Source organism: Motacilla alba, chromosome 13 (genome assembly GCF_015832195.1).
Source record: "Motacilla alba alba isolate MOTALB_02 chromosome 13, Motacilla_alba_V1.0_pri, whole genome shotgun sequence".
In the NCBI taxonomy this organism is placed as follows: Eukaryota; Metazoa; Chordata; class Aves; order Passeriformes; family Motacillidae; genus Motacilla; species Motacilla alba.
The window spans coordinates 12978362-13119493 of record NC_052028.1 but is presented as its reverse complement, the minus strand read 5'-3'; the positions used below and the strand labels follow the sequence as shown (position 1 = coordinate 13119493).

At 47.7% G+C, this 141132-nt stretch overlaps 5 protein-coding genes across 17 annotated transcripts; 2 read left to right on the top strand and 3 right to left on the bottom strand.

Moving 5' to 3' along the window:
• Positions 1–39592: 39592 nt before the first annotated feature.
• Positions 39593–45809, bottom strand: MRPL22 (mitochondrial ribosomal protein L22; the record flags this gene model as incomplete). The annotated part of the gene is made up of 7 exons (XM_038150603.1): positions 39593–40206; positions 41317–41386; positions 42221–42298; positions 42614–42679; positions 43811–43946; positions 45109–45154; positions 45683–45809. Coding segments are annotated over 7 exons (735 nt in total), but the record flags the coding sequence as incomplete, so codon positions are not given.
• A 39-nt stretch (positions 45810–45848) lies between these two features.
• Positions 45849–63337, top strand: GEMIN5 (gem nuclear organelle associated protein 5). Of its 2 annotated transcripts, none has more exons than XM_038149776.1 (28): positions 45849–46029; positions 46318–46472; positions 46954–47135; positions 47464–47615; positions 47832–47960; positions 48826–48958; positions 49335–49494; positions 50105–50317; positions 50994–51079; positions 51574–51668; positions 52288–52424; positions 53459–53532; positions 53919–54100; positions 54204–54343; positions 54743–54914; positions 55140–55364; positions 55833–55946; positions 56130–56258; positions 56556–56651; positions 56946–57083; positions 57435–57582; positions 57723–57842; positions 58759–58969; positions 59510–59767; positions 60393–60555; positions 61160–61721; positions 62135–62231; positions 62737–63337. In XM_038149776.1, the coding sequence occupies exons 1-28, from the start codon at positions 45849–45851 to the stop codon at positions 62890–62892; spliced, it is 4608 nt and encodes a 1535-aa protein (XP_038005704.1). In that variant the 3' UTR covers positions 62893–63337. The 2 variants fall into 2 exon arrangements, with proteins under 2 accessions (XP_038005704.1, XP_038005703.1); XM_038149775.1 differs by having other exon boundaries at positions 47829–47960.
• Positions 63338–64247: 910 nt separating this feature from the next.
• Positions 64248–72208, bottom strand: CNOT8 (CCR4-NOT transcription complex subunit 8). Of its 2 annotated transcripts, XM_038149790.1 has the most exons (7): positions 72057–72208; positions 70613–70812; positions 69105–69298; positions 67532–67693; positions 66639–66783; positions 65889–65999; positions 64248–65585 (listed from the first exon to the last, which is right to left on the bottom strand). In XM_038149790.1, the coding sequence occupies exons 2-7, from the start codon at positions 70727–70729 to the stop codon at positions 65436–65438; spliced, it is 879 nt and encodes a 292-aa protein (XP_038005718.1). In that variant the 5' UTR covers positions 70730–70812; positions 72057–72208; the 3' UTR covers positions 64248–65435. The 2 variants fall into 2 exon arrangements, with proteins under 2 accessions (XP_038005718.1, XP_038005719.1); XM_038149791.1 differs by lacking the exon at positions 72057–72208 and having other exon boundaries at positions 69105–69415; positions 70613–70733.
• Positions 72209–72299: 91 nt separating this feature from the next.
• Positions 72300–93428, top strand: FAXDC2 (fatty acid hydroxylase domain containing 2). 7 transcript variants are annotated; one of them, XM_038149788.1, is made up of 11 exons: positions 72301–72608; positions 76133–76237; positions 78847–78911; positions 80035–80082; positions 82360–82451; positions 82552–82649; positions 83365–83486; positions 83788–83993; positions 84926–85031; positions 86078–86244; positions 87133–87289. In XM_038149788.1, the coding sequence occupies exons 4-11, from the start codon at positions 80035–80037 to the stop codon at positions 87287–87289; spliced, it is 996 nt and encodes a 331-aa protein (XP_038005716.1). In that variant the 5' UTR covers positions 72301–72608; positions 76133–76237; positions 78847–78911. The 7 variants fall into 7 exon arrangements, with proteins under 7 accessions (XP_038005717.1, XP_038005716.1, XP_038005713.1 ...); XM_038149785.1 differs by having other exon boundaries at positions 76127–76237; XM_038149786.1 differs by having other exon boundaries at positions 76118–76237.
• LARP1 (La ribonucleoprotein 1, translational regulator) lies at positions 88405–133878 on the bottom strand. Of its 5 annotated transcripts, none has more exons than XM_038149777.1 (20): positions 133418–133878; positions 117958–117984; positions 105247–105308; positions 103657–103722; positions 102753–102924; positions 102061–102192; positions 101778–101921; positions 100969–101131; positions 100599–100743; positions 100209–100383; positions 99205–99374; positions 98579–98938; positions 97346–97469; positions 96548–96753; positions 96348–96454; positions 95827–95978; positions 95409–95553; positions 95120–95229; positions 94517–94644; positions 88405–93953 (listed from the first exon to the last, which is right to left on the bottom strand). In XM_038149777.1, exons 1-20 carry the CDS (start codon positions 133758–133760, stop codon positions 93732–93734), a joined length of 3153 nt encoding a protein of 1050 aa, XP_038005705.1. In that variant the 5' UTR covers positions 133761–133878; the 3' UTR covers positions 88405–93731. The 5 variants fall into 5 exon arrangements, with proteins under 5 accessions (XP_038005705.1, XP_038005706.1, XP_038005708.1 ...); XM_038149778.1 differs by having other exon boundaries at positions 102753–102921; XM_038149780.1 differs by lacking the exon at positions 133418–133878 and adding an exon at positions 123408–133036.
• Positions 133879–141132: the final 7254 nt, after the last annotated feature.

The following is a 141132-nucleotide window of genomic DNA, read 5'->3' as shown; positions in this document are numbered from 1 at the left end:
TCCAAGTGAAACCAGTTCATTAGTCATCTACTCTGTGGCTTATGGGGGAAAGCTCTGGAATTACTAAAAGTAAATACACACAAGGAATAGCATTATTTCTCAGAGGCAGAGAAATTTCTGTTACCACACAGCTTATCTGAGAAGATAAAGAATACAGGGAAATAATAAAGGAAATTCTTGATTATTAGAGTAATTTCATGAGGGTATCTAAAAATCAAAGCACAAGACTGAATTTCAGCCTTGCAAGGTTAGTCATAGAAAACTCATCTACATAAAACACACTGCCTGGTTTACTGCTGCCTTTTTTTTTTTTTTCCATAAAATAGTTTAAAGCTAGTTATTCATTTCATTGAACTTTTCATGGGGCTGTTCATCACATTTTTACCATAGTGGCAAGTGACTAATGACCTTGAAAAAAATAAAAAGTAGCCATATGAGCATTAGCAGAATAATATATACTCCAGATAAAGGAGGGAATGTTCAGCTTTTGCTCAGTGAGGTATGCAGCTTGTTCGACAAAGAATGATTTATAGGGAAAGCAACAGGAAATCTCATGATGGTTTTGAGATACAGAGCAGGCATAAGCAAAGCTGTGACTCAATGCAAGCAGAATCCCAGCCAGCCACCATGGAAATAGAGGTAATTAATATGTGCTTGTGCTTGAGCTCACCTAACCTGTATCCTTCTTATTTAATTCCTTGAACTCAGGGCCCTCATGAATAACAGACTCTGCTGAGTCTTCTTCCCGCAGACTGGGAAGAAATGGGAACAGAATCACAGCTACACAGGGTAAACCTAGAGTCTGCTATTTTCCTTCCAGATGAAGGAGGAATTATTCCACAGGGTGTAGCTGAAGGTGCAGGATTCAGTGCTACAGGCTCCCGTGGCCTGTGCACGTACACTGGCACAGAACTCTCCCTATTTAGCAATTTTTCCCCCTGAAATAAAAAATCCCAATGTGTGAGGGAGTAATCTCCCAATCCCTTTAAAAGATTCAATGCTTCTAATGCTAGCTATTCCATTCCAGGTATTCTTATTCACAAAAAAGAACGAAGTTCCCTTCCTGAAGTCTTTGTGGTGTGCAAAGGGGGTTCTAGCAATGGGTTCCTACAAATACATGGGAGCTGTGTGCTGAAAAGGGGGGAAAGGTGGGGGGAAAGCCACAAAAAAAACCACTAAAAGCAATGGCAGAATGCCCTGTTTTCATTCTGTCAAGTCTCATCTCAACCACGCTTTAAAGCAATTTAAGAGTTGCCCAATTTGATTCCCTGTGCAGCCCCAGCAGATGACAGCATGAAAACCTGAGACACCACACACAGCTGAAAGTGCCAGAGCACTTTCCAGACAGACAGACCCTGGTCAGGAGAACCCACTGGCTGGATTCAGGGAGAGGGAAACAAACAGAAACAGAAAGAAATAGAATTTTTAAGGATGTCTCTTTTAATCTTGTTTCTCTTCACTTCAATATAGGAGCAAGAGCAACTTTCTCTTTTAATTTTACAAGATTTCATAGGCAGATTAAAGTTTCTCTGTAGTTATTTCCTCTGCATTTGATCTGGCTTATTTCTTTTAATATCAATGGAGTTAAAAGAGGATGCATGTCATCTATTTTATTGGGTTTAGTTTTTCCCAGTGCAACTTTTTACAAGAGTAATCAGCTCAAAGATAAAAGGCAACACTACAGTTCTGACCTAGGAAAATTTCACATTTACTTAGCAATCCTAGAGGTTATTTCAGTTGCAGACTTCAGCTCCAGCAAAACTCTTGGTTTTTGGTTGCAATCACAAAAATGTCACATGTAAAAGGAGTTTTTCCAGGTAAAAGTGTTTTGATGGGCACACATGTAACCACTGCACCCTGAAACGCCTTTGGAAATACAGGACACCATGCTGAGAGGTTGGGCACATATAGATTACTGAGCTGGAAAATTATTTTGGACCCAAAGTCTCTGTACTTCAATTTTATGGGTAATTAAACCTAATGTGTTGTCATTCAGAAAGCAATTAAGTCAAATATCTAGAATGCAGTGTCCCCTTCCAGTGAGTGATGGGGAGGAAGTGACAGCATTCACTGTGCTGATGGATCATTTCTGGGAACCCCCTGGTGACCTTCAGTCCCCTCCTGAAAGGGAAACTGAGCCAACCAGAGAGGATATCCCTGGGGCTACACCTTGCACTCACTGCCAGCTGCACCTCCTGGGAAGTGCACTGGCTGACTGGGGAGAGCCTGGAAAGGAGATTTCCCAAGCAATCAGACAGCTTTTTCTGGATATTGCTCTACTAAAGAGACAGAAATGGCCAGAGATAAGAGAGAGCAGGGATGCAGCAACCATTTCTGTTCTTTGGGAATTTCACATCAACCCCACTGGGCACTAGATGTCTTCTCACTTTTTCTGTTGGCAGAAGACACCAATTCAATCAGGCTAAAGGCACCAAAACCATCAAGAGAAGAGGGGGAACTCAGTCATGGCAAAATCACCTTGGCTGAGAGCCATGCTCAGCTCGAGGCTCTGAATTCTTACACACCACCAACAGCACAGCCCTCCTGGTGTGACTGGGAGCAGATCCCAGGCCATGCCCACAGCCCCAGACGGATGTGAACCAAAGCAGCCCTCAACAGGGTGTCCCTGGACCCCCCAGATACCCTGCACAGCCCAAGGGCACCAGGGCTGCAGGAGCTGTGGTGTCCTCTCCAAGCAGAGGCACTGCCTTGGGTTCCCTGAGCCCCATGAACTGCACAGGACCTGCAGTCCTTGGCCATGCAAAGGTCAGCTGTCCCCAAGCTCAGTGAAAGCCCTGAGCTGAGATTTTCAGAAAAAAAAGCAGGCTTATGTCAGAGTACCCATTAATATCACAACACTTGTTTTAAATTCTGTGTTTAAATATCATTAGGTTTAATAACAATGGTGTGCCGAGACATAATTGTGATCAAAAGGTTCACTCAAGGTTAGAAAGAAAGTTGGTTGCAAAGTCACAAAACCAATCTAATCTCCTGCTGTGCAGACCTGTACTTTGGGAGGAAGATAATTGTTACTAAAGCTCACCAGTGGGTAGTCGCCATAAAGAAAAACTTAATAATTTAGAGTGTGTATAATGCCAATTTTTTCAGTGTAACTATGGAATGGGGAATGAGATTGGGAGGGAAAAACAAGAATAAATTTAGCAAACAATACCTTCACAAATATTGCATCAAACCACATCTCAGAAATTCTGTTACAGTCATGCTGACCCAGCCAAAACATTGGTCTTTTTGACAGGAAAAGCTAACACCACAGTGGGATTTCTTAAACCATTTTTCTCTTCCTCTGTTTTTTGTTGTTTTTTTTTTTTTTTTTTAATTTATATTATTATTTGAATGCACCAGCTTTCTGCTTCTTTCATGACTGGGCAGCTTAGTGATAAGCCAGAGTATTACAAATGTTTTCTCCATCTTTGAGAGCAGTGTGTAATATCATTAGATTTCCACGGTTTGCTTTGGCAGTGACACGCTCACCGGACAGGCTGGTCCCCCATCCCGGAGACAGGGTCAGCTCTGAGTAAGCAAGATAGAAGAGCAGCATTAGCAGAAACCTATTATCTCTGTTCAATTTTCCTAAAGAGTTACCAAGGCCTCTTCTGCAACAGAGAATAAATGAAAATATTTGTCGTCTGATAAAAATTAGTAAGTTGCTCTAACACATGCCTGTTCTGACATGTTTTCTACCAATTACAGCCCAAGGTAGCTTCAGGTGATGAGCAGAGAAGGGCTGGTGCCAGCCTCAGCAGCACACTCCCTACACCCAAGGACCTGGCTTGAAGAGCAAGAGGGCAAAGCCACAAACCCTGGCATCACTACTGGAGGATTCAATATTTAGTGTGCAACTCACATTTCCACAAACAAAACAGGAGAAAGCCAGTCCTGTTCCTCTGCCTGCCTACAAGCTCACCTCCCCTGTTTGAGCTGGCAATGCCACATTGTCCCTGCCCCAGCTGGTTTGGGCCAGTTGTTTCTGAAATAAAAAGGCAGCACATTCAAAGCAGCATCACCCCATCCCGGGCACTTCTGGAAGGTGAACTTTCCTGAAACGCCAGGCTTGCAGTCTCTGTTGTACTGCCTGGCTAATTTTATACCCTGGCCCATCCATGAGGATACGGACAACATATGAGGTCTGTTAATGGCTCATATTTCTGCATCAGATCCTCCTGAGCTGCTCCACAGGCTGGCAGTGATGTGTGACACATCAGGAATTTCCCAATTTGTTGACTGTCACAGGTTTGCTTTCACCTCCCTGGAAAATCAGTCCCAGGAGTTGAAAGCCAGATTTTCCCTCTCTACTTCAATGCCTCTGTTCAGCATGTGCAGGTTAATGATGGTGTGTAATAATCAATAAACAGCTCCTGGCTTTCAGCTGATGGTGCATTACTGCCAGGTCGGAGCAGGAAGGTGAGCCATGCAATTGCTGCTCGCTGGGGAAGGCTCTCTCGGGGCAAACACAACCCCTCCCAGCTCCCTTGCTTGTCCTGCTGGTGTCATTACCACTCTCCTCAGCCTTTGCTGTCAGCACGTTGCTGTGCTCTGGAATTAGGAGGCTGACAGTGATGGTTTTAATGACATGCAAACAGGCAGCGTTTCGGTGATTTCCAATAACTGCGTGCCAGCAGAAAACCTGCAACTTCTAAGTGAGGGAGGCAGATCCCAGCAAGCTTTATTCTTACAAAACCAGTGTCCACATGAATTTGAGTCAGGACCAAGCTGGAGCCTGTGGCAGGGGAGCACTTCTTCACCCAGCACAGGTCTGGGGTGCTGCAGGGTTCAGAGGCTGCTTTCTGCTCGTGCCCTGCCAACCTCATTTGACCTGCTAATACCAAAGGTTAAGAATGAAGGAGAAATGCCTTTTGGTAAAAGAAGGAACCACGCATCAAAATAAAACATCCTCCCAGCTTCAGGAGACAGCAAAGGAAATTACTTAAGATTTCATTATGCTTTTCTTGGCCATTTCATATCTGCACCTGATAGCAAGTGACATCTATCCACGCTGTCAGACTTCTTTCCATCATGCAGAAGGACAGAAGAAATCACTCACTGACACCTTGAGATTGTCAGGACAGAAAGCAAAGGGACATCAAGGGGTTTAGCATTGAATGAGCTGAGTACCTAAATCCATTTAACTCTTAACTTCCAAACAACTTCCACTTGACTCAAGCAAGAAAGCAGGACCACACTGGGTACCAAAACAAAAAAAACCAAAAAACCAAAACAACTTTCAGGCTTTAGCTCCTCAAGACAGATCATCACTCAGTACCTACATAATCCATCTCATCTAGTTTATTTTCACCAGCTGTGCTCTAGAGGTGGCATGAGCACCCAGCAGAGAAACCATCTGAAATGAGCTCCCTGCAAGGACAGACAGGCAGAGCCTGAGCCTCCTTTGCAAAGCTCAGAGATGCACCCAGGAACAATGCAGAATGCAGGCTCCATGCTCCAAGGGATAGGTTTAAGCTCTGAAATCCCTGCAACCCCTCTTCAGGAAGGCAGCCAGCAATATTGCCCTTCAGGGGTAAAGCAGCTCCCCTCTCCCTGCAGCATTGGCCAGGGGAGCACAGATCCCCAGTCCCAGCAGGTTGTGCAGTGCCTAAGCCCTGGTGGTCAATTGTCCATGAGCTCATTTGAGCTGAGGGGCTCTCAGGGGCTCCTCTGCCTCTGGCAGGGCCTCTGCTGTGGCTGTCACTGCCTGTGGTGGCACCAGCTGGGTAACAAACCCAAATGCAGCTGTCAAATCTGCTTCGAGGACCTGCCAGGAGCCTGGTCTGAGACAGGCTGAGGCATTTGCTTCTGGACATTGCAGGACTTTGGGGAAAGAGCCCAAGGAGAAGGAGATAAGCAGCTGGGGCAGTAGAGGTTGGTTTTATTTTACACCCTCACCCACTGAGAACGGGTCCAGGCAGCACAAAGTGTGACCAACCATGTCAGTAAGAGCCAGGTGCAGCAGCAGGGTCTGCAAAGCACTCTGGATGAAACAACAGCACGAGCTCAGTGCCTGAGGATGCAGCTCTGAGACAGGCAGAGGAAACACCTGAAAAATCTGCTACTTATTTGCTTTGGACTCCAGATTTTACTCTTACTGGGAACACTTGGTCTTACTTGATGAGCAGCACTATGCTTGAACTCACCCCTCTGTTACAAGTTAAATTGTCAATATTCAGTATATCACTGGACTGAGTGTTTTTCCTTCCCCCTCCCTTTTTTAATGAAAACAAATAAAACCAAAACAACAACAAAACCAAACCCAAACAAACCAACCTCACACCACTCTGAAATCCCTGTACAAGTTGACAGCTTCTGCTGGGCTTTGTAGAGCAGATGATGTGATGCAACTAGAGAAGGTGAGGGAACACAGAGGATTCCCACACCATGTACTCTCACACAATAAGGAACAATCACAGCAAGTCAGTAGCTTGGATAAAATGAATTTCACACCTCAGGTCAGCATGGCTGCTCCCAGGTCTCTCATGCCAGTGCAATGAACCTGAGATGAAGAGGCATCACTGAGATACACTGAGACAAGGAGAATTTTTGTTGCAGCTTCTGCTAAAAAAATTAGCAGAAATAGCCTGTGAATGCTACAGAATAAGGCAAACGCTTCCTGCATTTATTTTACCCTCAGAAAACAATAAAAATACAAAAAGCAAACAAAACAACAACTGAAATGCATCTCAACATTCCCTCTCTCCCTAAGGCTTCTTGTCCAGACTAGATTCAGCAAGTAGCATTAAGCCCGTTCCAGAGCAGATAACTGCACTGCAAACCATTACCCTGGAGGTGAGAAAAGCCACAATCCATTGCAGAGGGCTCTTAGGTGCCCTGTGCTGAACAGCCCCACAGCCATTAAAGTGTCATGTTATGGAACACACAATATTCTCCTACAAGAGTTATGCCATGTCATGTTTCTCTAAAATACCACAGAAAGACACGCCAAAGGAAAAGGCAGGCTCCATCCTTGGAGGGGAATAGAGTCAGACTGACTCCAGGGGAGAAGCAGAGCAAACAGCAAGCCACCTTCCTGATCACTAATTCTGGATTAAACTCCTGTCTACCATTTGTGGATGAGGCTCTCCAGTCCATCCAACCACCACCACCAGTTGCTTCTTTACTTTAAGATAAAGAATTCAGAAAAAAATGCTAATTTTTTTAAATAAAAAAAAAAAAATATGCATAGCAAGAGCTGAAGTGCCCCCAGTTCCCTCAGCAGACAGAGACCAGCCCTTGCCCTGTACCTGCCAGGTGAGAGGGGGGCCTGGTGCCTTCATTGACCCAGCAGCCAGGATCCTTTCACCCTGTGGAACACCCCAAGCCTTTGCTGCAGCCAGAATGGTCTTATTTGGAGTCCCAGGTCATGGGATTACTCAATTTTAGGGTTCATGATTCCAGGCTCAGCTCAGGAGAGGCACCACAAGGTCTGTGTGCAGAGGGATCAGGTACTGATGTCTGGTTAGAGTGGGTTTGTGATCAAAACCAGGCTCTGCAACCCACACTCCATGCACAGACAACTCTCCAAAGGGCTTGTTGCAACCTGTGTTTCCTCCATCAGCAGAAATCCCTCCTAGCAAAGCTTCCCTATGAGGAAAACTTCTGAAAGATGGAAATGGGTCATCTTCCCTCCCAAACACCTCTTTCCTGCCCTGGGGAGCCACTTAAAAGCATTAGGTGACAAATGTTTTGTTGCCAAGCACAGCAGAGGCCCCATGGAACTTGTCCTCTGACACCTCTGCTGGTGAACGAGCCAGTGGCACAACAACATGACAAGGGATTTAAAAAATTAAGTCTCCCCAGACACTCCCTGGGGGTGCTGTTGCTACAACATGCAGGCTGGCAGCACTGCTGCTCGTGAGATGCCACGTTCCTGCATTTCCTTGTTTTACAAGAAATGGATTTCTCCTCTCAGTGAAACTTTAATGTGACAAAAGGAAGGGGCACTGCAGTAGTGCTGGGATGCTTTTTGTTGGACACCACCATGCCCAAGGCTGCCTGTGGTAGGGCATTCCCCTCACCCTTGGACTTGCCTTTGCATGACCAGTCATTCAGATCAGGATTAAAATCCCTTTGAGAGGGAACAGACAGAGTGTGAAGGTTTTGGCTGTGAACTTTTCGTGCTGGAAAGTGCTAGGAGGGAAAACAAAGTTAGAGGGGGTGGACAAGACAGGCCATTGGAGCAGGATGGGACAGGCCAGGTTTCAAACAGCTGGTCTCTTCCCTCCCAGAGGTTTGAGGCATGGCAGGACTGCTCAAGACATGTAGGAGCCCTTCAGGGACAGCCCACAGCTCGTCTCAGCCTCCAGCAGCCAAAGTTGTGTTACCAGTGGCTGTCTCCTCCCCTCCAGTACCTGCTGCTGTAAATCATAGCCCAGAGCAATGCTTAAGAGAAAGCATCTAAATCACAAAATAAAACAGGTCAGAGCTGCAATTATGATCAGTGAAGCAGGCATCAGTATGTTGTGCATAATTAAAATGACTGTAGGACTTCTCTATAAATATCAGCCAGAAAAGTGTCTCTTTGTGTGTGGGCATAAAAATGAGATGCAGGAAACAGCCTGCTCTGATGTGACAACACGACCTTGGAACAACTTTGTTGCCTCCACACCAGACTAATTACACTGTTGAAATGTCTGATTGTGTCCCTCTTGCCACCAGCAGCAACCAAACCTTTGCAGCAATAAATGGGGAGCGAGTACCAGTTCTAAAGATCTGCAGGCAGACTCGTTCTGCAGGGGCTGCTGCTCCTTGAAGTTCTCTGAAGCTGCAGCTCCAAGAGCAGAGGCTCTCGTTTTCTCCTTTAAAAGTCTGAACTCAGCTTGGAGATGAAATCTGCTCAAGATGATAAATGGATACCATGCAAAGCTTGTCTTACACACGTCTTTAAATATTTTACTTACTGCTCATCAATCTTCCCCATCTCTGCAGCATTCTTAACTACTTTGCAATAAGAAATCCGAGCCCTCCAGGGAGTTTGGGAAGCAAAATACATTCCCAATCGTCTCAATGCTCTGATGACAGGAAATATGGAAATATTAAATGGAGAGTGGTGCTAAAGCAGAGACTAGCTCCAGACAACTTTGTTATTGCCAGACTGAGCCATGGGGCAAGGCTGGACCCACGGGTCAGGGACAAATCTACACGGTGCCTTTTGGACCTTGTGGGTCCCAATATTCCCAGTTTCACTGGCAACAACTCAGAACCACAAATCAAGTCTGAAACTCTGTACAGGGCAGGCTCCACACCTGAGCAGGTGAATAACATCACTGGTAATGAGCAACACGAAAGGACTCTTCCCATTAGCACGGAGAAAAACCAGAAGTTTGGCAAGTGACAACACGTGAGGTATGTTTTTATTCAGAGCTATTTCAAAACACAAATACTTCAATCAATAATCACTCACCTCCCATTCAATACCCCAGTAATCCCCTTTTGTCCAGCATAATGCCTAGACACAATTTTATTGACCCAGCAGTATTCTCCCAGGACACACCATTCCTTGACTGCTAATGACCAGGTGGGTACATTTCTCCCTGCAGCCAAGTATTTATCAGGCAGAAGGAAAATATAGGATTCATTGATGCATAAAACATTGCAGATAAATAATAATGAAAGACCTATGCATCATTCTTGTCAATGTGCTGAGGAGATTTGCTGAATGCACAGAGGCTGGGGGGGGGGGGGGAAGAAAACAAAAATCAAAAGTCTTCATCTGTGAAAATAAATATTGAGGCAAAAGCTCACTCAGGGGCTAAAGGGACTCTTCCACCAAGACCAGACTATTAGCACTGGAAAATACATAGCCTGATCTTGTATCCAAAAATGCAACATCACCACATGCATCAAAAGAAATGCTCTAAACCATCTCACAGTGGTTATAAAACGCATATTGAGTTGGGGAAAAATGATGTGATTTAATAAATTAAATATTTTTTATTATTTCACAAGCTGAATGAGTAAAAGAGTACTAGATTAATTAATATAAATTATTTTCCATATGAAATATTAATATGCTGGACAGCAATCAAAAGTCATGAACTAAACAAAATAAAAGCCTGCAATGAAATGAACTGGAATACTGTGAAAAACAGGAAAACTAAGCAAGGAGGAAACAGTTGTCATGCTCAAATCACTCAAATATAGATCTTCTTTATAAAGAATAATGGTGCATCCAAAATGGTTATTTCCTTAAAATAACCTATATAAAGTACTAAAGGAGAGGCACATAATACATGGCACTGCTGCAGCTCTGTCAGGTCACCATTTCCTTTTAAAGGTGTTATACTGCTTGAGCTTCTGCTGGGAATTCTCCCTAATAAATTTCCTTTATGTCTCACTTTTCAGGACTGACATTTGAGGGATGCTCTGGAAAGATTTGGAGAACTTCTGGAACAGCTCCATGGAGCTGGTAACCCTCAGCAGGCAGGAGACAGCAGCTCCCTGGGAGATCCCCACTGACAGAGCAGGGGTTTTGGTACAGGGCAGGAGTCAGGGAGCCTCAGGAGCCATTGGGACATGGTTCAGATGCTCTTGAACTCTGGGAAATCATTCATGGAGCAGTTCTAGCACAAGCTGCATGCAGCATCTCAACCCCACTCGTGTGGGGACAGAGGGGAAAAACCACTTTGCAAAACACCAGGCCAAGCCCCTGTAACCCAGTGCTGTGCTGAATGAAGTGGAAGAAGTGCTCTGAAATGCCAGCCTTGCACAGCTCACAGAGCAGCCTGGTCCAGCCTGGCAGCACTTTCTGCATTTTAGCAGGTAACCCATGTCCTGCTGCTCAAACTCAGAGAAAACTGACATCTGTGAATTCATTCCTCTGTCAGAGCCTGTTAAGTGCCCAGCTGCCCTTCTCCATTCTCCTCACCCTTGCAGGAGACAAACTCCATTCAAGGCAAGTAACACAAAGAAAGCTCATTTCCTTTGAACTTATTTACAAGTTTTACCATTAAACTTGCCCACATTATGCAAGCAGCTTGCAATCTTCCCTAATTCTCTGACTTTAATTATATAATTGAACAACCTAAAAACTCATTTTTTCCAGGAAACATTAAACATTACCATCTTAATGAAATTCTTAATGAAACCGTCCTCCCTGCATGCAAATGACTGGCACTGGATTTGCTTATCACACTGATAGACAAAAGGACAAATGCCCTTCCTTTTGTCAATCATCAGGAGTGACAGCCCTTCCCAAGGACACTCCTCCTGGATGGATGGATAAGGCTGACACAATCACAGGCAGGAGGAAGGCATCATCACAGGGAAGGGTGAGGAAGCAGCCAGGAAAGGTCAGTAGGAGGGAATAAACCAACAGCAGATACAACAAAGTCAAGGCAAACTTATTTCCTTAAGCTCAGCTGAATTCAGGGGGGCTCTGCATCAGCTGAGCTGTGACACCCAGGGTGGGAAAAGCTGCAGAGCTGAGTCAGGGGTCTCAGCAGGGTCCTGTGGCAGCCATGTACTGTCCATAAGGAAAAAACTGTGGGGCATTTTAGACACTTGATTGTCATAACCGGTTTCAAGAGACTTGGCTCAGCCTTGCCCACCTCCAACACCCTCCTTGTGTTGCCTTTGTCTCAGGGAGACTTGGCTCCAGCTCCACAGACATGGTGCACTCGCCAAAAACCAAGAAACCACCTGGGAAGGAGCCCTGCCAGAGGCAAGGCTGTGCTGGGGACTCTTGTTCTTCCCCAGGCAGTGGGACATGCCCGTCATGTCACAGAGGGATGCTGCTGTATCAAGCAGCAGCTGTACTGCAGGGACCCAAGACATCTGCAGGGGTGAAACCTCCAGGAAAAGCTGCAGGAGAGCAGTGGAAAATAGAAACCAGCACTGAACTCCCATTGCCTCTCTCACCTCACCCATCAACTTGCCAGTCCTTTGCACCAAACCAGCTGCAGAGAGGAGCATCTGTCCCCACCAAAGGTGTGGAGGTACCTTTTTGGAACCAGGTCCTGTTTTGGTCCCTGGCTGCAGCTGCTCTCCACAGCAGACTTTTGAGGCACTGGCCCAACCACCACAAATTTGATTTACAGTTTACAGCACTGTTTTCCCAAAGCAGGCCCATTCTGCTCCCTTCCAGCCTTTTCTTGCAGGGTATTTTTACACAGCCAAGTTCTTGTGCAGCACCAAGCTCTACCCAGCTGAAGAAATTTTTGTCATGAATATTTCGGGTGCATCCTCTCCTTCACTGTCACTTTGTGACCTCCAGCTCTTGTTTTTGATACCGGTTCAAAGACACCACAAATGTCTTTCATTTTTATTCCCATCAAAAACATGTGTAGTTCAAAGACATGACCTTGGTGTCTGCTTCTGCAAACAACACTGGCCTCAGTGCTACACCAAAACCCATGTCACTGAATCAGCTTGCTCGAGCCTCTTCTAAATCTAATTCTTTCTAAATCTAATTCCCACAGATAAAGAGCAGAATAGTTTTATTCAATAAGCATTAATTAGTTCTTTTTTCTCCTCTCCCCTGCCTGACTGCACTTACAGCGTCCTACCCCTTTAGCCTACAGGTACATCTCACCCTGCTGCATCTCCCAGATTGTCCTGATGATTTATTGACAATAAAACTCAAGCCCCAGGTGCCTTTCCCACTTTACACTCAGATCTGCAATTATGTGGTAGGTGGTCATAGAAAACATCAAAATAAACAGAGATAGATGTGATGAGTAATTGAGAGGGAAAGAAGGAAAAAGCAAAGAGGTGTCAGTGTCCTGAACTACCCTAACCAGAAGGTCTGGGAGGGAAAATTGCAAGAGTTAAAGATCCAGCAGAGCTTTGGAGATGGGGATCTGAGCCTGACCCCTGTGTGGCCTCCACTAAGGGCATTCTGCCCTCAGATTCCTGCTACTGTCAGCTGAATGTCTGGCAGTTTTAAAGACATTAGGGCAAAATGGTCTTTTCCATTTCAAGTCTAAAAATTATAAATATTTTTGAGTCAGCTACAAATATCTGACAAGTTAATTGCTTGGTATCATTAGGAGATTAAAGAATTAATTTTACTTGGGTCATGCATCTAATCCAGGTGAATTTCTTATGCTGGTTGGAAGAGAATGGTTAGGGAGCCTTGATTTGACAAGATCCCGCCACCAGTCTTGATTTCTCAGCTAAAAAATTCTGCCAAGTTCTCCCTACAGTTGCAAATAAATTCTATTTTCTAGTTCTCTATCTTTCCTGAAAGTACTACAGCCCTGCCAGCACCAGAACATTATCTGTGTCCAGAGCAAAAATGTTTTTCAAAGTTCTGATAGGCAAAGAGGTTCTTGATCCCATGACAGCTCATGATCCTAAACAACAACAGGAACGACCTAACTCACAATTAACAGTCTTGGTGCTCGAACAGGCCAGCAGAAACCAACGGATATATTTGTCCAGTAGAGTAAGAAAACATCCACAAAGCACAGGGGATCAAAACATAGCCACTGAGGCCCCAATCAACTCATTAAAAAAAATAAATGGGAGCAATTCCATTGGCCTCAGTGGGAATTCAACCCAGTGTACAGCTTATAAAGCACTTTCACCAAGTGCCTTTCTTTCCAGGCTCTTTACAGCAGAGGTGCATCATTATTTGCTGTAACCCCAGAACCTTCCCCTGGTCTGGTTTGTTTTTCACTCTGTGATTCATTCCAGTCTCTCAGAGTATTCCCTAGCTGTGCATTTTTGTCCCTGGCATTGTTTTCTGTCCCTAGCATCCCAAGTGCTGTATTCCTCAGCAATTATTTATAGAAGGGACTCATCCAGCCCCAGATCCGTGCCCCCAGCCTTATGTCAGTGCAGCTCCAGCTGTTTGTCTCCCAGGAATTCAATCACCTTTCTGCTTGTTTTTTTTTTACCTATATCATGGTAGCATTTGTGATGACAAAAAGCAACTCAATGTGCTCAAATCACACACGTTTGGACATATGAGCCCAAAACCAAAACTCTATCCCATTTGCTACACAGACTTCAATCTGACTTGGTTTTCTCTGTCACCTTTTCTCTTTCCTCTATATTCTTCTCTCTCGTCATATATGCATATATTTAACAAGAATTTTATGCTCTCATCTCTTTCTTAGCAAAGTTTCATACCTCTTTGGTGTTTTCTGGTGAGCAGCTCCTCTGCGCACATCCTTCCTCTCTCACCAGGTAACCGACTGACTCCAGTTCCCTTCCTCCTTTAAGGCGTGGCCTCTTGACCAGCCAACCCACTCTTTTATAGCTCCTATTGTTCTCATTAGTTACAGCTGTGGAGCTCATTGTTCTTACTAGTTACAGCTGTGGAGCTCATTGTTCTTACTAGTTACAGCTGTGGAGCTCCTATTGCTCTTACTAGTTACAGCTGTGGCTTGTTGAAGTTAGGCCTTCTCCTCATTTTGATAATCTGCCCAGCTGCAACTCCTTAGGGGTAAGATTACTTTATATACTATTTCCATTCTATCCCCCCACACTTCTCTATTTGTAAAAGAAGAAACAATTTTTGCCTTTCTAAGCAGGAAATCTGCAGTGGCAGGGTGGGGAAGGGACCCTTCAGCAGTGGGAAGGGGGCAAACAGCCAAGTGCCTTGGAGACGCACCAGAAGTGCTGACTCTACTCCTGAAAAACAGAAGCAGCCTCCTGGTCATGCTCCATGGCTCGGACCAGCAAGGATGCCCTTTCCAAAGGAGGGATATTGATTGCAAGGAACCATCCCAGCACCACCCCCTGGCAAGAGGTCACCACAAAACTTCCCCTCCTCTCACTCACATCCATCTTGTTGACTCTGTGGAGATTCTGCAGATTACAGCAGAGCCACTGAATTATTCCAGCTAATGAGAACGTAATGTTTCATCACCAACTTCCACAGACACTTAAATCTATCCTTATCTAATTAATTTTGCAAAACAAAAAGTGACTAGGCAAATCAACTCCACAATGTGACAGCTGTAGTATTATGAGTTACACTCTCTTGGTCTGTTTGCTGACCGAACAGTAAGGGGGCCAAAGAGGAAAGGATGAAGAAATTACTCTATGAATTATTTACTTAAAACCAGTGCAAAATTTGAGGGCAAAAAACCCCACAATTGAATCACTTTGGCTCTGTGAAAGTGCCACCACAGCCATCCTGCTATTGAAAGGCACAGAGGCTTGTGAGTGGCAAATGAAACAGAGCTGAGCTGCGCAGAGCTAAGGCAGCCAGAGCCCATCTCAGAAAAGCAAAATTAAACAACATTAGCAATGACCCATTTCCTCACTCAGCAGGGGCCAGCTGAGCTAATCTGGCACTGGAGGAAACATGCTGAGGGTTTTCCCACACAGAGATTGCTCTCTGCCAACGCCTCCACTAATCCACCTTGCCCCAAAATGGTTGACCATTTCTGTTTAAAGAAATAAGTGGGGATTAAGAGGAGGAAGCTGAAATCCAACTGTATTGAAATTAAACTGGCAGGGAAGGCAAACTGCTGAGAAAGAAGGGTTTGCTCTGGAAAGAGATACAGAGCTGCTGTGGGATGGGGGGCCACACAGAGGGTGTAGCTGTCACATCCTACTGGTGTCCTCACTAGCACAGGGGGAATGTTCATTTCTGGGGGTTTACACTTGTTTTTTTCTTTTTAAATACAAAAATGAATTCTCTGCCTGTTGACCTCCAAGGAAACAAGCTCAAACAACTTCAGCCACACAGACAGACCTTTCACTTGTGCTGCAGGTAAATGTTTTCACTTAAACCGAAGTGACAGCAATGTTGGACTCGATGGTCTTAAAGGTCTTTTCCAACCTAAATGATTTTATGATTCTGTGACAGCTGCTTCTAGTGTTTGCTCCCATCTTCTCCCCCTCACTCCCCCCACCACCCTTTTACTTACTTTACCTAAATCTACAGACATTTGTATCCTCTGCTACCAGTTCCATTTGCCACTTTTTCCCCTTAAAAAATAAAAAAAATAAGGCAGCCCCATCGGCTGATGCCTCCTGGCAGAGATCTTTGACTGCAATCAGAGCAATCCTCATTTATTCCAGCTGAGGATCTGACCCCAGGACTCCCAATGCTTGAGCTGTAATAGAAGTAGAATCAGACCAGGCCATTACATGTTTGGGAGAAGTCCAAGGCACTTTCAGGTGCTGCAGACAGCAGTGCCAGCAATTCTGCAATTTGTAAGGATTTTTTTTTCCCCATCTGAATCAAACAGGGATGATCAGTGTGATGGGTAGGGCACACAGAGATCTCATCCAGGCACTCTTTTGATTATCAAGCATGCCAAGATCTGCCACAAGGTTTAGTTGCAGGCTGAGGAGTCCAGGGACATGCACCAGCCCATTTAACATTTCAAGGCTTACTTACATTCCTGGGTTTATTTTCAGTCCAAAAAGCAAGAGAGACCCTGTAAGTCAGACAGTCTGGTACGATATTGCTGAAAGGGCCATGACCCTCAATATGTGCCACTTCTGGCAAACAGAGCCATCTTCAGATCCAAATTGGTTAAATTTGAAAGGAAGTTCAAGCTACACAACAATCCAATCAAAGCAAACAACTGACACAAGAGATTGGTCACATTTTACACCCAAGCATCCTGAGAGAAGTGGATTTTTATTCTCCCTTTCTTCCTTCAGATTGAACAATTTTACAATTTTATTGTGTTTTTTCCTACATCTCCACAAGAAAGACAGCCCAAGATGAGACAAAGGACAGACACCAGACACTACCAGGTCATATCTTGAGCCACCACATTTTCAACAAGAATGTGCAGCAGTTACATTCAAATAGTTACTAAAGGGCTGCCTTCCTCACTACACATGGTCCACTCCACAGATTGTACAAATCTTTGGGGATAATAATAATTATCTTCCCCAAATCTTCCCAAGTTATGCCTGGATAACAGACAGGGCACATTCTGCTTAACCTGGAATACTAAAACACAACTACCAGCTCCTCTCTACCTGACCACTCTCACTAGAACAAGCCACTACTATTTGCTTAATGAAGTGTTTTGCAAGACGAACCAAGAGCCCCGCAGGGTGACAGCCACACAAAAGCCACCCTCAGCCCAAGAGCAGTATCAATATGTCACTGCACACACGGAGCAGCCAAGAGCCTGACCCTGCACACACCAACAGCAGTTCCTCCTTGCAGGAGGAGAGCTCAGCCAAAGCCTGACAAATACAATTAACAGGTGAGGAAAGACACGTCCAAGAACAAACATGTTTATTTGTACAGCTATTTTTACTCTAGGATGAGGCACTCTGGCATAACTTGCCATGCCTTCCATTTCTGTCCCTCTAGCACTCTGCCAGTCTCCCAGGAAGGCCAAGAATAAGAATATGACTCTCTTTCTAAGCAATCTCATTTATTTCTTGGTTTGTCTTTCTCTACTAATGTCTTGGGTTAACTAATTGAATTCAAGTTGCTTAATTGAAACATCTTGGGTTAACTAATTGAATTCAAGTTGAGACATGTTCAGCCTGTTTCTGGTGCAGCAGGAAGGGAGAAAACCCCAAACAGTGAGTGTCAGAGCCCTCTGCATTTGTTGGCAGCATTTTTAATTTTTTTTTCACTTTGACATGGATTAGGATGATCAGAACAATATTATGGAGACTATTCCAATTTCTAGCCAAGAACGAGAGAGAAGATATTCCTTTTGTACAACAACATTTCTGTAAATTTTGTTTAGCTTGCGTGGGATACAGTTAATTACAGTAATCTATCAAACTGGCACAAGGTAGTATTCACATACAAAGTTTTTCCTGCAGTCAGAATCCTTAGTTTTATATGAGACTGGTTTGTGCTAATTGAATTTTCACTTGGGTAGATAAAATCTTTAACAACTCTGGAATAACTAAGTGCTCTTTGTTCAATGATGTGGATCAGAATGATTTACAGCACCTTTCACATAATCATGCTAATTTTGCTTTCATATGATTAATTAAAACAATATGTTCTTTCTTTGTAAAATAGAATTAGTGCACCCAAGGAGACAGGTTTTATTGCAAACTTCTTTTTCTGGTAATAAAAGCAATTTTCACACATCACCTTTTTGGCAAAGCTAAATAAACACGCTTAAGTGGGCAAGGAAACTGCAGCTGGGGTCAGATCCCTCCGTGGAGGGCCACCAGCAGGATTTGCAGATTGCACCAGGGATGGTCCAGCCCCAGTGCTGTGAAGCAGAGCATGGCCAGCAGGAAGATTTTGGGACCTGCAGGCCAAAGCCGCTTCCCACTGCCAGTTTCCTGTAGACCATCTCTGTCTCATCACATCTGAAGGACACTCCTGTAGCAGCACAGAAACTCAAGGGCTAAAATGGATGATTTTTGTGGTGCAAACTCTGGATTCAGCACATCCCTCTGGACCAGGATGGTCCAGGCTGAGTCTGCCCCATGGGAAGGGTGGGAGGGAATTGCACAGGGCATTGCACTGTGTGTTGGGTGCCAGCTTTATACTGTCCCTTCCAGTTTTGTGATTGTGCCTTGGCAGGATTGTTTAGCTCTCCTTGAGGTAGATACTGATGAAATACCCCAGATAATGAGAACTGTTAGAGGAGAATGGTGAAGTGGATCCCGTGGGGGACTCTGGAGGGGAGGCAGGTGCTCTGGCTGGTGGCAAGAAGTGAAGAGGGAACCTGAAGAGGTGCTCTAATGGCACCAAAGAGGTAATTGTGCAAGCTGATCCATGAGAATGTAGATTCACAACATCATTACAACTAATAGCAACCATGTGGATGGCTGAACTCCCCACACAGAGCACTCAGTATTTCCCTCCAAGGGCTCCCTCCTGCTTTATTTCACTTCCAGTCTGGATCAAAGCTGGACCAGAAAGGTTACTCAACCCACAGTTTCAAACACACCAAGGTATCACAACTCTGAATACATGCCTGGGTCTAAGTGTTCTTTACTGCATGAAACACTAAAGGAAAACATATGGTGCTGGGCTTCATAAACCAATTATAAAAATTCACAATAAGAAGGTTTTTTTTCATCTGTCAATCCAAGATCTCGAGTCACTTTGCCTGAAGCATCCATGTGTACCAGCAAAAAGAAACACCTCAGCTGTCAAATGTCACATTTCAGCTAGTTAACCCACCAACCAAACCATACAGAGAAACCTGCACAAAGGCATAAATACAAGGAGAGTGAAGACCAGTCAAGGTAATCATTTGTGTGTGGCCAAAAAAAAACCAAAACAATACCGGACAGATCAAAATAGAATATAACCAGCACTTGAATCTAATCCCAATGCTAAAACATGCTGGGCAGAAAACAGAATACCTTTAGGAAAGCAACTGTGAAAAATTTAGGCACCAAATAGAGACAGCCCATCAGCAGGTAAAGGAAGTCTAGAAAGCAATCAAGTTTAGGACAAGCTGAGTGTAGATGGAAGAAGCACATCCACTGGTGCAAGGGAAAATGAGCACTCCCAAAGAGTCCAGAAAAGGCATCCTATCAGGAAAGCAGTGCAGCTGATATGGACACTGAAATGGAGATTCTTAATCCCTGTCCTGACTCCTAGAAAAGACTGATGCAGAACAAGCCAAGAAAAAGAAATAAAAGGAAAAGTTTTTGCATCCATGTTTTTCTGTCCCTATCAAAGAGTTTCCAAGGGGTGTCTGATTAAAGGGCCTTCACTACCCCCTGTGCTGTAGCTACCTCCACATCTCAGCTTGCTTTCCCCAGCAGGCAGGAAGGTGTATGGTTACTGGGAAAATTCCTGCTGCTGCAAACAACTCCTCGTGCACACGCTCGCCTGCAGGGCAGGGGATGAGCAAAGCAGCAAACTGCATGTGACAGGCCACTTACTGCCCTTCATGGCAATGCTCAGGATGCAGTTTGACTACAGCCCTACCAGGCTCTAATTTAGATGTCATGACGACTTCTCTTCAGTGCTTGACGCACAAAGAGAAGCCCTGGCTTGTTCCTGGTCTTAACCTCTCTGTGCTCCCTGCAGCTTCTGGGGCACAGCAGCTGGGGCAGCCAAGGGAGCTGCCCTTTGGTCAGGTACCTCCAGTGCCATGGTAAAAAATAAAAATTCCATCTAGAAAAGCAGGGAGAGAACAGACTGATGGGCTGCTCCTGGCTCTGGGTGGTCTGGACACCACCAGTGGTCAGACCGCATGGTCAGTCTGTCCAGCCTCTCTCTGCACATCCATCAGTCCTGTTGGAGCCTGAGCAGGTGGGAGCTGCACTCTGCTGCCACCTCCTCTGGTGATTGGCATTTCCTGCTTCTGGAAAATTAATTTGATGGCTGAATTAAAGTAATAATTGTTTCAGTTACAAATATGGTCTCTGAGTGCTTTTGACTTTGAGCATGTTTCTCTTGGGAGGTGCCAGGGAGATCCAGTTGCATTACTTATGGAATCTGGGCTAATTTAATTACTTTTTGATGGAAAGTGCATGATTTTGCAGACGGTGGCTGTCTGCAGGGCCACACACAGTTGCTGATATCTTTTCACTTTCCTCTGTGATGCAAGAGATGATAAAGGGCTCAATTAATAAAGTCACCTTGAGAAGGAGACCTTCTGTTAATGGGAGAGCCAGCAGTGATTCACCATTTGGGAAAATTCTGGTTTCCTTATTTCCATCCTATCAAACACTCACCCACTCACAATATGCCTCCTGAAAACAACTGAAAGCTCCGGGAGTCCATATGTCCACACTTTTCCAAAGTCTTTCAAAGCAAGGTAACAATTAGAAGCATATTTATAAGTGACATCCTGAATTTGTGTCCTTTCCCTCTGTCACCTCCAGTTCCACGTGCTCCTGCCGGACATTGCCAACCCCACACAAGGGTTCTCATCCCACGTCAAAAGTCTGGGGACTTGAGTGCCAACAATACAGAAACAGCACCAGAGAAAATGACAATTAACAGTTGTTTCAAAAGTATCCTGTGCTGTTCAGACGATTAAATCCCATTTTCCACTCGTCCCCAGGCAAGGAAGAGTCACAGACTTCCACCCAAGAGCACCACATGTGCTTCTTTTGCTGCCACCAACATCCAGAGCAGCCTCAAAGTCATTGCTAGGGCTTCTAGCAAGCTCCTAGGGAAGGCTGCTCCTCTCCACTCTCTGCCCTAAATTCCCCATGGAGAAAGGGAAATGTTTTTGTTTCTTGGCCTCTGTCTCAGCTGCCCAGATCAATCCTTCCTACAGGTCCAACCAGTGCTCGCTGTCAGTACACACAGAATCCAGTCCTGCAAAAGGAGCAGGCTCTCTGATTTCACAGGGACTGAGATGCCAACAGGACACGAGCAAAATGAGATTGAGCCACTCAGCATTTCGTAGTTAAGTGCCCTGTCAGCAGGCAGAAGAGAGGGGAGGAATATCAGCTCATCCCCACAGCTCCCAGGGAATCCTGACAGGCACCTCAGCCTGCAGAGCATGAAACACAATGCTAGAGATTCATCTTGGAATTTGAGATTCACTCTCAAGGGCAAAGTGTTTGAGTTCTGCTGAAACATGCCCAGCTTTAAACAGCATGGAGAACAAGGAGCATCAGCTAGCTGCTGATCTGGGTCATCATCTGTCAGCAGTGAGCAGGAAACTTCCCCAGAGAAAATTAGCCAGAGGAGGAGGAGGAAGTTTGGAAGTGAAGGTAGAAGAGTTTTGCAAAAAAATGAGGAAGTAAGAAAAAGGTCTCCAGAGCTCTGAATCATCCTACAGATAGAAAAAATGTTGGATTTCAGTGGTGAGATGCTGGGTAGTCTTAACCCCATTCCTAAATGTGGATAATTTTCAATCATAACTTGCAAAACTATTATTTCCATTTAAATATCTATGCTACATGGGCCAAACCACAATTTGTAAGGTTTTATCCCTCAAACTCTCTCAAGACTGAGGGAAGGAGTAGACAGAAAGCAAATGGCACACACAGAACCATGCCCATGCCTTGGAAACTCAGGTGTCCTCTCCTGAGGCCCTGGGATCTGCCGAGGGCTGCACACACATCAGCAGAGGGAGTTGAGGATGTCTCCATGGGGTTTGGTGCCTTCACAGCACAGGCTCTCACCGTGAAACGCTGGCAGTGACAGATTCTTTTCACACACAGCTCCCTCCTATTCATTACAGAGTCACAGAATGGTTGGGGTGGGAAGGGACCTTCAAAAGCCATCTAGCTCAAGCCCTGCCCACACTCAGATCCTTGAGATAAGCTTTCACCCTGGACATTCATTCCTATTAATGAGGCTCAGAGCCTGAAAAACCCAAAGGCAGCAGAGTGAGCACACACACTTATGGGTGACAATTTTGCCCAATGTCCAGGAGAAAGACAAGGAGGACTCCATTGATATCAGAAGGCTAATTAATTACTTTTTATACTATTATACTATTAATGTCATTATATATTATAATTATTATATATTATATATTCTAATGGTTATACTATTATATATTATTTTATTAATATTATTATATATTTAAATATACTATTAATAATTCTATATTGATAACTATATCATAATAATTATTCTATTCTGTTATTATATATTATACTATTAATTGTACTAATTACTTTATTATATTATTCTATACTATAATACATTACATCTAAACTGAATCTGCCAAGCACTCAACTGCACGGCATCTCGTGACTGTCAGCCACAGTCCTGACACACACACCTGGATTCAATTGAATCAATGAATCCAAACACTCACACCAGAATCCAGTTATCAATTCCCTTCAGGTAAACAATCTTCCACAAAGCATTCCAACACAGGAACAACACAGGAGCAGCAACTGAGATAAGAATTGTTTTTTTTTTCTCTGAGGATCAGAGAACGTGAATCCCAGAAAATATCCTTGGGAAGCTGTGCCTTGCTCTTCTCTGTGAAGAGAAATGTGGCTACACACACCCAGCAGCATCCACACACTGACAGCAGCCAGGCTGGTGCCTCGTGACCCCCTGGGACAGAGGAGGGCTCAAAAGAGAAAACCTCGATCTGGCAGTGCTGATGCTGTCAGGCCTCCAGTACAATATTAAATTAGAGCCTTGGTACTCCCTCTAGGACCACAGATTTTTATTTGTAATACAGCTGAGCTACACTTAAAATGAGGATTTGTGAAAGGAATAGACTGCTGTAAAAAGAATTAATTTTCTGTACTCCAGATCACAGCTGCAGCACTGAAGTGAGACTTTTGGAAGCAAATGACTAAAAAGCAATAAACCTGTTAAAAATAAACTTTTGCTGCACAAAAAGGGTGAAATAGTGACCTGTCAAAGGGATGGTGCAGTTAAATGAATATGTTTTCTGTTTTGCAAATCAAAGCAAATTTCCCTGAGAAATTGATCTTTTTTGAACAAATATTTCTTTTAGGATGGGGCACGTTGGAACTGCAGCTTGACTTTATTACATGGCTGTGCATTAAGCAGACTTTTACTGAAGAAAAGAAGTTATGGGTGCAGTTAGGAAAAAATTAAAATATGATTATCAGAATAGTTAGGCATTCAAGACCTTGAGAGAGATTGCCTGGCATGGAAAATGCTGTGGAGCTGCAGATTTCAGTGCATGGGGATGACCATGCCTTGAGCAGAGGCACAGACCCTGTTTAGAGGCGAGTGTCCCTTTTCCCAGTGACTGACTCCTGTCTGTTCTCTGCCAGTGGCTGCTGTGGTTTGCACCTCTGGAATGTTGCAGCAAGGGCACACCCAGATTATTCCAACCTCTAGCCCCTGCTCCCTGAATTTCATCACACAGACCAACCACTTTCATGTCCTGCCATAAGGACCTCCATCAGGTTCCATAGGTCCTGAGCACCACCTATTCTCAGCCCCATTGCTCCAAAAATATTTGGACTTTGATCAAAGTCCCAGGGTTTGATGACAAAAAAGGTTTGGCTTTCCTCCCAGCCTGATGCAGACAGGTCAGAGATTCATGCCACACCTATGCAGATGATGGTGAGAGTTTTGCACCTTTGAAAACAAACAAATCAGACATTTCCAGGAGCTGCAGTTCTTCAGAAATACATCAGGCAAGGACTTAAAATTAAAATGGCAGAACCAGCAATGGTTATGTGCACCCAAAACACATCCATAATGGTGAGGAGGGATCTGCCTCAACCTCAGGCCTTGGAAAAATTCATCCAGTCCCTGCAGTTTTCCAAAGTGACAAGGTTTTAGTTACTTAAAAGAGATGTATCCGGACTTTGATGAGCTCTTGCTGCTTTTTAATCTATCACTCAGGGAGCCGCTCTTGCAGGGAGCATTTGACACTGAGTGAGAGGCAGCAGTGCCTGGCACAACCTGACTTGCCTGTTTTCACAGAGGCTGTGTCTGAGCATCCATCAGGTGTGCTGTGCACACAGCCCAGCCAGACTCTGCTCTCTGGCAAGTTTGGCAGACATCACAGCACTGTCTCTCACTCAGAGAGTGTTTTTTCTTCTCTCACTACACAGATGAAGGAGAAACTCGAGGAGACAGCCATCCTTCCTCCTCACACCACTTTTGCACTTCACAGTAACAGTGTTGCTGAGCTCTACAAAGTCTCCATCTTTTTCTTGCTCTGAATGTGGTAGGATGCAGCAATTTCATTCCACCTTTAATAACACACAAACCGGCATTTAATTTTTAATGCTAGCTTAAAACCCAGGAGGTTGCTGGGCTTTACAGGTGAAATCAATCTCCTCTTGGGTCATTTAGAGAGTTCAGGAGTCCAACACCACTGCTGGCAACTAATCCCTTCCTCCCTCTCTCAAACACCCTCTGAATTTTGCTGGACTGAAGGCAGGGGTAAGGCCAGGCTCCTGGGGCACTGCAGGGGCCAGAAACCAACAGGAATTAAGGCAGGATATCCACGCCAGGTAACTCAGCCCATTTCCTGGCCAGGGCACTTTAGTGGCCCACAACACATCTTGAGCAGAGCTTGCTGCTGTCCCTTTCTGGTCACTTGGACTTGGCAGCTCTTAGGATGACCTGCAGTCTGGTTCGCTCCTACCTGCAAAGGCTGTCTTGTATAATAAGACAGAAAATCTAATATAATGGAATAGAGAAGAACATATTCCTACAGAGATGAGTCCCTGAGGTTTTAGGGTTTCATGCACTACCAGCAAGTTCAGCAGACTTGTGACATGGGTCCAAACCACCAGTGGTTTAAAACCTACTTTAGAGAACAGACTGCTTTTTCTACTCTTTGGATTTTCTGAAGGGAAAGATCAAGAGACTAGAATGAAGAGGGGAGGGGGAAAAAAAGCCACAAATAGGATCAGTTCCAAGAATATCAGCTACTTGTCAGCTCTGCAAAATAGCTGTTAATTTATAGAGGAGAAGTGTGCAGGTTCTCTCAGAGCCATACGTCAAAGCTTTCCCACTATGATACCTGGCTTTATTTGGCCTTCATGTTATGGACCAAAATGGATTTCTCTGGTTCTGGATAAACTGCACAAGGGTGATGTACACTGTGATTTATGGCTGCAAGTGCTTAAAATGCCTCCCACTAAATTTGTAGTGACCTTATCACACTATTAAAACCTGAAGTAAATAAGTGCACTGAGTAAAGGTTAACAACACCTCCAATAAAACAAGCAGCAAACAGAGGGGATAGGAGATTCTCAATCCCATCACCAGCACAATCCAGGGAAAGAAATTGCTGGATGTCCTGGCAGCACCAGGGAAGAAGCCAGAGGATGCAGAGCCATGCAGAGATAAGCAATGTGGTTTAACATCTCAGCCCAGCAGCCCACCAAGCACACAGCTTTGCTGTGACATGTTTTCACCTCGGGGAGCCCCTGGATCAGGATCCATAACGAGCCCAGGCTGGGCAAACAGCATCAGAGAGGCTCCCAGGGCTCCCTCTGTGCACAGAGCCTGCATGGAGCTTCAAAGCACAGAAACCACTGAAGGGGACAGAGCAGTGACTTCTTAAGCAATGGCTCTGCAACCACAAGAAAATCCTTCTGAGGGAAAAAAAAAAAGCTTTATATATATGGTCGGAACAGAGTCATCACCAAATCTATCTCAGAGTCTTAATCAAGAGCTGAGTGTTTTCCCCATAGTAATTGGTTTAGGTTTATTTTCTAAAAGACCATGCCCAGGTCATGCCTTCTATTGTCTCTGACAAAGATTTATTAGTTAGCAGATACCTAAATAAAATTAGTATCAGGGGAGCACTTGGAGAAACATGAAGAAGGTGAACAAGTGCAGACACTGACCCAGAGAAAGAAAAAGAAACTTTTCAGCCACTGATTTGAACAGATTCTTTACTGGTTTGTAGAGGGAGATACTCTCATCTCCAGGTCCTCCTTGTTACAAGGATAACGATAAATTTTCTGCAACTCAGAGCATCAGAACACACCTTGCCCACATCACAACTCCAATGAAAACAAAATGTATGGAGGGGAAAAACATTTTTTCATTAGAGATCCTCAAAAAAGGTGTTTTAAGTCCTCAAGATAAATGCCGGGGGGAGGGGGGGGTGAATGAACCAATTTTTTAATGAAAGCTGAAGCAGATTTTTCCATTTGTTTTCCACAGTTAGAAATAATTTTTTATTCCAAAATAAACACTCATTTCCCATTTCATGTAAGTGTGAAGTTCTGAAAGTTTCTCTCCATACATTAAACTGTTTGAATATAACATTTCATACTCCCAGCCTCATTTTCTCTCTGATACATCCGCAAAGGTGAGTCAGGTCATTAGAATCTCCTTCCTTTTTATTCCAACAGCAGTTGTGATCATAAATTCATTATTTTCATAATTGCTCCATTATAATTTAGTAATAGATTCACATTAATTTCAAAAGTCCTACTATGAGGCATTATCCCAACAAAATAAGAAACAATTAAAAATAAATTTATCTAAACTCCTATTTAGAAGGCATTATCCAAACAAAACAAGTAATACATAGCATGAAATTTATCTAACATCCTATTAAAAATGATAACTTTGAGGCCAAAGAAAATATTTTACATAAAAGCACTCAAGATAATTGGCTTTTTCTGCTGTGCTCTTGAAGCAAGAGCTCATAGTCAGTACTAGAGCTAAAGCAGACATGCTGGGCAGCACAGAGGCTTCACAACCCAGGCAGACCCCAGCAGCCACACAAGACCCCTCCTCTCATCCAGGCTGCCTCACCCTCCCCAGTAATTTTCCTTTAGGAATTCAGAGATTTATTACACCCATAAGAAACTCACTTTTGCCAGGCCTCCTTGAGAAGATCCCTCCTGCTGCCTTCAAGTCTCCAGGTTAAGAAATTCCTCCTCTGGAGCTGCAGGGAAGCTCCTTGGGTGGTGTTTGCTCCAGCAGCTAACCACAGCCTCACCTGGCAACTCCACAGCCCCAAAACCCCCACCCACAGCTGTGGGGAGAAGCCCTGAGCACTTAAGCACAAACCCTTTCCACCTGGTTTCACCTGGGTCACTACTCAGCAGCAGAGTATTTCAGGGAGAAAAGACTCTTAAAGCCAAGGCACCTGATGCTCCTCCTGCTTTGTCCAGTGCTCCTGCACTCTCCTTGCAGAAAGCACAGCAGATTATTGTTTGTCCCCTAAGGCTCCCAGATCTTTGTCTCGCCACCTTGAATCATAAACTGCCTTATTGTTTGCCACTTCAGGGAGCAGCACATGGCTGAGCCCTGCCCTGGGCTGCTCTTTTCAATGCCCCTCCATTGGGTTGTAGCCACTTTTAATTTAAAACCTTCATAAATTTTTTTTGTTTGCTTTTGGTTTTAAGCATGTGTTAAACTGTTCTTGCTGGAGAGGTGCATTTTCTCAGCAGTAATGGAGCTTGCATTGATGCAAAGCCTTCTGTGTAACAAATGCATGGTAACCTTAACATGTTTCTGTATGTCTCAATAACTAGGGCGTGTTCAGCATTAAGAAAAAATGCTGCAGATCAGATTGCTGTCTGCCATGCCCCACAAGAGCAACTCACAGCATCATTTCATATGATTAACTTGATCTCAGTGTCCAGTTTTACATTTGAGAATGTATGTCCATGGTCAGAGACATATTAAAGCAAACACTTAACTCCACCCATCAGTTATCTCCTGTCTCAGCCTTCCTGAAATGAGTCATTAGCTGCATTTCATCTCTTCAGTTCCAAAATCCTCAAATTCAGCTGCAAAAATGGAACCCCTTTGATCTTAGATTGCCACTAATTCATAATTGATAACCCAGTCTGGAAGGAAAGGAAAAATTCGTCCCCATTAGTTGTTCCACTTAATATGTTCTGGTGCTTCAATTATGCAAAACCCAACTCTCAGGGCCTGACTGCTTTCCAAAATGTGAGTCAATGGAGGGAAGAGAAAAACCCAGATCGAATTATTCCAGCTGTAAATCTTTGTAATAGCATAGATGTCACGAGAGCAATACTCAACACTGAACAATTCTGTTTGTTTTCCAAGCTGTTCCTTTGTAGAATTCCCAAGGCATCCATAAATGACTCCAGAGAGCTCAGTGGAGGACTCAGGACTTGCTTCTCCCTCACTTACATTTTTTTGGTCAGGCCATTAGGCTGTGAGTTGCAATGACCCTTTTTGGCCCAAGGCATTAAAAGCCTTGGAGTAATATATGAGCTGGTGAGTGAGTAAGCGAGGAGGAATAATTAACACAAGTCATTATGCTCTTTATTTTGTAGAAGAGAAGCTGTCACTTCTTTCTGAAGACCTTTGAATTATAAATGTTCAGAATATGAGCACTGTGAAGAAAACAGGAGTGCAGACATCACTGGGCCAAAGTGTGGTTTTTTTACTGGAGACTGACAGAAGCAGGACTACACAGCAGGGAACTCAGCTGAAAAGGCACAGATGCCTGCAGCACCTCATGAATAACCAGAAATCAAAGATATGGATGTGTCTGTACCTGTGTTCTGTCACCCAGCAGGTTGCTGGGCTTAAAGAAGAATCTTTGGGCTTGCATTTCTCTCAGACAAAACTGTACAACCACGCAGCAAACTCCCAGGAATGAGGGGAAATTAAAGCCTGCAGTTGCACAGGTGCTGCTCAAGATCAGGAGGATCACCTGTTCAGGACATTTTGGTTCCATAGTTCTCCAGAATTCACCCACATTAGCACAAAAAAGAGAAAAAAATTAGTTAGGTTTTTTACTGGCTTGTGTCAAGTGACTGATGGACCTCATGCTTTAGGAAGGTGGGAACTCCAGGTAGGAGTTTTCCTGGAGTAGGGCCAGGATAAGATCTCTTTTCTGGAAGGCATCACAGCTTTTCTTTTTCGGGCACTTACAGGATTTCCCCTCTTCCCATCAGTGATTTTCTGTAAACTTCAATCTCTTCCACACTTGTCCTCAAAGCTGGTCAGCAGCTCCTGACGCTGCTGGGAAGCCTGGGAGATTCTGAGTATGAAGGCAAGAGCTTCCTTGCTGGAGTGAACTATGCTAAAGAAAAACACAGTTATTTTGCAGCAGAAATTCACATCTGCTCTTTTTTCTTAGGTACAGTGAGTTTCCTACAGTGGCAGAGTAAAGTCAAAGGCTTAAGGCAAATGGAGGGAACATCTTCACATTGCATTTATTGCCAGAATGTGTCAAAGCCATCACATAAACCTCCTTGCATTTTCTGGTACATTTTAAGGGCTAAGCTATTAACCTCTTCCAAGAATAAATCTATCGAGTTCTCCAGGCTTCCCTTGCTCTGTTATTACTTCCAAGTCTAAATCCTTTTGGTACTTGGAAATTGAGGGGTACACTGTGCCTTTTACAAACAGACAGATGCCACTTGTGCTCACAGACCACCCCCTTCTCCCTCTTCCTTTGTCATATGCTGCAACACACCTGCTGTTACCTTTGCACTCCTGGAATTCTCATTCCCACCCAAATTTCCTTTTATTTCTCTTTTTTGTAAGAGAAATATATACCTCAGCCTTACACAAGTCTGTGAGAGCAGGGAACTCTCAGTTGGCTTTCCTGGGCAGTGCAGACCCCTCCCCACCCCTGTCCTGCAGGGGCCAGAGCTCTGGCTTTGCTGGCACACTTTGGGGACCCTGGCTCGTGGCCAGCAGGATTGGGACCATTGATCCAGGGCCAGTTCTTGCCTTACATTTTGCTTCTCCTGCTGCATGTTTTCCTGTTGTTTTTATTTTTCACAGACACCTGGCAAAAGAAAAACAACCCTGCACCTCACAGACATTTTAATAATTCATATTCAACTTCAGTCACTGCAAGTTTAATAAACAGGTACTTATTAGAATACAATCACTTCTTCTTAAAGAGGGCAGTTTTTAGGAATGAAATCACAATAATTACCTGTAAGAATACGTATGAATAACAAACATTCAGTCCTCCTGTTTTCATTGTTTTGTTCATTTGCATGAAAGACTTCCCCACTGTTCCCCTTGCCTCTGTTTTAGCAAAGACTTTGCGTTTAATTGGACTGAATATTCAGCCAGGTTCAACCCCAAATTTTTATGTAAAAAAGCTACTCATAGCAACCAGCTCATCCTGGAATCCATTAAAAATAACAAGAGGGATTGGAATGAGATTATTTCAAGAGCTCTCTTGCATTCACAGGAAAACAGATTTATTGCACTTGCAGAGAAGCTCTCCTGGGCAAGGGAGATGCAGGTGATAACACTGAGTCCTCCTGGTTTTTCCTCTTGTCCACAAAGCAAAACCATGAGGATTTCTGAGCTAATTTCATCCCTGAAAACCAGCTTGCCATGCACTGAGAGCCTGTTATTCAGCACTGCCTGTTGCTGCAGCCTCCTGCCTTCAGCCCTCCCTCGGGATGCACTGCAGGTCCCTGTGAAATTCCGCCTGGCACTAAATGGAAGCAATGGAGAACATTGCACAAAACCAAAACTAACCAGATGCTGCCAAGTGGCAACTACAACAAAAACACCTGCAAGAGCCAGGAAAGCAGGTTGAAAAGCTGACTGACAGCCTCAGAGCAGGCAAGCCCAGCAGCCTCAGCATTGTGCTGCACCAGGGGGCGAGCACATCCTGACCACTCACCCCAGACCCAGTCACCCTCTCACGGGGCTCCAGTGAAAGTTGGGCTCACAAATAAATTTGGGGTCACAGCATGTTGCCCTAAGAGCAGAGCACAGTGCCAAATTGCAGCCTGCCACCTCAGCTGCCACCCCTCTGGGAGGATGCAGGCTGTGTTTTCATTCCAGGGGAGGTTTTTTTTTTTATTTCTCTCACTTAAAAAAATAGCTATTTTCATAAAAAGCATCTTTCCCACACACCCACTCAGAGCAAGAAAATGGAAAGTGATCCAGAGACTTTGGGTTTCTCCTTCTAGCTCTTGACAGGGGAAATTTTCAGGAAGAAAAAGAAACCCTGCTTTAACAAGATAATTAATTGTTTTGGGGGACATGTGCTGTGGAACTCTTGAATGGAAGAGAACATGGGGGGAGGAAAATTTTGACTTTCTCAACAGGGAAAAATAATACCTTTGTAAATCAGAGGCACACACACCCTGAGGCTGTGGCTGAATTTTTGAAGGGCAAGTCCTCAACTAAGACTTTCCTCACTGGCTGCCCTGCAGTGACCTCATGCAGCAGCCCCTGCAGGAGCCTTCAAGTCACCATCTCCAAAGGCACAGGCTCAGATGTGCCTCCTGAGCAGGATGCACATTGAACTCCAGGGCTGCAAACACAGGCCAGGTGAAGGAGCAGCATGTCCTCCCATGTCAGGTAACACATGGCCTTTCAAGCTGCTCTTCAAAGCAGAACATCTTCCTTTGGACAACAGAGACACAGGCAGCTCCAGCTTAGGGCTCTGGGGAAAGGTCTGTGATAGAGGAGCCCTGATTAGAAGCCAAATGAAACAGGGTAAATTTGTAGAGATTTTAAGAACAAATTTTACTGACTACATGCACCCTTAAGCACTGAAAGTCTGCTGATCCCAAAGGTCTGGGCTGCCAAACAAAAGTCACAGGAGGCAAGGAGATTTTCTTTGAAGTCTTGCTTTTAGTTACTTACTACTTGCATTCCTCAAATGAAATGAGCGGCAGTTTGGCTCTCTGTAGATAAAGGTCTCACATTTGCACCATACCCAAAGAGCTCCCAGAGCTCAGGCATTGCTCTGCACCATGCAGGTTCCTGCAGGAGTTCATCCCTGTAAAGCACAGTGGGGTCTTCTGGTGAAAGGCACCAAGTCCCACATTTTCCTGCAGATCCCACATCTCAAGTCTGGCTTTTTTTTCCTCTAAGAGCAAACTAAAATGAACTGAACATTAGTGTAGCATAAAGATCTGTAGCAGATCTTTAGCTGATATAAACTAACAGAGCTCTGACCCATATTCCTAATTCACACTTCCTGCCAAACCAGGAACGGGGAGTGAAACACAACCAGGAGGAATGCATTTACAAGGTCAAGGACTCATCTTTCACCTTCATTTTGATAACCTCCATGCCAAAACCAGAAGAGGAAAGAGGCATTTATTCCATTGTCCTGGAGTTCATTCACTCTGTGTTTTGTAAGAGCTTATAACTTGGTGTTTTCTGCCAGCTCATTTTCCCTGGTGCACTGGCAGAGAAGCACACTGGGCAAACACAAAAATCCCAAAAATACTGACCATGTTTGGATCTAACCTACTTTGGGGATCTGGGATGCAGGGGAAGTTGAACTGGCTACCCAGTTCCAGCTGTGTAAGAGTGCCCTGGCTTCTTTTAAAGCCTATTTATGTACAGATCAAACAAACAGACTTCCAAGCGCTTTCATTTAACTTTGATGCCAAACTTTGATGTCTTCACCATTTACAGTAATCATTTTTATGTGCATTTAATGTTATTTTTTTAGTCCAAAACACTATACATAAAAAGGCCAACTTCATTTAAAATATGCAGTATTTTTGCTATTTGGAAACTCTGCATTTTTAATTTGTTTCTTATCAGCAGAGTACTTCTGGGGCAAGGAGAACATCAAGTTTTTAATGCCTTTCAGTTGATTTAAAATAATACTTTATGTTTTTATTCAAAAGAGCTGACTGATAGAAGGGTGCTGACATTTTTTTCACACTCTTTCTCTGGCATGTGTTACATGCAAAGTAATAGTTATTTCTTAAATGTTTGGTGCTTTATTCCATGATGAGTACCCAGAAGATAACATTTCCACACAGCTTAATGCTGGATCACTGCTCAAATGCCCAGGCTGGGTAGGAAAGGGCCCCCAGTGTCTCAAGGTTAAGATTTTAAGATTTGAATCTCAATATAGCAAACATTTGTTTTAGAGGCAAACACCACCTTTCTGTGCTTGGAAGCCCCATCCCTTGAAAACAACAAAGCAGGGAAGTGTTTCCCTCCTTGGCTCTTTGTCTCTGCTGAGCTCTTTTCGAAAAACATAGAAAGCCAGAAAGATAAGAGTGAAACTTTTAATCAAAAGGGGCCTGAATGATTTCTATTGCATTTAATAACCACTTCATCACTGTCTCTGGATGAAAGGGCTGTATTGGATTCCATAGCTGACAGGAGTGGTGAGGCAGAGGACAGTCTTCAGTTGGGAAGCTGCATCCCTCTCCTTTTAAAATCAGTGGAGGAGGAGTATCTGAAGTTACCTTTTCACTGCTGAGTGCTTCCCCTTCCTTTACCCCAGGTAGCTCAGAGGCTGGTATAAATCTGGTACCTGCAGGATGGAGCTCAGAGAGGACCCACTGAGGATGCAAACTCAAGACTATTCCTGCTACAGCTACCACAGTCACAGACAGGATCTAGAAATGTCTGGAAAATGGGGGAACTTAGAGGAGGATTGTAATCACACAGCCAAGTCCCACACAGCACAGGCTACTGCAGTATTAGCACCACATTTTTACAGAATGAAAATATTATTGCCATTATCCATGAGGGCAGAGCACAGGGGAGAAAGTTTTTCTCTCTAGGGCAGATGGAGGAGGAGGAGAGCAGCGAGAAGAAATCATTAGTAAAATAACTGGCTGCCTGCTTTGCACAGTTGCCACAAAATGTTTATGCTGTCAGTGCCATGAGGGTATTGACTTGCCAAAGTCACAGTTGTGCCAAGGAACTGCCAACCACAGGGGCTACTGTTGCTTTTCACCTTGTGGGTATATGAAGCACCCCTGGGTCATCACCCCCATTGCTCTGCTTTCCCAAGAACCATATCAGAAAGATTTATTATCAGCCTCCTTCTGAAACCCAGGATTTTGGCCCCTGAGATTGCAATCAGGAACAAACACAACATCTGAAAATATCTCTGAAAAATAAAGATAGGATGCTGTGTGATAAAGGATCTGAATTAAGTTTGTGGAGGTTGGTTATTTTTTTTTAAGTGAGTAATAAGTTGGAAGCTTTTGTGTCAGAGAACAAAAGACCTGTTGTTTTTCCCTGCTGTAGATAGAAAGAAATGTTAATATCTTACATTCAGGCAAAATGATACTGAGTTTATTCCAGGAGTGTGCTGGAGTGGTGCAGAAATGTCACTTTATTAAAGCAGGTTTTTTTGCTTTTCCATCTCATTTTCTACCTAACTTTAACAAAACACAACTTGAAGAAGGAAGGATGCCTTTGTTTTGTATCAAAGCAGACAGATGTAAAAAAGAACTCCTAAGATACCCAGAAGTGGTTAACTGAGCACAGGCAATCATTGCAAAAATTCCATCAAGAAGCCTCCCTTATCAGCAAGAAATGATATTAAAGAGGGGCACAGTCTGGGAAGGAAAGACATGCACCACACAGTAACTTACTCACACATTACACGTGTAAAGAAAGCTTCTAAGAGCACCATCCTGAGAGCAGCTGCAGCTCCCTGCAAGTCCCTGCTGCTCTGGGGGTTGTGAGCACACTCAGCACACAGCAGGATTTACCTCTCATGGCTATCTCAGCCCAAAGCCAAACTGCTAAATGAATAAAATCCCTGCATACTAGATCAGGACACGAGAAGATTGCCCGTGTTGCTGAGAGATTATCAAGTGAATAAATCTAGCATGTGATAGATAAAACAAATACCCATTAAAAATACAAATCTCTCAACACTAGGAAGAGAAATGCATTCCCAGCACAGACTCTGAAAGCCTTCAAAAAGACAGGCATATCCAGCATCAGAACAGATGGAGAAGATGAACAATAATTGCTTTCCAAGCATCCATCCCCACAAAAGCAGTGAGTACAGGCCCCCTAAAGAGACAGATAATAAGAGCAAAAGAAAAATGAAGAGTATCTCTGAAACACCTCGGACTTGATGAGAACAGCTGGGAATTTCTCCTATGAAGTGTGACATACTGGAGACAAATGCAGACACTTCTGGCTACTCAGCCAATAGCTGAGTTGGTATTGCCTTGATCTCAGAAATTTCCACTGACTTCTGGAGGTAAGAGAGGTGTAACTGCACCAGACTTCTGATTCTTGCTCTTGACTCCAGTCAGCCCAAAGTAAATCCAAGTTTCAAATAATTTTGACCCTTCCCTGGCTCTGGAATCCACCTTCCCCTCCTAAGGGCACCTCAGTTCTCAGGTTGTTTCACACTCAAATTTCCCTAGCTACACCTTCGTCTAGAAAATGAAAATTGTTTTGCCACATTCACCCGTCAAGAGAGAGGGCAGCAGCACGAGCATAATTAAATAATTATTATTAATTGTTTAATCAGCCACTTGTGGGGGTTTCTGGGCTCATGCCAGCTCTCCCTTCAGAGTTTTTGGACACAGTGTGAGGGGAAGGGCTCCTGTGCACTCTCCCAAGCTGCTCCATTACACCTGATTTATAGCATGACACTACTTGTTCTAGCCCGTAACCTTGAGCTTGTAAACTACACAGGGGAAAATTTACTAACTACTGAGTTCATCTTAATGCACTGTTGGGAATCTCAAGGGGGGAAAAAAGAAGGGAAGGAATTGGGCATCTAGGGGATCTGGTTTTGAACAGCAATCCTCTACTGGCCCAGTGCAGTGCATCTCCCTCTGCTTCCATTTAAATAAAGTTTGAATTTCCACAGCCAGCATACAGTAAGGACACATGTTTATCTTGTTCTGAAGGTGATAATCAATAGCAGAGTTGTAGACACATTTCCCAGCTTATTAGCTGCACACATGGATGGAGTTTCCCACAACAGCATGTACAAATGCCTTTACTCCACTCTGAGCTGGCATCAGAGTTTGATTAATAACAGAAGACAGAAAACTGGTTTGCAACTTTTCTATTAGGAAATTGTCTCCCACATAGCAGACAAATTCCTAGCAGCAAAGGAGTGTAAACAGAACAGCACTGAGAGCTGGATCATGGGGTGCCACAGCTCCTTTCCCACACAACCCCTGATGGCTACACTGCTGTGCAATACACACAAGCACCACCCACGCATCCAGAAGTTATTCAGATGCTCTGCCCCACATTTGTCATTGTTTTCAAGTGTAGACTTTTAGGTTAATTTCCTCAGCTAATACTCTTGAGGTGAATGTCTGATTTGCCCAAGGTAGAGTTAGGCTCTCCTTGGCTCATTCCCTTCAATGGCAGCCTGCCCTCTGTACTAATGTTCAACTTCCTTGAGACAAGCAGAGAGTGTTGATGTTACAGAGTAAATGCAAAATGAGCTCTGCATTCACTGACTATTCCCAAGACACATCTTGCTCCTTACTTCAGTCTAAGTACTCAAAAGCCAGTCCTGAAACTTTCTCCTCAAGTTATTTTTACCATGTAAGGCTCCAGCAAACAGCAACTTGTGTGATTATTTCTGCCATTACAGTCTCTTACTTTGTTCAGCTTTTAATTATTTTAAATTACATGGCTGAAGTGCTGCTGGATAGATGTCATTCAGCAATAAAGGCCTGCTCTTTGAAGAGCCTGAACTGGGGGCCTTTTCAGCAGGACTGCAGCTCATGCTGGGGAATGTCACACTCTGTTTCTGTGGTTCACTGAGGACGTTAGGAGTAACTTTATTTCTATTCAAAGCAGAATTGTGTTTGCAAATTCCTTTCCAGCATGCCAGCAGTGGATTCTCATAGGGACTGGCAGGAAGCAGTGACTCCTACTGCTCCTTCACTCCAGTGACTGAAGGATTTCCCAAGTGACAGCGCAGGACAGAGACAGGACTGTCACACAGCTCCTGCTCCTCCCCAACAGGGAATCCAGGATTTGTACTGCACAACCTCGGTCAAACCAAGTTCACAGCAGGTCCAGCAACACAGCTGAAGCACTGGGCACACCTGTCAGCTGTGTCACTGCACACACCTGTCAGTGCCCAGGTGCCAGCTGAGCCCTAATGCAACCCAGCTCACCACAGCAGCTCCCAGCTCACACCTGGCCAGAGCCAGCAGTGCCCAACTGCCCAGTCACTGACTCTCACACTCCCATTTATCTTCCATGTTTAAAAAAGGATGATGATCATTTTATAACTACAATCATTAGCCTTTCTTACTCTACCTTTGATGAACAACCTCATTAATAACTGCCCAGAAGTCTTAAAAAGGAAAAAACAAACAGCCACACATCCATAAAGAAATCAGGCTGCCTGACTAAGGTACTTCTACCTTCTCAATGGATACTTCAAAATGTATATGAACACCCCAACAGCAGGTTTACAAGTTTGTCCTCAGTTAAATCTCACATTGCTGAGCAGAGCTCACAGTTCTGCTCTCTTCAGATTTCCCTGAAGCCTCACTACACCTTCACATGTACTTGCTCCTTCTGCTGTGTCTGTGCCACCAGCACAAACAACCACCAGTGGTGAGTTTACAGTGCCCCCAGATGTTAGTCATGAAATCAGCACCAAGTAGAGGCCTCACTGCCTCTCCATCCCTTCTGGTCACAGTTCATTTTAAAACATTCTTTTATAACAAATGATCTGCTAAGGGCTTATTGCAGTTAGCATGGAATTTTGTGTCTGAATCTGTACCAAACACCTAACTGAGGTGCAGTTATACTATAATTACCACGAAAGCACAGTAGAATCAAACCTCTAAAATTTATAAATATACAATTATATGTAGTACTTGCCAATATAAAGCTGTGTCACTAGAACTTACTGAACTGGAAAAGGTTCAGTTCCCAGCATTCTGATGGACCCAGAAACCACTCCAGACATTCTTACCCTCCTACCAGGGAAAGGCAAGGGCCAAGCCAGTTCCTCATCTCACCCCACCTCCCATCACTCCTGTCACAGACACAGCTGTGGAGCTTCCTTAGCCAGCACCATAAAAATCAGCTCTGGGTTATGCATGTTTAAGACACCAGAAAATGCCACCAAGGCACAGCAGAATATGAAAAACATGCCAAAAATGAGTTTTCCCACTTACTGTGTTGAGGAAGAAAACAAGAACAAGCAACAACCTTGCTTTTTAACTGAAAAATGGTTAAAGCCCAGGTCTGTTTGTTTAAAGGACTTTCAGGGCCAACTGTAAGTCATAAAGCAGCTGGAAAATAAATCTTCTCACTTCTCTCTCTGTCTGTGGTTCATAACCAGAGTAATGATATCTCTAAGGATACAGCCTTCTCTGGAGGTCCAGAAAGGATCTGAAGCAAAATCTACAGCATGCAGGAGAAATAGGTACTGGAATAAAATACCTAGAAGCCAGGTTTTAGATATTTAATGTGTCTAAGTGTAATATATGTGAGTGCTTATTAAACTTGGATTATTTTGCAACTCTTTAGTCTTCTCCCAGATCAGTGATACCCAAAAAGATTATAAACAATTCAAGTTTGCTACAATTTGTAAAGGATTCACACTGACAGAGAGCAGTGTAAGGGCAGCTAGCAGAGCCCAGCACAGCTGTTTATCACAGAACAACAGAAACAGTTCTTCAAACACACATCAGGGACTGCAGAGATAGAGAGTTTTATCAGAACACACCTTTCAGGCAAGTTACTAAATCGTGGCTTTACAGCAAGAAATGTGTTTGAAAGAGCACTGCAGAGAACCAGATTGCAAATAAGCCCCCATTAATGGTACTGAGCTCCCAATGTGCTTCTAAACATCATGAAACCCTTTCCTTGGCAGCCAAAAAATCACTCTGTACCAACCTTTGTCAAGACAAAAATAATTTGTTTCCTTACAGGAACTGTCCCTTTCCCATCATCCAATACTGATCAAAGTAAACACATGCAAGAAAAGCTACCATGAGTTGTTGCAGTAAAAAGACCCAAATGAGGTAAGCTGGCTATCTCCCACTTCATTGTTCCCAGAATGGAAAAGGTCCAAATATCAGACATTTGCATGTACAAGCAGCTGCTCATTCTGTTTTTATGCTGATGTTCATCAATTCTGACCATCTTGATTTGAAAATCTCACTTGAGTGAAATGAAATTCCCCCTATCAATCTCAGTCTTCTTCTCTTCAAGGAAGTAATGATAAAAATGAGATTGTTTTCAGAGAACTGAAAGCCTGATTTGTATATGCAACAAGCCATTCCATATGAAATCCATGGAGTGTTTCACTTTCCTCAATGTTACAAAAGCAATTTGTTTCCAGACAATGCAGAATTATGCATCAAAAAAAGCTTTTCTCCATATTTTGCCTGTTACCCACAATGAATTTCCAGAGAGAACAGCCTGAACTCCATGCCTTTATCAGATTATTAATGCCACGGGCAAAATCCAAAAGAGTTTGACCATTCTGAAAGTTTTCACTGCCACCTCCTCTCTGACAAACTAAATATTGCCACCTACTGACTGCCAAAGCCTGAACTTCCAAGAATTTTTTCGTTTCCCTCTCCCAGACACAATTCCCAAGATACACAATGAAGGCTGTTACAGCCCAGATAAGCCAAAAATTGATGTCTGATATTCTGAGATATTATTGTTACTTGGTTATGCCCACTGTTACTTGTTTTCTTCCAATGCTGTAACTACTTTATGATGTCCAATTTTAGTTTGAGGTTTGATCTTGCAGCATGACTGTCAAGCACACAGTTTTAAATAAAAGGCTCACTATACACAGCAGATACATCAAGCTTTATAACAGCACCATATGTTTTAGATTTGACAGTCCAGAGTCAAGCTTGAATGCTGTGGTCCAAGTAACTCAGAAAAAGCAACATCTGCTGTTCAAGATTTCTCCACACCCTTGACTTGACAAATAAAGAAAAACCCATGATTTTTCTCACATCATCCACCTCCAGCAGCACCAAAGATATAACCAAACCATGACTTTAATTATTCCTTTACACAATTACACTGCCCAACACGAGATACCTATACAGCCACTAAAGTGTGTCACAGCGTGTGAACAAGGGTTCTGTTCCTCAGCTGCTGCACGTATTCCTTTGCTTGGTCAAAGCCAGTCCTTGGTGGCTCTGGGGGAGGAGGAGGACCTTCCACCAGCTTCACAAAGTAGTGGCACCTGCTGATTTTCATCATGCCAAACATGCCCTTGCCGTGGCACCGCAGCCGCTTCACGTAACGGCCCCTGCCCGTGTGCGACTCCGCTGCAGGGAAAAAGACAGGGAGAGAAGATGACTCAGTCAAGAACAAACTGCTACAACTGCAAGAAAACACCTGTCTTGCCAGGGTATTTTTCATGGCTGCTTCTAGGAAGTTAATTCTACTTGGGATTCTCCCCTCCATCTTTCTTCTGTTACGTTTAGCAGATCACTGCTACAGAGGAACCCGTGAGCTGCATTAATGCTCTTCAGGAGCACCAAAAAGGGGAATTTAGAAAGCAGGCACACAAAGATGAATATGTGGTGAAGGACAAATCACACTGAGCACTTACTGGATTATACAGCTCTTCTGAAGGTGGTATTCGTTTCACTGCCTTTCAGTGGTTTGTCTCATGAATTCCTGTAAAGTCTTACAGACTTCATTTTCCCTCCTTTCTCCCTTTATTGCATTCATCACAGGTATTTTCATTATCTGCACATCCAGTCCTGCACTACAGCTGAACCTTCTTGTGGCAGAGGCCTGGAAGGCTCCAAAGAATTCTAATCAAATCTCTCTACAGTCCAGGTGACTTTAAGCTTATGAGGTCAGTTGAGTAAAATTTATCCCCTATTAGACAAAATGGGAATTTTTTTTTTTGGGCCTTAAAACGCTTAGGAGTAAACATTTCTCTAACAATTTCTGGGCTAAAAAGCACTTATTATCCTGCAAACCATCTGCAGACAAGTCTTTCTATTAAGAAGTTTACTGTCATTGCCATTTACTTTTATACTGTGTTTGATGGAAGTTTAACTTTGATCCTGCAAATCAAATTGTACCAGCCACAGACAAAGCTTCCAGCATCTCTGACTGGCAACACTAAAAACTAGAAACCGTTTGCTTCTTGTTGTCCAATCTTTCATATTTGTGTCAAGCATCTTCCTTTGTTCAATAGGGAGCAGAAATTCCATTCTCAGATGGATACATCTTGAAAATGATCCATCTTAAAAATGCTGCAAACATGTGCCTTTCATGTTTTGGTAAAGTCTAGCAGAAACTGTCCTCTATTCACTTCTGGTGATTTCAAGCATCAAAATCTTCTTCAATATAACACATTTTCACAGGGTAGGATAGAATAGGATGACATTTTTCTAATGCACTAAATTTAAAAAATGTACCTATGTGTAGGTTTGATTTGAATTCCACATTGTGCTTTCTTACAGCCATTTCCTGTGCTTCTAACAGAACCTGTAACAAAAGGAAAAGAAATGGAAATACTGAGCAATTTAAGCAATGCTATTTCTTATCTCCAGATAACATGAAAGAAATTGCAAGTTTAAGTCAGTTACAGAAAAAGTATTTTATAAAGATAAAAACTGTTAAAAGACAAGCATCTTTTACATAAGGATGTTGCTTGCATAAATGAAAAAGTCTCAGGACAATTTTATGACATTTTTGGGGACGAAAGAGAGTGGAAAAGATGTTTTCCACCAGCATTTGTCAGCCTTCCCTCCACAGACCTTTGTGTAATTAGACACAGAAATAAATTCCAAGGTGGGCAAAATGAACTTAGTCTATTCAATATTTTCAGCTAATACAGGACATTTCTTTGCCATAGTTATACCAGAAATCAACACTTACGCCAAGAAAATGAGTAATTTGAGACTCCAAACTACCCCAGTGTATTCAGAGCTTTGTGCCTTTACAGAACTCAGTCCTCTCCTTAATATTGTCCCTCATCTCTTACAGTTTAAGAAGTAGAGCACACAGATGTAGCAGCCATCAGTTACCAGGACTCTGCACCTTTTACCATGAACTTGACACCAAGCACTGCTAGACAGGACACTCACATGGAATTTATCACCGTGTCAAGTTAGAACAGCCAGCAAAAGTGACCCCACATATCCATAACTCACAACATTACACGACTGCAACAAAAATATGTTGTTAGAATGTGCTCCTAACAGGCTCACTCGAAACACAAAAACCCACAGAAGCAGAAACACTTCCAAACTTCTGGCGACAGGTATTGATTTTAAAGTTTTCTGGAAACCAGAAGTGTTAAAGAATACTGCTATTTACCTCTTTGATCACCTTTGCTCCCTTTTTGTCACTGAATTCCAGCTGAGCGAGAGCCTGATCAATGGACATTCCTTTTATCTGCAATCAAAGGGTTCAAATTAACTTCAGCATTCACAAATTACTTCCTTTCTCTTATTCAGAAGACAACATTTAAATTATACTGCTATTACAAAAACAAAAATACTGTCACTTCCTTAATTACCATTTCTTCAATGTAATACCTTACAGCTAAAGCAAACTACAAACAGCCACTCCCTGTCCAGACCCCTGCTCATCCCCAGGACTCTGCTATAAAGGTGTTGATTAAACTGGGATTGAATGAGGCTCTTAAGACAAATACAGCAATTAAATTTTGCATTCTCTCAAGCACAGTACAAAGCAGTATTTGCTTACCAGTTTTGCCAGATACCACATCTTATCTTTACTGTATTTTATTTCCCTCCGACAGTGATATATTTCCTAGGGGCAAAAAAAAAAAAAAGTTAGAGGATGAGTAATTCTGCTGTGAAAACAGGAAAGGAGCATCCATGTCTGCTCCACAATCTGTGTTCTTACTAGGAATTAAATAAGAATGGCTCTGCCTACTATGAGAACAGCATATCAGGCATAGCTTTGACATTTGAAACTGAAAGCACTAAAAAAAGTGTTGGCACACAGGATATTTTAATTTAATCTTGTGACACTTAGTTTATAAGCAGAAGTCCCTGAGAAGGATAATCAAAAGGTTTATCACCATCTTTTCCTCTCATTCTCCCCACTTTAGAAGCAAAGATTGACATGCCCATTCAGCCTTAAAAATATTACCCTGCTGTCAGCTCCACTTACTGGGAGAGCAAGTAAACAATATTACCAGAATGAATTTAATTAGCCCTGGAGAAGTGAAAAGGGTTTCAAGTTTGATTGGCACAAAGAGCTGCCTCCACAGAGCCATTTAACATTACTGCTAACAGGGACCAGCACCAGCTGGCAGAATCTAACATCAATACAAAATTGAAAGAGATGGAACTCTTGATAAACAGGGAAAACACTGATTTAATAAACAAGTCTGTCAATAGCTGCATTTTCCCCCACACTGCACCAGGCAGCACAGCCCACAGCAGGGATTTCCATGTCCTAGGCCACAATGTTCACAAAAGCAATCAATAAATACTCATGGCCCACAAACTACAGGCCTAAAAAATCCCTTTTCTTTTCAGATGTAAATACTTTTACTTTGCTGAGCAGCATGTCTAACAGAAGCCACAACACATCAATTCCTAATGGTAACAATGGAATTCCAGAATATCAGCTCTTGACAGTACAATTTCTACCTCCTTGTAGCTCAGAAACTTCTACAAACAGAGGAAGGGCCCCTTACAGCTTGAACCACACACTGAGTGGGTGAGCAGCTCCCAGTAACTCGGGGCTCCAATATGATTTAGACATGGAAAGCATTCCAAGTGGTATCAACCTCTACAACACAGCCAAAAAACTGAATAAAATCCTGAACAATGAGCCAATGAGCTTTCCAATAGTGCCTTGTGCAGTCACCCTGTGCAGCCAGGGACAATCTGTTCAGAAACTGCTGAACGTTCTCAGGTGCATCCTTACAGCTGGTCTGCGAGGCTCTCCAGGCAGCTGGGGAGGGTAAACAATCCTGTTCTTCTTCTCCCACTTCCCAATTTTCTGCAGAGATGTGCTGGTGTGGATGCAGGACAGAGGAAAAAGGCTCCCAGGTGCCAGCCACCTGCAAGGCAAGAGCACAGCCTCAGCTGCTGAACACAAAGAGTTCTTTGTCCCTGCCCAGTTGGGCTGGAAAATTGTGAGCTTGCTGTCTTGAAAAGGAGAACCAGCACATTTGTATACTCCAAAAACCCAAATTATTGAATCCTTTCTAGTTTATGCTGGAAGGGCTTTTTAACTCAGCAAGACTCAAGCTTCTTAAAGAATGTTGGTATGGGATTCCACATGAAGTGTCCTCAGACTGTCACAAAGTCACAGCCACCCCTGTCCTGATGCTCTTGTGGGGCTCAGGACTCACACAAACCATTTGTACTTTCCCCAAGGTACTTTCCATCCTTATTTAACTTTTACAACACATTCAGCAGTGAAATTTTCTAGTTTTTCAAGGGGCTGAGTGTCTCAAAGCATTAGAGGTTTATAAACATTGTGAAAATGGAGAAGAGAGGTGCTCTAAACTACTTCCAAAACACAATCCAGTCAACCCAAAAACCAGACAGCTGACAGCAATCAAATCAATTTTCAGGCAGTTTGCTCAGCTCAGATTCTGAAAAACCAAGCTACACTTTGCCCCCTGCTGCCTGGGTAAAGCAGCAGTGGGCAGCCACTGGTGACTGCAAGAAACAGATGAGTTCAAGACCAAATCCTGTGAGTTTTCCTGAGCCTTGAGAGTCTTTGTGTCCTGTGCAAGGCATCTTAAACACAACAGGCAAACAGAGCAGGCCAAAAGGGCTTGTACACCACTGTTCACAACAATATGTGGGCAGAAGTTAGCATAACACACATATTTCAATGTCATGGGGTGTTTTTTTCAGGTATTTGCAGGGATGCAGCTGTTCCAGTGCTCCTACAGCACAGCTGTGGGATTCCTCCAGAATGAGGGGAAACTTCAGCAAGTGAGGAAAGCAGTGACTGAGGACAGCACAGGCACCACATCACTGTGACCTGACAGGGAAAATATGGATGTCCAACAGAAGGAAGTGAGGAGAGAGACACTTCCATCATGGCACAAGCCCTGAATACACAGAGAGACACCACAGGGGCAGAGAGTGACCTGACCCCACAGCTCCAGGGCAGGGTGAGATGGCCAAGCCAGGTGCCCAGAGCCCAGCCCCATGTGCCCAATGCCTGTCCCACTGCCTGTGACACAGGTGACAGGGCAGACTCACCTCTCTGGCCGTGCCCAGCTGAGGAGACCCCGTGCCCAGGCAGCACCTGAAGGAAAGAGAAAGCGAGCAAGACGTGAACAGAATGGTAAAATCACAGCATGGTTTGGGTTGGAAAGGACCTTGAAGACCATCCAGCCGCACCCCTCGCCATGGCCAGGACCCCTGCCACTATCCCAGGCTGCTCCCAGCCCCATCCAGCCCGGCCTTGGACACTTCCAGGGATGGGGCAGCCACAGCTTCTCTGGGAAACCTGTGCCAGGGCCTCAGCACCTTCACAGGGAAGAATTTTTACGTAATATCTAATCTAAACCTACTCGCTGCCAGTTTGAAGCCATCGCCCTCATCCTGTCACTCCAGGCGCTTGCAAACACTCTCACTCCATCACTCCTGGACGCTCCCTTCAGACACTGAAGGCTGCAACTTGGTCACCCCGAAGCCTCTCTTCTCCAGGCTGAACAACCCCAATTCTCCCAGCCTTTCCTCATCCGAGACCTGCTCCATCCCTCCGGTCACCCCGGCGGCCTCCTCTCCAGCGAGACCCTCCCAAGCCAGCGCCGCGTCCCCTCAGCCTCACCCGCGCCCAGCGCCCAGCGCGCCGCCATCTTCCCGGCCTCGCTTTGCGGCAGCGCCCCGGGCGGGCGCACGGGCCGGGGCGCGGTTTGCGACAGTTTGCGGCGGCGTGCGCGGCGCTCGGCGGCAACGCCCGGAGCACGTGGGGCGGCGCGGGGGGACCCGGGGCGATGGCGGCGGGGACGGGGATGGGAACGGGGATGGGGGCGCGGGTGCGGGCGCTGCCCGCCTCCCCCAACTGGTACAGCAGCCGCTGCAGCGATGTCAGCAGCGACGGCCACCTCTTCGGCTTCGCGGCGAGGCACCGCGTCTGCCTGCTGGATGTCGCCGCCGCCGCGCCCACGTTTTACGGTACCGTCACAACCTCCCCTGTGCCCCGCGCTGTGCCGAGGGGGCTGCGGGGCGGTACCGTCACAGCCTCCCCTGTGCCCCGCGCTGTGCCGAGGGGGCTGCGGGGCGGTACCGTCACAGCCTCCCCTGTGCCCCGCGCTGTGCCGAGGGGGCTGCGGGGCGGTACCGTCACAGCCTCCCCCGTTCCCCGCGCTGTGCTGAGGGGGCACCGGGGCCTCCCCGCCACCGGGAGCCCAGGGAGGGCACACGGGGTGCGGGGGCCGTGACGCTCGCTCGCTGTCGCGGCAGGGGAGCTCATCGGGCACACGGACAGGATCTCCGGCTTCGCCTTCTGCCACTGCCCCGGGCACAGCGGCCTGTGCGCCAGCAGCTCGGATGATGGAAGCGTCAAAATCTGGGACAGCGGGACCCTGTCGCCGGTGCTGGAGTACAGCCTGCACCAGGTGGGGACACGGGACGCGGGCACAGGGACTCGCGGGTGTTTCGGGGCTCGCTCACAAAGCAGGCGAGGCTGCTTTGCCCGCAGGTGAATTGCAAGCCCGGTGTGGTTAAGCGTGTTTGGCGCTCCCGGGCCGCTCTTTGTTCGCAGCCCGCAGCGCTGCTCGTCCCCGCAGTCAGCTGCTGGCTGCCGGCAGAGCACAGTGAAACGGCGAGCCCGGGGCTTGGACTCACTGCTGCTTCACCTAAAATGATCTCAGCAAATTGCTGTGGCCGCAGGACAGACCGAATGTGTATTTAAAGAGTTACTGCGGCTCAGGAGTGCCCATCGGCAGCTCCATCCATCCCCTAAACCCTGAACGAACAGAGGCACCCAGGGACGAGCCACCGTGCTGCTGGGCACTGCTCTCAGAGGATTTCCTGCCTGTTACTCTGTGTTAGGTGGCAGTAAAACAGCTCTAAACCTGTCCAATGCTCTTTCTTCAGAATGCCATCTCGGCACTGCACTGGTCCCCTCTTGTGAAAGATCTGATCGTGTCTGGTGATGAGAAAGGTGTCATTGTTTGTTACTGGCACAACAGAAGTGACAGCCAGCAGTTCTTCCCAGAGCCCAGGACAGTTTTCTGCCTCACCTGTTCTCCTCATCATGAAAACCTGGTGGCCATTGGGTAAATGCTCATTACTTAATATTCCTTATGTTTTGTTGTCCACTCTTCTTCTGCAAGAATATAATTGTGAGGTTTTGCTACATGGTTGAAAGGTAAATTTTAAGAGTTCTTGCTGGCTGTTCTTTTAGTTCTGGAGTAAAACAAATTAGAAATAACATTTAGATTTCATAAATGTGCAAGGGCAAAGAAATCTGTTAAAGTGTAATGGTCCAGCCTGGCTTCTCTGTAGTAGGGTGATGGTGACCCTGGAAAGAGCCTGTAAATTGCCTTGGAGATTATTCCACAAGCATCCAAGAATCTCTTCATTAATTTAAATCTCTGCTTTCAGCTACAAGGATGGCATGGTGGTGATAATTGATATCAGCAGGAAGAGAGAAGTTGTGCACCGGCTGAGAGGCCACGAGGATGAAATCCATTCTCTGGCCTGGTGCCCTGTGCCTGGGGAAGAAAGGTTACCTGCTTGGCAGGATGAGCTCCAGGGTAGGTGAACATGATTAACAACTTCTGGAGGAATTTTTAGTTCATGTAAATGTTCTTCTAGAGGACTGGATTTTTTTACTGAAGGTTAGTAATTAGCTGAGCAGCTGATAAGTTCAACAAAATATGTTCTGATACAAACCAATATAATCTTCAGCTCACTTTTGTGAAACTTTGATTTTTAAAGCATAGTAACATGACTTCATTGTTGTTCAGCAGCTCCTTCAGAAGAAGGCAAGGTTCCAAATGGGGAGCTGACACAGGACACAGCCACGAGGAAGGGCTGTTACCTGGCCTCTGGAAGCAAGGATCAAACCATACGAATATGGAGCTGCACCAGAGGCAGGAGTAAGTAACAGATAAACAGCAACAAGGTGTGGAATAACTCCTGAACTGCAAATTGCCTTTGTGTGCTGAAAGCACGGGGAATGTAATTAAAGCTGTAGATTCACAGGACTGCTCTATCTGTTTGTCTAGGTGTCCTCTAAGGAAGGCAGGAGCCTTCCTGAAATGGTAAATGCAAAGCCCCTCCCTCTGAATTATTATAATTTTGAAATTAAGGGGCTCTCAGGCAAAGATATGGGAGTAGGAATAAGAGTTCTTTAATAGGAAAAAAATTAAAATGCAGTAATACCAAACAACACTGCCAGAGTCAGAACCTGACCTGACACCCTGTGGGTCAGGGTGTTGGTGGCAGTCCCATTCCATGGTGGCTGCAGCCCTCCTGCAGTGCCAGCTGTGCTTCTGTTGGAGCAGGGACCCTGTAGAAGGGTGGAGTTTTGCTCTGAAGCTCCAGGGGTGCTGTAAATGGGCCTGGTCTTCTTCTGGGAATGCAGTGGGATAAGGGCTGCTCCTCTGGGAATGCAGTGGAAAAGGCTGCTGTGGTGTTCCAAACCTCAGATTCTATCCAGGTGGGAATGCTTGGCTCCTTCCCCTGGGCAGAGCATCTCCCCATGGGATGATGGAATTTTATCAGCCATGCAGGGACACTCACTGGCCATGAACAGAAGATATTTCCCAGAAGGAGGATTGGTTGTGGAAGAGGTAAAGAAAACTGCCCAGTTAACAGAGGATAACTGCCCCACCTTTAACAGATGGCAGTAGAATACACACATGAGTGCATTTGATGCATGAGTGCACAGTTCTTGCATTCCAACCTAAGACACTGAGAATTTGCATGTGTGAGGTGCAGTGATGCCTCCTGGTCCTGCAGGTGTGATGACCCTGAAGCTGCCCCCCACCAAGAGGAGAGGTGGGGCTGTGGACCCGGCGGTCAAGGAGCGCATCTGGCTGACTGTGCACTGGCCTGCTGGCCACCCCTCAGACATCGTGTCCAGTGCCTTTGGGTAAGTGGGGCACCCAGCAGCAGCTGCAGAGTCTTTTATTCCTGTTGGAGGAAGAGCTGAGCAGAAAAGATACCCCCTTCTTCCTCCCTTTCCAGTGTTACAGCAGAAAACAGGCCAAGAGTTAGAGTTCAGACTTTGAGAAAGTTAGTGTTTGTCCCATAATTTGTCCAACAATCTGAGTATGACTGCTAATAGCACTAATTGAGGTTTTGCCCATCTGCTGGGAAAAAATGGCAGTTTTCAGATGGAGTTTGGGGGTGTGGCTTTTTACAGATGTCTGCAGAATCCTGACTTGCAGTGTATTTGTCATATAGTTTGTATGGGCCCTGTGTTGTTTTTCTGAAGTGAAAAATTTAAATAAATTTCAATTTTGCAGAGGAGAACTGCTCCTTTGGAATTTGACCCAGCCTGGCAAACGCAAATGGACTCTTCTGGGATCTTCAGAAGGACAAAATCACTCCCGAATTGTGTTCAATCTCAGCTCTGTGAAGCACCAAGACAGAGAGCTCCTTTTTTCCATTTCAATGGACAGAGATGTAAGAACCATTTAAAAATTAGCATAGGAATGCTTCTGCAATGCAGTTTGTCTGAGTGAGACTAACCCTTTTTGGGCCACCGTTTTTCTCTTGAAATGGGTTTATTTTAGCATTTTATAACATCACTTCCTACCATTGGTTCTGAGCACAGGTTGTGTATGTTTCTGTTAGTTTATGAGCTCAGTCTCTTACCATGGTGGAGTGAATGCTTATGACAGTCTGGACTTGAACAGTAAGCATTTAATCTAAGGGGGTTTTCCATTTCTTTCCCTCTGTGTTTCACTTTTAAAAGGCCTGGTTTTCCTTTTTGCAAGCATTTAATTGTAGAAACTAATGCATCTATTTTTTATGGGGGTTTTTTTAACTCCTTGGTCTTTTACAGACAGCAGAGTATCTCCTGTTTTAAAATTGGAAGAGAAACTTAGTGAAATATATTCATTATGTCCATTCCAGTCCTGCAGCTACTACAGCCCTGTCTGTGACATGGACATCTGGGTGCAGATCACATCCTGCCAAGCCTTTGATTCTTCATTTCACTTCTGCTTTGTTTTTCCTTGTCCTGTCAATCACTCTGTATTTAACCTTTCCTTGTTCCTCAAATATTCTTCAGGTGAAATGCTGGGATCTGTCAACTCTGGATTGCAGCTGGACCATGCCTTCCCTTGGAGGGTTTGTCTACAGCCTTGCCTTCTCCCCCGTGGACACGGGCTGCCTGGCCATCGGGGTCGGGGACAGCATGATCCGAGTCTGGAATACTTTGTCCATCAACAACATTTATGATGTTAAAACCTTCTGGCAAAGCATAAAGTCCAAGGTTACAGCAGTAAGTGTGCTTTGGATTCCTTTCCCCCCCCCCTTATCATTTTCACTCCATTTTTTTCAAGTATGTTTTTCTCTCTCTTTCACTCTGAAGGCTTGTCTAAGCTAAAGTGAGATAAAGCCATGTTGTTCATTTTATACTCAATGCTTTCTGTATACAATACAGTTTAGAATCTGGCAACAAGATTTTACACCTATTTACAATCCTAGAAACTTATATTTACATCTAGTGGAAATGAGCTGAAGTGCAGCTGGCTGTTATGTTACTTTTTCACTTTTATCCTCCTTCCTTGCTTCACCCATGGTTGCCCTTGCTCTGCTAGGAAGTTTGACAGATACAAAAAGCCAATACAACCAACATAGGTGTCTTCAGTTGGGTTTAACCCCTGGTTGGTCAAAAGCTACTGCCTGGTAAAATAGCTGGCAGCTATTTCTGTTTCACAATGTAGGTATCAAATAGGATTTTAATGATTTTAGTCCCTTGTATCTTATCCCATCATAACAGGAAGGGAGAAAACCTTTGATACTCAGAGCAGAGTGATCAAATCAAGTGGCTGTGGTTGGAAGGGTGGGTATAAAGTCCTTGCTCATCAGTTTCAGCATTTTCCTTTTGTTTATTATTTAGCAATAAAGTGTTTGTAACTGAAGTCATTTTGTGTCTCTTTATATTTTTCTTGCAGTTATCCTGGCATCCAACTAAGGAAGGCTCCTTGGCTTTTGGAACAGATGATGGAAAAGTTGGCATATTTGACACCTTATCCAGCAGGTGAAAAAGCAGCTTTCAAATTCATTAGTGTTAGATCCTGCTGGTGTGTTACCACTCAGGGCTGGTGTGGTCTTTCCTGAGGGATACCTTTGCTGTTAGATGAGTGAGATTAAATTCAAATCAGTCCAACAGGTGGATTTTCTGTACATTTTTTCATTTGCATCGTATCTGTGACCTTCTAAGGTGAACTTGCTTTAAGGTAAACTTTAAATGGCATGACCAGAGATCAGCTGTGGGAGGACATCACTTCAGGAAGACTTTACCCATAAAGACATTTTCAGGGAACGAGGAGCAGCAGGGAGGGGAAGGTCACCAGGACAGTTATGTTACAATTTTAGTATGTCCTACAGCAGATGTTAAAGAAAGCTTGGTTGAGCCATGGCTTTAGAATGTTAGAGCACCTGGTCTCTCAAATACATTGCTTTGATTTTATCTTCTTTTAATTTCCATTTGCTGAAATCTGACTGCCCCTGCTTTCTTTTCTCCCTGCCCAGTGCTAAGAACAAGCCGCCTCAGATCTCCAGCACTTACCACAAGAAGACAGTGTACACACTAGCCTGGGGTCCTCCAACTCCTCCTCTGAATTCTGGTGAGTCTTCCAGCACCTTGGGACAAAGCGGAATGTCCATGCAGAGCACACAGATGCCAGGAAGCTGCTATTCCCTCCCTTCTTAGGAGAGGAGCCCCATTTGCTTGGTGGCAATCCTTTGGAGCAGCTAAGAATGTGTTCTGTTTGAGGAGCTGTGAACAGTTTTGCGAGGCTACAAACTCATGTAGTTTGTGAATTCTGGTACCTTCAGCAAATCGTTTTGAGTAGTGCCCCACACCTCTGGGCTTGCTTCAGGGTGTTCCAGGCCAGGAACTTCACAGGCTTCCTGCAGCAATTGGCATCAAATCAAATACAGGTTCCAGAGTTTCTGCCATTTGAGTTTTAGCCCTTCTTACACAACTTGCATTTTTCTCTTTTAAGGACCAAAATTTTAAGGGAATTTTACTGTTTGCAGTGATTGTGCTATGAGGGATCTGTTGGTAGAATGAGAGCTCCTTTAGAGGGTTGTACTGTGAGAATTACCTGCTGCTGGACCACAGGCAATTGAAGGATGCATATTGCTTTTTGAAATGATGCTTTGATTTATAGTGGGAGAGATTGGTTCTGTGAGGAGTGATGAAGAAGAGAGTGTAATTAGCTCTTTGTCTCTGTTGGATAGGAGAAGAAGGTGAACAGCCCTCTGTAACTTTATATAGTTGTGCTGGAGAAGGAATTGTTTTTCAACACAATCCCTGGAAGCTTAATGGAGAAGCAAATGACATCAACAAAGTCATCAGAGACACCAATTCAATCAAAGTGAGTATGAATTTGAGGGGTTTTATGGATTCGTAGTAACTGTGCCAGAGTTTCCATGGCCTTATAGTTGTACGTTTCTGATTTTGCCTTTTTGATGTATCTGTAACAAAAAACTTGAACCCCTCAGTCACCACAGATGAATTTCAGTAACACTGACTCAAACTATTTAAAGAGTTTATATATTTGTGTCTGAAGAGGGTGGTTGGTATTTTTTTTTCTCCTGGTGTCAACATGGCACATCTTTTTCTGGCATCAATTGCTTAATTTTCTGCTCTGTGATTTACTTGGGAAAGGTAAATGGGGGATAGAGTTTGGGTTTAAAACTGTGTGTCAAAACAAGTTTTTCATTAAAAACAATCATGATTTTGCAGGAGGCTGTTGCCATTTATACTGCAGCCAGTGCAGGTGCTGGTGATCACTGAGTATCTTCTCAAGTGTGATCAGTCATTTCTTAGTTAAAAGTATAAAATAAGTGAAGTGGGCTGGATCTTCTGTTCTTCCAAGTCAGCTGAAGTCAGTCCAGGGGTATGGATTTGTATCAGCTGGGTTTTGGCTTCTTCCTTGAGTTAAGACTCTCTGGGGGTTAAGAGTGTAAAGTCAGAGGCATTGAAATGAACATATTTAGGCATCTGAGTTGTAAACTGTAAGTAGCTTTTGTCTGAATCCAAACAAATAGGGATAATTAAATGTAAACTTTGGTTTCTTTTGAAGTGTGAGAGAATTTGCTTGCAATGTCTGGTGCTTTCCAAGGAATGTAAGGATATGACACATCAATGTCCTACTGGAATCCAGACAAAACTTCAAAATATTTCTCAGAACTAAACAACAGCAAAAACCAGTCATTGCTTCTTGCATCAGTAATTTCAGTCTGAATTGCTCAGGTTTATGTCACTGCTACAAAAGCAATGGATACTGTTATGACTTCTCATTTTGCAGACTAACTGCAGCTCTGTCCATTTGCCAGCCTTGCTCTGTTGAACGTATGTGAGAGATATTTAGGGGGTTTTGGCAATAATTGTGTCTTCTTTCTGCAGCACAAGCTGCCTGCACGTACAGAGGTCAGCTGGAAACCAGATGGCAAACTCCTGGCTCTTGGCAACGAGGATGGGTATGTCCCACTTGTGGGTTCAGGTGGTGTCTGCTGATCTTGATTCAGTCACTGTGGTGAAGCAAAAGGACTTTTTGTTGCCCTGGTTTGTCTCTCTGTTCTTTCTGTGCTGATGAATTTGAAACATGATAATATAGCATTCCCTGCTGTTATTTGTTGTAGCTGCTCTTGGCATGGAGGATCCTCATTATCACAATAAATTCTGTTTCAGGGATCCACTCATGGTAGAAATGCACTTTTGCTGGACAGTGAAACCAGGGTTTGAGTTGACTCACAAACTCAGTTACTCTAATTCACGTGCTGCAATTCTGCTTGTGCAAGATAACAAAAAAGTTCCCATTTTCACCAACTACTGAAATTCTTACACTCTTGTTCTTACATTTCAGCTCAATTGAAATATTTCAGGCACCAAACTTGAAGTTGCTCTGCACTATCCAGCAGCATCACAAACTGATCAATGCCATTCGTTGGCACCATGAGCACGGGAGCCAGCCAGAGCTGAGTTACTTGATAGCTTCAGGCTCCATCAATGCCACCATTTATGTGCACAATCTGAAGAGTGTTGTAGGTAACAGCAGATTATATTCCAAATTTTGGCATCTTTTCTTTTTTTGTTTATTTCTGTTTTGTCTTTCTGGCCGTCCTTAATAATTTTTCTTTTTTTCTTTCAGAGAACTCTTCAGAAAATCCTTTGACAGTAACAGAGCCTTTTCGAACTCTGGCTGGGCACACAGCTAAAATCACAAGTCTTTCTTGGAGTCCCCACCACGAGGGAAGATTGGTGTCTGCTTGCTATGATGGCACTGCACAGGTATTGTCCAAAGCACCTCAGAATTGTATTCAAATCATCCATTCCACAGCTGATCAAAGAGCACAACTTGTTTTTGTGAGATAAACTATTGAGTACTGCAAGTTTACCTTTGCTAACCATCTGCTGGTTATATCTGGATATCTGATATGCAGATTATTGTGATTTGTGAATTGATTTGTAAGTCGAGACATTAAGGTTTTCATATCAGCATTTTTGGATCCTTAGGAAAGAAAGATATTGTGCAGCTGTATCAGTGCAAACCTTATTTGCATGTTGGTGTTTGACATACCCCTGCAAAATCCCAAAAGACAAGGTCCTACCTATGCAAATTATGAGAAAATGCAGAGTATTAGGTGCAGAAGTGACTTGGAGTAATTGCATTTCTTTCTTGTTGCCAAGGTGTGGGATGTGATGAAGGAAGAGCCGCTCTGCAACTACCGAGGGCACCAGGGCCGCCTGCTGAGTGTGCAGTGGTCACCAGTGGACCCAGACTGTGTTTATACAGGAGCAGATGATTTCTCTGTTCACAAATGGCACATCTCCAAGCAGGAGCACACACGGCCTCCTCAGGGTGAGTGTATTCAAACAGGAGATCTTCCCTGAAGGTGATGTTGGAGCTGAGAATTGGGGAGGTGCCACATTGAAATGGTGGCACAAATTCTTGTGCTGAATTCCAAATCTGCCTCTTCCTCTTCAGCAATAAATTGTGTGTTTAAATTGAGTGTCCTTATTTGGAAACTAAATGTTGGTCCTGAGATATGGGCAGTTAATACACTAAATTTTGCACCTTTTACAGGCAAAAAGAGTATAGAATTAGAGAAGAAAAGGAGTATACAGCCAAAAGTCAAAGCCAAGAAGAAGAAAAAGCCTGTAGGCAAGAGTCCAGGCAAGCAGGATGCAAATGATGCCATGAATGGAGATGAGAGCATGAAGGAAATGCTGCTGGAGGAAAATGGAGTGTCAGACCAAGAAGGAGAAAAAGAAGCTCAGGAGGCAGAGGCTGATAAAGTCTCTGTGACTGGTAATAATCAAATCATCTTAGTTCAATGTTTCCCAGACTGTTCAGCCCTCAGAGCATCACCAAGTTTAATTTTCATGCAGGTGTTCTCATTGTTTGGTTTTATTGAAATTGTCTGCTTGAAGGAAAAAGGCTCTAGAATGGCTTTCATAATTTTATAAACTAGTCTGGGACTTAACTGTCTTCAGATAACAAGATTCTGGCCTCATGGACAGAGTTACTGTGTTTGGCTTGAAACAATGTCATTTTTGATCAGCATTGATAAATCTTGTAATACTGGTGGATTTTCACTGGTGTCTCTTGACACCTCCTTTAGCCTTCTGACAGTTCACTGTTTTCTTGATATTTCCTCTCCCTAAAAAGCTGTTAAATTCTGTGGCAAAGCAAAGCTTGGTTTCTGTCTATTTCAAAATTAATGTAACAGAATGTGTGCATTTCCATTCATTGCTTTTCCTTTTTTTTAAATCACAGTGTCCAGGGATGCATCTTCATCTGCATGTGATTATTCTTCATTCAGCTTGCCAAAACCTTTTGTGACCCAGAAAGCTGCTCCTGTGAAAAAGGATCCACCTAAAGAGAAACCAAGTTAGTATGTTTCAGGGATTTTTAACAGTCTTGTATCAAGGCAGAGTTCCCCATTCTAGACTTGTTTGAGTGTTAATGTGACACCAAATCAATGCCAGAGAAAGAAAAGGGTGCTTTTGAAATAATTTGATGAGTTCTGCTGTAACTGCAGCAGCAGTGACTAAAATGTGTCTGATTTTTCAGCTCCTGATGCCTCTCTGAAGAAGAGGAAGCCTCGTTCTATTCTGCCCTTCAGCACATTAATGGACCACAGATCAAAAGAAGAATTGCATCAGGACTGCTTGAGGCTGGCTGCATGCCTGAAAACTAAAGGTACCAGTATAAAATTTAAAATACTTAGAGGATAGGTGCTCTCAAAATCAAGTGTCCAGGGACTTGACTTCAACCACAGCACATTTTTTAAAATCCTCACCTTTATCAAAGAGAGTGACTTGGTGTGATATCAAACTAAGATCTGAGTGTTGACAGCAAATTATTAAATCTGCTGTACAGGAAAGAAAGTAGAAGACAGAATTATTTGCCAGCACTTGAGTGGTACAGTGACTTGGCACATTACTGTTCCCAGCTTTGTGTTAAATCCTAAATATTCATTCTTCTTATCTGGTTTAGATAATAATGAAGATGTGTCCCCTGACCTCAAGGATTGCATCCACCTGGGGCTGTTCACAGACAGGGATTCTCTGCACAAGATGATTGATATGGAAGGTAAGTGGCATAAAGAATATGTCCACTGTAACAGGTACATTCAAGTAGAAAACAAATTGGGGAAAATGTTTTGAGTTTTCTTTACTGTGGATTATAGTCTGGGATTAAGAATGAAGCTCTGTGTGAGAAGAATATATATCTTTTTCCCAGATACTTTTTACGTCTTTCAAATGCAAGCCTGCCTTATCTTAAGCTTGAAATGATTTCCCTTTTGCCATTTTTGCCAAGCTATTTTACTGTGACAAATGGTGCTGTTGCACTCATGCTGATGGGAAGTGTGTTTGCTTCCAACAGGGAAGCACCACTTGGAGAATGGGCATGCAGAGCTCTTCCAGCAGCTCATGCTGTGGAAAGGAGACATGAAGGGTGTCCTCCAGGCAGCTGCTGAGAGGGGGCAGCTCACAGACCAGCTGGTAGCCATGTCACCCATGGGTATGTTTGCTCTAGCACCACATGAACTGGTGGGATTGGCTGCCAAGGGTCCCCTCATTCTGGTGGTTCTGGACAGAAACTCAGGAATTAGTTCTTTGTGATATGATTAGCAGTCCTTACAGCTTGCTGCTGGTTTAAATATGCTTCTAAGTTACTTTGCTGGCAGTGAAGTCCTGCAGTCATGTTGAAGCCTTAGTTTTGCCCTGCTTCACTGACTTGTGCTAGGGTGGTTAAGAAATAAAAACTAACCTGGGGCAGAGAGGTACATATTGAAGAAACCAGTGATGGTATCACCCAGGAATTCTTCCAGTCATAAATCTGCCTCCAGTGGTGTTGCCTTCTCTTTTGCAGTTGGATACCAGGCCTGGGTTTGGACAGTGGAAGCCTTTGCCAAGCAGCTGTGTTTTCAGGAGCAGTATGTGAAGGCTGCCTCCCATCTCCTGTCCATCCATAAAGTCTATGAGGCTATCGAGCTCCTGAAAGTGAACAATTTTTACAGGTTGCTCTATATTTATGTTTAGCACTTTATCTTGGTTGGTTTTTTTTTTTTTTTTTTTGTGTGTGGGTTAGAGTAAGCATTTTGGTTCACTCTTTGCACAGAGATTAACTTTTCTGTCTGGTTTCCCTCCTGTGCATTAGGGAAGCAATTGTAATGGCTAAGGCCAGGCTGCGTCCAGAAGATCCAGTTCTGAAGGACCTCTACACCAGCTGGGCAGCTCTGCTGGAGAAAGATGGTCATTATTCCATGGCTGCCAAATGGTGAGTGCTACTGGGGAAAAGTCAGAATTGATTCCATGCCTCAGACAAAGAAAGTTCTTGGTTTTGTGTCAGTTGAAATCTGTTAACTTGCCTGGTCGTGGGTTGTCTGAGGTGCTTTCTGAGCCTGATCTCACTCAATTTCCTCTAATGTTGGTGGGAAAGAAGCTCCAGAGAGCAGTTCAGAGCCATGAAATGCCATGTTACAGTAGAGCCATCTCTTTCCACAGAAATTACCAGAAGGTTTTGAAAACTAGTCTAGCAAGACTAAGATTAGGTTGCCTGCAAAAAGGCTGTGTGAGATTTCGAACCTTTCCACTGGAAACATGCAGTGTGCAGCAGTTCATCTTGAGTTACTTGAAGCCTTTGCTAATATCCTGGTCCTTGGGTTATCCTGCTCCAGCTGGAGTGTTTTAACTTTGTGACTACCAAAAGTACTAATACCTCTTGAAATATTTTGGCTGGAGTAGTGTCCTCTGCTTGATGCTGATTTCAGTTCTGGCATTTTTGTGGATCTCACACTTGTGAAAGGATTTGAATGAAGCCCAGAGAAATGCAGTAGGGACAAACAGCTGCATATTACCTTTGTCTCCTGAATCTGTTTAGTTTTATTGCTCATCATTATTATTATAACATATATATATCATTATCATCATTATTGCACCACCATGTGTGGTATGCTGACCACCAGAGATTTCAGTCCTGACTTTAAGGCTCTGTGAGTTCCTCTTTGTGGCTTTGCATCATATTGTTCCCCATATGTCTCTAGTAAACTTTGGTAAGAAAAAATGATGAGAGCTCTGAGAACCTGTGGGAAATCCAGGGTCATCTTCATTTGTGTATTTGTGCTACTGTGTTGCAATACAACTTAAAAACTATTTTAGTACCAATCAGCTTGTTTTGCTTTTATCTTTTTCAGTTACTTGGGAGCTTCCTCACCCTATGATGCAGTTAAAGTGTTGTCAAAAAAGGGGGATGTGGCATCTCTTAAAACTGCTGCTGAGCTTGCTCTGATATCTGGGGAGGAGGAGCTGTCAGCAACTTTGTCTTTGAGATGTGCCCAAGACCTGCTGTTATCCAGGAACTGGGTGGGAGCTCAGGAAGTCCTTCAGCAGCATAAAACATTATTTGTGAGTCTGGTCCTTTCCTTTCCACCTTCTTCAGTGTTGTCTCTCTCCAGATTGACATTACTTGGCACCAGTTTCCGTTTGTTAATAGTCCACAGTTGGTTCTTTGGGTTGGTTTTACCTCAAAATATTTTTCTAGGAGTATGTTGGAATGACCCTATGGAATGGTCATGGTGGGGAGGCGTGCAGACTCTGTGCTTGTTGTTGTATGAGTGGTTGTAGAGAGAAGTGGAATTCTTTTAAGTGTAATACTGATCATGAAAAGAAAGAAGTGAAATATTTGTTATTTATATTAAAGGAACAAGTGAGCCAACTAGAAGTCCAGCTGCTGGAGGCTTAGATTTGAAATGCTTTTGTGGACTGACAAGCAGGTGGCTACCTTGGCTTGCTCTGAGGTTTCCTTCTCACTTCCCTTAGGCTCTGTCACCAAGAAGCTGCTACCAGGCAGGATGTTCTGAAGTCACTCTACCTGCTGTGGTCAGCAAGGGATTGTTTTTATGGTTGCAACAGCTCAGTGCTTTCTTTTTTCCCTCCTTGTTAAAGGGACAAAGACTGGTTTTCTGCCTGAACGAGCTGCTCTGCAGCTGCCTCAGTGAGAGGAATCCCTGTGAGAGAAAGAGCCCCGTGCCCCCCTGTTACCACAGCTGGGAGCTGAACAGAGAGGCCCCATTTTTGGACATGGTGACACAAGTGTGGCAGAATGTGCTGGGCATGGACACCACTGAAAAAGCCACCTGTGCACAGGAGCAGCTTCGCAGCATTGAGCATCCTCCTTCAACCAGCAACACACACCCAAAGCAGGTAAATGGATTTTGATCTGTGCAGCCACAAATCCTTACTTGGGGATGGGCAGTAAACCCAGCCACTCTGTGGTGTTGCAGCAGCCATTCCCAGGGAACTGATGTCTGCACTCTGCTGCAGGATGGGGTTTTAGTCTGGGAGAGGGATGATCAGCTGCTGGGACAGCTTTGTGTAGCCAGCAGTTTGTTTCTGTGCAGGGTAAGAACTGACATAGGCTGTTGGGGGTCAGCACTGAGGCCCCTGAGATGTGCTGGCTGGGAGTGATGGACAGAGTTGAATAGTCTCAGCAGTGATTCTCTTAGGGGAGGAAGGGCTGCTTGTTGTCAAAACAGTTTGCCAGGTGTGTCCACAGACTGGTGCTCCTGCAGCTCTTCTCTGTGACCACAGTGAGTCACTGCTCCCCCTTCTCATCTCTTTACTAAGACACAGGCAAGCACAGTGGCTGATTTTACAGCTCCAGGTGATGCAGAAATGCTCTACCTCCTGCATGAAGGAGACTGTGTAAATTGCATTGTCACTAAAATTGCTTTTGGTCAAGTCATGTTCTTCTGGGCTCTTCCACAGTTGTCACAAGCTCACACTTTGCAGTAAAACTATTAAGTGTGCTCTCTGGTTCTTCCTTTAGGTGCTTTTCCATATCTCCCATGACCTAGCCCTTGCAGCCCTGAGCTGTCACTTGGGAATGTGGGATGAGGCAGTGAAAAGTATTCTTGGGGCTGTGACCCGCAGTTTTGATGCTGGGAATTTCACTCTGATGCAGGAAATTTGCAGTATCATCCTTCCTGAGGGTGAGTCTCTCCTTGTGTCTCTTCTGGCACTGACAGGGCTCTTTCCTGCCAGCACAGCTGTGTCCATTAATGTTCCTAGGCTAAATAATGTTTGGAAGCAGCAAGACTGAGGCATATCTGTGGAAACTTGTGGAATTTGGCTAGTGCAAAGGCCACTGGGCAGTGAACATTTCAGACCATGGAAGGAAGCTCAGCTGTGTCACTTGGTGTGAGTGATGTAGGAAACTGAGTGAATTCTCTTCTGTGAGGGACACATTAGAATGCTGTGTTCATTTCACAGCAACACATACTCCAGCTTGTCCTCCATTCTCTGTAGGTTTTGCAGTGCATTTAGTTTGTGGCTCCTGATTATGTGACTCTTGTGTTTTGCAGCTTGAGACCAAGGAAATTCGCTGTAGCTGATGAGAACATTTTAGCTAGAACAGAGTATTGTGTTCACAAAGATGCCAAAGATGTTTTTGCTTTTATAGTTTGTGCACTGCTCTGCCAGCATCTGAGTAAATCCCTGATTTGGGTTTCCAGGGTTTCCTGGTTCATTTACCAGATCTGCTCGCTGTCTTTGGAAAGTTCCATGAACTATTTGTAATCCTTTTCTCATTATTAGGCTGTGATGAGCTGAGAGACAAACTGGACAGCACAAATTCTCAGAGCATGGATGCCTGCAGGAGTCTGGAGGGCTTTGTGGCTTACAGGCTGCTCTATGACCTGTGGTGGAACCCACCCAAAGAGTCCTTTGGCCTGCAGAAGGCTGTGTTGGGTCCCAGTGAGCAGACAGCTCTTGAGAAGAGCTGTGTTTCAGGTGACCCAACCCCTGAGGAAACAGTTCACACTGCAGCTGAGATGGGTGAAAACCTCTGCAATACAACTGAAGTTTCCAAGTGTGAGACACAGAGTGACTCAAGAACTGGTTCAGTTGATGTGGCAGACAGACAGTCAAAACTGAAGGGTTGCCACGTGCTCCTTTCCGAAGAGATGGCTGCCTTGCAGAACACCCAGAGAGACATAGCTGAGGTCCAGGAGACTTTAGCAGAAATGATCCGCCAGCATCAGCAGCAGAGGAACAATCTCCAGGAAAACACAAATGGAAACACCCAGGGAAGCAACCTGGAACAGAGCTCAGAGACTGAATCAGACAAACCAGACTTGGACAGCAACCAGATGAATTGGTAAGACTCAGCACAGGAATGAGTGTTGAAAAGTGTTGCTGTTTTGTGTGTTAGAGACCTAGACTGCCTCTAATCTCCAGCCCATCACCCAGAACACTTGAATATACAGCTCAGAAATCTTTCATTTCCCCTGGGCTGAACCACCACATGCATAAATTCAGTACAGCTGAATAGTTTTGTGATGCATGAGGTGTTGTTACAGTGAATAAACAGGGCAGCTTGAAAAAGGGAGGATAATGAAAAGGCTAAGCATGATCTAATAGTTCTCTTTGTTGAATGTTGGGACTTTGGCAGGAACGAGCTAGAGCATAAAACACTTGGCCAGTTCTCTCCTGTGCTCCTTGTCCAGGAGGGAGGTTACAGAGTCACCTAACAAAAGAGTTTACTCACAACACCTGCTCTTCTCTTGACAGCAAAGATGAAGCAAAGCAACCAGTTACACTCCCTGAGCTCACAAAGCAGCTTCTGAAAGCAAAGCAGAAATTAGCTGACTTTCCAGACAATTTAAAGGTAAGTTTTCAGAAGAGCCATTGCAGTTTTAAAAGAAGTCATTCTGTAAGGGTAGCCTTATCACAGAATCCCTTTCATACAGAAAAGAACAGTGACATTCCTTGTGATCCTGTGGCAGTTTTGAGAGAGAACTGACACATGGCAGCAGGGTGGTGTTTTTCTTTCAAGTACAATTTTCCCCATGCAGTTGGAAAGCATAGCTAAAGCTACTGTGGGGGGGAACTCAATGAGCTATCCTGTAGAAACAATGAAATATAAAATTTAAACTACAAAATGGCCTTTATAGATTAGGAACTGTAGAAAGTACACATAACACATCCAAAAACACGTAACCATGGTGATTGGGCAAGAGGGGGCAAACCTGGAGAAATGTGAAGAGAAAATGTATCTGATTCCTGGCTGGCTGTTCTGAGTGCTACGAAGCAGTGTCTTTAGAGAGCTGCCTGATTATGTTGAACAACTGTAATATAAACTGTAGACATCACCTCGTGGTCCTTTTTTGCAGGTCTTCCCATTCCCTGATGTGCTGGAGTGCTGCCTGGTGCTCCTTCACCTTGGAGCCCAGTGTCCTCCTGAGCTGCAGGAAGAGGCTCTGGCTGTCCTTAGGAAACACGGTGCTGCTGGTGTTTACAAAAAGGCTGCCAGGAGCTTCTTGACATGACATTTGAGACCAAACTGTCTCCCTTGAGCTGCCTCCAGCTACTGAACACTAAGGCTGCTCTTTCTTCAAGTGAAGGCTTCTTTTGAAGGCTGTGGCTGTTACTGATAGAAAATGTCTGGTTTATACACATCCACTTATGCTCATCCACTGATACTTATTTAAGGAGACTGTTAGAAAACTGAAAAGCAGTAGTGAACTGTTATAACTGATTTTTGTATAGTTGTTTTTTTATTTGTTGGATACTCTGCTATTGAAAGCTCTTGCTATTTATATGCAAGAGAAAGTTTTGAGCAGCTGTGTAGTCTTTCAGCAGAGGAGGAAGAGTAGCTGCCCTCAGGAAAATCAATGGTTTCTGTAAGCAAACTGACCCTTAGGCCAGTGCTGTTCTTAAAAGCATTGTGAGTTTATTTTCTCTCCTTTTAATAAAGTCTTCTACCACCATGAATTGGTATTTAATTTGATATATAGAAATAAGAATAGCATTCTCTAGAATGGTGCTGTTCTAGAAAGTGCCAAAATCAATCCTGGATTTTGCAGTCTTGAGCATGCAGTTTTACAGCTCATTTAAAGGCTTTGTCCATCTTGTTAGAAAAAGTAACTTCTATGAAAAGCACAAGGGTGCATAAGCTGTAGTGAACACAGCATCTTTCAGTCATTTTTAGAAGCAAGGTTTTAAATGCAGCAAAAAAACTTGATGGGGGAAAGAGTGCATCATGAATTTAGAAAGTTTCAAGTACAGTAAAGATTGTTTAAGAATTAAAAGGAGGAGTGATGTTTTTTTAGATCAAGAGCTGTTCTAGATTCTTCCAGCCAAAATGCAAACTTAAATCTTTACAGATTTCCTGCTTCAAGCTGAGTAAAGCCTCAGAACAACTTCAAGAGCAGCAGGTGAAAGCCAGGGGTTAGACTGAAGCAAGATCACCAGTTAAACACATCTGCAGAGGCAGTGTTGCCACCAATCTGAATTTGCTAAATTCTGTACTAAGCACCTGAAAACCAGGCGGGGGAGCCAGTGCTTAACCAAACTGCCTTCCTGCACTTACAGCAGCAACCACTGGACTTTGGATGGAGCAGAAAACTTCACACACAGGGTGGTCCCTTTAAGTGGCCACGCTGCAGTGCAGGAATACTGCACCAGACTGAGCTGTGCTGAGAGAGCACCAGGGAGAGAACGCAACTCTGCCAGAGCTCTTCAGCTCAGCTTTCCTCAGCTACTGTACAATAAGCTCAGAAGACATTTTACTGAATGGTAAAGGAAACAAACTTCAGCATCTTCAGGCATGTATCTCCCAAATTCAGATTCCGAAGCCTCAACTGTGGAAATTCTAGTGCTTGATGGAAAATCCAAAACAAAGCCTGGTTTAAAAAAATTTATTTTACAAAAAATAAAAACTAGTCTTTACAAACATTTCAAATACTAGCTCTAAACCTCAACTCTTTAATATTGGATTAAGCTTGTTCAAAATGCCAAAGTCTTAAAAAATTTTTAAGTTTGACATGTCTAAAAGGGTTTGTTCTTTTAAGAAATGTCATTACAGAGCTGTTAAAAAAAATACTATAGAATGTTTTTCAAATCAGAATCCCAAGTTCTTCATCCTCTTAACTACTTTTCAGGTGTTTATAATGAAAAAGACCCAGAAACTCAGGAAAAAAATCAGAAACTCTGTTTTACCTGTTAAGCATATTGTAAAATTAGGGGATGGAGAAGCAGGGGGGAGAAGAGGAACAAGTATTTGTCCATGCTGACCTAGTTGTGTTGCATGAGATGAATAAAATTTGTAGGTTTAAGCTGAAGAAAACTGAAGTCATAGCATTGGTCCAATCCCCTGTCAAAGGTGAACTTTTGGGCCTCTGAATGTAGTTCCAGAACAGTTCCTTAATACCCGTAAGAACAAAGCTGAGGCTTAGCATGGGTCAAAGCAGCAACACAGAGAATTAGAAACTAAAGAGTGCTGATCAAATCAGCTCCATTAATCTCCATTCCCTCTTATTAAAGCAAATCTCTTGAGTATTTTTAGCTGCAAGGATCATTTTTAATGTCATCTGTTCCCAAACCTCTGCAGTGATCAAAGGGAGCAATTTCCACAGACAGATAAAACAAGCAACACATGAGGTGAAGCTGTCACCCTCACAACATGCAGAAGTTTTAAAATAAGCTTTATAAAACACAAATTGCAAATTTGCGTGCGTGTCTGTGTCCATTTTCACTGCATTTCCCAACCCTCAGCTCCACCCAATATTCTACAGGTAAATCTTCCTTGCAGATTCTGTACAGTAAAAAGAGGAAAAAACCAGAGGTATACACAGTAGATTCTGTCCTTTGCCCTTGGTATTAAAAATATAGCAAACCACAAATGCTGGCATTAGGAAATCAGTCAACTCTTCAGGGTTTCAAAGGAAAATGCAGCTCTTCAGCCAAACTGCAAGGCTTGGTGCAGCCTGTGTACCGGAGATGCTTTTTGTTTGAGACACTGTTTAGGGAAAATGGTTGAGGACAGCAGCTGCCAAAATGGTAAACATGTTCTGCTGAGGGGCACCGCTCATCACGGCTGCATGTTGTTGATAATGGCCAGAATGCTCATTTTCTCTTGGGCCGAGTCCACATCTTCATTTTGTTTCTGAGCCACTCCTGTGCCAAGGCCATACAGTCGTCCGCAATACTTTGCATCATCAATTGTATCCTCAAAAAATAACTGCAGATTAAAAAAAAAAAAAAAAGGAGAAACAGGTATTGTTTAATTGTGCCTCAAAATCAGAAAACATCCAGTGTTAATTAACAGCTCATTTGAAATCAGCCACCTCCAAGATGGAGTGTACAAATAAAAATAAACAATGAAAGGGGAGTAAACAGAACAAGTCTGTGCCAGTATCAGCAATTCCTATTCCTGATAGTTGGAAGTGTGATGGCCACAAGGCTCAAAAATCCCAAACCAAAACAAACAACACGTTATATATGTTGACATTTATGGACAGGAGAAGGAAGAGCATTGCAGTACCTCTTTCATTCTGAAAAATGCCATTCCTGTGAGAAGAGAGTCTGATCCTGCCTGGTGTTGTCGTCCAATTCGCTGCAAATCCAGCTGGTCTGCCACTTCCTGAAGGCCACCCTGCAAAGAGGACAGAAGAGATTTTATTTTGGAATATTCATCTCTTGCCAAAATTGCCACATTTCTCCAAAACATGAGGGCAAACAGGGTACGATGAACCAATGCAGATCCCAGCAGTACCCACACTCCAGCTGTGAGTGAAACACAGTGGGAAATGGTGTTCAAGAGTGCACAAATAACTCTCCTCAAATTTAGGTGTCTTCTTTTCCTGTTGCAGATACTTGAGATAACTGTGGGTACATTCATAGGTTACACAAGCTGGGCCTTTCCCTCCCTTTACTCAAGGCTGTGATTCAGTAGATAAATTACTTTCAACCCTCTTACCAGTTAATCAAGTCATGGAGTATTTCATGTAAAATACCCTTGCATGGGAAACAGAAATATGCTGAATTATAATTAGCCTCTGATACACAAACCAGAAGGCTGTGGCAATGTCCCCTTTATAATAAACACATTGGGAAGTCTGAAACTGGGGAGGGCAGTATCCATTAGATACAAACTGTGTCTCAGGTGCTTCTCTGTCACTACTTTTATATACATTCCATTTTATGACAACATATGCAGCAGTTCTGCCACCTGTATTCCTGTACATGCACAGTGCTGATACTCATCGCCCACTTGCTGGGGAGATAAAAGTACCTTGAGGTTTTTGCAGCTCTTCATTAAGTACTTCACATCATAGATAGATGGGAAGAAAAGGTTTAAGATATGGAAAAATTCATGTTCCTCTTCTGGTAACCTGGAATCTGTCAACAACTTCACCATGTAGCCAAAGTCATAACCACTGAAAACAAAACACAGAGAAAGCAGGTAAGCAAGCAGTACCTATGACCCAAGGTACCAGGACCTTCTTTTTCAACAGAATTTTACTTCCTGTGCCTTTCAAGCCTTAACATTTTCCGACTTTCACAAAACTCTAAATCTCAACCAGAACTCATCCTGATTTTCTATGTCAACGCAGGACTTTGGGATGCCCCCCAAGTGACTTCACTAGCCTTTTGTGGAACAGCTGAGCCACTGGGAAGAGCACATATTTCTTGCTAGCTCTGTAGATTTCTGTAGCTAAGGGCAATACAGAAAAGAAGGAAACTGTGCAAGTATCTATTGAGCTAGAAGGAGGTGGTGGCAAGTCCTTTCATTTGTGATGCCATGTTGGACCAGAGGCTTCCTAATCAAGTTGGCTGAAATGCTACAAGAAAGATATCTCAACCACACAGGTGGAAGTTCAGAGCACCACCAACATTGTAAGGAAGAAGAAACAAAATCCTCTACAATGCATTTACTAAGTGCAGAAATCACATTTCAACTTGTTAGTAGCTTCCTCAAGAGAAGGATACTGCAACAGCAAAAGAATTCACAAGCAGTTACAAAGATCATGAAGTGTCCTTACTTAAACTTGGCCTTCCTGTCTTGAAGCTTATTTTAAGAACTGCAGGACTGCTAATTTTTCTCCTTAAAATCTGTCAATCTCCACAGAAAATGCAGAGAATTAAGAAGAGATTTAAGAGGGTCAATGAGCATCCTGGACCCACCTGTGGAAGGACAGCCATTTCACACTGTCACTGAGCACAACCCCCGACGTCATCAGCAACTCAGCAAAATGCAAGGTATCAATCCCTTCTTCTTCATGCTTCTGGAACTGCAGCCCAGAGCTGGCAAGGAGGTCTATGGAATCCTGAGAGTACATGTCTTCCCTGAAGGAAAAAAAAAGTCAAGTTTGCACTCAGGGTGCTGCCAAGACAAGCTCATTCTATAAAAAATTCTCCCCACACTATGCCAAGAATTGGACTAACCAGTAGGATACTTCTGGGCTCCAGTTAGTCCCTCTAGAAAATTCAAACTGGCTCAGTTTCAACACCACTACTGCAGCCTCCTACAGCCATAACAAGCTGTTCTGTGATCATAACTGGTTAACACTTCCGTTGCTAGAGCAAATTCCAAAGATTCCAGCCCCATAACTGACAGTTTTGAACAATGTCCCTTCTGCAAGGTGAAGGGAAGCACCACAGATGAGGCCTAGAGGAAAGGGGAGTTCCCCCAAACAGGAAGATGTGCAGCTCTAAAGCACTGACCATCATTCCTGTCTACATTTTTCCTTTTCACTCCACAGCATGTACCACCTTATCAGCACCTCCACTTCCATCTCTGGGAGTAAACAGAATTGCATCATCCTTGACTCAGGAAGGAGGATAAGAAGGAGGACCCACGCTTGCTGGAGAGCTGAGCAGGAACCTGACTTCTTTACTGGTTTGTGTCATTTGAGGGGGAGGAAACACATAGAGGCAAGCTCTATCAATATGATAACTTATTAAATGAAGTGATCACACAGCAAAAGCCACTTCACTCTGATTTCAATACTTGTAGGAGGCTCACAGATTTCTGGAGTAAACAGTGCAACTTTTGGGGTCAAGAACTGGACGATCTGCACATAGTAGATACAAATTTTTGTAATGTTTTCCAATAACCGTTTCATAAAAATAGATTGATTTCCTCTACATATGTGGTTTTGCCAGATAAACCCTTTCTTTATTTCCAGACAGCTCTAGTGGTAATTATGCTGAGTTTATCTTTATAATTACAGGGGAAGGGATAATCAAACTTGTTTCAGCTGCAACCCAGGATATTACAGTATGGAGGAGACAAGAACTGCCACACTCCATTTAACAAGATTCATTCTCCTGAACAGATGTGATGATTACACCAACACGTTTTTAGATCCCAGCTTATACTTAAGCATGGATTTGTAAAGAAGTCTTTTTCTTTTTGATGAGACCAGCACATCCATTTATTTTTAGCAGAAAGAGATGGAGTTTTACATAGAGAGATACATATCAAGTTTCAAACATTGTTCCAGAAAAAAAGGCACACAAGATTATTAAGAGAAAAGGGTAATAAGGATAGAATTTTAGCATGGTTTTGACCTCCAGATATACTGTTAAATCCTGGCACACCAAAATAGGTTCCCACATAGTCAGTACTAGAATCTGGATCCTCATTGCTCAGAAGCAGCCAGCAGTGATGAGCACACGGACACCGGTATTTGCCAAAGGAAAGCATCACCCCGGCAGAAGGAACAGGAAATTAATGCCAAGCCCAAAGACTCACGTGAGGTTGAATTTGAAGTTGAACTGCCAGGTGTTAATGCCAGAAGGATACTCCCCCTTCTCATTTGTGAAAGTCAGGCCCAGCTGGATGATTTTCAGCAGGTCAACGTTACAGCGGAGGAGCTGGTACTGGTAATCGATGGAGCTGCGGAACTCCCCGATCGGCCTGACCACCACGCCGGGGAACTCCGTGTCCTGGCACACAGGGGAAAACTGAGCTTCACCATGGGTTCTCTTAGCAGTCATTATTACCCCTCTGTTAGGACAGCCAGACAGTGAAAAGCTTCACTGCTTCTGAGGAACAGTCAATGCCTACATTAACAAAAACTACTGTCAGTCAAACACACCTCAACAACAGCAGCCATCTGTTAGATGAAAAACCATCTTTTAGATGAAAAACCATCTCTTAGATGAAAAAACATCTTTTAGATGAAAAAACATCTCTTAGATGAAAAAAACATCTTTTAGATGAAGAACCTCTCACTCAGCCAGTGGCTGTGTGCTGCCTTTGCTGAACACCAGACTGCCACACTGTTTCTACCCTCAGACTGGGTCACTGAGCTTCTCCTGACTACACACAAAATCTTTCACAACAAACCTGGTGCTGTGCACCTGACACAATCTCTCCCTTGCCCAAGAGGTTTATCTGTCTGCTCTTACAGCACAGTCACTAAAACAAACCCTAAGAACACTTTCAGTGAGACTGAAAAGAAGCAAAAAGTTCATTTTCCATTGACAAATGTTAACAAAAGAATCATATTCACTTCCACGGCTGAATTTGACACCAAAATCCCACACACTCTGCAAAGGCACCTGTCTTTTGCCACACTTGTCATATCTCGAGGTTCAGTACTCCTAAGCAAAGCTGGCAGAACTTACAGTGTCCCACTAAACCCAGTTCTTTATCTAACACACTGGGGTGCTGCCAAGCAGATACAGACTTGTAAGAGCAGGAGGAGATTCCTCCCACCTGGGGGAGAGTATGCTCTTCTTCAATAAAGCTTTCTGAACAGATTGTCTTATCTGCAGCCAGAATATTTTTCTTCCCTAAGGATCAACATCTGCCCTTATTAGAAAGGAGGCAGCTCAGCTGGCTAGCAGTCACTTACAAACCTTTTGACCTCCAGTCCCATGGCATCTTCTATAGTCAAATGAAGAAAAACATTTAAAGGACAAACATACTGGTGGAAAAATAAGGATTTAAACCCAATTGTGACTTGTTTCATTTTCCTGCTGCACAAACAAATACACTATTAATAGCTAAATATTAAATAAATTCATGTTTTTTAGTTGGTCTCCCTCCTCCTCCCCTTCTTTCAATCAATCCATACCCAGCACAGCCTGTATTAAATTCTGGAAAGCTACCAAACAGCTTTTTATTTTTTCACTTCTTCTAGCTCAATTTGACTGGGAATAGGGAGAAATCATTTCTCATCCAAGAATCAACTTAATCCACACCCCAAAAAAATCCCTCGACTAAGGCAATCAGGTCAAGTAAAAAACATTTACCATGGCAATGTAGCTGTAACTGAGAACAATCTCCCGAATCTTCCTCATCTCTTCCTCCAGGTTGTTGGCCCATACTTCACAGATAACCTGGCTGTTCTCTGCAAGGGCTGCTGGCATCTTGCAGGGACCAGAAAAAAGGCAGCTGATGCCGAACTCAAATGACAGTGCAGGATCACAAGCCGTGCAATCTTATCAGTGTGCTGCATTAAAGAGATAAATAAATACTGCTTTAAGTGAAGGAAGAGTGACATGTGAATAAATGCTCTGTCAGAGTCAGCCACACTTCCATCTTCACCTTCAAATAACCCACTTAAAGTTTACACCAAGTTTTCTTGCTTTCTCACTTTCTGTAAACATGCTGGATGAAATCAAGAGCATCTGTTCACAATATAAGAGCAGATGCACAATCAACAGTCCAGTTATTTATGTAAAGAATCACTATCCCCATCTTCCTTTTCCTGGCACAAGCTTTGACACTTTGGGCACAAGAATCCTCATCTGTAACCCTCAACTATTTCCCCATCCCTGGAAGTGTTCAGGGCCAGGCTGGATGGAGCTCTGAGCAACCTGGTCTAGTGGAAGGTGTCCCTGCCCACAGCAGGGGGGTGGAATGAGATGATCTTGAAGGTCCTCTCCAACCCAAACCCCTGTGTGATTCTAAGATGAAGACAACTGTTTAAACACAATAACAGAATGCACTGGAGGGAACACTCATTGGCACGAGGTTCAGTGGGCATGAATATCTAAAGGAAGGTGCCAAGAAGATGGAGCCAGGCTCATCTTGGTGATGCCAAGCGACAGGATAAGAGACAATGGGCAGAAAGTGATGCACAGAAGTTTCCCCTGAACATGAAGAACATGAGCAACAACTGTGCAGGGACTGGACACGGGAACAGGTTGCCCAAGGAGGTTTTGGAGTTTGTCTCAATGGAGATATTCCAGAACTGCCTGGACTCCATCCTGTGCCACACGCCCTGGGATGACCCTGCTTCAGCAGGGAGGTTGGACCAGGTGACCCACTGTGCTCCTTTTTAACCCATTCTGGGATTCTGTCCTCTGATGGAACTCGGGACACTGCAGCGGGGTGTTTCAGCTGCCCCCCGGCAGTGCCAGCAGCGCTACGGCTCGGCCGAGCCCCGCTGGTGCCCCTTTCCCGCACTAACACCGGCGAACCGCTCCCAGGCGTCCGCAGGAGGGCTCCGCCTCAGCCCGGCGGGCCCTGCGCCACCAGTTACCGGAGGGACCGAGCGCACCGCCACAGCCCGGCCCGGCCCGGGGTCACCTCAGCGCCCCCCTCACAGCCCGGGGGCGGCCGAGCGCGGCTCACCGCGGCCGGCAAGCGGACGGGCCGCCGTCCGCGCCGCCTCCCCCTGAAGCCCAGCCGCAGCCCTGCACCCGCAGCGCCCGTCGCGCTGCCTGTCCCGCTGCCTGTCCCGCTGCCTGCCTGTCTCGCCCGTCCCGCTCCCCGGTAGCTCCCGGCAGCCGCGGCCGGGACGCGCCGCTCTCGCCCCGCGCAGCCGCGATGGCTCCGAGTGCCCCCCGCCGCGAGGGGCGGCGCTTCCGGGTCTCGCGCCGCTTTGCCTCTCGCGAGAGAGAGCGAGGCGATGGCGGAGCCGGCGGCGCGCGCGCGGCGGGGCGGGTACGTTACCGCGCGCGGCCGCGGTGCCCGCACTGCGCGTGCGCCCAGCCCTGGCCCGCTCGTGTTTCTCCTCCTCCTGCCCCCCCCCCCCTCGCAGTGCAGCTAATGGGCTCGCCCGGGCTCCCCGCGCTGCGAACGGCGGGCGAGTCCAAACTCCGCGGAAGGGGGGGGAGGGATGAGGGAGCTGGGTGCCCCCGCTCCTTGAGGGAAGCGTCGCCATAACGCCCAGCGGCGCTGCGCTGGGCTTCCAGCATGGGGAGCACCCAGCACCCCGATCCCTTGGGACACGGGCTGCGCTGGGCCCTGGCTGAGCGTCCCCGAAAGAAGCAGCGGCCGCCCCTCCCTCACCAAGGGGAGGTGAGGGGGTCCGCGGGTCGGGGTTAGGCCCGAGCCCCCCCGGGCTCCCAGGCCAGGGGCGCGCAGGGTGGGAGCGGGATGAGGGTTTGCTTTCCAGGGGGGATTTCCTAAGGCCCAGAGAGCGAACGCTGCTGTCCTGGCACGCGTTTCTCCTAAGGTGTAGTGCGCATCAAGCCCATTAATGGAGCGAGTTCTGCTTCTCCCTGCAGGGGCTTAGAAGTCATTTAAGTTCCTACTACACCTGCAGACTTTTAGTCTGGCTTCTCCTGTTCCAGGAATGGAATTTAAGTTACGTTAGCAACAGAAGGTTGTAGCTGGTAAAGCAGCTACTGCTTGTGTAACGCGGCTGCTGCCGACACTCGCTTTGCTGATGGCACATAGGCAATTCATTTGGAAGCTCGTCTGTTAATTAAAGTTAGACAGTATTTCCTTTATTTTAGACTGCCTTTCTTCTGGATGGGGTTGCATCTGTTGTAAAATATGTATGTGCCTCTATAAATATATATGTTGTGGTACTGGATTATCTGCCCACCATATGGGAGTCTTTCCCTGAATCTCGGCTGCTTGCCCAGCATTTTGATCAAAGTATCTGGAAAAGCAGATATTGGTATCTTTCACACATCAGACACTGTTCAGTGTCTCAGGTTTAATGTTCATGCCTCAGCAGAAATGTTGCCTTTAGAAAAGAAGAGGGTTTTCCAAGTGTTGCTGTGTTGAGTGACCTTGCTGCTGTCAGCATCTTAGTACATTCCCTTTATTGAGCATTATTTTGATTCAGAGTTTATCTTCAGGGATGATAGAGAGTTACTGCTTTGCCTTAGCTCTGCAGTCTCTGGTGTTGTGCAATTTATGCAACGTGCAATATGTTACACTGCCAGAAAGTAATCACCTTTCTTCCTGCGGTCAGTTGAGTCCGGGGTTTTGTACAAGAAAATCTGTGTTGTTAGCAGGTAAATTCAGCAGGCTGGATTACAGCCCCCTGTAAATATAAGGTGAAATTTTTATTTCCCAAAAGAGTTCAGAGTCATTTTTCTTGCTCGTAAACCCAGCGCTTGAAGGGATGTTGAATCCAGGGGAAAAGGGAGGATGCATCTCCTCAGGCCACTGTAAATATCTGAGCCTTGGCACTGTAATAAAAATGTGTTGCAGGCAATAATCACCTGTGATAAATTACATTTCTCCTGTGTAAAAATTTGTCTGTAAGAAAAAGCTGTTCAAGGATGTTTGCAAGCACTGGTGGATGTTTGCAAGCTCTGGTGGGAAGAGCTGCAGACACGTTTTGCTTGTTGAGATCCGAATTCCTTTCAAACGTGACATGGCTAATAAAGATTCAGAATAGCTGGAAGAGGCACCCTGCTCTTTAGAGAGTCCTGTCATTTCTGTATTTGGAGGGTACCAAGGTTGCCTCCAACTCCAGCAAAGTCTTGAAGAGTCCTCACATCTACACACGAGTGTAGAGCTGCATTATAAGGTGGAATAAAGGTATTTAACTCAACGTTTTCACACTGGGCAGCTTGAGCTGCATCTTCTGTTGTGCCTTTTCTTTAGAGCTTACTCACTGCACCACAAGGAAACTTAACTTGTGGGAATCCTGAAAGGTGAATTCATCCTTCTGTTCCACAGGTGCTCCCAGAGCAGGCGCTGCAGTGCTAGGTGGTGGCACACGTGCCCTGGCAGAGGGTGAGAAATCTGGTTCAGAATGCAGGGAATGAGGCAGTGGGGGATGTGTGCCAAGTTCAGATTCCTCTTCAGCCTTAGAGGAACTATCAGTATGGGCTTGTCCAGTCCCCTGAAAGATAATTCATGGATTTTCCCCTGATGTTCCTCTCAAACAGTGAAACAACCAGTGACTATTACAAAAACTGTGGGGAGTGAACAAAGTTGTATTATGAAGTGTCTGATCAAAAAGCTTTTTTGCTGTGAAGAAATCAGACTTCTTGCACGGCTCAGCGAAGATTGCTGCAGCATTGGGGTGTCTGTGGTGGAGACATCAGCCCGGGGCAGCCAGCAGGCAGAAGCAGCAGTTTGATTAGTGACAACCTGGGCTAGACACAAAATTGCAGCAGAAGATAAATGGCATTTACAACCCTATGAGTAATGTCCTGAGCTGTCCCCATGGGTATGAATATTTCAGAGATCACCCGTGCTGGAATTGAGCAGTGGTTCAAAAGGAACACTGAGGTCTGAAATTCACTCTTATCACCTACCATTGGCTGTTGGATGAACAGCCCTCCCCCTGCAAGCTCAAATGCAAAGATCAGCTGAGGACATTATCCTTATGGCACCCCTCTCTCGAGATGCTCATTTCCCCTTCCTCCTCTGCACGTGAGCAAATAGTTTGAAGGAATCACATTCCTCTCTGTTGAGCCTGCTCTGTGTGATGAATGCAAATTTGTAGCAACGGCTAAGAATTAAAACTTCTGTCCCTACCAGGGAATAGTTGGAATTAGGCAAGAGAAATGGAAACACTGAGAGTGTTGAACGCTGTTCACTCTTGCAAGCTCTCTGCAGTTCCAGCTCTGCTGGCACGAGGTGTTACTGAGAAAGAACAGGTGTTGCTTCACCTGTGGAGGGCAAACAAGGCTAACTGTGAGGCAGAGGTAATATTCCCTGTTTTTCCTCCTGTGGAAAAATAGATCTGGAAAGTTATGATAGATAGGAACACCCTCAGTTCTCAGAGCTCAGTTTGTAACAGGGCACTATTTATGGGCTAAGTAACAGATTGGGGCCATATTTGCATAAGAAAGATCGATGCTGCTGTAAATTGCATCTTGCTGCCTGCAATACCATAATTAAACACCGTGTTCAAAGACAACTGAGCCCAAGCACATGCTAACCTATGTGTGTCTTCACCTTACCCATGCAAGCAAAGCCTGTTACTGGTTAAGGGCGCTGTGTAGCAACAGAGTTGGAGTAATTTTTAGACTTAGTACAACAAGATGAAAACTGGACTGCTGTTTTCTTGCCATATTCCTCAGTAACCCTTATTGCTTTTAACAAATCCACCTTTGACCCATTCAGTTGCACTGGCAGTAGCTATTTTGTGCTCCAACCATGAGTTAGTGAATTATAAATACTTATCTTTAGGGTATTGGTGGCTTTTTTGTTCTCAGGTACAACGATGAAAAACTTACAGCGATGCAGAGATGTGTTCCACGTGCTTAACTGAGTAACAGCATGCACATACACACGGGGAGCACTGCCAGCACTAACCGTGACATGGCACTGGCTTCACATGACTTGTCTGGGAGGGGACAGGCAGCTCCTGCTTGGAAACACACCCCCATTGCCCTTGCCTAAACGCTCATAAAGTTTCGACAGCAGCAGTGAAAAGTGAGGAGTTGAACTCTGGGCTCTGAATAGACACAAAGGACTCTCCTAGGGTACCATCAGCAGGTGGTGAGCAAAGAACAGGCAGCCAGAGTTCAAGGGTGCTTGAAAAGATATGATAGAGTCTTTGAGTCAGTCATTAAAAGGCAATGTCGTGTCTGTGTGAAGTCCATTGTCAGCTTTTCTAGGAACAGGGTTTACCCTAAAACCGTGCAGTGCTTGGTGGGACATCAAACACCACGTCTGGTCCTGTGTCTGTCCACACAGAGTGGCTGATATGCAACTGTTCAGGTGACCAGGTAAGTGGTCCTGTGTTCTCTGTTCTCTATGTTCTGTACTTTCATGGATAGTCACAGCCTTTGTTCTCCCAGGACAGTTTTCCACTGCCTGTGCCATGTAAAGGTTGATTTCAGTGAAGTAAGACCTCCAGCAGAGGCTTCAGGAGGAAGGCACGAGGAATCCCAGGGAGCTGGGGTGGGCAGCCAGACCATCGCAGCAGATGGAGCTGTTCTGAGCTGTGCCTGCCATGCAGGTCTGTGGGAGAAGGATGCAGTGCAGGGAAAGGGCACCTGTGCTGCCTCAGCTTGAGGCTGTCTGGGCACCAGAACTATAAGAGAACAGCAGGCATGGGGCATAAATAATAATTCACATGTTTAAAAAATGTAAAAAATACAGCAGAGGTTTGTTTTGTTTTTGTTTTTTTTTTTTTTTTTTATTATATTCAGATTATATTGAGCATTTTAAAACATGACTTAGACAAACTAGCTTTTTTTTTTCAGTACCAGAAGTGAAAAATTCAGTGAAAACAAGATCTGTGACTTAATGAACAGTTTTTGGGCAAATGAAGTTATACATGGAAATAATAATATAAAAAAATGTATTAGAATTCTTGTTTGACTGGTGTATGTTTCCCCTTTAATGTCAAGAGTCTGATTGGAAAAGCAATTACTTTTACTCTAGGGTTGAGAATTTGCTTTGGATCAAATTTTGTGTTAACTAATTCGAAATAACTGGAAAGGAACTGGTTTTTTTTAGGCAGTGCTAGTTCTAGCTGATATTTGGAAATAGCTGCAGGCAGCTGAGAGCTTCACTGGTTGATTTGGGGCTGTAAAATATGCCAACATGAGAGCAGTGCCAAGCAGCTGAATGGCTTTTTTGTTTGCTGAAACAGCCATGGTTACATGAATGGTTTTTTAATGTATTTGGTGTATTCTGAATCAGCAGAGACATTACACAATGAAAAAAGAGTAGGTAATGAGATGTTGGGGAAAACCTACTCTATCCAAATTTTTCTGGGTTTAATGTAAATAATGTAGAATTTTATCCTGAAAAGTGGCTTAATAAAGGCAGTGTTCTGAAACAGAGAGCTCTGCTTTAAACTGGAAATCTTTGCCCAAGCCACCCTTCTGTCATAAACTGATTATTTTCTAAAGAAGTACCAGAAATGTGATTGTAATTTTAACTCTTTCCTAAATGCACGGAATATGTGACTCAATCAAGTAATAGCTCCTAAAAACTCAAAGCAGAGTGACGTTTTCTACAGTGCTCTGCTCTGGAGCTCTTCACATTCAAAGCTCTTCACAGGTTTGAGTCAACACTGCTGGATGGAGGAACATCTGGAGCATCAGCCTTCCAGCTCACTGGGGTTCCCCTTTCACATCTGTCTCTCCTAATCTAATGTTGTCTGCTGCAAAATCATCAGAGCAGAATAATCTCTTTAACCACAGAAAACTATGGCCAGCACTATTTACTTTACTGTCCCAGCAGAATAATTGGATTTTGCTCTTTCCAGCTCCCTACTGGGTGGTTGTAAAGATAGGGATGTACACAGCCTAAGAGCAAATAACAGGAGTTATAACCAAAAATTTCCAAGTGGAAAAAACTTACATTGAATGTTGTCAAATACTGGAACTGCTTTCCCGGAGTAGCTGTGAAATCTCCTCTGTGCAGACACTCAACTGTTCAAGGCTCTGAACAACCTTTTAAGAAAGCTGGAATGGAGCAAAGCCTCACAGGAATGGATTATTCAAGCCTGACATATTTCAAGCTGTAGTGGTGTTTTCTTGGAGGCAGTGGGCACACCTGCCCTGAGAGGACCTGTGTGGCAAGATGGGCACATGGTGGATGTTACGTAACATATGTGATTAGAAGGTCTTATAAAAATTAAGATCAATTTAAATTTGGCCTGTGGCCTGTTATTTATGCTGTTCTCTTCAGGCTAGCAGGTTATTTTTGGTTGTTTCTTAAGGGTATTCTTCATCAGATACATTAGAGTTCAATTGTATTTTATCAATAAAGATGTGGCAGCCAAACAATATATGAGAGGAAAAGAAAATCCCACCGACTGGCTGTGGTAGCTCACGAAGTGCAGTGAGGAGCTCTGTGTCTGGGGAAGGACAGGAAGCCCTGGGACACTGCAGGTTCCCCAGCACAGTCTCATTTTAAGCAAAATCACCTTAGGACACATCTCATGCTAACCCTTTTTGGCCAAGGGAGACAAAGTGAAGTTGGATTTGGTTTCTTTTCAAGACTGCTACCGAAACGTAGCATTTCCCATAGGAGTACATCCAACCCTAGTTACAGGGTTGGGAGTTGGCCTCAAGGTTTCAAGTTTCAAATCCCTTTTTGCCTTATTTTTATTTTTTCCTTCTCAGAACTGTCCAACATCAGTTTCTTCCACTAAATTGTGTGGTATGGTGGGCTGGCCTTGCTCTTTTGTGTCTGTGAGTAAGCAGGAAGGAGGTGTCTAATTTTACTGTCTCATGGCCTTTGACCTGCATACTAATATGTAATGTAACAGAGCTGGGAACACCTGTAAATAAACAGAGTTGTATTTGTAAGAACATACCCAGAAGGCTATTATTTCAAACCTAAACCTCCTGACTAATACAGGATTTCTTTTTGACAGTTTATTTCTCCTTTCTGAAACGCTGCAAGAAGAGTACTCCCAAGAGGCTTCCCTCCATCACCAAGGTAATAGAATATCATCTTCCTAATGAGTAACTTTCCAACTGTTTGTACCCTAGACAAGAATGTTTGAACCTTCCTGTGCTTGCCTTTGTACTTTAGGGAACAGTTTGCCTGTGCTTGAATATTCTGCTGAGTAGGAAAAGCAAAATGGATTAAGTTCTGCAATCCTCAGTAATCTGGCTGTCATGTTATTAGAAGTTGTGTGTTTGTTCTTAAAGACCATGTGAAACCAACAAAATATTAAGGAATGTTTTGTTAACTTTTGCTAATTATATGTGATGATAAGACTGCAGAAATATTAAAATAACTATGCAATAATCCCTAGGACAGCCAGAACATGGCCTGAAATACAGAACCCCTCATAGCCATGGCCAGCAGTGAAGCCCCAGCAGCTACTCAAACCTTGGGTTTGATTTATTTTTTAATTTTTTTTAACAAAACCATCAACAAATGGTCAAGCCAGAGCCAAATGCAGAGAGATTCATTATGAGATGACCACGAGCCCATTTAGGATTGTAACTCTCTAAGTGACCATAGCAGGACTTGAAGCAAAGATGATTTTCTTACTTAACATGTTCTTAAACTGTAACTCAGAGTTTGGGTGAAGGCTGTGGGGCTCTATTGTGTTAACTCTCTGTGGCCCAAACTCACTTTGTTTTCATCTCTGTTTGTTTAATTGCGTGTTGTCATTATGGAAGGACATATGTCCCACACTATCCTTTCCTTACAGCCTGGGAAGGGCTGGAGTAGCTACTGGGTGCTGCAGTGTATTGCCAGGCCAGGGAAGGAAAGGGTGGGAAGTCTTACCACAGCACACCAGTGACACAAGCAAAACCTTTGGTTTTGGCTGTTCTCCTGTTTTTCCTTGTTATCCTTGCATCCCTATTAATCTTCTGGGACACTACTAATTCCTCAAGAAATAAGGGCATTTTTCTTCTCAAGAACTCAGTTTTGCTCCATGGCCAACACACAAAGGATGGAGCAGGACAGGACATGGCACAGAGAGTAAATATTTTACACTTTTAGCACTGAACTGCAAGTGTAGGTGATTTGCTGTTGTCTGCATCATATTCTGCCTCTCTCCAGGTGGCCAAAGTTCACTTACTTGGATCACGTTTTATTTCAGATGGAAACAGACTCTGGATATTCCTCCACAGCTGAGCTGCAGAAGCAGGTAAAGGCTCAAGCTCATCGTTTAAAGGAAGCCTCATGGAGGTGCTTTGGAAGGCTGAGTGTGTTGAATCACCTTCTAAGAGAAGTGACAGACACATCCTCATTCCGAACATTTTTGCATAATTAGGAGCTCATCTCTTATCACTAAAGCAACACTTCCCCAGCATTTTTCCCTTCCAGTGGACTGCAGCTACAGCAGCAAGGGGGACCTGTTATCTGTGCTTGTGTGGCAAGAGCCCACCACAGTCCCCCATAACCAGAAGCTGTGCCACCTCACTGGGCCTGGTCCTACTAAACTCTTCTGGCCAGCTGATGTGCCCCAGTCTCCTTACCTTGCCAGCAGCAACCCCGTTCTGCACTTAGGGAATTTGCCAACTTCCACAAGCACTTTAAGAGCAAGAATTCAAGCAATCCATGAATTAGTTTGGAAACTACCGTGCTGTAGCTGTTGGCATGAGGAGAAACAGGGTATTAAGCACTTGGACTTGATGAACAAGATTTGTTTTCTATGTAAACTTCTCTACTTCTACATCTCGTCTAATTATAGTGTGTGGGATTCATGTAATCACTTCATCATATGCAATAAAAACACAGCCTCAAAACAAGACAGTTTCTAGCCAAAGGGCTGTTAAAATAGGTGAAGTGCTGAACTTTAGCTCCTCTCTGTCCTGTCTCAAAGCAGGACATGCACAGTGTCTGTGAGTATTAGGAGTTAAAAAGGTTTGAAACTCTTGAGCTGGAGGATGTTAAAGCAACTGAAACCTTATTTGGGCTAATTGGAAATTCTGACACTTGTAAGACAATTTTTGTTTGGTATGCTCTTCATCCCAGGAGAAAAAGGATTTATAGGATATGAGTCTGTTAAGAAGCTCAGAGCTTTCTATAACTACTGTAACCTTTTTTATTCTAAAGAATATGTAAGTGATGGTTCAGGGTCTAAAGATTAAGAAAGTCTTACATCAGCATACATGGGGCATAACATGGATGCAGCTGGAATTATGAAACTGCTAAGAGAGCAGATCTCTGGTCCAGGATCCAGCAGGCACTATCTGATGCTGGAGGAGAGGCTTTTGCCAGCCTGGCACTTGCACTTCAGTACCCCCAGTGATAACAGTGGCAGCTGATTGCACTGCTGTCATATAAACCCAGAGGGTTCACAAGTATCAAACTGTAGGGCAAGAGTCCTGTCAGTTCCTTCCTCCCTATCTGCTTTGTCGATTAAAACAAAAAAAAAAAAAAAGGAGGTGATAGGAGGAAATGGTTATTTGTTTTACTAGTGAATGTTTCAATGCTAAAGCAAAGTTCTGTCCTGGGACAAATAAATATTGCTTATAAGTCCTGGGCCACATTTAATGTTCTGTAGCTGTTACAGAATCTAAAAGCCATGTAAAGAGGATTCCTTTATATTGCATTACTCTAAACCACCTGCATTTGGCATTTCTCAGAGCTGCCTCTCTTGTTTGTCCTCTCTGACAGGAGGTGAGCAGGACTGCAGCTATGAATCACACTGTTTTCACTCCAGTCTGTTTGTGCAGCACAACACCACGTTAAACAACAGGAAGGACAGAGGAATGAAAAAGACAATAGCTGGTTATTACACTATTGCATTGATTTTTTAAAAAACATTTACATTGCAGATAGATATAATTCATAATCACTCATGAAAACCAAATTAATTGCACTCCAGAACCAATTCCAACTTGGACTACTCTAAAAGACAGATTGTTAATTATAAATTTGTTGTGTATAAACAACTTTGTTTTGAATATTTAAATATTCAAATATATTGGATACTGCTTTTTGAATATGCTTATTCCTGTTAGCCAGGTCATCTGAGCACAGCAGTTCTTGACTGCTGTGGGGAGAAAACACTGCATCCTGGGAGGGAGAAAATACTGAGGGAGGGAGGTGCTGAGATAGAGCACCATTCCTTATTGCTCAGTGTTCCTTTCTCACTGCTCTGGGTTATGCAGAAGCCCCTGGAGCTGTAGCCCTCCAGGTACTGAGCAGCATGCCAAATAAAGGAGGAAAAAAGTCAGCGGTCCTTTCTCTCCCTTTGGTTATTCCAAAGAAATTCCACATCAGTCATGCAGCAGATCTCTGTAAGCATGACAGATGGATGATTATACACAATATCCCACAACAGCTTTGTTATTGTGTTCTTCAGAGTGTGTGTGAAGCTAAACAGGCCGTCACAGGACTGCCTTCATCATTTCAAATACCAAAAATGCCAGGGCAGGACACAGCAGCACGTGCTCACTCTTGTTGCTTCTCACAGGGAAAGAAGCTCTCAGATGCCTTGAGGATCAGTGCCTACGTCTTCAGTACAGGCCTGCTCATGTTCACTGCCTTGGTGAACACTGCTTCTTGGTAAGAATGTTCAAACAAAGCAGCTTGAGGAGAAGCTTTCCTGTGGAAAGGGGGAAAAGTGGATGACTAGATGGGCAACCAAGCACTGTTGTTTCCACAGGTTTATGCAGAATATAACCTTAGGCAATTTCTGGCAAACAGCATGGTTGGAGTTCTACGACCATGTGGAGGGAGATGAGTGGACAATCTTCCTCGTTGGTGAGTTTTAACAATGCTTCTCAGGAGAAATCATCCATGTATTACATATTAAAGGGAGACATGGACAAGCTCCCCAAACTCACTAATCTTCCTGCTGACAAGCACTGGCTTGGAAGGCACCAACAGGTGATATAGTGCAGCTGTTCTGCTTTTGGATGGGGTCACAGTCAGGGCCCTGTACAGATTAAAAATCTCATCTTTTTGTTGCTACTGAAGTGGCTTCCCTGTGAAGACACTTTGCTGCAGTGAGAACTGAATGACTCAGTAGAACTAGTTACTGAAAATGTAAGTAAATTTAGTGAATTCTGCTCTTGCTGTAGTACTTACAAAACTCTTTTCTGTGATTAGCAGCCAGTGAACAAAACTGGTAGGGACCTTGCAAGGTTCTAGAGATCAGGTCAACCTTATCCTACTTGGATTTAAAAGCAACAGAGGCCTCCCAGCCACCTAGAAAAGCCTTTTCTTAGCTTCAGTTATGTCAAGTTTCAACCTCTGAAACAGTTGTCTGCTCTTACCTCCTTCCAATTCTTTGCTCTTACCTGGATGTCAGAATTTACCAATATTCCATTTTAAAGCATCTTTGGGCAGAGGACACATCCTTGGCACATCTGGGTTCCAGCAAGGTCCTCTGGGTACTATGCCAGTGTATGTTGTTTCTGATTTAGCTGTAGTTCCCAATTCATTCACACATCTCTGCCCTTTCCTCATGCCACAGGGGCTGCATTGGTGCCTGCACTTGCTTTCTGGGGCTTCAATGGAATCCTTCTGGTGGCTGATATAACAGGAAAGCCAACTTTCATTACTCGCTATCGCATTCAGCTGGGCAAGAATGATCCTGTAAGTACTTCTCACTCTGCCTTTTCTGCTGGCTAAACACTTCCTGCAGTCTCTTGGGCCAGGAATGGGGAGAAGAGCCTGTTATGCTTTTCTCTTGCAACCAGGTAGGATTCCAGGAGGATCAAGTCAAGTCTTGTATACCCACTGTAGGGAGGAAGGCAGATCCTGTTATCAGATCTGCACTGACTGCTTGTTAAAGAGCTGATCCCAAAACTAGCTCCAAATCTTAAAGCTTTTCATCCTTCCAACTAAAACTGCATTGCTTCTTTCTAAGTCTCAAGTCCTGACTTCTCTGTTGCAGGTGGACAGAAAGAAACTGTGGAAAGCCATCTACACAGTGCTGGGTAATCAGTTCTTTGTCTCCTTTCCCATGCTTGTGCCCATGTTCTACATCATGAAATGGTGGGAAAACACCTTCAGCAAGGAATTACCAACCTTCCAATGGTTTCTTGTGGAGCTAAGCATTTTTACTGTAGTTGAGGAAATTCTCTTCTATTATACACACAGGTGAGCTGAGCACAGGAACAGGTGTTTGATTTTCCTCCATGCCTCTAAGTTTATACACATACCCTACAACAGCAATGATCCTTGTTCCTCTGTTCCATCAATCTTGTTTTTATGTGGAAATCTTACAGGTCCTGAAATCCAGCCTCACAACATGAGGCCTTGGTGCTGCCAGTAACTGTAGTAAACAAAAATGGGTAGAATTTAAAAGGTGGAACAGCTTAAAAACTAAGGAAGAAACAGAACAGTCAGTTTTTCACAGAAGCTATAACCCAGCATTCTTTGAAAAGAACAAGACTGACTATCCTGAAAGACAAAAATCTCAAGGGTCAGTGACTGATCTCTGTTCCCTTGTACAGCACGTACAAATTAGGGCCTGACTTCCAACACTGCAGGATTTCCAAACGCTGACACCATCATTAGAGGACAGAACTCAAGTGAGGAAGACAAGAGAAGCAGAAGCAAGCACAGTACTCTCAGAAATCTGCAGGTTTCCCTTTAGGACAAATGAACCCAAAAAATGTAAATGCAGTTTTTTACCGAGGACCCCTGGAACTGAAAATTCTGATTCTTTGACAGTTGCCAGTAGAAAAAGTCAAAACAGTGAAAGCATAAATTGAGTCTTCCCCTAATAGTTCTCCCAGATTTGAGTAAATAAGTAATTCAGGGACTTTGATTTATGGGATTTATCTGGCCTTTAAGTTTATCATAAACTCATAAGTTTATGAGTTTATCATAAGCCAGCAGACACATTAATTGAAGAAGGGCTCCATATAAAGAGAGCAAAGCAAGCAAGGAGTCCTACACTCTTATTGCCAGCTGCTCTGAAATCTTTATGTTAGAGGAGACACAAGCAAATCCCCTGCAGAAATTCTGTGTTCTGTTACTCCTTTTTTGCAGACCTCAAAACCTGCCTTTCTGTTTACTCTGCCTAGGCTTGTTCACCACCCAGTGCTGTATAAGCACATTCACAAGAAGCACCACGAGTGGACAGCCCCCATCGGCGTGGTCTCCATTTATGCTCACCCAGTAGAGCACATAGTAAGTGGATTCTCCCATGGTCACCCTCCAGTTGCTGTGAGGAGTGTGATTTCCATGGCACGAGGTGGAGTGGTAAGGGAAGAGGAGAAAATGTGCCTTTAGAGGCTTCTTCCTTAGGAAGAGGAAGCTGAGCTGCATTGCCAAGAAGCTTGGCTCTAGGAGGGTTGCAGTAATTGTTTGTACTGGACTCCAGCAGCTTTTAGAGCACAGATCCAAGGGCCTCCAGTAGATAAGGAACTGACTGGACAGGGCTTCCCATGAGCCCCAAGAGGACTGGGAGCACAGACAGTGCTTTCAGCAAGAGATATGACAGCCTGAGTGATCTTGTGGACTTGGAAATCTCTCAGGATTTTTGTGGTGGTTGCTGGGATCAGTGTTTGCAAGGAGTGTATCCCAACACCCCTCCAGCTGAGATTTCTCAGGAAAACACATCCCACCTTCAAATATTCCACTTAAAAATTCCATCTCCTGTTACCAATAGACCTTGGCTGCTCTGAGGGTCTCCCCAGCTGACAGTCTTTGGGCAGCATAATGACTGAGGAGCCCAGCTGAGCTGTGCTGGTGCACGCAGCTGGGTCTGGGCAGCCAGAGCCTTTTGTGCCACGGGCAGAACACAGTGAAGAGCTGCAGCAGGGTTTGTCCCGTTGCTGTGTGTGTCTGCAGGCCATGCCCTTTCGCAGGGAGGTTTCCCAAGGGCAGATTCAGCATTATTCCAAGGTGAAGCTGAAATTCACACCTCAGACTCCAGAGTGGTTTACTGGAATCATGCTGTACTCACCCAGGGTCTGGAGTCATGTCTAACTTCTACTGCAGGCTTATGGAGTTTGGGCTATGGCAATGGTTTGCAGTAGTAGAGCTCTCTTATCTCTATTATTACTTTTTGGATGATTCTGTAACTTTAGTAAGGTTTTTGCAGGGAGATCTTCCCTTTACACTGTTTGCACAAAACAAACCAGTGTGATGGATCACCAGGTGACAATTCAGCTCCTAGAGGAGAGTCTGCTTGTAGTGGACCCATTAATGAGGCACTTTCTTCTCATTTCCAGGTCTCCAACACTCTGCCTGTCATGACTGGCCCGCTGATCATGGGATCTCACATAGTTTCAGTCTCAGCATGGTTTTCCATTGCTCTTGTAACAACAAGCATTTCTCACTGTGGCTACCACCTGCCCCTGCTGCCATCTCCTGAGTTCCACGACTTCCACCATCTCAAGTATGTCTGGGCACTGCTCAGCTTTCCATTCTCCTGCCTCTCCACTGGCACCGCTGGCTGGGAAAGCTGCTTTCTGAGGGTCAAGTGGGTTTGCCTGACTCATGCACCACCTGAGAGCAGGCTGAGTGCTGCCAGTTCTTAGAGCAGTGAAACTGGGATTTCAAGGCATTCCAGCCCTGTTAAGGGCAATTCTCTGCAAGTTTCTTCCTAGAAGTTCAGGATACGCTTCATGTGATCTAAAGACAGAGCCAGGGCAAGTCACACAGGTAAAATAATCGAGCCTACCTGTCTGTCCCTCGGATCAGTAACACTGATCAGGTTACACTTTGCCCAGACAGTCACCATTAACCCTTCCTGACAGAGATCCTCAGCCTCCTGTGCTGGAGAGAGAGCAGTTGCAGCAGACTGTTCAAGGATACATACCTGAGCAGTGGAGAAACATTCCCATCTCCCAGTGAGCACTACATTCAGACATGCTGCCCAGAAATGTCTGCCCTGCTGCAGAGCCAGCCCAGGGGACAGTTCAGTCACCACCCAGGACAGGGATGGCTGCAGAGCTGAGACACTCTGGGTGGAACACATCTGCTCCATATGCCAGGACAGCCAGGCCTTGAGAGCTTATGGGGGCTTGGTAACGTGGGTGTCCAGTGCTCCCACAGCTCTGAGCTGCCCAGAAGCAGCTGCTGCTCAGTGCCACCATTTCTGGGCACGGATGGTACCAGAGAGAAGCTGCAAAGTTCACCCAGGCTTTGCCAGAGCTGCCAGGGAGACTGGTGCAGGGGCAGAAATCCCACGGACAGATTATCAGGGCTGAGAAAAGAATGGAAAGAGAAAGGGCAAGGTAACCTCAGTAACTCCCAGTGATGTTTATCTGTGTTTGGTTCTCAGGTTCAACCAGTGCTACGGAGTGCTGGGAGTGCTGGATTTTCTGCATGGCACGGACAGAATGTTCAGACAGAGCAAAGCCTTCGAGAGACACAAGGTCCTGCTCAGCCTCACACCACTTTCTGAAAGCATCCCAGAGCCTCCCAAGAAAGAGGAGTGAAGCAGCCCAGCAGCTCTTGCCCAGCCTGGTGATGAGCAGAGTGAGAGACAATGATTTATGCCAAATAGTATTTTAATCAGGAAACAAATTCTTGTCCACACATAACAGATCATGAAGCTGAAGTTAAATATGCTGCTTTGAAACGACTGCACTTTTGCTGCCATTGTTTTCTATACAAGACACTTATAAAAAAAACTGCTCTAGAAATCTATTTTTAAAATTTACTGGTTTATCTGTTACTTGCACTGGCTCTTGGTTCCAGCTGCCTGTGTATGAGCCAGGTGTGTTCTGGGTGACATGGCTCAGGGTTCTCATTATTAAGGTTTTAACATCATACTCCACATGTGATGGTGTGATACAATTAAAACCAACCAGCTTTTGTGACTCAGAGCACCTGGGACACAGGACACAACCCCGTGGAAAATCAGTGGGGCCTCAGCTTTAGAAACACTCCCCTGCACATGCAACAAGGGCCTGAGTTCCTGTGAGCAGTTGTTATGCATGGGAGGTGAGTACAGGGCTGAACTGGGCAGCCACAGCCTCACCACTGCTCCACAGACAGCTGCACACAAAGGGAGTTTCCTCTCGTGGGACGTGGAAGGAGAGCTGGGAGCTGATGTGGTTATGGCATCACCTCCTCCTGCTGAGCCTCCCCTCGCTCTGAGACACAACCAAAATTCTGATAAATTCCAGAGATTTTCCAAGGAAAGCAGAGTCCCTGCTGTCCTGAGCTGTGGGGAGATTAAGGAACCCCTCTAAGAAAGGAGCCAAGAAAGCAGCCCCCAGAACAACATGCACATTCCCAAATACCCACAGACCATCTGAGACTTACTGTGAATTCTCTCCAGGATCTTCCTAAGTCTCAGTCCTGCCTGGGGCCTGGAACAAACACATGACCTTTCTCCCCAGGGCTAGAGCAGCCCCTCGAGGAACAGGCACACAGGGTTAACCTGTGCTGCACTGACCACTGCTCAGCCCAATGGCCCACAGCCTTGCCTGTGGAACCAAAGCCACTTCCCCTGCTCCTCTCCAGTCCCCACAACTGCACCAGGATGAACCCAGCCCAGTTACCTGCCCCCAGTTCCCTGGGGAGGGCAAAAAAATCCAGGCACCACTGTCTTTTGAACTTTTTATTTTTATACATTTTTTTTTGTATTAAAAAGGAAAAAGCATAATTACCACAAATTACAAAGGACTAAAGCATTACTAGAATAATGAATCACATCAGCCTAGAAAGCAGATACTCTGAATAATATTAATGTTATAATACAAGCTCTCATTCAAGTATTTTACATTTTTCTCTTTTCCTTTTATACGTGATGATGATCCTAGCACATGGGTCAAAGATTATGTACTATCGACAGAGATGGATCATGTACAGCAGGCCGTATTAACAAGGTTTTCCTCCCGAGTGATACATGGTCTGTGATGAGTCATTTTAAGTTTGTCTCTACTATAAATGCAGCTGAAGAAGGTTGCACACACTCTCTAGTTTTGGGAAGCAGAAGGCTGAGGTTGGACACACAGGGTTTGAGAAGGGCCAGCACATCGAACCATCACCCCTTTGGCTCCAGGCGAGCGAGCAGAAAGCTGCACTCGCTGGGGTGCAGCTCAGTGGGTGTCTCTGAGCCACAGATCCAAAGGTTTCCAAGCCCAGTGGGACCAGGACAGGCTGGGGGGGAAGATGGGGAGCAGGGCTGCACCAGGGAGGCTGGAGGGACCAAGTGGTGCCAAGCACCCCCTCCCACGAGGGGCACCACTGGCACAAGCCACCCCGGCGCAGGGCTGACACCTGGGGAGAGAGCAGGAGGACAGCGTGAGGAGCTGCAGGGAGCCCAGCACGCTCCACAGGGCCAGCTGGCACCCAGAGCACCCCCTGCTCCTCTGGAGCTTCCCACCAAGGGGATGTGCTTGTCACAGATACATCGGTCCTATGTTCAAGTGTCTGCAGAAAGTGAAACTGTAAACTACTCCTGGCAATGCTGCCCTCCAGCCACCCGCTCCACACCACCGAGATGAACATTTGCTTAGGAAAAGAAAAATGAAAAGAAACTCTTTTATCTGTTACCTGTATTGGAATCTTTAAAAAAAGTCAGTGAGGCATTTAACATCAAGTGTAACAATCTTCTCAGGAAGAGCCCAGCATCCATTTCAAACAGTGACAAGTGACATAACCAGCCTCAGAGACAGGAGACAGTAAGCATTGCAAACACAGCTTGCTACATTTACAGTTTTCCTTTTTTTTCCTTTTGATAAAATAACTGGGAAGGCATTAACAGCTAGAAGGCCCCCTCTGCACTGCCACGTGGAACGCGGCAGGACACTGAGGTTAAACACATCAGTTTGTTACAGTACAACAATCAGTCCCCAGCAGGTGCCAGAACTCAGGGACCCCACGGGCTACAGTGAGAAGGTGCCATCAGAGGTGCCAGGGGGCAGCAGAAGAGATGGACAGGCAAAACCAGAGCAGCATCATCGTTACTTTTTAATTGTTTTTCCCAAATGAGCACGGCAAAGCAACAAAGCCTCCTCAAAAACACACCTTCCACCTCCACTCTGACCCCACACCACAGCTCTGTACCTGTTACAGCCACCTGCTAACAACAAGTTAACCTCGGCAAGGAGGACCTCCCGAGAAGAGGGGCAGGATGAGGAATGCTCCCCTGACTCGGCTTCCCTCAGCCTTTCCAGAAGCAGCTGGGGCTCCCCCCAGGCTCTGCCAGTGGCTGGGCACCAGCACCATGCAGCTCTCGTGAGCTGTGGGACTATCAGCACTCACAGGAGCACATGTGCAACCACTCAGTCCTCTAAAATTCAAAAAAGCACAACACATGGTGGAGGTGGGGCATTCATACTAAAAGCAAGGATTAACTCCCTCCTCTGCAGAGGGGCCAGAGCTTCCTTAAATGCAAACCCCTTCTGGACAGCTGTCCCTTCATCCAGTGGGGACACGAGCCTTGCTGCAGCCACTCGTGACCCAGCTGGGCACAGACCACGCACCCGGGGAGCTCCCTGCCCTCTGCCAGCGCCACCCTGGCACGGAGCAGGAGGGAAGGGTTCTGTGCTCCCTTCCCTGCAGGAACACAGGGGTGAGCCAGCAGCAGCTGCCTCGGGCTGTCACCTCCATCTTTGCTCTGTCCTGCCCACTGCTGTCCCATGAACAGCAAAACAAGGCACACGGTCCACAAACCTGGAGGGCACGGGGACCACTGAGATTGCTCTTCTGACCCACCTTCCCCTGGGTGCACACAGCAGTGTGACAAACCACTAACTTGGCAGAGGGGGAAGGGTTAACACTTCCATGCCAAGACTAGAGCCTCAGGATCAGAAATTAAAAATTACTTAAAATCAGTATTTTGGGAAATTCTCTGGGAAATGTCCTACCTCTTCTACAACCCAAGCAAATCCATAGTCTGCCCTACAAGCAACAACTCCATGGCAGCAGCTCACCCCTCCCCATTTCCTATGAATTTGTTGCTGAAACGCAGACAATCGGCTTCAAGAGAGCCACGCACACACGCCAATGAAAGGAGCACAGACACAGCAGCAAGGATCACCTGTGGCACATCCAGACCTGCCTCCACTTGCAAACAACCAGCAACACATCTACAATGTCCTTGATCGACCCTCCAGCCTCCTCCTCCCCAAATCTGGGACAAGCCCACCTATCAATGCAACCTCAGAGATCTGACTCCAGCTCACAAGAGGGGAAATCCAGAGATAACAGTCACGGCCACAGCACTGTACAAGAGTTACTTTTGCCCATCTTGCCCAGTTCCCACCCCACAACCCCAGAGCGCTGCTGCCATAACAGAGACCCACGGCCTCGGATGGGCTCGCCTGCTGCAGTCAGGCCTGTGAGTGGTACCAGCTGCAGGGTGACATGGCAGGGCTGGATGGAGCAGGGCAGGATCTCACCACCAGGAAACAGCCAAGTAGCAGCTCCCCAGCCTCTCAAAGCCAGCTGTGCTTTCGATTCTAGCAGCAGTTCATGAAGCCACTCCACTCGGACCAGCCCACCCGCCCCCAGGAAGGCAGCATCCTGGAGGCAGTGTCAGTTTGGGAAGGGATGGCCTCAGCCAGGGCCCACGAGCACCCACAGCCACTGCTGATGGACAGCCTGGCCGTGCTTCTCCTCTTACTCCTACTCTCAGCTCCTGGCTGCTCTCTCCCACCCACCCTGCAGCTGTACAAGGGACAGCCCTGGAGAGATGAGACTGATCCCAGCTAAGAGAGACAGCTCTGGATCAACTGGATCCCTTGGGAAACTGCTCAGTACCAGCTTGTGACTGCAGAAAGGGCAACACAACGAGCTGCACCCTTCGAGTGGTGCATCCACACTGCACACAGGAGCACAGCTCTGGAGCCTGAGCCACAGCCAAGCCTGGTATCCCAGGGAGCCAGCAGAAGGAGCATGGTGACAGCAAGGCAAGTGGGTCTGGCTGGAAAGGAACACGACTTTCCAGTGCTATCTCTGGAGCATCTCCAGAGGTAGCACTGGTATCTCCGAGATCTGACACATGCCCCTCACAAAGGATTCAGCTCACAGCCTGGGGAGGGTTTGCCCACCAAAGTCCACCTGGTGCTGGGTGTTAAGGATGAATCAAGTAAATGCCACAGCAGCTCTGCAGTCACCCCCTGCCACAGCTGAGTAAGGAGCTACACGGTGTCATCTCAGCCCTTGGAAATGCACAGGGGCTGTGCCCTGAGTGGGAGACTCCATGCAGGCGCCTGCCACAACACAACACACAAGGAAACCCAGGCAAGAGCTCTCCTGTACCAGGCAGGGCTCCTGCTCACCCCTGCACAAGTCCCACCAGCAGCCCTGAGCCGGTGACTGCTGTGGGACAGCTTTCCCAGGGCTGCCTCACTCCCTGTCAGGTACAGCAGAAGCAGCCCTCGCTCACAGCCAGGACCAGTGCCCCCAGCTGCTGTGACAAGCTCCCTGCTCACTCCCCAACCACGCTGGAAGCACAGACAGGAGCAGAGGCACCTCCTGCCCAGGGAGGGCTGGGGGTGCGAGCAAGGCCATGACAGAAGAGTCGCTGTGGTGGGGACAAGGCTGCCACGGTACCGACACAGCGGAGCGGCTGCAACACGAGCAGAGTCTGGGATGCGACTGCCCTCAGCCCCTGCCCCAGGAGACTCGGGCCTGGCAGGGAGGCTCCGTGACAGGGGAGGCATCCGAGCGAGCTGCGGGGTCGGAGGAAAGGCCGCAGGGAAGATCAGCTCGGCAGCAATGCCGTGAGGAGTCTCTGGGCCTGGGGGAGCGCAGTACACCCCAGGGTGCAGGAAGCCAACAAGCCTCCCCAGTCCAGCTCCACCATAAGGCAACTTTTTTTTTGTGTGTTTTTGGGGTTTTTTTGTTTGTTTTTTTTTTTCTTTTTTTCTTCAGTAATATTTCCAAGGAAGAAAGCAAAGGGAGATGTGTCTTTTTTTAAAGAGTTTTTCTAGTTTTTCTGTTGTTGTTTTAGAGGGGTTTGTGGGTCGTTTTTTTTTTTCCTTTTATGTCATTTTTTCCAAGGGAAAAGGAAGAGAAAAGCTCCTTCAGCAAAGTCATGTCTTTGCAAGCGATGGGCATTCCTGGGGCAGTGGGTGCACCGTCCACGCAGGCTCGAGTCCAGGTGCCTGCCAGCCTCCCAACCAGCCATCCTCGCAGGAAGGAGTCAGAACAAGCCTATCCTTGGCAAAGGTCCTTTGGTTGACTTCCAAATTGTCCGTGACAGAAGGGAGAGGTGCACAGAGGGAGAGCCAGACCCTCGGGAAGGTGAAGACGTCGGGGAGAAGGGAGCAGGAGAACGAACAGCGACGCTCCTGTGGCAGAGGCCGGCGTTGGGAGAGGCACCGCGCACGGGGATCGGCGGACGCCAGCCGGGTCATGGAGGTCAGAGGCTCCGCAGCATCGTCACACGCTGTGGCTTCGGTCCCCCACTGGGGAACCTCGCTCCTCCGAGCTTCCTGAGCGGCTGCCCCGCCATCCGAGGGGGACACACAGGGGACTCGTTGGGGCCACACAGAGCAGACTTGTTTTGGTAAAATCCAGACGAACTTCTAGCAATAATTTAAAACTTGATATATATATATAATAATAAAAAAATCTCCCCTTTCCAACCCAGCCAGAACACATTTTTTTTTTGAAGAGACACTAAGACATGAGTGTGTGCACAGGAGGAGAGAGAAGGGAAAGGTTGGGTCTGCTGGGAGCGGGTCTGGCTCTGGTCAGGGTAGTAATAGCAAAACGGTGTTTTGGATGCAGATCATCTTTGCTTTCCAGCCACAAGAGAAGAAAATCGTGTGCGTTGAAGTTTTCTCCCAAGCAGCCTGTTCCTGGGAACCCACCTTCCAGCTCCCTCCTGTCCCACCCCCTCATGTCTGCCCTTCTCCGAGCCATTCCCCACCACCCCAGCCCACCCCCCGGCAGGAAGCAGATGCTGCAGCCGCTCTACTTCCCCACTGTCTGCGACTCTGCAGCTGATGGGGCAGGGGATTGCTGGCTCAGGTTTTTGGCATCCTCTTGTGCAGGCTGGCTGGGTGAGGCGTGGGCTTGGCTGGATGGGCACTGGCTGACCGTTTTGCTGGAAGACTGGGATGGGTAGCGCTTCCTGCCATCTCCCCCTGACGTCGTAGGGTATCTCTTGTGTCCACCTTCCTCCCCCATGGGTGGCTGGAAGAGAAGCACCCCAGTATCAGCACAGCCTCCTCCAAATGCAGGTCCTGATCCCAGGAGAGGGATCAGGAAACAGCCTTCCTGCCAGCCTCCAATTCAACTTCTCTCTCTCCCTGGCCCACACACACTCACCCCAAGCACTCAGCTTCTCTGTCCAAATTTCCTGCTGCCAGGTTTGACAGAAAAATTGACTGAATTCCAAACTGATCACAACTGTGACAACTTGCTCTTAGTCACCTGCCTCCCACCACAGAGGCACAGTCCAGAGGTTTGGGAGCCAAAGCACCACACAATGCTGGCTCTTTTCAAACCATCAAAGCTCCCTTTCCTCTCCTTGCTCACCTCACCAGGGAGGACAGGCTCACCCAGCTCTGTTATCCCACACTGGGTTTGCCATATTCCAATCCCACAGTTTGTTCCCGGCCTGGCTGCAATGACTGGGAGTGACAGTAGGTGTCACTGCCCCCCCTCCTGCCACCACTTGGGGACCCCCAAAATCCTCCATCCTCAGAGGACTGTGCAGGGGCCATCAGTGTGGGGCAGGAATTGTGTCTACTCACATCTACTCGGAAGTCCTCGAGGCGCTTGAACTTGCTGAGGTATTCTTGCAGTTTGCTGTTAATGTCCAGATTTTTGGCTTTGGAATATTTTAAGAAGGCCCAAAACTTTTCCAGCCCGTAGAGCTGCCCTGGAAGGAAGAAATAAACCAATCCAGATGTCAGCAGGGCAAAAACCAAATAAGACACTTTTCCTCCAGGCTTTCCCACAAACCCTACTGTCCTGCTGGTGGGCACAGCCTAGGCAACATGGAACACCTGCAGGGAAGCAACCTACATCAGTCCTGGGCAGCCCCCGACTTGGGATGTCCCCAGGCTCGACTTGCTGGTGACAAGGCTCAGCCACTGCAGAGCCTTGAGAAATCCCACAGGAAATGGTGCCTGCACAGGAATGCTCTGGCAGAGCTGCAGCCTCCCACTGCCCTCCTCCAAGCCCCAGCAATCTTCACAATGGTGGGACCCAACCCTCTCCTGTGAAATGAGCAACAGGACATCCCAGTCCACAGCACTGTGTGGCTTCCCCAAAATGAGGAGAAGAGGCTCAGGAGCACCATGCAGCTGAGCTACATCACTGCCAGTCCCAGGGAAGCCAAAGGAGGCACCTACCAGCTTCATAATCCTTGATGGTCTCTTCTTGGAAGTCCTTAAATATGTCTGGCCGGAATTTCTTCTCCAGCCCGTAGCTGTAGTATCTGAAAAGGCACTCCAGACCGTACCTGGGAAGGGAGCAGCACAGGCAGCTCAGACACTGCTGCACACAACACAGGGCAGCAGCAGGAGACAGAGAACAACCCCAGACCCACCTTCAAGCAAGGCAGAGGCACTGCTTAATTTGCTGTGAGCCCTGTAAAAGGCCAAACCCTGAGAAAAGGCCACTCTATCCCTCCTCTCTTACCTGTATCCCTCCTTCCCATCCTCCACAGCCAGCTGCTTGAACTCCTCATACATTTTCTTGTTGAAGTGATCTCGGAGGAAGAAGGACCAGAACCGGAAAAGCGTGTTCATCTCCTGGGACTGACCAATGCCCAGTCGTTTTCGCTCTGTTTGGGGAAGAGGGGATGATTACAAAGCCAATCCTCCCCCAGGGAATCAGGGGCTCATGTGCAGGAGGGCCCTGTGGCACTGTGATGACAGCCAGCCCCAGCACTGGACACCATGAGCACAGCCCATGCTCGCCAGAAACCCTGGGGACACAGCAGCTGCCAGCAGGGCTGTCCTGTAGGACCCTGCCTGTGTCCATCCCTGCCACCTTCCTGTCCCCAGCATGGCAGAGCACAGACACCCTGTCCCTCCCCTCAGGGCAGGGTCCCTACCGTTAAGGCAGCGCCGCCGGTACTTGTGGTAGACGTGTTGTGTGAAGCCGTTCTCCTTGAGCAGCTCGTGTGAGGGATGCTGGAACTTGGGCAGGGACTGCGGGGTGCAGCCGTAGCTCCCAACAGCCGGGGTCCCCTCCGAGGGGCTGGAGCTGAGGTGAGAGACTGCTGTCAGCACCCTTCCTTGGCATCACCCAGGAGAGGGGGGGCCCACTCCATCCCACCCATCTATTGGTCCCACTCACACCTTGTCACTCTCCTGGGCTTGGGACATGAGCCACAGAGCAGTGTACTAGGAATGGGACCAATGTTTCTAATCCAGTCTCATCTTGCTACTCTCCAAGGCCACAGATTTTTCCCAAGCCTTTCCAGGAAGGGCAGGCTTGATCCCTGTCCTTTCTGCAGTCACCTAAAAGGAGACCTCCCCTGCAAGACCAGATGCTGCCTTCCCCTTCCTTCCCACACTCCCTCCCTTTCCCATTTCTGCCTCCTCCACGATCCTGCACGCCTGTCCCTGGTACCTGATGGAGGCAGTCCGGGGCCTGTGCTCCCTGGAGTCCATAACCCAGCCCACGTGGCACTCCATCGGAGGGTTCGAACTGTGCCTCGTCTTCCTCTTCCGTGGAGTCTGCAAGACACGGTGCATCAAAGATGCGCTCCCTTCTCCTCAGGCCCCAGCTGGGAGCCCCAGCTCCTGTCCCCCAGCCCAGCCTGGTCCCACCTTGGCATCTATCGTCCTGCCCTCTTTCACCACTGGGTAGAACCGGGGCGTCTGCGTCGGGTCCTTGAGCTGCGGCGTGCGCGGCGTGCGGGGCGTCCTGGCGTTGCGGTAGTTGGGCGATTCTGGGACGGTCGTGGGCAAGGAGCGGGCGATGGTGGAAGGCTCAGGGACTCCGAAGAGCTTGTTGGCCAAAGCGTCTGTAGGTACTGCAGGGAGAAACCCCCGGCCTGTGTCAGCCTGGGCTCCAGGCAGCGAGTCACTAGCAGGCAGCAGATGGGAAGCAGCGGGGGCAGGAATGCAGGGATACATCCCAGCTCTCCCACACAAGCAGCCTGAAATCCAGTTTGGCCACAAAGCCCAAATCCTAGCAGCAGATGTAAAGAGCTCCCCACAAGGTATCTGCTTCCTAGTGGTTAACAGCAGCAACAAATCCCTGTCCCCAAGGACACAGCCCTGGTGTCACACAGGCAAACAAGGTCCAGCGGGCAGCTGCATTTCAAGTACTCAGAGAGGGTCCAAGAGGAAAGCCAAATCCCAGGAACTACATCTGAGTCTGCCACAGTTTCCTCACTCCACTGGGACACCCCTGCTTTTGGGCTCCTCTTCCAGAGCTCCACAGCATTCAGCTGGGAGCATTAATCTGGGAATGATGCAACTCAGAATATTCTGTGAACTGGATAATCCGCTACACCTGTGACCCCAGTTCCTTCTCCCCAGCTGCCACTCTGCCTCCAAGAACCTCTCAGCATGAGAAGCCTGCATAAATTTGGTCCCATCCATTCATGTCCCATCTCTTACCTTGCTGGAACCTGGGGGGACCAGGAGGGACTTCCTGGTTTGGATCCACGGGGGGCTCTGGGGTCAGGGTGTCAAACTGCTCCCTGCTGATCATATTCACCTTCTTGAAGTTCTCCACCTCTTGCTGCATTGGAGGAAGAAGATGGTGAACAAACTACTCACAACCATGGCTCTGCTTGAGCAACAGCCACAACACTGGGCCCCAAGGACAGTCGCAGGGCCTGGGTGCCCAGAGGGCCCTGGCTGCATAGGGGCAGGAAGGGGAGATGCAGCAGACAGAAAACTGGGCATTGCACAGGCCACATGTGAGCCACTGATGCTGCCAAGCTTTCAGGGATCCCAGATAGCTTAACCAGCACCTGCTTCTTTCAGGCTTTTACCTGCCAGGTCAAAGCCAGTGCAGTAAAGCTCAACAAGAGCTCAGTGACCCATTTTTGGCCAGGACCCCCTGCCACCCCTCCTGTGTCCTTAGAGCACCTCTCCCCACATCCTCACAGCCATGCTGACAGCAGGGCACAGCGCTCCCATGGATCTGAAGGACCCACATCCCAACACACACTGTCCCTGTCACCCCAGAGAGCAGCACTGCTTCAGCAATGGGCCAGGTATCAAACTTAGAAGCACTGAGCCCAGCTGGCAGCTCCAATAAGTCATCCCACCTCACAGCCATGATTTCTGTCACTGAATGAGTCTAGGCAAGTCCCCAGAAGTGAGAGTCACCAAGCTGGGACCCAAACGTTTCAAAACAGCAGATGGGCTTTCTATAAAAAGCCCATGTCTGTGCAAACTGACACCAAAATGGAGAAGAGCACAGGCCAAGTGCAGCCCAGCCACCTATGAATCCGTCCCCAACACACAGTCTCCAACAGGCTGTGCCCAAAGCACAGGGCACTACGGGCAGTGTAGACACCCAGTTCCCCTCAAGATCTGGCACTGCCAGCTGAGATCCTGGCAGACAGCAGAACAATGGGCCCCATGTTCCAGGTCACCTCACTACCGGCACTTTGTTTACCTGGCTGTAGCCTCACATCTGGTTACAGCGCTGTGTTTATCCCTGGTATGGCCAAACATGATGCTGGGAGCCAAGAATCCCAAACACTGCAAGAGGACTAATCCCAGCTTAGTTCTACCCCACGAGTAGTCTGTAACCCTTTTCACCCCAGACCAAGCGCTGCACACAAGGCTCCCCACAGGCCACACGGATCCCTCCCATCCTCGGATAAGCACTCTCACCTTGATCTGCGAATACTCTGGCTCAAACTGCTCTGTCCACAGGTCCTGCTCATAGTAGTACAGCCCATCGTTGATGACCTTGGCCAGCTCCGAGCTCATTTTAGCCCTGGAGGTGTGGTTGCCAGTCCGGTCCCCGCCGGGATGGCGGCGCAGGTACGGAGGGGTCTGTGTCACGATGAGGATCTTGTTCACGTCGCGGTCGTCGATCTCGTAATCCGAGTCCTCGTCTGACCAGTCGGTGAAGGTGTTCTTGCGGCCGTCCATCTGCTCCATCTCCTCATCGAAGAGGAAGTCGAGCTCCTCAGGTTCATCTTGGTCCTTTTGCTTCTGCTGCTGCGGTGTCTTTGACTCCTCTGGTTTCTGCAGGTAGGGGGCCAAGGGTGACACGGGGTAAAGACCACACGGTGACACAAGACCCAGCTCTGGCCCCTTGTTTCTTTATCCCAGCCCGTCTGGGGAGGACATTTACACCACTGAGGAGCAGCTCCAAAGGGGCTCAGATGGACACAGGAGGGGCTGGGACATCACTCCCAACAGACCTTACTTGACTGAAGCCTGCCCATGTATAATCCAAGTCACCCCAATCACTGGGAGACTCCCAATCCAACAGTTCCTACATCACTTACCTTGGGCCTGGCTGGGGAAGGTCGGGGTCTCTTCTTCACTTCGATCCATGTCTCTGAATCCAGGTCTGGCAGACTTGTGGACAGGCCCTTGGGCATTGTCTTCAGGTTACTGACCTCCTCTGTTTTGGTGGGGACTGGGCTGGCAGGACGTGGGGAGCCTGGAGCGGACTCTAGAGCCAACAAGAGCCACAAACTGATTTAGAGGGAGGGAAGGAACCCAGGAGGTGTAGTTACAAATTACCCAACAATTCTGGCAGCATGGCACAGCCTGCAGCACTAACTGGCATACAGTGGCCACGGTTAACCAGCACAGTGCCCACAAGTGCCAGAGTGGGAATCTGCAGTTAAAGCTATGATGCCAGGGGTGGCCACAGAGCTTTGCAGGTGACAGTTTACCAGACATACAAAGCACTAAAGCAGGTGCTCTGCTGCTCTCTGGGAAACCTTCCAGAGAGAGTCTGGAGCCAGATCTTCTGTCAAAACTCTCATGGCAGCACCAAGATCCTTCACACAGGCTCTTAGGCCCAGCCCTGGGCTCCTGCCAGCCCCCATGGGATGAGGTGACAAGAGCATGGGAAGCCCATGAAGGACAGAAGATCCTTCCGCAGCCCTTGGTTGACAGCTCCACACCTACTGCCCAATATCTCCTCAACCAGTAAAGGAAGGCTGGATTCACAAGTGCCCTTTGCTCTGCCCAGCAGCTGTACACAATTTCCAGGCATGTCAAGAGACTTTCAGCAGGACTGACTCTCTGAATCCCTTCAGCCCTAACAGAGAACAAGCCACACTCAGTCTCTCACACCATCCCATGCCTGGAGGCAGCAGCATTCTGGCAGCAGCATTCTGGCAGCAGCATTCTGGGGAGTCCACACCAGCTCCCACCACCAAGGAGAAAGGCAATGGCAGAGCTCTGCCCTGGGAACACTCCTGACTCTCAGGGTCTCAGTCATGCTGCAGTCCCAGCACTGCATCCCACACCTCCCTCCACATTCCCCAGTGCTCACCAGTCTCCTTCTGGAAGCTCTGCCGGGGCACAAACTCAGGGCAATTAATGAACTGTGAGAAGTCTGTCTGTGTGTAGTCTGCCATAGGAGGGCCAGGCAGAGCCCATTTTTCTGGCTGCTCTTTTCTCCTGATCTTCTCATCCACGATTTCCACCACCTTGCTGTCCTTCAGAGCCTGGAACCAAGCAGTACTTGGTTAACTTAGGGCCTTACTTTGGCATATTGAGGGGGTCAGCCCAAGCCATTCCTCCCTGGGAGGACTAACAGGAGGCAGGAGCGAGTCAGGAACAAGAGAAGGCTCCACTTGCACCTCATCCACAGTGAACAGGCATTACACAGGGGCGATGAGAAGCAGAACAAGGAGCAAAGGTCACCTTTCCTTGCCCTCACCTTGATGATGAGGCTGATGTCTGTGGTCAGCGCCTGCACGCGGTGGAAGCTGGCGATCAGCGTGATGGGCAGGAAGCCTTCCGAGTCCATCTTGCGGCGCAGGAAGAAGTCCCGCTCCAGGTTGTCCACACTGAAGTAATATTCTCTGCATGGACATGACAACATGTCAGTGAGAGAAAGCCCCAAACCACCATTCTCTGGGCATCCTCAAGGAAATAACACCCCCCACACACTGAGGGGAGCAAGCCTGGGGAGCCCAGACGTGCCCGGTGCTGGAAGCGAAGCACAGTCAGCACGTCAGCTCTAACCCTTCCCATGGGATTGGCTGCACAGTCCCCACCACCCAACAAGGACAGGAGGTGGTGCTCACATCTGCCTCTTGATGTAGTCCTTGAGCAGCTCCTGGTCCACGCTGTAGAGCTCAGCACTGCTGATGTTGTCGAAGTAGTAGGTGATGTTGCTGGCGTACTTCTGGGTGCGGGAGCCGTCCGAGCCCTCGAATTTCCGGTACCCATACTGGTAGTCAAAGTGCCCTGGGGGACACCAGGGTCAGCACAGAGCCCCTGGGGTCTGCCCTGCCACATGGGGGTGGACTCCTGCACAAACACTTCCCTCTTCCTGAGGACCCCCTGGAAGCCTGCAGTGGAGCACCCACATCCCTCATCCTCCTGCTCTCTGCCTCTGCCACAGAAGAGCCAGGGACCCTCTCACCCAAGTGTAACTGGGCAGCCCAGCTGACACACAAAGGCCCTACACTGAAGCTGCATCAGTGTTAGCACAGACACTGCGCAGTCAAATGCCAGGGCAGATGCTCTTTCTCACTCAAGCCATGACCCCTGCTTGGCTCTCAAAGAGCATAAAGCCTTCACAGACTATCAACATGCTTCAATTTCTGCTCACAGAGGTGTTGCAAGGGGCAGAAAACATGAAAAAGAGCTTAGCCTGACTAGCAGGAAGACATCTGCTTTTATAAAAATACTAGTATGAATTATTTGCTTTGTTAACAGCAGCTCCACTAACCGGCTGCAATGACCTGCCACAATATTCCCCTATATCCCTGGAGAGCTCTGCCCTCCCCAGCCCACTTTAGAGCCCCAGATCTCTCAGGCACACAGACACCAAGCTCTGCGCGCTGTGTCACTCTCCCTGCAGGCACAGGAGCACACACACAATGATCACCTCCTCTGCCACGGCCACGGCCCCTGCCCCGGCCGCGGCCCCGGCCCCGGAAGGTTCCTCGCACGGCGCCTCCCTCGCTCTTCACGCTGGAGGTCTCGTCGTGGTCCTGCCAGCTGCGCTCGTGCTTGTTGTCGGGGTGCCAGCCTGCAGCAGCGGGAAGGAGAGGCAGGAGGGGAGTTAGGGCATGACAGCACCTCCCCAGAGCAAGCCCTTTGAATGCAGGACAGTTGTCCCCTGGGCACTGTGGCCAGGCCAGGAGCGGGTCCCCAGCCCGAGCCCTCACCTTTGAGCTCGCTGCGGTTGTTGGAGGGGTGCCTGTGCTGCTCGTTTTGCCGGTTGTTCCGAGAGGCTGTTTTGTCCCTAGGCACCTCTGACTTCATGTCTATCTGCAGAGGGACCCACTTGTGTTTGTTGCCTGCAAAAGGACAGGGTTTGGGTGTGACACAGGTTCAGAGTGCGTCTGCTTCCCCCCCCCAGCTGCCACACGTAAAGGGGAGAAAGCAGCAGGGCCTTTTGGACAGACCCTGTCCTCTGACACCCCTCCAGGCCTCACGGGATGCAGAAAAGCTCTGACCAGGACTCTGAGACACGGAGGGACATGAGTCAGAACTTGCCTGTGGCAATGGTCACAGCACTTGTCCTTCCTCTGCCCCTTTCTGCCTGCCCAGGCTCAGGCCAGACTGAGCCCATGTGTCAACCACAGCTGATACAACCCACAGTGAAGGACTATTCTGTGCCACCATGGAGCACATGGGAAGGCAGGCTCTTAGTTCTGCCCCTACCTGGGCCCTGTTCCACCTGCTCCCATCAAAATGACACCTGAAGCCTGCAAACACCTTTTCCCACAGCTGCAATGGGATCATGTCCTGCAGCAAGGCCCTCAGAGAAGGCAGAGGATGCTTCCAGCTGCCTGAGGGTTGGGAAGGGGAAGAGAAGCTGAGTCTGGAAGACTGTCCCCATCAGCTCCTGCCTTACCTTTCTTCTTCTGGGCTGACTTCTGGTTGTCATCATCACCATTCTTCTCCTCCCCAGACTCATCAGATTTGGTTTTCAGGCTCTCTTTGCCATCGCTCCCATCTCCCTTTTCCTGCTCTTTCATGTCTTTCTTGACAGGCAGCTTCCGAAGGGACGGTGCTTTGTGTGGCTGCTGGGGACACACCAGTGCAGGAAAGGGTGAGAGGTGGGAGTAGTGAGGAGCTGGAGGCAGGCCCCAGCTGTCCCAGCAGGAACAGGAACTCTTTGCCCTGGTGCATCCCTGGGTGCATCCCTGCACTGTACCTCCCAGAGCTGTCCTGCTCCTACGGAAGGGCTCCTGAGAAGGACAAGGGCTCACTGAGACACCAAGATGGGCTGACAGGGAGACCACCTTGTGCTCATGGATGAGCTTGTCCTGTAAAGGACCAGACTGCCCTAGTGACAAAAGGGTGAGTGACCACCTTGCCCTGACAGACAGCCAGGAGCTAGCAGAGCAGCATCCAAAAATAGAAAGGTTTCAATGACACCCATGTCCTCAGCAGGGAGGAAGGGCTGAGCCCCTTCAGCACACCAAACCTTTCTCATCCATTTTCAGTTCCTCCTGTGGAGCTCCTGACCTTGGCCCAGACCCTTCCTGCACAGAGCAGCCCTGAGGAGAGCAGGTCTGGGAGCTGGCCTACCTGCTTCAGCCAGCCCAGGGTTTAGAATGGGCTCCAGGTTCCCAGAATAGCACTGAGGGAGGGAGGCAGGCAGCCCTAAAAGGAAATTCCCTGCACACTATTCCTGGCTGCCTCCACACTGACACTCAGCACCCCAAATGGCCTGGCTCAGCCTGTGCTTCCAGAGGGATAGGGAAGTCTGCAAGGGCCCTATCCTGCCCATCACAATGGTTCTGTGCTCTCACCTGGACACTCTTGTGGGCTATTTCTCCAGGTGTTGGCCAATTTGTGGCATCACCGAAGTCACCAACCTGGTACCAAAGAGAAAGGTCCTGTTAGTGCACAAAGCTGCAGGTGCACCCTGCAGCAGGGAAGAACGCTTTCCACACACCACTGTCCCACAAACAGCTGTCCCCAGGAGGCTGGAGGGGGACACCCACACTGCACATACACAGCCCCATCCCACCAAAGCAGGAACCCTGAACTAATTCCAAATAGCTGCAGACAAGTTTATGTCCATCAGACATTGTAATGAGGCTGCCACCACTCCTGCAAACTCCCAGCCTCTCACCAAATATTCTGCCCCAGCAGCAGCAGCATTTGGCAGCAAGTTGCCCAGGGTAATTCACTCAATTACAGGCACCATCCCTTGGACAGGGAAAGCATTCTGCTTACAGCATTCGAAGTACACCTGATACAACTACATTCCACTGAAGAAGCTCTTCCAGCTAGTGGCAGCCACAGCCAGGCATAGCCCCAGTCAAGTGCCCAACTACAACCACCATGTGCTGCCAGCAAAGCAAGGGCATGGTCTCAGAGTGGGAGAGAAAACTGAAGCAGGTGAAGGGAACTCCCTCATTCCAGTCACCCCATGGCCACACAGGGGAACATCAACTACTTCTCTGCTGAATAAATGACCTGCTCACTACCATTATTTCTATCTCTTTCAGGTTCCAGAGGACCTGCAGGACAGAGGACAAACAGCTGCCCAGGCACCAAAGAAATCCTATATGGGCACAGAAACTCCTCCTTGCCCTTGTGTGATTGTTACTTCTGAATTAATTTGGAGTCATGGCAATTTTTTATCCCCCAGGAGATCACATCTTTACATGCAGGTGCCATGCTCCTCTGCCCAGGAGGCAAGTTTCCCAGGAAAACCAATTCCAGCACAGGGCCATGCCTGTTTCACAAAAAGGAGCACCTTCCATCCCCAGGGCCCTCCTCTCTCCAAAATGGAATGGAAAAGTCCTATCAAGTTGCAAATACATCTCTACTGGCTGTTGGGAGCCAATACCAACAGCCCCTGTCCCCAACTGTGCCGCAGAAGAAACTGTCCCTCCATCACCACTGATTCCCTGGAACAAATTGCCCTGGTTCCTCCAGAGGAGTGGCTTTGTCTGACATCAATTTCCCTGGCTCTCTGTGTGCCAGGGAGGAACAGACTGCACAAGGAAGGACAGAGCTGCAGACACTCCTCTGTCACCATCCTACCTACACTGCAGGGCTGGGCACGGGCTGAGCCCACAAGGAATTTGGGGTGTCCTCACAGCAGGGTGAAAGGTTTTCCACGCCCAGGACTCCTCCAAGTGCCCCCCTCTTAGAGTGGAGGTGAGAAGGTCTCCCCTGACCTAGCTGGGCAGAAAACCAGTCACAGCAGCATGCAAGACCCCTAAAATGCTGAAGAGGAGATAGAGAACAAGGCCAGCACACCAGCCTCTCCACAACCAAGCTTGTGAAGGGAGAGCTCAGCTCTCCAGACCCCTGAGAGGCTCATGCAGCACTGAAAACTGCACCAGAAACTGGGGCCAGCGAGAGGAGAACAGGCACAGCCTTACCTTGCTTCCCTTCCTCTGTCTTGGGTTGGCAGCCCTCACCACTTTCGCTGGAGTTGTAAGTTCTGCAAGAGAAGGACAACAAAAGTGTTAAAAACACAGCTGAGGGCCGGGAGTGGGAGCGTTGGCTCTGGAGAGAAGTGAGTAGGAAGCAAAGCAGCTCCCCCTTGAGCAAAGGAGGGCTAACAGGAAAAGGTAAACAGAAAACACAGCCAGCTCCTGACTCGAGTCTCAGAACTGCCTCATTAAGATCAGAAAACTCCTGACCAATCCAGGTGGCCCAGAGATGGACTTTTAACCCATCCTGCTGCAGGATGGCAGTCCCTGCCTTACCTCTGCCCTCCCCAGCTGGGGGGGGGGCAGGGGGGCAAGTAGCTCAGCTCATGCTGCAAAGCACCCACAGAACAGCAGAACAAACACGCCCTTGAAAAGCCAATTCCCATCACGGCGCCATGAGGCCGGTGCTCCCCAGGGAGCAGAGCAGGGCTCTGACACAGCGATGCCAAAGTCTGTGCTGCTCAATCCTGGTGTGAAGTCAGGCGTCCCAGCAGGGACAGTAAGTTCAAGAGAGGAAATGTACAGAGAGAATGAGCCAGTGCCTAAATCCTGCTACAGCTGAAAGTATTTAGGCACTGAAGCACCTCTGGGGTGTTTTAACACATCAGAGTGAGACTGCTGGGGTTCACACCACCACAGACCTCACAACAAGTCAAGATCTCAACCTCACCGTGGCCCATCTTGGCTCCAGCTCACACACCACCTCCTTACAAGCAGAAACAGGAATTCAACTTGCTTTGTCCCTCAGGTCTGGCTGCAAGGTCTCTGATCAGGCTCACACAGGGCACGCAGAGACCGAGCAACAGAGCAGCACACCTCTGCCCAACACAAACCAGCCCCACATGCATGAGGGTCTCCTCCAGGACACTGGTGCTCCACAGGGGGAGGAGAGCCCACTGGGCCCTGCCCCAAAGGCAGCCTGTGCCAGGTGCCAGGCTCCTGCAGAGAGGATTTCTGCTGACTCACTGGCTTTGTTTAGAAGAAAAGCAGCCCTGACTGGGGTAGGGTGAGGGTGGGAAGATCAGCACGGGCTATCAAGGGATGCCCCGGGAAACACCCTGAGTAGCCTATTCAGCTCTGCTCAAAGCTGCCTTTGATCTCCTTGCAAGGCTGGACAACTTTGCCTGGATGATCAAAACCGGTCCCCTTCTGAGTGAAACCGGGTGATTCATCCCGGCCTTGCTCAGAGCTGGAGGCTTTGAAGTGTCAATAAGGCAGAGTCAGACATGGCAGGACAGAGCCATGTGCACTCCCCTTCCCCAGTTCCTTTCTCTATGGCTCCTGCATGGGAATTTCAAGTCCAGAAGAGTCCAAGCTCTCAGCTGGGTCCCTGAACCCTCCCCTTTCCCCCCAGTACCTCCCCAACCCACCTGCAGTGCCTCCCTTCATGAGCAGCAGCAGTGCCCACGTGTCCCTCATTTATTCCATGTGCACTTCATTGAGAATCCTGGCTCCATGGCACAAAGCTTGCCACAGGGCTTTTGAACTTCCCTGCTAGTGTAGGAAGAGCCAACGCTTTCAAAACAGCCCCCAAAAACCTCCACTCAACGCCCACAGATGTCACCAACTAAATATAGCTTCAAAAGGCACCAGGAGCTACAGCACAAACCAACAGCCACCCTGGCTTTCTACAGACACAGAGCACCCCTGCTTGCTCCAAGAGCACTGATGGGACTGGCACAGCCTGATCAGGCTGATCTCTGGAGCTGGGGGACAGCAGGGACAGCTCTGTCGGCAAGGATCCCACCCAGGTGCCTGCTCCCACCAGAGCACAGCCCCCAAAGGGCAGCCCCCAGCCCTTTCCTCCAGCTGCTTCACCTCAGGAGCCCTCAAGGCCATAGATGTTCTTGTGCTTTTTTTTAGGAACCAGTCAAAGAGAGGGGCCTCACAAGCAGCAGTGAAAGAGGACCAAGGGGCACAGGCTGCAGCGGCAGGTGCCACAGACTCCATTGTCTCTGCGGGGGAGGGAGGAGATTGTTTGAAACAAGTTCTGCTGCTTTCCTTATCTGCAAGATATGAACAGGGATCCCTTATCTCGCTGAGGTGCTGAGAAGCCTAATTAGCATTTGCAGAGCACTTGAAGACAAAACACAAAGCAAAGGGCTGCAGTCCAGCAGGGAGGGAGGCTGCAGTGCATGGATGGAGCTGAGATCCAGCAATTCATGGTGGAGGCCAAAGCAGGAGACTGAGAGGCAGTGACCTGCTGGTGAACACGTGGCTGGACACAGCATTTGCTGAGCCAAGACCGCGGCAAACATTTGCCATGCATGCCTGGCACCCTACAGGGCACCAGCAACATATCTTGTGGTCTTCAGCTGAAAACCTCACTGCATCGACCTGGGAAGTGGAGAGCAAGTGAGAGCTGCTCATCCCATGCAGGAGCTCAGCACAAGCACTGAGGGACACTGGATGCTGCCTTGGTTCACAGCTGAGCCTTTAAAAGCTGCTGACAGATGTCTCAGACCTCTGGGTGTCTCACAACCGTCCTTTGGCATCTGTTTGGTGGCAGTAAGTAATTTCAGTTGCACTAGCAGTGCCTGACCACCTCCTGAAAAACAGGGCCTCTCTGTGTGAGGGGACAGACAAAACAGCTGCAGCAGGAGCCAGGCTTTAGTGGTGTGAAGCTGGCATGGGGACAGCGGGCAGGGAAGCAAGGAGCAGCTTTGCCTGCGGCCACAGAGCAGATGCTGGCACAGCCAAGAACAGAAAAGCAGGTCTTGAGTTTTGATCTGCTGCCTGCAGCCAGAACCTGATCATTTGTCCAGCCATGGGGTTGCCCAGCCACGAGATTATTCCTTAGCAACCAAGGGGACAGGTGGGAGCACCCACGGCAGCCCCAATGCTGCTATCACAGCCAAACCCTTCCTGTGGCTGTGCCACAGCCAGAGCCCTCCCTGGCTTTGGACACTCACTCCCAAATGCACCTGACAAACACCAAGGGCAAGGCTGTGCAGACACCCCGTGCTTTCCTGCAGCCCGCATCTGGCTGGGGCACAGAGCCCTGGGGGGGAGGCTAACAGGGGCATCCAGGTGAGCAAAGGCCTCTTACCTGGAAGAGGAGCCCTTGCACAAGGACCAGACAGCCAGAGTGACAGCAGATCCACAGCTAAATGTCCCTCCACCCCACCAGGGACATCTGACATGGGACCACTGAACTCAGCCAAGGAGACGTATCTACTACCTTATCTGGGAAAATGAAACCAAACACCCAGCAACTGGTTTTCTGCCTTTCCTTGCATCCAGTGGAATTTATAATGGAATTTTAGAGAAGGTACATGAAGAGAGGGAATAAATCTGCAATGCTGGGCAGAGACCTGGCATTACTGGGGAAATGCATCTACCTACAGCAAGAATGCTGTAATGCCTGCTCCAGGTGTACCACTCATGTGTACTGCAGACAAGGGCTCCAGCAGCAGCTGGAACAGCCTCAGAGGGCAGCCCAGGCTCCCAGCAGGAATGCAGAGACCTCAGCTCTGGCACACTGGCCCTGACACAGCACCCCCTCCTCCTTCCCCAGCAGCCAGGTCGACAGAAAGGAGCCATCCTGCTCCCTGCTCCACAGCCTGGCACCTACCAGAAACTGCTGATAAAGGAGGTTCCAAGCCAAGAGCCCGGACTTTGTGCTGAAGAGGCTGAGGCAGGGGCGCATGCTCTGTGATGCAGCTCCTGATGGGGCTGCAGGAGCCAAACCAGTATCCCCAGTTTCCCCAGAGCCCTGGCAGGAGCTTGAGGGTGCTGTATGAGACGGACAGCCACGTGCCCAGCGGTCCACCAGGATCCACTTCACTCTTCTGTCTCCAAACAATCCTCCCTCCTTCCCACACTCCACAGAACACTCTTGGCACATGTGAAGACTGTAAGCAGTAACCAACACAACAGGACACTCGCTCTGGCATTGAGATTCTTAGGTGAGAAAGAGCAAGTGCAGCTTGGGCAAGGGTGAGCTGAGAAAAATGTTTAAAAATGTTTCTGTGTGGGATTATCTGTTTTCCCAGGAGATAGATAGCTCCTTCAGAGTCATTTTGTGAGGGCAGGAGAGTCCCTCCTGGGGTACTGACACACAGGAAAGAGGAGGTGAAACAGCACCAACCTTCAAAGAAATTCCCGTAAGACAGGCCCAGCAGGTAACCCGCCACAGGCAGGCCTGCCAGGACCCCACTGTAGCTGCAAGAATCCCCTCCCTGGCCTGAAAGAATACCTAAGGAGCCAACAGACAAGAGCTCCAAAGGTGCATCTCTACCTTCCCAACATGGGTAACTCCGGCCACCAATCCTGTCCCTGTCCTTGCTCCAGCCCTCAAGGAATCTCTCTCCCAGAGTGACCTGATCTGCACAGCAGCAGGGGCATGACATGGGTGAGGAGACTCTCCTGTGGCACTCATGCACTCAGCGCAGGACTTGCAGTCTGAGCCTGCCCAAGCCATCAGTGGACACAGCTGGTGAGCTTCATGTCCACCAAGAGCACACAGGGACATTTGCAGGACCAGTCCTGCAGGCCAGATGTGACCTGCAAGCCAGCAACAGTCCCTGCTCCCACCAGCAGCCAGACCATGATAAAGCTCTTTTCTTTTTGAGTCCATCCCAAGGAGGACCTCCTACAGACAGCGAACCCTTGGGGGAAGGGCAAACACTTTATGTTCCTTTTGTGGGTGCTGCACCCATTTCTGTATCAGCAAGAGGCTGTGGTGGGCAACACACCCTTACTGCAAAGGGGCTGGAAAGCACCAGCAGATGGGAGGGCACCTCAGCCTCCCCAGGGGGACACTGGCAGCACCCCTGCGTGCCGAGAGGTGCAGTTGTCCCCAGAGACCAATCAGCAGACCCACCCCTGCCCGCTCCCAAGGAGCTGCTCCCAGCAGTTTCAGCCCTGTGCCAGAGCTGAGATGGGAAACACTTGTCGCTGCAGCACCACACATGAGCGGAAAAGCCTGGGATTTATAGCACGGCATGCTCACATCTTGCTGAAGGCATCACAAGGCACACAAAGCCAGAAAGGCCCAGGACAGGCTCAGCCCACAGACTGCACCTCCTCCAGGTTTGCAATGTTTTACAGCTCTACCTCCCACCAAATCGCAGCCGCAGCTGGAGGCACATGAGGGCATGGAGGGAGAAACAAGGGAGCACTGGATGGAGTTCTCAGACAGCTTTGAATGAGATGTTAGCACAAGGACATGTTCCAGCACAAATGGGTTGGTGCCTCCACAACAGGGGCTCCCACCTGCTCCTGGGGACTGCAGAGAACCAGAGTCAGCCTCACCATTCACAGCTCGTGGTCTCACAGCTCCCAGGGGCAGCGTTTGGCCTTGCTTACAAAGCTAAGAGGAATATCTGCAACACCTCAGCAATACCAGAAGTTTCCTGTACATGCAAGAAAAACTGCAGAAGAATGGCCAAGGTCAGGACCAAGCAGAAGACTGGATCCTTAAGGTGGATGCCTGAGCAGGATTCAGGCTTGTAAAGCTCGTGGGAAGCCTGCTCAGCTGGAGCAGGAGATAAGCTGCAAGTACCATGGCTCAAAGCCTTCCAAGCAGTTTTCCACAGCTCCTCAGAAGAAGCTCCACTGTACAAGCCCTACTGTAACAGCAAAGGAAGCAAGGAGCTGCCTACATCTCTCTGCAATGTAAGCTCTGCAACTGCTGCAAAGATCACTCTCTAAAAATAACTTCAAAAAGGGCATCTGAGAGCTCTATGGAGAGCATGAGAACACTCCCACCTTGGTGTCCTAGGCAGTTCCAGGAGCTCAGGAGTTTGCCCTGTAAAAGTGCAGGGAGGGAAGTTGGGGCACAGGCAGGTAGAGCCAGGACAGCACTGTCACAGGCTGAGTGTGGGCATCTGAGCTATAATCCCAGCTCTCCAAGCCCTCACATCCCTCAGCTGATAGTCCTGAAAGCCCCGGAAGAGGAGGAGCAGATCAAGACATGTGCAGAGCCCATCTCTGCTGACAGCACAGATCCTCACAGTGAGCAGGGCTTCAGTCAGAACAGCCCTCCTCAGGGAGCTGAGGAACAGCACTGCTCCTTTAAACACACAAAGCTGCTACAAGCTTTACACACATGCATTATCTGCAGGGTCTGACATTTATTTCCAGAGCAAATGAGGGGCAGGAAGGGTCTGGACTTACCAAAAATGCATGCTCATCTTCATTGCAGCCTCTCAGTCCCAGACAGAAACACTTCAAGTTGTGACAAGCTACACTCCAGGAGGAGCGGGTTAGGAAACACTGACAAGCATTTCTAACATGAACACTGTCAGTGAGGGCAGCCTGGATTCTTCCTGGCACAGACAGCTACTATTAAAGGTAGCGAATGAACTCCCTCTTAAGGGCGAGTGACATCTTTCCACAGCCTTTTCAAGCAAATCTCTTCCCTGAAGAGGATTTCTAGGAAACTCCTGACACTCAATCCATGCTCACAGCCCTGCACACGATCCCTGAGATGCCAGAGACTGCACATGAACTACCTCCTCCCCAGTTTTCTACCAAAAAAAAAAAGATTAATCCTAAACTAAGGATTCTCTCCAGGGGAAACCAATGGTTCCCAGAAACCAAGAAGCATGGCACAGGGGACACAGCCAAGGTCACCCAGCTGACCAGACTTCAGAAACTGTCAAAATGAGGAAGCTGGGCTGGCTCAGGCCCCCAGAGCTGCTGAGCCACCCTGTTCGTATCCACCACCTCTGCAGGAGAGGCTACTCCAGCACCAGAGCCTGACCCAGCACATCTGGTGCAGACTGGAAGAGCACGTCACCCGCAATTCCTCTGCCAGCATGGAAGGCAAAAAAGCCTTCAAGGACACCTGTGAACATTCTGTCCGGTTAAACGGTTCAGGGACAGGGGCTGGAAAAGCCAGCAGCACTGCAGGGAAAACGCCGTGTCAGTCTGGGCCCCTGAGAAAAGGCACGAGTTGATCCAGCTGCCACTCTGGGCACGAGGCACAGCAAGGACACCCCAGTGCTAGGACAGGAGGCCACCTGAAGCAAGGCTGCAGCTGCCAAGGGTATGCAAGTGAGCCAGATCGTGGAGGAGATGGAGGGTCGAGCCCTCCTCCAAGCCAGCTCAGAGACCAGCTGATAGTTCATGACCTAAAAACTAAAATCACTGGTGGGGGAGAGGGAGGGTTAACATGAACAGGAACTACAGAACAGCAAGGGCAGACACCAGGCAGAACTCACAACTCCTTACAAAACAATAAAAAAATCCAACCCAGCCCACTCACCTTTGGGGACAACTGATTTGCAAATTAAAAAGGGGGTGTCCACCCTCCAGGAGGGATCCGGAGCAGTTTCCTCCACTCCAGTTTGCCTCTGCTGCACCGTTCTGCCTGTTCTGCCAGGCTCTAATGAAAAGCTAGTTAACAGTTAATTATTACCCATTCAGACACACGATCCCCTACTCTGACTGCCGGCTGGGAGGGATAAGACAGTCACGTGATGCAAAAATCCCGACCTTATGAAAGCACAGGCAACTATATTTAGTTGGAAAAACGATGACCTAGCCGAGCTGCTCCTCCCTGACCCCCCCTCAGAGGAGCCGACCTGCCACCTCCCAGGATCCACAGCACTCGGGAAGATCCTCATCCAGCAGGAGCTGTAATAGTTAAAACAGGGACAGCTGGCACAGGAGCAAGCCCTGGGTGCACGTCCAGGCTATCCTGGGTGGAGGGGCCAGGCCAGCACACAGCCCAGGCTGAGGGACCCTCCCTCCTCATCCTCAGTGCTCCGCAGCAGGTCACCCTGTCAGCAGCAAAAGCTGATAAGCACCAAGAGCAACAAACAGGGGCCTAGCCCAAGGTCCTGGACCTTATCGTGAAAGCAGGAGGCACACTGGGAACCTGACCAGTGTAGCCAGCATAGGAGATGCATTCAGCAGCAACACTTCAGCTGCTGGCTTCTCCATGCCCAGGGCTGGTGACAGGAGTTTGCCACCCTGGATCAGTCTAGCCCTCTCTCCTCAGGGCTGGGTGACCAAGACAGACACCGGTGTGCTGAGAACAGAGTGGGAGCCAAGGCAGCTCCACTTTGCGGAGACATGGCCCTAGAAAAAAGGTGCAACAACAAAATCCAAGAGCATCACCTGCTCCCTCACAAGAAAACCAAAAAGCCTGAGGAGCAGACATCATTAATCTCTTGACATCAGCAGAAGGGTGCTCTCTGCCTGGATCCTGCTGTGGCCCACGAGACAGCACAGCCAGCGGCGCCCGTGGCACGAGCGAGAGGAGGTCACTGCATCGCTGCTGAACTCGGGCTGACACCATCCCTTTAATGGCCGTCAGCCTCTTCTGCAGCTGCATCTGGGGACTTGGAAGCTGACAAAACCCTTCCTAGGAAGCATCTGGTATGTCTCACTGTAAATATTTAACAACAAAAAGACAGGAATCGAGAGCCAAGCGCCTGCAGAGAGACCCTCCAGCTTCAAGCGTTCACACTGTCTAGGAGGAGACTGTGCAGCTCCCACTGTGCCAGTGGAGGGGGAGAGAGGTTGTACAAGGCAAAAGTGTGATCTCTGCACAAAATATGCCTCTGGAAAACCTGTCATCTCAAAGAACGAATGGGTTTCCAGAAAGGAGACTGTGATGTAATTCAAATAGCATCATTCCAAGTTCCTCCCGCTGTGATTCCTGGACCTTCCTGGCTGCTTTGGCAGAGGAATCCCTGCAGGACCAGAGTGTCCTCTGAGCAGTGGCCACTTGCTAAGTGACCACTTAACCTCACCCTCAAGCCTGCACAGCTGCAAACCTGCCTCCCTGACTGCACAGAACAAGAAGAGACTGAGCTCAGCTTGTGAGGTCAAGGAACACAAAGGCAGCACCGTGCAGAAATCCATCTCCACCTCCTGAGGCAGGGTAATAGTGATTTGGTAATAGGAGCAGATGCAGCAAACTTTCCCAGGAATTTGGGGAGGTCATACCTAGGTCTCCCACTAAGCAAGGTGTCTCCATAAATGTGCTGAAGAAATCTTACAGTCTCATAATCACCTAGATTAAACTGAGCATAGCTATGGGTATCCTCTTACCTCCTTTTAGTGAATCCAGAGCATTAAAATCAAGACAAGGCACTCAAATATCCCTGTGATCTTTGAGAGCAAGCAGAAGGGCTTCTTTTTGTGCTACTTTAGGATTACTGCACCTCAGCTGAGCTGCTTTCAGGTATGCTTTTCCAAGCAGAAGATACACCATCCTCACTTATGTTCCCCACCTTAAGCAAGATGCAGAGACATTCCAAGTTTTCCTAAATAACCCTCATATAGCAACTTCCTTCCTGGGTTCACAATCACATGAATCATGCTGCATAAACCACTCTCTCTAATAAAGCTAATTCCAGTGCTACAGGTGGCTGCCTCCCAGGTCAATACAGAGCATACAAGAGTACAACACCCTAATCAGACTAAGTCTTCCCAAAGGAGTAAGGAATACCCAATTACAAAAGAGTGCAACATAGCAGTTTCCTAATTTAAAAATCCATCTCCCCTCCTTTTATTTCTAAAGGATTAAAAACCACTTCTCCTTGCAGTGGTAGTATCACCCTCATCTCTTTATGGAAAACTTCACAGCACTTAATTCAAAGAGGCATTTATAAACTCAAGAAAGATATCTCAGACACTGCTGACAGTTGTACAAAATGATCAGGTCAGGGTGCAGCAGATGAAAAAAAGTCATCAGGAGTGGTGAAACCAAGACAGAGCATCACTTGCTGCTCTGCTGAACACCAGCACATCCACAGCTGCACCCTGCAGTCAGCTCTGGTCTCTGGAATTCAACAAGGGCACGGGGCTGTTAGAGCTGCTCAAAGAAAAGCAATTAAACCACCCAGAGGCAGCTCCTCAAGAGGTGAGACTAAAAAGGCTGGGATCCTCTACCACGGAGAGGAGGAGGGCTGGCTGCAGCATGTAGGAGGCCAGGAGGGCACAGGCACAGCACACTAAGCTAGCAGGAGATCCACTTGAAGTGGCAGAAGTATTCCCTTTCAGAGCAGGCAGCAAATTTCACATAGTAGCAAGTTCTGGGAGCTGAACAGCATCAGCTGCCTGGCAGAAGTTTGGTGTTCAGAGTCAAGACATCCACAGACATCCAGCTGCAAATGTGCCCTGCCAGTCCTCCTCAGCAGAAGTGGGAATGTGAGTGTGTCCCTCAGCCCACCAAGCCCCACCCTACATCTCTCAGGGGTGTTGAAGTCTTTCAGCTTTCCATCTGAACTCCAGATCACATGGTTTGAAATGGCTCCCTCTGAAAATCACCCTACAGGTGCCAAATCCCAGCTGTGGGATGGGGGAGAGGAAAGCACTGAGGCACTGCTGTGCCAGACAGAAGCAAAGTGAGGCCTCTGTTCAACAACTGCTTTATTGCAATCACCATTAGGTAACTGGGACACAAACACTGCTGTGCTTCCACCTCCATAGTGCTCCCACGTGACACAGGGATGATCCAGGCTGAGGGCATCCCTATGCTAACAAGCAGGAACATGCTCTGGGGCACACCACAGCTACTGTGCCTACAAAATGGCTGAATTTTGGCTCAGGCACCCCACCTATGCAATTCCCAACCCTGATAATGCAACTCAGCATCTTCCATCACTCTGCTAACCATCTCCTTGAGAAGAGGACCAACAGACTTCTCACCCAGAGAGGAAACCAGCCATACAGACACACCTGACTTCACAAGATTAAGCTTAAAAAACAGATTCCTGATACACGTGTGGGAGGGAGTTCTGGTGACCAGAGTAAATTGACTCATTCAAGAACCTCAGTAATGAAAAGGAGGTGAAGTAGTCAAACCCAACAGCCTCAGGAAGGCACAACAGCTCTGTTGGCAGGAGCAGTGCTACTCGGCCTTTGCCTGCTGCCTTGACATGTCACTGTGTTTTGAGATACCACAGCTTCCAGGTAAGCTTAGTGCATGGGAAGAAAAAGCATGGCACCAACTTTAAGGCTTTTCTGGAGAAAGGTATGAAAAAGACTGCACAGTGTCTGTGCAACTACCATTTAGAGGAATCCTGTTAAAGCTTTAACTTATCTCCTGAAAAACAGACAGAATTGTAAAAAAGGCCCCAAGCTCTGTAAGTAATGTTTTCTGCAACACTGCTGACATGCAACAAACACTTTCTGAAGCGCTATCATCGGCAGACACACACTCATGCCCCACCCTGGAGGCAGCTGTGCAAGGTCCCCAACCAGCTGGAGAACACAGGATGGAGAAGTGCCAAGCAAAGGACATCTCTGAGTTCACAGCACAGGCAGACAAAACCCAATATCCAAAGAAGACAGATATCCAGCAAGGTGAAGAAAAGCCTCCTACAAACTCAACAGATAGGAATATATCCTTGCTCCTCAAAACCCTAATATTTCACTCTTACATGTTAAGAAAGCAAGAAAATCATGAGGGACTTACTAATGTGGAATCCAAGCCTTAATCCAGTGCATCTAGTTCTACACCATGGCCTTGATAGCTGGCTAGAGCTCTGGAAACACATCCACAATTTCCATTCCTCTGTTCAGTTCAGCAAGTTCAATTACAGTGCCCCCATTGTTACACCAGACCACTCTAAACCAGTGAGTTATTTTCCCTGAAATCAGCTTTAAGACATCAGAGCTGATTTCCATACTCCCAATGCCTCCACCATCAACAGTGATTTATCCTCACGCCATCCATGAACTGGAGAAAAGGGATCCCATGCAAAGCCAAAGATGGACACAGTGACATGCCTGGGTGACACAAGGCCAAGTCAGGCACTGACTTCCATTCCCAGTGCCTTTGCTATGGCACATCCCCACATGGCACTACAGCTCTGAAACAACAGGCTCTCACTGACTGATCCTGGTATCACTGGTTAAAACACAAACCTTTCCTTCAGCCTTGGCACTTCCACAACATCAGCCTGCACGAGGAGCTTCTGGCAATTTGGGGAAGGCAGGAATTGAGATCATCAATGTTTGCTTCTGAAAACTACGTTATTTTTCCCTGATTTGAAAACTCCACCCAGAGCAACCTTGCTCTCCCACAAGGCTGCACACAGCACTGCAGCCAGGAAGTTTTTCTTTGCACTGATGGCAACACAGTGAGCAACTTGGTTGTCCTTAACAGCAATACTCAACAGCAACATAGAGACTACAAACCACAGGGGAGGACTGTGTCTTCCCAAAGTACTGCAAATTCAAATATATATCCTCAGGTTCATAGACATATCCACCTGTATACAGGTAACATATAAACAACAACAATTTGAGTTACATTTGCATCTTGACACATCAGTGTTTTCAATTATGTGTGATGAGCAAGACCTACAAGTTCCCAAACTCCTTCACCCTGGACATCCAAATTTGCTACGCTACAATGCATGGGAGGAAAGAACCTTCCAGCTGTTTAGTCATCACTACATGAAAGCATAAAAGATGTCACTGCTATACAAGAATGACTAAATATTAGATGTTTGCTTAGGAAGTTCTTTTGCTTCAGTTTTTGGGTGGGGTTTTTTTTTGGGTTTTGTTTGTGGTTTGGTTTTGGGTTTTGTTTTTTTTTTTTACAATAATGTCCATTGTGTATTCCAGACTGTACATGGCATGTACCAGTCTTCTAAGTCTGGTTAGTGCTGACTCTGAAGGAAGAGAAGTACAGGGAAGGCAAGGGAGAAGGAATTTTGAAGAGCTCCATTTTTATTTAATACATACCAGACTGGCCATCAGTTGGAAATATATCTGTAAAAGAAAAAACAAAAAGAAAGAGATCAGTATTGGTTGCAGCTGGCGTGCGAATCATATTTAAAAGGTCTCCTCTCTCAATTTGTTTGCTTTAGCTAAACAGAGGAAGTATTTTCTTAGTATCTCAAGTTAAACATCAATCCAGCTTAGAACCCACCTCAATTCAACCACTTGTTGTGAGAAAGATTTTGAAGGAGTCTGTGTTTACCTGAATGCACTGCTCTCATAAATAACCTTCTGTATTGGCTTCTAGCAGACAGCAGTGAGCAATAAAAAAGGTTGTTGAGATGTACAAAGATCCACACAATGAGCTACTTGGTGGCAGCCCACACTCCCCCTGAGCAGCAACATCAGATGGAAATCTACAGAGAACATCCAACAGGGAGCACAGGTGGAAGCCAAGGCAAAAGTCAAGTGAGCATTCTTCTGACTGTCCTTGGTTTTGCAGCCACAAAGGACATCAGCAGCTGTGCCTGGCTGCACACACCCTCACCAGGCACACACCCTCATCACCAAATGGACACTCAGGGCCTTGGCACATCCCCCATCACACCAGGAGAACCCTTCCCTTTGCCAGCTCAGGAGTCTCTGTCAGCAGGCACAGGCCACTGCACAGAACAGATGGAGTCTGGGGGGTTCAGACCCCAAAACAGATTATTCAACCTCCCCAGACCCCCAGGTTCTTTCCAGTCGAGGTACAGGCCCTTCTCTTGGAGGGCCTTAGGTATTGCTGGGAAGATGTTTATTTAAGTAGCTGGAAGGACCAGACTTAATTTTAGGAGCACACAGGACAGTCTGTGTGGAAAACCCTTGTTGATAAGGCTTCCCCAGAAGATATGAAAACAGTACTTTTGAGAAAGCAATACATCATGTTTTCTTCAAGGATCCTGGAAGGGGAGGGGGAAGAAAGGCTGCCAGCAAGGCAAGGTCCTCCTGGGACAGGGGCAGGCCCCTGGCTTCTGCTTATCAGCTACCCAAAACACACATTCAGCTGGAAAGTCATAAGAGTTGCATCAAGGACTACCCCTCAGGCAGGGCAATGCTCTCTGGCCTGGGCTCGGCTCATGCAGAAACAGCAAAAACACTTCTCTGCCAAAGTAACTTCTATTTCTCTTCCTTTGACTTGCACCATGCTCAAAGCATTCTCATGGTCTGTGGCCATTTGAAGGCATGGTTTCAAGCACTGTCCAGCACATCCAGAACAGTCTCCAAGCACCAGTTTCAATCCTTTGCAAAGCTGCATGTTCTACTGCAGTCCTCCACCAGCCCATGTCTCAAATGCATTTAAATACCTTGTATTTCTGTATGGTCACTGAGGAGTTCAGGCTTCTACATCAGCAAGCTGAAATACCATGTACTTCATAGAATCATGAAATCGTTAAGGTTTGAAAAGAGCTTTAACATCTCAAACAAGATATAATTTATTTCCCTACCTGGCTTCTCTGCAAAGGAACAAGGTGGTAACACTGGTATCCCACCTGTTTGGATCAGCTGTACCAGATGCTACCAAAAACCAAAATAAATAACAGCACCACAATGGCTGATAAAATAAATTCCTTTGTGCCAGTCAGGAATTTAGCAAAGCCAGGCTTTGGCAAACGTTCCCCTTGCTGTACCCTGAGGGGAGCAGTTCTCCAGTGCATTCCTGCTAGGTTGTCCCACCAGACACACCACAGCAGAATCAGCCATTCACAACACGTCCAGGCTCCAGACACCACAAATGCCACCAAAGCAGGCACAGCTGCAGGTGACCCCTCAGCAACATCGCCTATCAGACGTGTCACCGCCGCAACTCCAAACTCTCATTCCCTCAAGGTCTCCTCTCAGCTCACAGCTGTTACTCCCCACTGCCCTGTCCTGCTCTAGATGTGCAGGAAGGCTCTCCTGGCTCCTCCTGAGCTCAGCCACAACTCTAGAGCAGCCTTGTCCCTACATTTACTAGAAAAGCAGTGACTTGACTCAGCGGCTGAGGTCAGCAGAAAGCAAGGACCACGTGTGATGGCCAAGGACAGAGACAGCTCACATTCACCTCAAGAGGCTCGCCAGGGCAACTCCTGTCAAAGAAAGACACTTGCCCCCAGTGCTCAGCCCCCTTGTCTGGGAGAGGCTGACCTTGTCCAACTCATCACACCTGTGATTAACACAGACTTGACTCCAAGCTCTCCAGAGCACACTGAGAACACTGGGCTTGCAGGCAGCTTTCCCCAGAGCTGAGAACAGGCACAGAGCAGTCTGTAGGACTTGCTTTGAAAAATGGGGCTGCTGGGAGGACACATGTGAGGCAGGGCTGGTCAGGGACCAGCAGGCACAACGACCCTCTGGGACACCTTTTTCCCCTGCAAGCACAAGTGACTTAAATTAAAAATTAGCCTGCCAATTAAGGGCAGCATCTCAGGTGCCCAAGAGAAGTCTAAATCAGGCAGTGCTTTCTTTTCCCAAGAAAGCCATCACAGGGAAGCAGGCAGAAACATGTGGCCAGCAGGTAAACCCGTGGGCTGCTCTCCGAGGAGCCCATCTCCTACACTGCAGGGCTGAGGCTGCCAGTCCAGGTCAGCTCCCTTCCCAGATCTACCAAGGCTAAAACTCAAACACAAAGAATTGAGGCACAGAAATGGGTTTTTTGCTCAAGTCCCAACATAGAAAGGTGAAGCCAGCAAACCAGCCCCACCAAGTACTCCTACCACACACACCAGCTACCTCCCAAGGCACCTTGATGCCAGGTACCCCAAAACTGGCCAGATGCTGCGGACAATGCTTCACAGCAGCTCTCCACCATCCTGTCAGCCACCTGCTCAGCAGCAGGCAATCCCTACATGGGACCCCTGCCTGCATAACACCCTCCCAGCCATGCCCAGCCTGCCCTCCAGGCAGCCCAGTGGGAAGGAGCAAGAAACAACAATATCTCAATGCAAATGAGCAGACCCATGAGATTTGGACCCTACAGCCTCACACTTCCTCCTCCTTCTTGCACACAGACACTTTTGTTTCTCAGCACGCACTCCAAATCAGAAAGATGTGGTGTCTGAACAAAGGGACCCAGTGACCCAGTCACCACAGGAACCAGTGCTCTCTTCACTGCAGGACCAGGTACTCCCCAAGCCCCTGACCATTCTCCTCAACCCTGTACAGAATCCATGCAGCCTACAATAGCTCAACAGAAAAACACATTCTGTGAATCTTCCTGTTATCACCAAAGCAGGGTGGAGGATGGAGTGAGGAGGAGGTGGTCAGGGGTGTGCACGGCAGCTGGCAGGATGTTGGGACAGGCACAGAGCATCCCTTTCAGGACCATCAAGTGAGGCTGCAGATGTGGTACAGGGGTGCCTGCTCTGAGCACCAATACCCAGAGCTGCTGCACACAGCCCAGGAGACAGAACTAAATTGAGGGCAGTCGTCCTTATTTTAGGTGGTGCTGGGGGTGGATCTCAATTTCAATTTTTGCCTGATGGTATTTTTACACAAAGGAGAAGACTGCATGGTAAAATGGGGCATTTAGGGAGAAAAGCTGATGCATCCACACACATACCCTCTTCCCCAGGGGCTATCTGGCTACTGCTGCTATTCAGGTATCTGGGACAGGGCCAAAAAAGTCACCCCATTTATGAGCCCTCATCTCCCCTCCACTGCTCCCTGAGGAAACACACACCAACCACACTCCTCCGCCAGCCACACTCCTCCGCCAGCCACACTCGCAGTGCTGAATCCAAACCTCCACACAGGAAGCCTGTCTTCTCCCAGCTCAGGAGCTACAGCTGGGAAGGTACCTCCACCACTCAGTGCCTGTCCCCAGCCCCCCTTTTCCAGCAGGGACACTGCTTCCTCCCTGCAGGGCCCGGGAGGCAGCGGCTGAAGAGCAGCTCATTATCCCTGACGCAAGAGAAACGCTGACTCGTTATTACAGCAACCTGCAGCCATAACTGCCGAGGGGCCGCGGCCACAGGCTGAGTGCCAGCAGGAAGCAGCTCCCTGCTGGCCCCCCACCTCCCATTATTACCCTTCTGCTCTCCCAACGGGGAAAAATGACCTCGGAGTGCTTTATGCCACCTGCCAGACAGCAAAGCGCACGGACTGGTGGAGCACACTGACCGGCGTGCTGGGTGAGGGCTGTGCACGCACAGGTACGAGCACAGGGGTGACAGCAGCTCCTCAGCTGCTCCCAGTGGGACATGGGGCTGATCCACACTGCCACAGGAAGACACCAGCTGGTTTGTTCTGGCTTTCAACCCATGAAGTTGTAACCAAATCATCCTCCACGTTTTGCAGTCAAAAGACTCGGACGTCAGCAAAAAAAAAAAATGACCTCTCCAAGGTCACAGGGGGACTCACAGCAGGACGTGACCAGAACTCAATCACAATGGCTCCAAAGCTGCAGGGCTGCACTGCCTGCCCAGGAGAGGGACTGGGGAGGGAAGTGCTGGTGGATGGCAGGATCGATCGGTATCTCTCCTCCTAACCTGACCTGCTGCCCAGCAGGGACAATCCAGGCAGGAAAAAGGTCCAAATTACATAGTCCAGCATGTACTGCAAAGAGACCAGAGCTGCTTGATTCTCTTCTCTGGCCCTATGCAACATTTCAGTTCAAATCTGTCACCTGGCTCCCCCTCAGCGGCCAAGGCAGTGCCTGCACAGGTTCTCGAGACAGTTACAGACCTCTTCAAAGCAACACTCAGTGGAGAAGGGGGTGAGGTCTGCTCGGAAAAAGCAGCAAAGCAAGAAACCCTAACCCCGAAGATTAGCATGGCCAATTTTATCCCTCCCGAGATCTTGTTTGCTTCCTGTTCCTCTCCTTTGTTACCTGCTGAGCAGGATTGGGGAGGGTCCACCTCTCAGTTACCCAGATCATTCCAGCCCTCTCCAGCTGCTAGGTCCACGCTAACACCTCCCATGCCTCTCAACTTACTTTACGATATTTACCCCCTCAAAGAGAAGCTGAAGCATGAGACAGATGGGTCACTCCTAACATCATGCTGGCTACATCCCAAGACCTGCTAAGGCCTGTGCAAGAGAAACAAAAAAAAGCTACTGAAGAGTTTAACCCAAATCACTTCCTCTGCAAAGTTATCCGGACCACCAGTATCTGCTAAGGGGTTTTCTGCTCCCTGCCCAGAGGAAAGGTTAGATTCGTTCTCAGGCACCACTATCACCTACACTGGCTCAAGAGCTGCAGCCAGTGTGAGCTCTGACATCAATTTCCCACAAACCACACGCAAACAAATGCCTGAAATAGGTTTTCAGTGTATAAACAGCTGTGAGTTTGGTGAAGTTCAGCTGTGGTGCCCCCGCTATCTTCATGTACTTGAAAAGTAATCACAGAGTTTCAAGAGGAACAGCCCTGGGGGAAAAAAATCACCTATTCCAAAATCAGAGCGTTATCTGGGATGAGTCCCTAACCCCCTCCACACCACGCACTAAATGAGTACCTCAGTGCTGATGTCCAGTGTCCTCCAGACCGAAGGGAGCAGGGCAGACCCAGCAGGGCCGTGACACCAGCTGGACACACAGTCACCAGCAGGACCAGCACTGTGCCTGGCAAAAACACCTTTCAGAGATCCACATGGATGGAAAAGGGTCCAGGTCTCTTCTCCGAGCACCAGAGATGCCAACTGGGTTCTGGGGAACCTGATCAGTAGAATGAGAGCTCTCCAAACAGACAGTCCTACAAATCCAACGCTCACATATGCACAGGAACACAAGGAATAACTGGAAGGTCACAGGCTGTTGTTTCTCCCATTCACTTATCAGTGCTTGCACTGGAGAGAACAAACACTGGGTGTTCTCTCCCGTTAACCCCTTCCCCTCATCTCCAAAGTGGAGAAGCAGCAAAGTGCTGCTGCTCCAGAGCATGAGTCTCAACATTCCCAAGCATGAACTCAACAAGGAACATCAGAGAAAGTCCAAAGCAACTTAAAGGTGTTTGTTTACTCTTCCCATGGAGCTGTTGGAGACCCAGCTCTCTGCCTCATATCCTTTAATCACAGTAAGCCTGGAGTGATACCACTGGAGGCCTGAGGCCTTCCAGGAGAGCAACCCTACATGATTCTGGTCCAAATGATCAGAGTAACCCCCCCCAAACTGCTCTTTAAGCCACTGGATACTGAACTAAAATTTCTGTCACAATCAAGCAAAATACACATCTCAAAGACTCTTGTTTAAATACAGGAGCCATTTTGGTAGGGCCCAGAAGCCAGCTGGATCCCACAATGTGGAAACTGATACAGGATGGTGTTTCCCTCTGAAAGGGTTGTCACTCTTAGAGCTGCAGCACACTTTTCTGCTTGCACATCAAGGACAGACCCAAACTCCAGAGAAGCTCTGCCCAAGGCCAGATCCATCTCCATACAAAGGAGAATCCACTAATGCACCCAGAAGTCCAGCATCTCCATGAAAGAGGATCCCACCCCACCTCCTCAAACGCACCAGTATCATGATAAAGCCCCACAACATCAGACAAGGATGCCAGAAATCCCTATAAAAACCCCAGAAACTGAAAATGGCAAGGCTCTCTCCACCTTTGGGCTGCAGGCAGAGGGGCGAGCAGGGAGGGGGCTGTAGGATACACAAGGCAGCACAGTGAAGACAACATAATTAAATCTTAACCGAATTACAAATCATCAGACACACAGTCTGAGGTGTTCCCTCCCTCTGGCCCAGGCTATCTACTTGGTCTTAATCAAGCACAGCCATTCCAATCACCCTCCAAACTCCATGCTTGCTTGGTTCCACTCACTGCTGACAATTACATCAACTCAGATTTCACCTCCAATTGAGGCTAAGACGGTTATCTTACTGCAATCTGCCATGTCTCCTCCAAATTATCTTCACAATTGTCCTTACAAGTTTAATTTTAAAATTTAAAACCGTGGCTCATTTACAGCAAATTCCACCCTGCAGAGTATGCAAATGTCACATTCATCATTCCACAGTTAAAAAAAAAAAAAACAACAAACCAAAAACCCCCAAAAACCCAGCAACAGTGAGCTTGTAGAGCTCACCTGAGACTGGGAAACCAGAAGAAAAGTCCCCTTTCTGTTCAGCTCAGTGCAAGACCCTCTGCGGTGGCAGAGGATTTCAGAGCACTCAGAAGATGCACGAGATCATAGCTGGTATTCCCCCGAGCTCTCAAGGTTGAGCTGGGAGTTGGGAAGTGAAATTCAATATGATTACAGTGAAGTCTCATGCTTTGTCACCTGAGCACATGGTGGAGACACCTCCGTGATTCGCTCTTCTCTACTGCTGGGTGGAACCTTCTGCACAAATCCCATCACTCTTCTGTTTCAGTCCCAGTAAAAACCTCCTGACTGCATTTTTGGGATGCGCTTCTCCACATTTCAGTATCTGCTGCTACAGACACATCATTTCTCAGCATCACACATACTGGTGTCACTCCTTACACTTAATTCTTCATTCTGTTTTTCGCTCTACTTTTCCCCTTCACACAGCCTTGCAGCTGACCTGCCAACATGAGCCCACCTGGAGGTAACACAGCTAAAGTGCTTCAGTAACTCCTTTAGGTGTCTCTTCTTGTGCTGATTGAGGCCAAGAGAATTGCTTTTTGTTACTGTGCTTGTCTTTATTTTCAGTAGGCTGGTTCTGTGAGGTTGGGAGAGCTGACACAGACTTTTTACTACTTGGAAGTCTAACCTTTCCAGTTACAGCAAAGGCATAAAAATTGCAGAGAATCCTAAGGGTCTTGCAGGAATAAACTCAGGGCTTCTTTAGCAACATAGAATAAAAAAAAGAAGGAAGATGTGACCTTGGAGAATCCAAAGAAATTAATTTCCTGTAGTTTAAGTGAAAGCTGGCTTATCAGACATTTGAGTGTTGCTTATTAGCTGTGAGTTCTCACTATTTTATTCTACCACTAGCTTCATCATCTGCCAATGTGCAAACCAGATAGTTTGGTAGCTAAGACTTGGTAAAATAATCACTCAGCTACATCACTGACCAGAAGCTTTCATAAGCACAGTCATAAAGAAAAACAAAATAAAAAAGGCTGTGTGATTTAGTGTAGAGGCTGAATACATATCACAAATAATCTGCTTTAAAGAAAGTGCTCAGTATTTAGCAGCATACCCACCTCTGACTTACCAGGCAGGTAAAACACCAATCTCCCCACGCACCTTTTCTCTTACTTTCCCATCAACAAAACTCTACCCTTTCCTCATTTTTGTGGTTTTTCCAATTTCATACTTGTTTCCCCACATATTTAGCCAGGAAAAAACCCACCTCTTCTCTCAGTTTTTTTCAGACTCCTTAAAAGCTACTTTATCCAGCCCTGAAAACCCCTGCGTTCTTTCTCTCCATGCATTCACACTGCAGGCGAGTCAAAGAAGTCAAATGACTCCCAGGGAAGGGGAAGCGCTGAGAGCCCCCCGCACCCGGCTCCCTGCACCCGGCTCCCTCCGGCGCAGCCGTGCCCTGCAGACTGCAGAGTCACTCTGCAGGAGCTGCACACGCCGCTGCTCAGCTGGAAAAACGTGCTCAGCGCCGTGCCCGGGACAGGCTCCGCTGCCTCCCCGAGCTGTGCCCCCATACCTGCGCCAGGGAGAGCGGGGCACCCCCGTGTCCCACCTGCCGGACCCCACCTCGGGCTCACGCAGGCCCTCCCGGCCCGCAGGAAGGACACACGGCACGTTTCCACCCTCTGTGCAGCTTCCAATCGTGCTTTAGCTCTGCCTCGTGTGTCAAGGATGCGCGAGGTTCACGAGCCCCAGCCGAGCCCCCGTTTCTCCCCACAGTCACCAAGGGATCACTGACAGAGATCAAACGAGTGACACTGAGGAGCACCAGAGATGCTTCTCCTCCAACATCTTCCTCGTGGGGCAGGGATGCCTCTCCTGGGCCCCATCAGCAGCCAGGGCTGCTTTGGGGAGCGAGGTGGGAGTGGAGAGCAGCACCTGCTAGAGCAGCAGGTTGCAGACCTGCTCCCAGCCACTTCAAGGGGTGCCCAGCAGGAAGCAAATGCGCTTCCCCAGGAGCACAGGTCAGGGCACGCTGTGCCCGCCAGCACACTGCGAGTGTCACACGTGTTCTGGAGGAACCAGAGAAACATTCTCTAGATCAAGAGAGCAAAGGGCATTTGTGTCACCTCTGAGTGTCACCATGATCATACTGAGTGGCATCACACCAACAACCACCCCTGCTGACCACTTCTAAAGGAAATTAAGGTTTCCAGAGCACCCAACCCAGCCAGGGCCATCATGGTCTCCTCCAACACACCATCAGTCTGCAGCAGAGAACTCTACCAAACCATATGGTTTGTTACCACACAAAGGAACAAAGGACTCTAAACCCTCAAAATAAAAATAAAATCACAACCACTGTAGAGCACTGAACCCTGCTGCGTGTACCCTGAAAGACATAGAAGTGTCAAGGGAAGCTTCTGCTCCTAAGTCAGCTTTGCTCCAGAAGGACAGTGAAGGTAACTCACTGATAAAGCAGGTATTAGATGAGCCTGTTCCCAGCCCTTCCTCCCTTCTCCTTGCATGTCTCAGCAGAACATCCCCCAGCACACGTAGCTTTAATGCTGCAGGAAGAACTCTTGATCCTGGCAATACCCACAGCGAGTGTCAGACCAAACCTGGGCCAAATGACCTGCTAAGGATGGCTCTAGCAGCTCAACCAGCACCCTCAGCCTGGTGCAACACTGAAACCAGCAGAGCCACAACACATCACACACCAGTTTGCTCAGGAAAGGCAATCCACCCACGAGGCCCCCTAAACTTCAGTAGAAATGTGTGCACTGATAGAGGGAAGTTCAATTAAGAGGACCTTCTGGGAACCTCCAATTACAGGATGAGCCTCCCTTTAGAAACATGTTGACACTTGACCACAGTTTCTACAACCTTTTCCAAAAACAAAAGTTTATCTTGCACAGCATTAGAATTGCTATCAGCAAACCTATTTCCACCAAATGCCTTGTGCCAGTTTTTGCTCCACAGCTGTGCGACATTCATGCGCACACCCACCTCTCTGTTTGCCAAGCAATCCAGATCGACCCTGACCCAAAATTTTCCCAACACAGAAATCTGGTAATTGATTTATTCAAGGCCAAATTCAGTTGCCATTTGTTCTGATCACCCATTAGCATTACCTAAATATACAAGTAGCTCTAAGTTCTCCCAGGACTGCACTAAATTCTTTGAAGCCCTTCTTTTCCCTTTCCTCTGACCTCAAGTCATGCAGCCGTATCATTTGATACAAGATATTCAGATGAACCAGTTATTTCAATGCAAGGAGATAAGTCTCCCAGCTCCATTCAGGCCTCACTAACAAGGACCTGGACCTGCAGAACAAGTGGAACTAAAGCCCGATTTCAAGTGAGAAAAGGAACAAATGCAGAGCTGGCCATGCCAGAGACCACAGAATGGATCCAGAGATCCACCCAGAGCTAGCCAACCCCAGGAGACAATTTCTTGGCCATGAAAAGCTCCACCTAGACAGCACTATCACCAGGGGAGAGCTCAGCAGGTATCACCAAGGTTGCATCACCTCTTTCCCCAAGTTCCCTGTGTACACAGCAAGCTGGGGATTTGTCAGAGCCAGCAGTGTGGAGACTCGGGCCCTTGGTAGGAAGTCAGCAAAGGCTTCAATGCTAAGATGACCAAAGGATAAGTAACATATTAAAGACCATAATGCAAATGCGTATCGCGGTTGGGAATGAACAAAGCTCCTCTGACCCAAGGGGAAGAATGCCTGTAATAACTGTAAGGGTTAAAACACTCAGCCTGGTCTGAACAGCAAGCACAGCTTTCTACTAAAATGTCCATTCCTTATTTTGCCAAACAAGCACAACCACAGAGATGGTGCTGGAGATTCATTATAGTCTCAAGTATGTAAAGAGCAATCTAACTCCATCCAAGTCTGCATTTGGCATTACCCTGAAGATAATTTCACACTGTTCGAGCACAGTAAAAAGATCCGGTGTCATCGTTTGGAAGGGAGAGCAGAGCACTGCAGCCCCAGTGCCCCCATTTCCAGTCCTGCTTTCTGGACTTGATTTGTCTTCACATCTGAACAAAGTCCTTCTGCAGCCTCAATCGTGGTGGAAATCTCCGTGACATGATGAGCAATATAAAGTTTAAAAGAAGAGCTGTGAGGGTAAGGAGATGGCTGGAGAGGATCCTCCAGCGATGCCTTGGAGCTGGCAATCTGGAACTGGAGGTCGCAGCAGAAGCAGGCACTGAAGCCCAGCAACCAGGGCCAGTGAGTCAGCTCCCAGGAGCCGTGCTGCATTCCCCAGCCTTCTCTGCCCGAAACAAACAGTGCAGAACAGGGCAAAGGTCCAGCACAAAGCTGAAGGGCAAAGGTATGTGGGGGAGGGAAAACACTAAGGCTCACTTTTTTTTGAGCAACAAGTTCCAGTTACCCTCATCCTCCCCAACAAGATGGGAAGAGTTACTCGAACGCGAGTTGTGGGAATGGAACAAAACAGGAGTTTGGAGAGGAAATTTGGAGCGGTGGTGGGGGCCTCCTGCTGCGATAGCAGCTCTGTTGCAACAGCCAGAGGAGCTCCAACACTACGTGCCACGACAGAGTGAGAATTGCCCAACACTTTGGAAATAGGTGTGTGCAGGACTACCAAGCTGGATACCTGAGCAAGCAGATGTGTCTACTCTGAACACGAAGAAATGCCAATGGTAAAACAAGCTTCCCATCCATCTTATCTCCTGCACTGGAGGCTGATTTCAAGGAAAGCCCTATGGGGAGTTAGTCAGCAAGGGGTGAGATGCTAATGAATCTTCCCCTGCCTTCTCCTCAGTACTGGTAGCCAAGTCAGACTCTGCTCGGGCATAAAGCAACACGCACTCTCAACAACAGTCAGCTCACCCCTGGTGCTTGCTGCTAGCAACTAAGGTGTGCCTTCTGGAAAGCACTGCTTATCCACCCAGCACGTTTGCCAAACAGCATGCAGGAAACTCTGCTCAAGAAATCAAAGCACCTCCTGCATCTCCACTAGGAAATACACCGCTTTCCCTGGCCAAGCACTTACAGGGAGAATTTTAAAAGTTAGCCCAGGCAAAGCTGAGCGATTGCAGTGCCAGTCATTAAAACCTGCATGTTCTTACTTCCAAGATGTAAATGGCTTTAAAAATAAAGAAGTGCCAAGTGCCTTGATGCAACATTTCTTGAAATACATCCAGCAGGTTTTCAAAATGGGGTGCTGTTAACACCTGTCCTCACCAAGGCTTGCATCAGCATCAGCCCTGGTGCAGGGCACAGCGGAGGAGTACAACATGTTCCAGAAGGTCGAGCTGCTTGAACTGCAAGCCACACTTCTCATCTACAGAAGAACTGAAGAAAACACTTTGACTTTGGTTTATAGCCAGTAGTGCAAAGCTGGTTTTGCCAGAAAACGTTTCCTTCACTACCACAGACACACATCCACTACCATCATGTGTCAGTGAGGCTGCTGGCTGCATTTATTTACATGATAAGAAGAGAACATGTAATAACGAGGGCATGGTCACACAGACCTTGCTACTAGATCATTAGAGAGTAAAAATGAGGCATCATTACAGCTCTGCAGCATCCCTCACAAGCAGTCAGGAGTGTCAAGTACAAGCCCTGCCACATGGGACAGGACCATGTGTACCTCAGGACTCAAAGGATCCCCCCCTCCTTCCTCTGACAGAAACACACACAAATAAAAAAGGTAACGTGCATCTTGGTGTGCCACTCCAGAAGAGCCTCAGCCTCCTCCACTCACAGCATCAGCAGTAACACTGGTGTCTAACTTGACCTAATGGCTGCCCCACTTACTGCCAAGCCATTGTGCTTTTGGGAGGTTAAGAAGCAAGGAGAGGCTTCAATTCAAGAGCCCTCCTTCCTGAAAAAGCAGAAAGGTTTGCTCGAACATCCTATTATATTACAGGCTTCACTGCCAACTTTGAGCATAAAAATACTGCAGCAGGTAGGCAAAGCACAAGCTTCTAAAGGTAAATCCTAATCCATGAAAAAACGACCCTGTTCTTCAGTCCCTGTGTTAGGCCCCAAATGCACTCAACTTACCCAGCTGTGGCGAGTCACACAGTTCAAAACAGGCTGGTGTTTTGACCACCTGGAGGTGGATTTGTTAAGCTCTTCCCTATCCATACTCCAAAACGGACAGCAGAAACTCACCAAGATCTTGCAGGTGGCTGTTCTCCCTGAGCTCAATGCTTTTATTTTTATAAGCACCAATTCCATGGCAGGCCATTACAAGAATGCGTGAACGCCTAAGGAGAAGGTCTTGTCCATTAAATCTGCTCTGTGGGTCTATAAATTAATATTATCATTACAAAAAAAATAAGGGCTTTCAAAGCCTGTAAAACAAGTCAGAGGTATCCCTACATCTTTACAGAGCTGTCTGCACTACACTCTCTGGTCTCCTCACTACCTCTGGCGGATCAGGGCTGGAAATATTTAGTATCTCCAGCACAGAAGCACTGCACTGGGAACACTGCTGGATTATGAGCAAAAGCCTTGTAAGCTCTGCTGAGAAACCAGCGACTTCCAGGAGTGACTTTCCAGAGTTCAGAACCACTTCAAGCATCGAAAAAGAGTCGCTTTCCTTGGGTGATCCTCCTGGAGGTCACGACAACTCACCTCACCAGCTGATTCTTTCAAACAAATTCGCGCTCCAGATCTTTTTTGGTAAGCGCCTGCCAAAACAAATCCTCCATCCAATGAAATGAAGACACAACATGAGCCTGCAACTCCGCAAGAAGGTACCTGGGTGCAGGGCTGCCAGGCAAGGTCAGCTGCCAGCCTGCCTCTCGTGGGAGCTCACCAGCCGTGTTTATTTTACACGTTTTCTCTTCTGCTAATGAACACGCAGCAAAAGAAACAATGGCCCAAGAGAGGAGAGCCAGGCAGCAGCACTGGGGGCACTGCTAGAACCAGGCGCTGCTGCCAAGAGTCCCAAAACGCTCCACTAACAAATTCCATTTTTTAAACACATTTGGGAATACAGAGACAACTGTGCTGGGCCCAAGGACAATTCTGAGTGTTGCAGCATTACTCCCTTACCCTACAACTGCGTGGACACGCTAATGACACACCCTCACTCTCTCCCTCAAATCATCATCCCAGGAGTTGCAAGGGCCCCCTGCTTGTGCTGGGCAGCTGCCTCGTCGCTGCTGACTCTGACAAGTCACACCTTTGCAACCGATGAGGCTGGCGATGAATCTGAACACTCCTTACACAGGAGACTCAAACAGGAACACTCAACCTTGGAGTTTTGCATTATTTTGTTTTTTTTTCTTGGGGTCGTTATCTCAGAAGGCATCACAATAGAGTGCAACCTTCACACAAAGGAGCGATGTGACCAGTTTTGTGTCACAACGCACGAGGCAAATGCAGACAGCCACGCTGTCCTGGATTTCCTTAAGCTTTGCTTATGTCCATGACTACAATGACAAACCACCAAACAATCAGAACACAGCCTTCTACCCGGCACGATTAACTTGTCCTCTACACTTCTCATTCAGATGACAGCTTTCCAGGTGGAAATTGCAGAGCTGTCCATCTCCCAGAGATCAATAACTCTGATGAATCACCATGCTAGGTAGTAACAGTTCTTACAAAACACTGGCACGTACAGTAAGTGGGAATCTGATGGCACATCTGGCAACGTGTTTCCAGAGCTAACAGAGACAGGTAGAAAAAGATTAAGTCTTTCCCAAACAAGACGCTTAGTGAAAACTTTTGTGGTTTGCTCCTAGTCCCGATTCACTTGAAGCAGGTACGAGAGGAGCGCAACACCCATCCCGACAGGCGAGGAAATGGTGTTCCGCAGTTTCAGCCTTTGCTGACGACAGCAGCGGGTTACAAGCACGATTTGGACAGCGCAGCCCCTCCACTTCCCTTTTCGGGGACCCCCGTTCCCCAGCCGTGCCCCTAGCCCGGGGCAGCGACCGCGCCGGGCAGAGCCGCGCTCGGCCGCGGCCCCCGGCCCCGCCGCCGCCATGAGTCGGCAGAGAAAGGCGGCGCGGCCTGCGCGGGGGAGCCGCGGCCGCGCACACGTGGGCAGCGCAGGCCGCGGCCCGGGGAAGGGCCCCCGCGGGGGCGGCGGGGCCGCGCTCCCGGGGGAGCCGCACGCCGGGAACCGACCACGTTGCCGGCGCTGCTGCGGCGGAATGCCGGGAGCGGGAGGGGAGGGGGGGGCCGCGTGTCCGCCGCCGGGCCCGCCCGCCGCCGCCGCCGCCGGGCCCCCGGCGCCCTCCGCCTGCCGCCGCATGGCCGGGCCGCGCTGCCCTCCCCGCCTCGTGGCCGCGGCCGGCGCCGCCGCTCCCCCCCGCTCCCGGCGCGCCCCCCGCCCCGCCGCGGCCCCGCAGGCCGCGGGCGCGGCCCCACGCCGCGTGTGCCGCATGGCGCGGCCGCCCGGGGCGCGGTCGGCGGCGCACCCGGCCCCCCCCCGCCCCGCTCCCAGCGACCCCCGAGCACCCACCGGGAGGCGACTGCCCGTTCACGGCCGGCGCGTTCTTCGTCCAGGGGTTCACCTTGGGCGGCGGGGCCTCGATGAACTCCCGGCGCCCCGCGCCGCCCGCCTCGCCGCCGTCCTCCGCCTCGCCGCCGGCCCTCAGCAGGCTCTCCTTCTCCTGGTTGTTGCTCTCCTCCTTCTGCTGCTTGGCGCTGGGCGGCCTCGGCGCCGCCGGCCCGCCGTCGGGGCCCATGGGCGGCTCGCCCTTCTCCCGGCCGCCGTCCTGCGGCGGCTTCAGCACCAGGGCGCGCTCCTCGGCGGGCAGCAGCGGGGCCGTGCCGGGCAGCAGCGCCTCCACCTGCGTCGCCATCTGCGCGCCCCCGAGCCCCGCCGGGAACCCCCCGACCCCGGTGCCGCCGCAATATGGAGCCGCGCGGGGACCACGCGACTGCCGCGGGGGCGCGCACCGCCCGCCCGTGCGCGCCGCCGGCGAGGGGAGGGGCGGCACAGGGCGCGCCCCCCGCGGGGCGGCCGGCGGCGCGCACGGGCCTGATGCAACGCCCGGCTGAGCTGAGGGGAGGGAACGGGGGGGGTTTAAAGGGCACCGGCCCCTTCCCGGCATCCCGGCCTCGCTGCCCGGCTGGGAGAGGCCGGGCTCGGGCCGGGGGTGCTGCTCCCGGCTCGGACACTCCGGGAACGAACGCACCGTGGGGCACCGGAGTCCCCGAGCCAGCTTCGATAGAATCTCCCCGACCGGCATCGGCCAGGAGGGAGCAATAGGGATGTGCTCGGTCACCCACGCCTGGGGATAACGTGGTTGGAAAGTGCAGAAAGGGACTCGGCGCGTGTCCTGGGGAATCATGGAGCCACAGACACGGTCGGGCTGGGCCATCTGGTCCCAGCTCCCTGTGTAAACAGGGCTGTCCCAGAGCACATGGCGCAGGATTGCACCAGACGGTTCTTGAATATCTCCGGTGACGGAGACCCCGCAGCCTCTCCACTCTCTGTTCCAGTGCGGGTCACTGCACAGTGAAGAAGTTCTTCCTTGTGTTCAGGTGGAAGTTCCTGTGCATTTATTTTTGCCCATTGCCTGAGTCCTATTGCTCAACACCTCCCAGAACAGCCCTGCTCCGTGTGCTTGGCTCCCCCCTTTAGATGTTTATACACATTGGTGAGGGAGAGACCACCTCTCATCTCCTGTGCCCAGCAAAACCTTTGTTTGAGTAGGCTAAAATATTTAATTGATCTCTAGCTGATAGAATGTCACTTGCTCATCACCATCATTAATATTCCTGGTATTTGTCCTCACTTCTTGCAGCCAGCAAGACAGCGACTGCAGACTATGTGTGTATGTGCACATGAATTAGACACATTTAAAAGGCATCTCGCATTGCTGATACCATTTAGCACAACCTGTCTAACTCACAGCAGCCCTTACCTGATGCCTTTTTTATTCAATGCAAGCCTCTCCCAGCCTCTTCCCTCATCACAGTGAGCACACCACTCTGCTTCTGCCCGGAAAGGTTGATCTGGAAGTCCCAGCATGTCCTGCAGCCCCAGGGACACATCTATGCAATCCCTGCAGGAGACCCGTCAGCATGACAAGGCACTGAAGATGTAGCTGCCAGCTGCTGATGCGTGGAGGATGAAAAGCTGATTTCACTGTTGGAAGGAAAGAAGAAAGTGAGAAACAAACATGAGCTCAGCACAACATTTGGAAGGGCAACAGCACCAGGGCTCTGGCGGATCCATAGAGGGAGTCCCAGGCTGTCAAGGATGCTCCACTGAGACCATCTCTGCTCTCTGTGTGCCCTGGTACCCAACCTCTTGGCTCAGAGAGTACCCTGCTGTGCCACAGCCTCAGGGATCACCAGCAGTTATCCCAAATCATTCAAGAATTTGGCCAGTAAAATTCCATAAGGAAGTTTAAATATAACTCCAGAAGAGAGGTCTGCTGGCCTGGCTGGCTCAATACCTGAGCTGCAGTAACCCAAGCCACATCCTGTGCTGCTGTGCCCCGTCCCTGACCTGCTGCGGGGTCCCTGCACTCCTCATGAGTGACTTGGGAGCTGCACAGCTCCCAGCCAGTCTCCCACCTACACCCTCTCTAGGAGCAGCTCCTGGCATGGGGAGCACAGCGGGGTGAGGAAGGTGGCTGCAGCCTGGGGACCTGCAGGCCAGTGGTGTCCCTCACCTGTCCCCCAGCCAGGGTGCAGCGTTCCAGCTTGGTCCCTTTGGGACGTTGCTCTGCTGCCACGTGAGCGGGAACGAGCCCGCGGTGGCCGGGAGCCAAACTGGCTCCAGAGCCAGGCAGGAGGGAGCTGGGCAAGTCTCACCCTCATGCAGTGCCAGCCAGGCCAAGCCCCAGCGGGTTTTCAGAGTTAGAAAATAAATGCACAAGCAAGGGGGAGAGAGGGAAGTGTCCCTGCAAGCTTCTTGTATCAGCTGTAGGGAACGTCACCTTGGCAGGTCAGCTCTCAAACACCCATCCTTCATGGGAAGGGAAGCTGGGTGTGCACCACCTCCATGCTGGCCATGTCCAGCAAGCTCCCCGTGCTCCACTCCTGCCTTGGTGTCCTCACCTCTGCTGGACACGTCTTTCCCTGCTCTGCCCAGCATCCATGGCACTTGGATATTTTGCTCCTCCCTCCAAGGGCTTGCTGACAAGCAGCCAAGGAGTTTCCACATTTCTGCAGCACAATTTACTGGGAAGTAATCCATCCCTGCTTTCCCCAAATTCTACAAAAGCACCTGACTGGCATCCCCAATCCTGCTTCTCTGCCTCATCCTTCACCCCAGCTGTGTCCCTGTGCCTGCCCAGACCACACCAAGCAGCTCCCTGTGCTGGCCCTGCGCAGGCTCTGAGGCTGCAGTCTCCAGGGAAACTCCTCTGCTGAGCGGTGATTTGGGCAGGAGCTCCCCACCTCCCTTGCTCCCTGTACAACAGCTTATTTATTTCTCCCCGACTGAAGCGTGGCTTGCATATTTATCACAGACAGCCGGCTGCTTTGGTGCTGGCCTGGAGGTTTAAAGATGCTTTGATGGTGGCCATTAATGTCTCTGAGCATCTCTGGGTCTTGCTTGGCTGGAATATCCCCAGCTTCATTTCTGCTGGTCTGGCAAGCTCACCTAGGGACCCAACCTTCCCTTTGGGAACAGCTTTACTTCAGTGGCCTGGAGCAAGGCCTGTGCATGGCGAGGAGCACAAAGCAGCCAGTGTGACTGCTATGCTCCTTAACTTCACCATCCTGCTTGGCTGGTAGCTCAGCCCCTTTCTCAGGTTCCACTTGCCTAATTTTGTCCAGCGCTGTGGCCACGAGGTCACCGTTAAAAGTGTTTCCTGCAGTTTCACCTTTGCTCCAGTCTGGTCCTGAATGCTGATCAGTGTCTGATCAGAGTCTGATCTGACTCCTTTCCCTGCATCCAGGGGCTCTGCACACCTTGCAGTCAGCTCAGATTTGAAGCGTGCTTCCCAAGGGAATTTTCTTTCCCCAGCACCTCCAGACCAGTTTGCTTGCTGCCAGTGCTGGTCACGCTGTTCCCTGGTGAGATGCCCAAGCTTTACACGTGGATGGCAGAATATTAAGGCTCAGGCATCTTTAACGCTGTGCAAAAGAGGATTTTTCCGGGAAAGTCCAAGCTTCCTATCCTGAGTCATATGCTCTGACTTATTTATGTGGTTGTTATTGCTCCGTGAACCCTGCCAGGCAGAAACATTGTCAGGGACAATGCACACAAGGTTGGGCTGCCTTTCCTGCAGCAGCCCTGCAATGTTGCCTTCCAGCAAACCCAGCTGCCCCCAGCGGTGTCCAAGTCCTGCTCCCAATGGATTTGCAAATCCACTGACTATCCGACTGCTGGTGCCACAGGGAAAAGCTTTTCAAAGGACACCCAGAGCTCTTTCCTAGAAGAGAAAGATCTTTGCTCTGAGAAGAGGTATGCTGGTGCAGAGCCATTCTCAGGACTCCGGGCCAACAGTTACAACCCTCAAATTGAAATGGGAATTTTTAATTTTAGAAAAACTGACAGTTTTCCATTGAAAAATACTCAGCTTGCCTAAAGTTCTTCATCAGGATAATCTGACTCAACCTTTTCAGTCTGGGTGAGATTCTTTCCCACAAAACAGTGGAAGCCCAAATTCCAGTCCCAATTTGCTGTGCCACTGGTGAGTGGGGCTGAGGGCAGGCTGCCAGCAAATCCCCGTGACCCTGCCATGGCAAGTGCTTCCGACCAGCAGACACCTATTAGTGGCACACAGTGGCCATCACAAAGGACTGGAGTTCTTTTAAAATTAAACACCCAAACCTTTTATTCTACTACTCAAAATATCCACATTTTGACCTGCTTTAGCTCAGAACCAGAAGAAAGTGCCCATTCCTGCTGGTTTCTCTCAGAGAGAACTCCAACATCTCCTTGTTCAACCCAGATTTTAACCTCTCCTTGCTCATGTTTTTAACCCCAGAGCTCCCACCTCTGCTCTGGAGAGAGGGACCGTGCACTAAAGCACAATGCACAGCCAAAACAGCTATCTCAGCTTCTCCACTTCTGCTGCCAGGCCACAGGGGTGAGAACACACTGAGTGCTCCCAGATAGTCCCATAGGCTTTTCCTATCTGCAGCCGTGTGATCCAGAGAGATGGAAGACACTCCCTAGCTCTGAGATTAATTCACTTGGACCCTTCCAGCAAAGCATATGAAGGATCAGCGTGAAGAGTGAGCGCATTCCCACCAATAAGTAATTTCCAACCTGAGCAATAAAACAGCAGACACTAACGAGTCCATTACATCCCCATTAAAAAGTGCTTTCACTTAGCAGGACTCCACAGCCCAGGGGCTGGGGCTGGGTGGTTTGGTGCTGCAGCCCAGCCAAAGGCACTGTGCTCTCAGGGCACTCGTGCCATGCATGGGGTAGGAACCAGCTCCCGAAACTGCCAGCCCCTCACTGCTCCCAGCCATGCTCTGCACACTGGGAAGTGGTGCTGCAGATGTGTTCGTGTCTGAAAGTGCCCCTCATGGATTTTCCTGGTGCTAGGAAGTTAGATTGAAATGCGAGCAAATAGCCTGTAATTAAAATCTGAAGCCTGTTATGCAGCTTTTGCGTGTTTTTAATAAGTGGGTTGGAGGGGGGGATGTCTTATGATGCATAACTGCTTTTATCATCACAACTTTTCCCTCCAAAAGCCACAGTTCTTGTAGGACTCCCCCAAAGCCAGTAAATAATCTTGACTGCTTGAGAAAAATTCCCCCATTTCCTAGTTATTGATGGCATGGGCTTTGGAAAGCAATACCTCCTCTAGAACACAATTTCTCACCTTGTATATTTTGCTGGAGATATATTAACCCAAGGTTTCTTATGTCCCCTAAACCACTTCTATTTCCAGGATCTTGTGAAAACATGACATAAGTTGACCACTGAACCTGACATTTTCTCTGAAGGATATTTACCCTCCATGCCACCCCTCTGCCATCAGGGATTTCAGCAGAAATATTTCAGACACCTCTACAAAGAGAAATGACATATAAGAGCTCCACTATGCTTGTTCAAGATGCCTTAAGCTCCATGTGCTTCAGATGAGATGTCCTGCATCCTTCCCAGGTCCCAACCACCCACAGCAGTGCCAGAGGTCCCTGACTCAGCCCACTCAAGGATGTGCCATTCCTACGGAGAAACAAAGCACGCTGGCAATGTGCTGTGATTCCCAGGAATTTGTGTTTCCCTGCCATCAGCTCCTTGCACCAGCACTGCCCAGGGTCATATATCTTTCTTCCTGATGTGCAGGGAGGCACCAGCCAGAGGCTGCTCCACAGAGCTCAATTAATTCAAGCACTGGCAGCTTGTGCAGGTGCCCTAAAAGCTCCCAAAGACTCAAGGTGAGAATCAATAAGATTGATGGGTGGAATTGCTGGGATATTTTCCTCTAAGCACCTAAGGATAATTAACAGCCAAAATGCTTGGAGTCAACCACCAAAGTTATGAAATACTAAATCAGAGGCAGCTCCCAGCAGCTTGGCTGCCTCCCTTTGCAGGTTGTACATTCACGATGAAGCCGTCAGCCACGCACAGCCACAAATTCTCTCTTTTCCCCTGGGACTTCTGCTCCTTCCAGTGGCTGGCAGTTATTTAAATATTGTTTTACCCCTCTGCAGGCAAAGCAAAGCCCTGGGTTTTGCCATTCAAATCCTAGCCTGACCCACAGCACAAGGACATTGCTGCCAGGTGTTTCCCTGGCAGGCAGCACGCTGGGATCTGTGTGTTGCACCAGTAGCTACAGATCCAACAGGTGCTGTTCTCCTCCTTGGATAGCCAGGGACTGAGAAAAGTGACAAGTTAAAATAATTCTGCTCTTTTGTGTGCAAGAGTTCAGATTTCTGCCCCAAATTTTTGAGGTCACTGGGCATCCTACCCCAATGCTTTCCTTCCCACTTTTGCAGCCGCGTTGACTCTGGTGCCAGGCACAAGCAGCCAGCAGCCTGGTCTCCAACAGGACTCATGGGGGTACCAGAGGAGCTGGAACCAGGCAGGAACCCCTTCAAGAGCCAGTCTGGAATGGTGGGGCTGAGCTGCCTGGCCAGAAGTCCCACACAGAGTCCAGGTCTCCTCCCATGACCCACAGCAGAGGGTCAGCACAAAGCCACTCCCTGTCCAGCCAGTCCTGGCTGCCTGCCCTGAGCACAAGCCATCACACCATGAGTGACAAAGCACCCAGGAGGGTACAGCACATCTCTGTGTCCCAGAGCTGCGCTGTGCACTTAAGCAAAGGGGCTGGAGCAGGGACAGCTCCATGCCTGACTCTACTTGACCCCTAGGCATGACTAAATGATCCTCCTTTAACCTTGGGGTGTGCTGTGTGGGCCTGTTGTGCTCCTGGTTCTTCCTCCGCTGGAGAAGAATCTTTCTGCTCCCATCCCTGCTTCCATTGCAGGGAAGTTTCAGTGCTGAACAGGTTTTCCTGCCTTTTCTCCACAAGCTATGACCTGGGAAGGCTCCATCCTGCACAGATGCTCCCCCAGCAGCCAGCACAGCTGTGCCATGCAGCCAGCACCCAGGGTGCATGGAGGGGACACGGGGAGCATCTCCTCCCCTCACTTGTGCTCTGCCTCAAGCCAGGCCCTCTGGCTGTGACTCCCACTCAGCCTCACCAGTTTTCTGTTTGCTTTCCCAAATATTTTGCTGGTTCAAAGGAAACATCAGCCTGCTGAGTTGTGAGCTGAGCCACCTCCACCTCCGAGCTGAAGCCCATGAAGTGAGAGAGAAGATAACTTGGGAGCAAAGCGATGCCAAAGCGTAGAGCAACACACACCAGCCCTCCTCACCCCCTGGCAGTCTGCCCTGGTGCCACCAAGTCGAGCTGGGGACAGTCCCCAGTAGCCAGCATGCTGGCATTGCCACTGCACCCACCAGAGCCTCCTGATAACCCCCTGTCAGCAGCTGATCAGCGAGTCAGAGGTAAAAGGGCTTCAGCAAAGTGCAGTGCCAGCACCCAGCCGTGGCCACGGCTGTACAAGCACGGCCCGTGGGACACAGGCAGGGGGATTAAGGGATCTGTGTCAGCAGTGGGCTGTGTACACAAACAGGGTGGCTAAAAGGGCTCATGTTCATGCTTTGTCCCCAGGGAGGTCGCTGGGGATGGGAAAGGGTCGTGGAGGGCCGGACATGCTGTGTCTGTGTCAGTCCTCTCAGCCAGGGGAGGAACAGGCTGGGGATGGCAGAGTGAGATTGGCCTCAGGCAAGGGGACTGTCCC

Bases quoted from the DNA above. Each gene is read 5' to 3' on its own strand.
- LARP1 (XM_038149777.1), bottom strand. From the start codon at position 133,760: ATGGCGACGCAGGTGGAGGCGCTGCTGCCCGGCACGGCCCCGCTGCTG. The intron at 103,723-105,246 runs GTAAGGCTGTGC...CTTTGGTACCAG, and splicing joins GACAGAGGAAGGGAAGCAAG to GTTGGTGACTTCGGTGATGC. The intron at 98,939-99,204 runs GTAAGTGATGTA...CCCTACCTGCAG, and splicing joins CTTCCCCAGCCAGGCCCAAG to AAACCAGAGGAGTCAAAGAC.
- GEMIN5 (XM_038149775.1), top strand. From the start codon at position 45,849: ATGGCGGCGGGGACGGGGATGGGAACGGGGATGGGGGCGCGGGTGCGG. The intron at 54,101-54,203 runs GTAACAGCAGAT...TTTTTCTTTCAG, and splicing joins CAATCTGAAGAGTGTTGTAG to AGAACTCTTCAGAAAATCCT. The intron at 59,768-60,392 runs GTAAATGGATTT...TTCTTCCTTTAG, and splicing joins GCAACACACACCCAAAGCAG to GTGCTTTTCCATATCTCCCA.
- FAXDC2 (XM_038149782.1), top strand. From the start codon at position 82,093: ATGCCAAATAAAGGAGGAAAAAAGTCAGCGGTCCTTTCTCTCCCTTTG. The intron at 82,452-82,551 runs GTAAGAATGTTC...TTGTTTCCACAG, and splicing joins TTGGTGAACACTGCTTCTTG to GTTTATGCAGAATATAACCT. The intron at 86,245-87,132 runs GTATGTCTGGGC...TTTGGTTCTCAG, and splicing joins CACGACTTCCACCATCTCAA to GTTCAACCAGTGCTACGGAG.
- CNOT8 (XM_038149790.1), bottom strand. From the start codon at position 70,729: ATGCCAGCAGCCCTTGCAGAGAACAGCCAGGTTATCTGTGAAGTATGG. The intron at 66,000-66,638 runs GTACTTTTATCT...TCCTCTTTGCAG, and splicing joins AGAGCTGCAAAAACCTCAAG to GGTGGCCTTCAGGAAGTGGC. The intron at 65,586-65,888 runs GTACTGCAATGC...TTTAATCTGCAG, and splicing joins CATTTTTCAGAATGAAAGAG to TTATTTTTTGAGGATACAAT.